The following is a 121,896-nucleotide window of genomic DNA, read 5'->3' on the forward strand; positions in this document are numbered from 1 at the left end:
AAGACAGAATCTCCCTCATACTCATGACCCTCTTCCCTCAGCCTCTTGAATGTCGGGTTATTGCCGTTACTATGCCTGGTACCTGCCTATGCCTATCTTGAGTTTCCATCCTCCAGATTTGTAAGAAAATTACTGTTATTTAAGCCACCTACAACTATAGCCACCCTAAACAAGGTAGCATTCGCGGAAAGTTCCCTGGGTTTTCTTTTTTGTCTCGGGAATCCAAGTCTTGAAACTGGAGAAACCCACAAGCCAGGATTGTAACAAGGCAGTTTAAAAGGGGGCAGGAGCGGAGGCGGCAACAGAAACATGTTCTCCATGGCCACTGTGCCAGAAGGATGCAGCCTGGGAAAACAGAGCTTTCACTGCAGTTGTTCTGCTAGAATGAAATAGTGCTTAAAACGCTATTCACCCCTCCCATACTGGGGCGGGACCAAGCAAGTCCTGGTGACCCTTGCTCATCTGGGGTGTGGTCTTCAGCCCCTCCAACTCTCCACCATGTTGTATCGGGCCTTGAAGCCAGGTTGGTTAGACATGAGATCTGACCTGTCTCTGCTGGCTGGTAATAACTATATGCTATTAGAGAGCTCACGGGACCCTAGACTTTCATTGGGGGGCCTTTCTCTTCCCATTAGAGTGGTGTCTCAAGGTGGCCCTATAGGTGCTTGGGCTGTCATCACAACAGGCAACCCATGGAAGCCAGGGGAAGAGTGAAGAGGCATCTGCCCCTCCCAGATGAATGTCACCACTGAGGCCTGGGAAAGTCGGGACTTCTACCCCAACCCTGGAGCCCTGTCAGAGGAAGCTGCTGAAGCCAGTGTTCAGACCACACCCAGGGTCTTACAACATCGGTTTCAATGAGAAGTCACTGCCAAGCCATAAGAAGATCCCCAACTAAATGACAGGAGAGCAGATGTGGCACTCAGGGGGCCCCATTGCCAGACTGTTTAAAAGCCACCGGAGTTACAAGCTGTGGTGGTTTGAATGAGCCGTGTTCCCTATAGCCTTGGACATTTGAACACTTGGTCCCCAGTCGGTGGTACTGTTTGGGTGGGGGTGGGGGGTTAGGTAGATGCCGCTGTGAGGGAGTTCACAGCTTTGCCCTGCTTCCTGCTTGCTCCCTCTGCATCATGCTTGCATTTGAAGATGTGAGCTCTCAGGTTTCCTCTCCTGCACCCTGCCTGCGTACTGCCATGCCTCCCAACCATGATGGACTCAGCCCTCTGGAACCGTAAGTCAAAATAAGTCATCCTATAAGTTGCCTTGACCATGGTATTTTTGTCACAGTGAGAAAAAATAACTGATAGACAAGCATACTTAAAAAAAGGAAAAATTTAAACCTGTGTTAAAAAAATGGAAATTTTTTAATTGAAAAGGTAACCAAATCGAAAACTGCTGGTGGGTTCAACATGCAACTCTCAGAACAGACCTGCCATGTTTTCAGAGCCCCGGAAAGAAGACAGAGCTGAAGACAACTCAAAAGTTCTGGCAAGTTTCCACATTTAGAAAGGCAAAGCAGCCAATGGAATAAAAATGTTAAGCAAAACACTACCAAGAAATGCATACCTACCACGTTACTGTCAAGCTAGGCCTGGAACCAAGCAGAGGATGGAGATAATCCCTAGAACAACCTAGAGGAATGGTACATGACCCCCAGAGACAAAGCTATTAGAATGACTGTAGTTTCTCGTGTGAAACAGAAAAGAACTATCAATCTAGAGTTCTGTCTGTAGCCTTCGAAAATGTCCTGCAGGATCTCTATGAGTCTGGGGCCAGCCCAGTTGACAGAGTCCCTGGCCAGCCAGGGCAAAATGAGACCCTGTATATGTCAGGATTCTGCAGAGGAACAGAACTTAAAGCACAAAAATGTGTGCTCCATACACACACACACACACACACACACACACGCACGCACGCACGCACGCACGCACGCACGCACGCACACACACACGTATATATTCCATTGGTATATATATATATACAATTTGTATATTATATATAAATATTATATATATTATATATAATTTTGTATATGTATGTGTGTGTATATATATATATATATATATATATATATATATATATATACACACACATACACACAATTTATTAGAATGGATTGCAGACTTGGTCCAGCTAGTCCAACAATAGCTATCTACCAATGGAAGGTCCAAGAATTAATCCAGTAGTTGTTCAGTATAAGGCTAGATGTCTCAGCTAGTCTTTAATATAATGCCAGAATCCCAACGAAGTAGGCCCTAATGCCAGTGAAGAAACATAGACTTGCTAGAGAGAGAGAGAGAGAGAGAGAGAGAGAGAGAGAGAGAGAGAGAGAGAGAGAGAGAGAGAGAGAGAGCAGGCAAAGAGAAGAGCTTCCCTTTCTCATGTCTTCTGTAGAGACAGCCAGCAGAAGATGTGGCCCAGATTAGAGGTGAATCTGGCCACCTCAAAAGATCTGAATTAAAGTGGATTCAAATGATTTAATTAAAAAAGAAAATCCCTCACAGTTGTGCCCAACCATTTGGGGTTGAGTTAATTCCAGATGTAGCAGATGTAGCCAAATTGAGAACCAAGAATAGCCACCACACCGTGCCCCCAAACTGCTAGATAAAGATGTGTTCATCAATAATCTTCCTAAAGTAAAACTTACTCAAACTAGTCCTCTGAAAACAGCAATAGGAAGACAGAATGCAGGAGCCCAACACTGATGGATGCAACAGCTCTTCTTACTCTCTTGGATGTCATAAATTAAAAATAATCTTACTATTCATGTGATATGAAGAGGACATAGATGAGTATATTATAAATTCCAGATCGAAGGAGGTAAAGGCTCCACACTTAACTCAGACTGTAAAAGTGGAGCCATTAGATTTTGACAAGCTATATGTTTGTGTAATGCCTTACCTAAAGGGATCACCCAAAGCATTCCCTGTGCGTGGTCTGTGTTGGTTTGAAATCCATTCCCTACTGTGTACTGGTGTCCTGGCTTGATTCTAAGTATCCACCAGAAGCCTCCCTGCTGCATCACAGGGTACATGCCCTCCCTTACTTCATTCTGTCGAGTAGGCATTATGTCTGTCATGAGAAGGAACATAAAGCAATGAGGCCTGGGAGAGACTATAGTCATGATTTATCATAGTGTGTGCAGGTGTCCTCCCTACTTGGTAAGCTCTTGTAAGTCTTTAAATTCAGCTTTATCAAGACAGGCTGTAGAATCAGAGTGTATAAGGATCTGCCCTATCCACGTTATCTAGCATCTGTTGGGGGCTTTGGATGCACCCGTGGCTGTTGTGGGGAGGGTGCCATAGGAGTGAACAGTCTCATGGATACATATAGAATTCAGAAACTGCAATCAAAAGCTTCTAGCCACAGGAAGACAGGAAAGAGCATGACAAAAAGTAGCAGATTGAAGTTTAACATAAGCAGAAAAAAATGTAAATGTCTAATGACAGAAACTAAGAAACAGGTGGATACATGTTTTGGGGGGGTTAGTTATATGCTATAAGGAACTTTAAAAATGCACTTAAATAAGTCAATATATGAAGATGGGAAGAAGAATGGAAGAATTATGCAAAATAAGATTGTAAAAATAGACTGCATTAACATCAAATTGGGTAGACTTCTGAGTTAAAAGCAGTTGCCAGTCAGAGAGAGTGCATTAGCATAGAAGAGTCAGACCACCAAGAAGACACAGCATTCCTGAATGTGTGTGCACCAAGTGACATGGCTTCAAACTATACAAAGTGAGAACAAAAGACCTGAGAAGAAAACTGCATAGGTCCACAGCTGTAGTTAAAAGCAGCATCCTTCTCAATGAAAGCACACCTAGATAGGAAATGAGTGAGGTAAAGATGAACTCTAAACACCATCTATTGACAGTCCTCAGTTGGTACCTATAGCACACTCCTCTTGTTGGAATACTGCAGACATACACTGTGCTGTAAAACAAAACTCAGAACAGGAATGTGACAAATAGGACTATAGTGAGAATAAGCTAGAAATCCTCAACAGAATGATAACAGGAAGATATCACAGTTTATTCCCCCACGGTCCCGAGAAGGCACCTCAAGAATAATCATTTAATGTCTGTAGTGTTGCCGCTGGAGGCCCTGGGGATATCTGTGGTCTGTGCTGCCAACCAGAGACCATGCTGATGTCCATGATCAGGGCTGCCACAGAAGACAATGTTGATGTCTGTAATCCATGCTGTGGCTGGGGGCAGTGTTGATGTCTGGACATTTGTGCTGCTAAGGGGCCCATGTTGAGATCCATTTGCCATGGTGCAGCCAGAGGTCATGTGGATGTCCATGGTCTGTGCAGCTTCAGGAAACCATGTGGAAGTCCATGATCTGAACTGCTGATGGCTGTTATAGACAAGGGTGCTTTGGTTGCAGTGGTATTGACGACTCCAGACTCATAATTGAGAATGAGAGGCATTCAAGGCTTCTGCAGCAACCTCTCCCTCACCCTCACACACACACACACACACACACACACACAAAAAAAAAAAAAAAGAAAAAAGAGAAAAAGAAACAGTCTAGACAGGAAGGCATTGAAGAGAGTCTTTAAAAGCTGTAATAAAGATGTTGAAGTATAGCTGTTCACAGTTGATGGCTTCTGGCTGGGGGATGGGGGATGGTTACCTTTAAGAGGCTGGTCACTGCGAATTTGACCATGCTCTAATGAGTATATGGGCAGCACAAATTGTACTTGGTGTATTTCGGAGTCGGGGACATAAGGATGGGAAGGTGGACCTGGGAGGAATGGTAAACAAGTGTGATCAGGATGCATTGTGTGAAATTCCCAAATAATGAATAAAAATATGTTGTTTAAAAAAAAAAAGAATAAACATTTAAAAAGATACCAAGCTCCCTGAAAGTGAAAATGTATCAACCTATGTGGGATATAGTCAAAGATGTGTTAGAAGGAAAAGCTGTAGAACTGAAATGCTTAAGCCAGTGGGGGAAAAAAAGAAGCAGCATTAAATCAGTACCTCGAGCTCTCAGCACCAGAAACTCAAAATATGAGCCCAACAGGAAGTGGAGGGAAGCTCAACACAGAAAACAAGGATGGGCAAGCTGTTCTCAAACATCAGCCAGTTTCACACACTTCTGTGGAGGTTGACCCAGATGACAGACAACAGAAAGCAAACCAAGGGATGTCACTTCTCCAATGTTGATCCCCCCAACAGTTCTATTTACATTGACAGCTTAGACAAATTGCACTGATCTTTGGAAAAGTACAAACTATACAATTCACTCAAAATGGAACTCACAATTTGTATAGTCACTAGAAACTGGGTTTGTGATTTAAAACCCAGTGGAAAAGAAAGTTCCAGGCCCAGAAAGAGTTACTGAAGAATTCAACTAGATACAAAAATGATGTCAGCTTAGCAGCTGCGATTGATCCTACTGATGATACTTTCAGTATCATCTAGGGCCCCACAGCCCCACAGTCAGCGCCCATGGTGGCCACAGCATGGCGGGGCTTCCGGTCCCTGATGCCTTGATATGTGGGTTTAAATTAAGTTTCTATCATTCTATCTACCAATGAATACTCACTCAGGAGTCGGATGTGGGGGTGAAAACCCGCTAGATCAGAGAAGCCCAGATGCAACTAGCTGACCTTGCGTTTTGGCCCAAGACACCACAAGAGACACATCCTTCCCCTTGTCCCAGAACCAAAAAGAAACCTCAAAGTCTATTCCCTGCCCTTCCCTTCCTGTGTGTCTTCTCTATCCAAATTGCTGGCTTCTCTATGGATGATTCAGGTCAGCTAGTTGTTGGCTCCACGTCCCTGATTCAAGGTAAACTTTATTGACAGTCTGAAGTGTTACAGTGTGATAACTGTAACATTCAAAATATCCCACAACATGAAAGGAATTTATACCAATCCTATGCAATTCTTCCAGTAAGTGGGAAAGGAGGATGCACATCCGATTTATTTTATAAACCCAGCATTACCCTAAAGCCAAAGATTATATAGGAACAAACAAACAAACAAAAGAACTGCAAGCCAATAATAATTTAGATGCCAAAGTTTTAATGAAATACTGGTGCGGTAAGTAATCTTAATTACCGATGTGAAGGACTCCAGAATCACCTGGGAGACAGGCTTCTGGCCCATCTATGAGGGATTATCTAGATCTAGGTCAACTGCTGAGAATCTCATTTAGAGATTTTTCTTGATTTTGTTCCTTCATGTAGGAAAATCCATTTTAACTGTGGGTAGAACTGTTCCCAGGGCAGGGATCCTGGACTTCCTAAAGCAGAGAAAGCAAGCCTGGCACAGGTATCCATTCCTCTCTCCCGGACGGTGGTTGCCATGTGACCAGGTGCTTCATTGCCGGTCACTGTCATTGATTTTCCGCCATGATGAACTTGAAAACAAAACAAACTCTCCTTTAAGTTCTTTGGTCGGGACATTTTATCACGGCAGTGGGAAAGGAGATTAAGACAGCAAATTGAAGCCGGGCGGTGGTGGCGCATGCCTTTAATCCCAGCACTCGGGAGGCAGAGCCAGGCGGGTCTCTGTGAGTTCGAGGCCAGCCTGGGCTACCAAGTGAGTTCCAGGAAAGGCGCAAAGCTACACAGAGAAACCCTGTCTCGTAAAACCAAAAAAAAAAATAAAAAATAAAAATAAAAGACAGCAAATTGAATGAGGCAGTGGTTCTCAACCTATGGGTCATGGGAGGCAAAGGACCCTTTCACGGGGGTTACCACGACCATCTGAAAACACAGATATTACATTATTCATACCAGCAAAATGACAGTTATGAAAGAACAACAAAAATAATTTTGTGGTGGGGGGGGGTCACCACAGCATGAGGAACCGTGTTAAAGGGTGGCAGCATTAGGAAGGTTGAGAAGCCCTGGAATAAAGTAATATATAAAAGGAATTATATCATGGGCTATGAAATGGCTCAGCAGGTAAAAGCAGCCACCAAGTCTGGTCCATGGAACCCACAAAATCAGAGGGGAGAACTCATTCCTGCAAGTTATCCCTGCTTTCTGTGCTCAGGCCATGGTGTGAGCACGCACACATCAACACAGATGCAAGTGCAAAATAAAAGTAAAGAATTATATGATATCACCAAGTGGGTTCTATTCTAGGGATGTAGGACTGATTCAGTATTGAAAGCCTTTAACAATGCAATATCCAATCTTAACAGGCTAAAGAAAAAAGCCTCACCATGATCCTTTTGGATGCTGAAGAATCAATCATGTTGAATACTCCAGTTGTATTACCTGTGATATGTGCGATATGCCATCCTTGTGATGAAACTCGAATTTGAAATATAGTTTTTAAACAAAGGGGAAATTTAGTAGGCATTGAGAGTGGAGGAATAAGAACACTCACTAGAACGAACTCATCCCCAGGTTATGACGTAAGACATTGAAGACTGTCTTTGTGAAGATTACTATTGCTATGATGTAACACCATGACCAAAAGCAATTTGGGGAGGAAAGGGTTTTTTTTGCTCACAGTTCTATATGAACAGTTCATCATCAAAAGCAGTGAGGGCAGAAATGTGGAGATAGGAGCTTATGCAGCAGCCAGGGAGGGGTGCTGCTTACTGGCTTGCTTCCCATGGCTTGCTCAGCCTGCTTTCTTATAGAACCCAGGACCACCAGCCCAGGGATAGCACCACCAACAATGTGCTGGGCCCTCCTCCATCGATCACTAATTAAGAAAATGCCCTGTCGGCTTGTGTACAGCCCGATCTTATGGAGGCACTTTCTTAACTGACGTTTCCTCCTCTCAGATGTCTTTAGCTTGTGTCAAGTTGGCGTAAAACTATCCAGTACAAAGACCCAAACTAAAAATGACGAAAGGTGACTGACACCAAGCTTCACAAGATGCCAGTGGAGAGAAATGATGGTGATGGTGTGTCTCTTCATTACTTCCCAGAGCAGAACTGCTCCCGAGTCAGCTGGCCCACCAGAAGTTCATGATTTGACAGTTCATCCAATTTCTTTTCCAGCTTCTCTATCAGATGGCCTGAGCTAAAATTCATCTGTTGCCAGTGTAGTACAGCCACGTTCAGCAGGATTCCTCTCAGCATCTTGGCATTCTTCATTGTAATCTTTTTTTTCTCTTTGTTGTTGTTCATATGGGTATGACTGGGTTGTCCAGACTGGCTTCAAACCCATGGGCTCAGGTCACTCTCCTGCCGGAGCATCTTGAGTAGGCAGTGGGGCCCCTTCCACAAGTGGTATTTAGAATATCCTGTCTCCTCCTTTATAAAGTTTGTTTCTCAGCAAGAAGAAAGGAGCTGAAAATCACAATGGTAGGACAGGCAAACTCAGTTCAGAAACAGCAGCAGCATCAGGCCTCCAAGTCACCCTGGAGGGGCATGTCCTTTGCAGCAGGGGGGTTTCCATGTGTTCTTTAAAGCTGCCATGTCTGCTTCTTTGCAGAAACTGCTAGAAGCTTCAGAACAGGGCAGCAATACACTGCTCTCCTCCCATGCCATTGGCAAGAAAAAGAGGGTTTCCTTGGCCTTATGGTTCCAGAGGGATATGAGGCCATCACCATCATGGTGGGAAAAGCATGGCCACAGGTAGGAATGGTGACTGGAGCTGGAAGCTGAGAACTGAGAATGAATACACTTTAGGAGGAGGATTAGAGCTCAGCAATGAGAGAAATAGATGGATGGACATGGCCCACGTGGCCTGATGAGAGGGGAGGAAATGAGATCGTATGGGAAAGCGGCTGTTTTATTTCTAACTCATTTGATAGCCCAGGAGCTTTCTGCTGTTTAACCTCTCTGGCCAAAAATTTCATGTGTAACAATGAGACTAACAATTCTTCCTCTCTGTATGTAGCCACAAGCCATTCTGCACATATTAAAGAGAGCTGGAATCTGAGGACTTAGCAGTGAGCAGATGGGTGTGAACCCTGTCAGGAAGGTCTCCATATAGCATGGTGAGAGACACCGGTGACATTAATGACACATGGCTTTCTCAAGGCAAGAGAGAAAGCTGGAAAGATGAACCGTTGAGACATGTTGACAACAGTGAGCGCTAGCATGGCATGCTGAGAGACTGAACAGCTGAGATGGCTGTAATACAAAGTAAGGAATGGAGAAAATGGAGGAGCTGGAGACAATCAAGAGTGCACAGCATCTTTATCCTGAGAATGACTACAAGTACCCGCTCTAAATATATTCCAGGAATTAGACCAGATGTCCCTTGTCTCAGTCCAGAGATGGAGAAATTAGAAAGAACAGATTTACTTGTTACAGTTCTGGGGAATTTGGGAGGTCCACGCTCAAGGAGCTGGCTTCTCCCAAGGGCCCTCTTGCTTCTGCATCCTGTGGCAGAAGGCAGAGGAGCAGGGGGGAGTATGAGAGCAAAGAAGAGGACAATGTGCCACTCTTCCGATGGCCTCAACACACTCATAAGAACAGGAGTGAATCACCTGCCACCTCCAAATGCCGTTGTGAGGATACATTAAACCGTGAGGTCTTTCAAATGAGGGATTTCATTAATGGGGGATGGGGATCAAATATACATATTCCTATAAATTCCTAACTCAGGCTTGAAGTGTGAACCCACAAAAGTCTATTTAATAATTTACTCAGGGGTGCAATGGAAATGCAGACTCACTAATACAGAAGAAGGAATACGATGCTGCTGGTCCTGCTGGTCCAGCTGCCACTGTCCTGTCCTTCTGTCTCAGGGGCGATGGGGACCAACTTCAAGCTGCTCCACGCTGCTTGACCTGGTCCTTGCCACCCAAGAGAGCACACTCTCCTTCTGCTCTTAAATGGTCACATAGGCAGGCAAGGCCACACCCTAGGGCTATCTATCTCAAAGCCATTGGCTGGACAGAAGGGATTCCCACCACACAAGCTTAGTGGTCCTCTCAACTATAAATATAGGCAACAAGGTACACTAACACTCAAGGGACCAAAGCTGGAGGGTCTTCAGTTTCAGGTAAGCCTAGCTACATAGTACATTTCCTCTAACAAGCAACAAGTTTAGATGTTAACATCTTTTTGGTGCCTTTCTCCAATGGTGAAGAAAAATAAGGAATCTGTAAAACCAAAATCGACCAACCATTGCCTTCTGGACTCTAACAAATCCTACAGAGCCACAGCTCTTTGAGGTCTGCACAGGGCTTGGGGCAGAGCCTGCCAGACTGTCTGTTGTGGAGAAAATCAGAAAACCAAGCTAAGAGTCTGTGTTTGGATGCAGCAGCCAATGGGAAATCACTGCATCTCCCAGAAGGGGGCAGTGTGGATGCTTCTTTTCAAACTTGCCATGTCCAAGGAAGGGTGTAGAAGGAGCACAAGGTGCCTGAACTGTCTTCCTACTCACAAGTATAGAATCTGAAGGGGATGCAGTATGGTGGACCCTATGGCACCTGAGCCGCCAGTGAAAGGAAATGCAGGTCCCTTCTGGAGGGATTAACTCAGGCTTCAAAGTAAGTAAATGGGTTGGGGCTATTAACTATGTAAAATCTGGGCTGGAGAGTTGGCTCAGCAGTTAAGAAATAGCTATCCTTGCAGAGGACCTGGGTTCAATTCCAAGCACCCACAAGGAGGCTCACGGCCATCTGTAATTCCAATTCCCAGGGGATCCAATGCCCTCTTGACTGTCCTAGAACTCACTATATACATCAGCCTGGCCTGGAACTCACAGAGATCCCTGGTCTCTGCCCCTGCCTCTGGAGTGCTGGAGTTAAAGGCCTGTGCCACCATGCACAGATCCAGTGCTTCTGAGCTCCACAGGTACCAGACACACATGTAGTACAAATTCACACACTGAAGCAAAACACCCATATGTATGAAATAATAAATAAATCTAAAAAATTTAATCTCAACACTTTAATAAAGATGTAAAATCAAGTTGATGTGACATGACACATGTGAACTCAGAGCCACAAAATGACAAAAATATAAAAGTGTAATATGCTTTTAAAGAAATAAAAGAGGAGCCTGGAAACTCAGCCAGGGAACAGGAAACCTAGCCAAGCACACTTGGAAAAGAAAGAAAATGCTGAAACACACACTTGAAGACGATCCTCCAGAAATAAATGACATTTCAAGAAATAATGGGTGAGAATTTTCTAAACCTTTGAAGACATAGATCTTCCGATTAGGAAGCTCAACCAGGCAGTATCAGCAGATACGGGCAAACCTATTAGCATAATGAGAAAGATGAGCCAATAGAAGTCTGTTGGGGAGGCCAGCATCAGTGTCTAATGATAATTAGGTGAGGGTGAAATTTATAATTAGCATCGGCAGTAGACACCATAGCAATATTTCAAAAGTGCCAACTGAATAATTCTAAAAGAATTTTATGCTAACCATACAGAGAAGTGCCAAACTTGAGACTTTCTCAATAGGGACCCTCACTAGACAGTTTCTGAGGGATGTGATTCAAAGAGAATGGAGATGGCCTGCCAAGCAATCTGTGGGGGAAACTAAAGCAGGCAACCCTTGCACTACCAAGTCACACTAGCATTAGGTAAGGAGTAGGCAGGATGTAAGACCACGCACTGTCCAGGAAAAGGCAACAGCCATCCACCTACCTGGACGTACAGCCATACTGTAACTGTTCATCTGTATTAGATAAAGCAAATGCTAGCAGACTAGTCCCAATGTGGACCTTCAAAGGAATTTAAAAATAATCAATCAGGAAAGAAAACAAAACTGCCCCAATGAAGTAGGAAAGTGGGAAATAAATAAAATGGGACAGCGGTCCCAAGTGTGGTGTTGGGAATAGAGGCTGCAATTGCAGATCAGGGTAGGATTCACTCACAACATTCAGGAGGTCCTGGGTTCCATTCCAGAACAAACCATCAATAATGACTGCAAGGATAAATGGATTAAATTCTCCATCTGAGAACTTGTTATAATTTAGAAATGAAACAAAATCCAGCCATGGATTTATTCCAACAGGCATTCCTAAAGCACACGGAAAGATTAGAAGTCAGAGCAGAAATGACAGTCCAGTAAAATGGTAATAGACTAAGGACAAGGATAAAAATATTCACACCAAAGGGGAGTTTGGGCAGAAACATGACTCAAAATAAGGAAAGGATCATTCCAATCACCGGGAAATATATGCATTTAAACACGTTTGTAGTACCTGTATGTTTTACCACATAATATATGCAAAGCCAAGCTAACAGGTAAATGTAACAGGGATACATTACTCAAGCCATAATAACAGTAGATTTTAACACAATTCTTAGTGATTGCTGCAAAAAAACTGGATACCACCACCTCCACAAAAAAACAAATAAACAAAAAATCAAAACAAATAAACAAAAAACATAAACCAAAACCTCACTAAGAAAATACATTTAACTTCAACTTCATGGAGTTTGAATTATGATTATGCCTGTGTCTAACATGTGGGAAAGAAACTTTCCTTCCAAGCACACAATTGGCTGCCATGCACATCAAAGGATCTGCCCCAGGGTGCTGCTTACCATGGGGCAGGGAGACCCAAATGCAAAGCCAGGACGACAATTAGAAAAATCCATTCACTTGGAAACTTAACAATACTCATAGCCTAGGTCCAAACAAATTATAATTGAAACAAGAAGATTTCACCATCTAATTTTTCATTCAAACTGTTGAAAAACGATGCCTGGCAATTGAGTATTTGCCTGTACACAACAAATCTCAGAATGGAGCAGACGTTGAGTTAAGCCAGAGGCTCACACTGGTATAAAAAAAAATTAAAAGAAGAGATAGTCATGAAACAGACCCACACAGGAAGAGAACAACACAGTGAAGCTTCCTATCTCAAAGGACATGATTCATTTGTAAAGGTGTGGATGAAATACAGTAAACTAGAACATAACCACAGATTCAGAGAAAAGCTGGTAAGTGATATTAAGAAGTGGTGACACACTTCAGAATGCTGAGATCATGGACAGCTTCCTGGAAAGACAGGAGTTAGCCAAACAGACTCAAAGAAAAACAAAATTAGAACAGTCCTTTTAACTGTAAAATAAGAGTCAAATCAGTAGTCAAAAACAACAGCCAGAATTTTCCCATGAAGAAACCATTGCACATAAACAACTTGACTCTGAATGCTACCAAACACTGGGGAAACAGGCTGTTCCATTATTTTATTTTTAATTGTTAAAAATCTTTGGTTTTAATTAGGTTACAGAATAATGAGCTTCACTATGGTATTTTGCAGTTTGTCATATCCATCTCTTTTTTAAATGTTTTTAATTGAAATAAACTGACTTCACTTCTCCCTCCCTTCCTGCTCTCCAGCCTTTTCCATCTACTCCTTCAAACTTCTCCCATTCCCCCCACTCTCAAGTTGATAGCTTCATTTTATTTGATTATGTCTGTTACATACAGATATGTGGATATTATGAACAAATATATATACATATACACACAATGTATATGTATGAACAAGTATATACATATATAATGTGTATGTGTGCAATATATATATTGAAACCATTTTGAAAATGGTGTGTACATAGTTTCAAGGCTGGCCACTCTGCACTGGATAACCAATAAGGGGGAATCACCCCTGGGAGAAGCTAATTCTCCCTCCCCTGGCAGTCACTAAATAGTTGCTTGTAGTTATTTGTCTAGGGATGGGAGCCTGTGAAATTTCTCCCTTCTGTGTTAAAATGTCTATCGACACATCATTGTTCTGGTCTTGTTTATGCAGCCATTTCTAGGAGAGACTGTTTCACAGCAGACTCCCTAGACTTCTGGTTCTTACAGTCTTGGCATTACTCTTCTGTGATGTTCCCTGAGACATAGGTCAGGAACTATGATGTAGATGCATCCATTGGGGCTTGGCTCCCCACAGTCCAGTGATTTCTGTGTTGTGTCCAGTTGTGTTTTTGTGTGATGGTCTCCATTTTCAGTATCAAGAAGCTTCCTTTATATTATTCACACACAGAGAGTCTCAGGAAAAACACCTCAATTGATTTTGAGTCCACTGTAACCTTGACATTGGAACTGAATTCAGTGGAACCAGAAGCGAGACAGGACGCAGAGATTCCAAACAGATACCGCAAGACAGATCCACCAGTGGGCAAAAACTCTATCATAGCCAAGTTAGATTTATCCCAGAAATTAAACTGATGAATGCTTATTAATGAAATCCTCCCTATGAACCCATTTTAAAGAGAAGGTTTTATTATTTCACTTAAAACATTCAAGTTTTTCAGTATATTTTTAGAAGAAATTTTCTTGACTAGAGAAAGCACACAACAAGGTCCTTACAGCCTGGGGGACAATGACAGCACTGGTAGCGTGCCCTTCCTACAGTGTCTCCTCTCAAGACTGGCAGGTGGATCAGTAGAGTAAGTGGAAATGATAGGTCTTGAATGCATGCAGCACCGTTTGGTAGGGTGAGAGCCCAGGTAGCAAAGACAGACAAAACGAGAAAACACCTCTTGCCTACCCACAGGCTTTCCCTCTGTGCGTGGACAACAGAACCCAGGTTCTTTGGCTGTTTGGACTCAATGCTTGTACCAGCATCTCCTCAGGGGCCTGTGGGCCCTCTGTCTAGGACTGGGGTTTGTCCGGCCAGCCTCCTTGGTTGTAAGATTTCAGCCTTCCTGACTCAGTGGTGTCATTGCCTACCCGGCTCTTCAACCTGCCCCTAGCTGTCCTCACAACATCCTGGGAATGTGTAAGCAAATCTAAACAGACTCATAGTTTACATGGATAACTTTATTCTATGGTGCTGCGCACTAGAGAATCCCGACGAATATGGACGTCTGCCAAAACCAGAAAATATAATTGATGAAGAAATATAGCACCCTCTTTGAGATCAGGAACAAAGCAAAAGATGTCTCCTGGCACAATGAGCCAGGCTCCCTCCTCTTTAACATTGCACTGGCGTTTGAGCCAGTTCAGCATGAGTCAAGAAAAGAGAAAGAAAAAGTGAGAATGTAAAATACTCTTATAGTACAGAAAAGAGTGCACTAAGTCTTCAAAGAAAATTAAACATGGAATCACCATATGTTCCACCAGGCCCCAAGGCAACTGAAACAGGAACACAGTGACATGAGTCACCAGCACCAAAGGGTGGTTACCTGGTTATGTGTCATTAGCAGGTAAAGAATGAGCAGTGTAGTATCAACTACATGGGATGCTATTACACCTTGACATAGAAGAACGTATTGGTATATGCTATGACATGATCCAAGCCAGATGCAGAGAGACAAATACTGGTGTGCCTTAGTCAGTTTTCTGTTGCTGTGAGTTCAAATATCTGACAAATGCCACTTAAAGGAGAAAGGGTTCATGTGGACTCATGGTCTCAAAGGGTTCAGTCTATTGTGATGGGCTGGTCATGGTGGAGTAGAGCTGTTCCATCATAGCAGTCATGAACATTGGAGAAGGGACTGGGAACCAGATAAAACCTTCAAAGGCATGCTTCACTAAAGACCTATTTCTACAGGTAGACCCCCACCTCCTAAAATTCCCACAAACTCCCAAATACCACCACCACCTATCAACCAAGTATTCACGATGTGAGCCTGTGGGAAACATTTTATATTCAAACCACAACACTGTAAGACTTTAGAAAGTAGAGCTGTGCACACCTGTAAGTGCTGATGAGGGTGTGAGGTGAGGGGTCCCTTACACACTGAACTCTTCTATGTAAGTGTCATGTAGATATGTAAACAAGTGCAGCCAGTGGAGATCCCTCAAAAACAAACAAACAAACAAACAAACAAAAAAAAAAAAAAAAACCCCAAAACCAAAAATCTTTCACATGACCCAGATGCACCACTTGTGGATTTACATCAACATGTCAGAGAGACACTTACACACCCATATTGACTGCGATGCTACACACAATGACCAAGGTATACAAGCACCTGAAATGTCCATCAATGGATGAATTGATAAAGAAAATGCTATATAAATACACAGTGGAGTCTTTTTCTGAAAATACCCCTTGCCTTCAGAAACTGAACTTTGGCAGACCTTGCCCACTGCCTGGAGACCATTTGAAACTATCCTCAATCTGTTTCCCTACATTGTACTCAGCCTGCTTTAAGTTTAACTTGCCTTTAAGAAAACAGTGTAACCTGTCTTGCATGCCTGGGTAAGAGCTTTTACAACATAAGCCAAAGACCTAGCTTTAATCTTAAACCATGTGATCTTCTATACCCCTGATCCAGAACAATGAATGTGTGTGTTGTGGTAATCATCTGCTGAAAACAGCCAGCAGCTTGATAGAATCCTTAAACAAAACAAACATCCACCATACCTGGTGGAAGCAACATGTGGATATAGGCAGATCATATCTGTGTGTGGTTTTTTTATGCTGTGCTGGGTGAGTCAAGTAACTTCTTCCCTTGTAAAGTTTTGTTAAAGATTTCTGTAGAAGAGAATGCCACATCTGTTTCCTATGCTACATTTTCTATGCTGTTCAATGGATACAGAGCAGAGTCTTTTGTTAAGGAGAGACAACGGGGAACGATATCAGACACACGAGACAGACAGCAGGCAGGTTATAGACCCCAGGCTGCAGGTAGAGAGAAGACACAGAGAGGCAGTGGGGAATCCAAATGTGGGTTCACTCTTGGTCAGACTGTTCCAAAAAGAAGATTCTTTTTATTCTATAGTTTGTTACTAATGCAGATTTGTGAGGGATATAATGGGGAGCAGGGGTGTGGGGGGGATGACTTAGTAAACGAAGTGCCTGCTTCACAAAATATAAGGGCCTGACTTCCTGATCCCTAACACCTATGTGAAAGCCTAGTGTGGCAGTGCCTGTCTGCAACTCTTGTGCTGAAGGGACAGGGGTGAAGGCAGGACAGGCAGATCTCTGGGGCCCAAAGCTCAGTCTCACTACTTGGTAAGCTCCCGGTTCACTGGGAGACCCTGTGTGGTAGTTTTAATGAAAATAGTCCCCATAGGCTCATATGCTTGAATACTTAGCCCAAAGTTGGTGGAACTATTTGGAAAGGTCTAGGAGGTGTGGCCTTGTTAGAGAAGGTGTGTCACTGGGGATGAACTTTGAGGTTTCAAAAGCTCCTATTTTTTCCAGTTAGCTCTCTCTGCCTTGTTCTTGTGTCTCAAGATGTAAGTTCTTCGCTACTGTTTCAGCATCATGCCTCCTGCCTGCCTGCCTTTTGCCATACTCCCCACCATGATGGCCATGGCCTCTAGCCCTCTGAAACTGTAAGCTCCAAATAAACTCTTCTATAAGTTGCCTTGAGTGTGGTATATTATTATAGCAATAGAAAAGTAACTAAGACACTTTATTTAAAAAAAAAAAACAACAACAACAAAAACAGCAACAACAAAAACAAGGTAGAAATGGACCAAGTAAGACACCCAACATTGATCCCTGGCCTCCACATCCTCATGTGTATATGCGCACACACACACACACACACACACACACACACACACACACACACACACTATACGTGTGTGAATACATGTATATGAAAGAACAGCATTATGTCTTTTGCAGGAAAATGCATAGGACAGGAGATGATTATGGCAAATAAAATCAGGCAGACACAGAAAGATAAATGCTGTGTGTATTTTCTCGGAGTGGAATCTAGATTTAAAACACGTGTGACATGAAAGTGGAGGGGGACTGTTTGTGAGGAGATTGCGGAGTGGAGGGTGAAGGGATGGAGGGGGCTGGGGGTAAAAGGAAGACAAACATTACATGTTTTCCTTCTTGCAGGATCTCGGTTTAGCAATGGAATCTATGAGACGTGAAAAACAGAGGAAGGCAATTTGGGGGATGAAGGAGTCAGAGGCTGGGGAGAGGTTAAAAAGGTGATGTGTTTGAAAAGGTTGTGAAGAAACCCATCATTGTGTATGATAGCTAAAAAACACTACAGTGAGAAAAGATGGGGTATGTCAGGACCTGGGGAAGTGGCATGGGGAGTTGCTGTCTAATTGGGACAGAGTTTGTGGTGATGGAAATGTTCTAGAGGTGGTAGTGGCAGCGGCGGCGGCGGGGGTGGTTACGCAGCAATGCATACGTACTTCATCCCACGGAAATGGACACCTAGAAATTGCTGAGTGTTAACTTGTTTGTTTGAGACAGCTTCTCACACTGTTTGGACTCAGGCCATCTTTGTTACTCAGCTTCCCAAGTGCTGGGATTACAGACATGAGCCACCACATTCAGCTTTAAACGGGAAATTTTATGGCCTGTGTATTTAATCACACTTTTGATGTGCAGAAGTCGTGTTTCCCAAGAAGAGCCTTCATGGGTGACTTCTCAGAAACACTGCATCCTGAAGGCAAGATTCCCTGCTAAGTAGAGGTAATTTATTGCCTAGATCTTGTGAATCAGAGTCTTCCAGAGATGATATGTAAAAATGGCATATAATTTTTAGGAAAAGAGTAACCTATTTTCATTAGGATGTCAGAGAGTGTTGTGATACACCAAAATACAGCTGAGAGGCCTCTTTCCATGCTGTCCACGCCCGTACATCCCATCTCCTATTGGCCTTTGGATGTAACACAGGCTGGACCATCTGGCTCCCGTCACCAGCCTCCATCTCCATCCCTCTCTCTTCCCCTTCTCCTCTCCTCATCCCAACACCACTTCTTTCCTTCACTCAGGTTGTTTCAGGGGGAAGTAATTTAAAAAAAAAATCTTTCTTTGTTGATTAAAGCACATTAAAAAAAAATAAGGGGAGCATGGTTCTGAGATCTGCTAAACTTCAGGTCATTTTACATCCTTTTCTTTCCTGCATGGTATGCTGAGAAGGCCCTGCTCTGGCCTGCAGCCCAGAGCAGTGAAAGCCCTGCCCCTGTCCCACTGCCTGTCCGGTGATTAGAGCTCTTCACACTGTGTCCAAAACCAAAAGCCATTGCCAACTGGATTTTCCTACTGAGTCAATATTTTGCATTTAGCACAGACTGCATTTTAACAAACAGAGACCCCTGGCTTTTACTCCTGCCCTGCCTGGATGCTGACAGGATTCCTAGAAGGAAATATAGAGGCCCTCAGATGGTGTGCCAACTTCAAACCCAGAGGCAATTAGAATTGTCATGGCTCAATTTTCTCCCAAGTGAATTCTGATACTTCTCTTTTTCAAAAGTGCTTTTATTGCTATTTTTAACGGAGACAATGTTAAGCGCATGCGTGATATGTAAAAGGCACTTATATTCCTTCCTTTAGCCCTTGGTGTTCACACAGTGTGGGTGGAGGAGGCCTACTGAAGCAAGGCCCACGCTCTGTGGCACCTCAGCAAGGGAGGTCAATAGTCGTCGTAGTTGACGCTGGCCCCATGCCTAAAGCTTTCCGGGCTGCGGGGACCAATGGCTGCGTCTTCATCGTAATGTCGTTGATAGTAGTCACCGTAGTAGTCATGTCCATTTCGATTTCTGTTTAGCCAATAGTTGACATCATCTTCAAATTTCTGCAAGAGAAGAGAATGGTGAAGAATGGATTTAAAGACACACACGCCCCTAAAAACACATGGAAAACATGACTTTTCTCTAAGTGGCTTTTCTTCAGTGATTGACAAGCAGCATTATGACAGCTGCTTGTTATAATATTTTGTTCACAGGTCAATTCAACCTTAGGATACCAGGTGAGCTACCCCCATGAAGGAATCTATGCCTGTACTTGTGATAATCTCTACCATGCCAATTCTTCATACACCATACACCTGAGCCTTTTTCTCTTTATGAGGTAAATAAAACATGTGTCTGTCAAATGTGGTAAGAGCTTGGCTGGCCCTGAGACATCATCCACATTACTAGGGCAGATGCCTTCTTATCCTCCTGGCCTATTCCTGTGCCTGGCCCACCATATGAATCAAATCAACTATTGGCACCTTAAACTCTGAGGCACAGCATCTGGGACACCTCAGGTGGTCTGCACAGTTGTATTCCTGGTTTGCGTGTTCACTGGCACAAGTGTTCACTGTGTAAGATTGTGAAATGGGAAATGGGTGTCAAGGCCTTATGCAGGCACCAGAGGAGGCCCGAAGCAAGATAAGGAGTCTGGGCTTAGAAGAAATCTGGAGTCAATTGGAGATAATTATGAAAGGAGACAGCTACTGTTAATAAAAATAAAAAGACAAAGAGAGGGACCAATGATTAGTAGGACCTCTTCTAGCAACTACTCTTTGCTGTGGACTGCCTTTTCATAGAGGAGAAGAATATTCCTGAAGGGATGGTGAGTGTGCAAGATAAATTGTGATGACAACTTGCACACATTGATCTAGTGTGAGGATGAGACATTGAGGCCATAACAAAGACGGATTGGGAATAGGAGCATGTTGAGCAGCCATGCAGGCTGTGGCTGTGAGACCCTGCTCCAGAAAACCACTGAGACTGGGGGGAGGGATGCAGATTCACTGGCACCATGCCAGCCTCCTGGGCTGACTTTTCTAGTGGTTGGGTCTCAGGAATCTATTTTCGTTTTAGTAGGATGTCCGGGGAACACTAAATATGGATCAATTCCAACTTGCATTTTTTTTGGTCTTTGTATCAGGATAATGTGAAGGCAGTGTGCATTCAGTAGGAACCACTGTGGATTCTGGATTTGGATCTTTTCCCAAGCCAGTGCTGTGTGGGATGAGCCCCTCCAGGGATGCTGCAGTGAGTCTGGGCTCCCAGGTGGCGCCTGATGGTGTGTGTCTGAGCTAGGAGGGTGGGAAGGTAGTTTTACTGGAGACATTTTAGTTGGTGGTGACTCCAGCTTACCACAGGCTGAGGACTCTGTGAGGCTGGAACCCCTAGGCTGGTCCACACAGTGGGGCTCTGGGGCCCAATGGCCACCCACTTTGGCTTAGTGATAGGCCTCCTCCTGTGTACCCCTCACCCTGGGCCACTGATTCTGATTCCTCATCTGTTTGCTGTCCAAGATCCTCATCTTCAGAGCCACCCCCAAAACCTCTGCCTCAAGGAGGATGTAGCAGGCATTTTTACCTCCCTGTGTCTTTAGCCTAGACTTTTCACAATGCTACATTTTTTTGGGTCAGAGTAAAATAGTCTTACTGCCTCAGTTTTCTTTTTTTTTCTTTTTTTTTTTTTTTTTGGTTTTTCGAGACAGGGTTTCTCTGTGTAGCTTTGTGCCTTTCCTGGGAATCACTTGGTAGCCCAGGCTGGCCTTGAACTCACAGAGATCCACCTGGCTCTGCCTCCCAAGTGCTGGGATTAAAGGCGTGCGCCACCACCGCCCGGCCAGTTTTCTTATTTAATAAGGTTTGAGGTTTTGGCTTGAAATATGTATTTTAAATCTGCTTTAAGAACTTTTTATGAGTATAAAAATAAGACAGGTTCAGGTTTGAATATTCAAATTTGAATATGAGCCAGGGCCAAGATAATGAGGGATAGTGCTATACCAGTACCAAAGACCACGACTCCACTCGTGGCATTTGAACATAGTTTCTTGTGGTCTTTTTATGCAAGCTTAATCATTACAGCCTTCCTCAATCCTCATCTTTTATTGGTTTTGTTACCAGACATTATATTTTAGACATTTACCCATGTTAAAAATTTTTAACTATTTAATGGTGGTTATCAAAGAGATAAGACTACTAAAAGATTATATAATATTTTCATCTACCAAATAAATAAAATATAGGCACTTAAATGTTCCAAGTACAAGATGCTGCCAATGACTCTAGAACATGGGTGCTCCCCCCCCCCCCCGACTTCTGGGGATGTGTAACTATACTATCCTAAGGACCCTTCACTGTGAGTTTATCTGTTTCCTAGTAACTCCACCAGGCAGATTATGGACCTAAGAAAGCTGACACATAGCAATGTCCCTTGAGTTGGGGAAATTGTTAAATAGAGTCATTTGTTTAAGTACTTTGAGTCACTCCTGACTCAAAGTTTGGCTTAAGCAGGTAGCTACTTGCACAGCAAAAGAAGACTTATTTTTAAGTAACAAAGTTATATTTAGGGACTGACAGATATGTGCAAAAGCTGGGAATGGGAAGGAAAGGATGATGCAGCCACATGCTTCGTTCTATACTACGTTAGAAAGGAAGCTTTCCTACCCAGCACAGAATGTGTCTGTTTAGGAAAACATGTTCAGCTAGCTGGTGGCTGATGTTCCCTGGGAGGCAGGTTAAGTGGTCTACCCTGGACTCCTCAGCCACTCTGCAGTCTCCAGCGAGTAGAATCTAGAGTACCTGTCCTGCTGCCCTCTTACCTGTACCCGTGGCCAAGATGACAATATGTGCCTCTGAACAGTCTCCTCTGTTAACGTACCAATGTTGTTGCCCACTGGTGCTGCCCCGCCCACACGAGCTGCTGAAATTTCCCCTAAACATCTGCAAGAACCACCTCTCTGTAAAAGTCATGTCAAGTCTCTTCTCATGATCTTCCTGAGTCCATAATACCCATCTCGTTGCTTAAGCCATTTCTGGGCAAAGATGACCGTGTTTACGTGTGAGTTGTTTGGAGGATGCCCAGGTGGAACTGGACAGGAGGGCTGGAGGCATTTCTAGGAAAAGGCGCTTCATCAGGAATCTGAGATGCAGCGTTTTGGCTCACAGATTGCCTGGATTCCTCCTCCCCCATGGCTGGCCAGCCTGCAGTACAGAGTGGGCTCAGACATTCGGAATAAAAAGCGCTGTGACTTGGCTATGGTTGGTGCGCTCCTAAGGTTCATTGCTAGAAGCTTGGCCCCCACTGGGGTAGTGCCGGAGAGCTGGGACCTTTAAGAGATGAGGCCCTGGTGCAAAGGAATCGGGTCATGAGGGCTTTACCTTTTGAAAGGACTAAGGCTGTAGCCTCTCAGAGTGGCTGAGTTTTCTCAAAAGTTGGCAATCATAAAGCAAAGTCAGTGCGTTTCCTGGTGCACACCTATAAACGTCAGCATTTGGGAGTTCAAGGTCTGCCTTGGCTACATAGTGAGTTTGGGGGCAGGCTAGGCTATATGAGACCCTGTCTCAATAAATGAATGAATGCATGCATGCATGAATGGATGAATACAGACAAATGAATAAAGAAAATTCAGGCTTCCTTCTTGGTTTATATACGACTGTTTCTTAACACATACTCTTGCTATTTTGACACTGCTTGCCACTAGAGCCAGTATACAGTGACTTCATAGTCTCAGACCTTCAGAACCACAAGGTGAAAATGAACTCTTAAAAGTTCTCCACCTCGGGTATTTTGATAGAGCAACAGAAAACAGACTAACATAAGAATCAAAGCTTAACTTCCCAGGTCCTCTTCCCAGGCCAGGCCTCTGTCCCCCACAGCCCGCCCTGCAGTGTCCTGGGAGGCCTGCCCCCTCCCCCAGGAGGAAAGTATACCCACCGCCTCATCAAAGCCCATGTACAGGAACTGCTGGTACCACTGCTGCACCTCGGGCCGGGTGCGGTCCCACAGCTGCCTCTTGGCACGCTTCAGGCCACCCAGGAACTCCTTTGCTGTGTGCTCAGACACAGCCACGTTAGTCTTGGCTGGGGCAGGTTCTGAAAAGATTAGTGTCCGAAAGACAAAGAATGATTTCTGTTTTGAGAATGATATTCTCTCTACTGCTGGAATTTTTTCTTCCTGAGTTTTTAAAGATTTTTAAAAATTGTCCGGGTATGGGTGTATGCTTTGTCTGCATGTATCTGTGCACCATGCACAGGCCGTGCCAGCAAAGGCCAGCAGAGGGCGCCAGACCCCCTGAACTAGAGTTGTAGACAGTTGGGAACCACCACGTGGTGGGAATCAAACCCTGACCCTCGAAAACAGCAACCCGTGCTCTAACTATTGAGCATTTCTCCAGCCCCAAGCTATTATTAGAATTTTGATGTGGTTCAACTACTTCTGCGTTTTGAGTTGACACATAGTAATTGTACATATTTATGCTATACCCATGCTAGGATCAAACAGGATTAACTGGCATTTCCCCACGCCTTAAATGTTTATCGTTTCTTCATGCTGGGAAGCTTTCAAGTCTTTCCCAGTTCATAAAATGTGCGGCGGATGGCTCTGAGCTGCAGCCATCCTGCTGTGGTGCAGCACGTTAGTTATAGAACTTACTCCCCTGTGCCTGCTTGTTATCCAACATCCCCACTCGGCTACCTCTTCAGGCTCCACTGTAAGCTACGAGGGAGAAGCAGATGTGAGTAATGATCACACGGGAAACGTGGCTCACATTTTCTAATCTCTGTGACACCCAGTTTTATGGAAGGAGATGAAGACAGGAGAAAGGCTGTTCACTAGACAGCACAATGGATCCATTTGACCTAACTGATAACAGTGGACTGAGCGCCCACATTTTGTGATTTCCAGAATGTTCTACTTCTATGTCTCCTTGTTGCTGTCTATCACTTAAGTCGGGAGCTTTTTTTTTTTTTTTCAGTAGAAGTTAGTAATAGAAAAGATTCCCCATTGGGAATGCCTTTTCCTAATAGCTGATTGGATAGGCAGAGTTTCAACAATGCCATTCTGAAACTGCCCCACCAGGTACTGTTTGTGTCGGCAGCTCAGATGTGTTTCACTAGCCTAAAATAATCAGCATTTGATTAACACGGTCCCACTGTCTCTGAGTACACGCTGAATGCTTTCTGAAAAACAATTGCCAAACATTTACCGGCAATAGTATTTATCTAGCAGAATGCCACACCACATACCCACAGAATAAGTCCTTCAGATCTGTAAGCCTTCTACAGAGCAGATACTTCCTGATATTCCAAGTGCAAGACCTTCGGGGACCCATTTGCCACTGCTGTTCCATTCGTTCCATTCCTTGCAGTTAGGTGTGAACCCAACACCCTTTACCCACCTGAGGCCGACTCACCTTCCCGTTTCTGCAGCATCCGCTTGAGCTTGTTTCCACTTATGCCACCTACGTAACCAAAACAGAAAGCGGTTTCAGAGCCCAGCACTCCTGGAACTTTTGTACTTTGTTGAGTGCAAAAGTCAGAGTTGGAAATAAGAACCGCGGGCCCCTGCGCTGATTTCACAGATCTGTATTAAAGTATCTACATTGATTTTTGGATAGTTGCCACACAAGACAAACAATGTAAGGTCTCTGGGCCTAATACTGACGTCAGGGACCATGGATGACAGGGGCAATGCTTCTCAAGCTGCTCCTTTTGAAGACAGCACTGTACTTACAGTCCTGATGCCTTACTGTGCGGGGTGCTGCTTATCACATGCATCGCCCAGCAAACATTATCCTCATGATGTAATAGGTCCGATAGTGCCCCTGTGTTCATAATCCCCTGGGAATAACCCCTTGGGAATTTTGGAGGAACGCTTGTTTGTGTGCAGGGTCTTTGTAGTGGTTTGAATAAAAATGGCCCCCATAGGCCCATGGGGGGTGGTAGCATTAGTTGGAGTGGGTGTGGCCTTGTTGGAGGACGTTTGCCACTGCGGAGGTGGGCTTTGAGGTCTTCAGGCACTGAAGCAGTAGTTGGGAGCTCACATCTAATGCACAAGCAAGAGGCAGAGAAAAAGAGCTTACTGGGAATAGCATGGGCTTTTGAAACCTCAAAGCCCACCCTCGGTGATACACCTCCTCCAACAAGGCCACACTTCCTAATTCTTCCCAAATGTGGGAGCCCACAAAGGTTTTCTAGTGAGATCTGAGCTTCCTTTACACAGCAGGACTGCATTAGGGGATGGCTTGACCATGTGCACGGTCACCAGGTGTCTGCGATGGTCTGTACTTGGCTGTGCTGGGGAGAGGTCTTTTGCTCCATCCCTTGGCATTCCTTTAAAAGACCTTTAGTAGAGACAGAAGGGGGCTGGTGGGTTTTGATCCAGGCCCTCCCGAGGCTATTCTGTGTTTCTATCTGTCTCTCTCCTCTCTATTTCTATCTACATATTCCTCATTTCTCCCTGCTCAAGAGTATCCTGGGGAAATAAAGAGGGAGCTGGTCTCCCTCACCCCAAACAGTTCTCCCACCTGGGGACCAAGCATTCAAACCTATGAGCCTATGATGGTCATTCTCATGTAAACCACCACAGTCATAGAAGAGGTATCTCGTGACAAGGAAGTAGGAAGGGGTTGACTGCAGAGAGGAAGGATGGGGTAGGGACAGAGAAAGAGCAGGGGAAGAGGACCAAAGCATGTAAGAAATGGGCATAATGAAACCCACTGCTCTATTTAATTTCAATTCTAAAACAGAAAAAGAAAATGAAGAATGCCTATTTGGGGTTCTGAGTGCAGCTCAGTGAATATTCATTCAGCATGATGAGGCCTGGGATCAATCCTCAGCGCTGCAAAACAACTAAAAATCTGTACTGTGTTTGTCAATAACACATTACTAAGGCTGGAAAAAGACTTTTTTTAATAAGAACTCTTGCATAAATGATTTACTATGTTATCGAGGAGGGGAAAAAAGTCAATATTCAAAGCCAAGAGTCAGCACCTGCTTGTTCTACTGGGGTGTACCTCTGATTGTGTGTGTTGTTATGTGTATCTGTGTGGTTGTGTCTATGTGGTTGTATTGTGGTTTTGTGGGGAGGGTGTGGTTATGTGTGTGTGGTTGTGTGTGTGTGTGGTTGTATGTGTGTATGTGTTAGAGCCCCTAATGCTATCCTCATTTCTGGGTCCACCTCACTCACACTATGCACAATTCAACCTTCCTAATGCTGTAACACTTTAATACAGTTCCTCATGTTGTGGTGACCTCCAACCATAAAATTATTGTGTTGATACTTTGTAATTGTATTTTTTCTTCTGTTATGAATCATAATGTAAATATCTGGTATGCAGGATATCTGATATGAGACTCCCAATGAGGTCATGACCCACAGGATAAGAACCACTGATCTAGAGGCCCTAGCCCATATTCTGGGATGGAGTAGAGAAAATGCTAGAACTTACTCAAGTGTCTTCCCAATGATCTTATGGGTGTAGTGGCAACACTTTCTGGGCTATCCTAGGACAGTCTTGATTTACAACACCTCTGCATTCTCAGAAGTGCCCAGCCATTAGGATGGCTAATGTATGGCCATCCTAATTTTAGAGATTGATAGCGTGGAAACACCTTGAGAAGACTCTGTAGGGGCCACTCTAAGGGATGCGGGACAGATGTCAGGATAACACAGTGTCCTAACATCTTGCTCAAGGGAGCTGGTATGTACTGGGCAGGGGGCTAAGGAGTTAGTGTAGCAGGCATCAGAGTAGAGTAGCCTCTGTGGTCTGAGTGCAGGTTGCCTATGGTGACGTGGCTGTTTCGAAACAGCATCAGGGTCCAGGACATTAATAGACAGCATCTATCAAGAAATAACTGTCCCACCTCTGCTTTGTCACTGTTCTGGTCAGGCCACTTCTCTGCAGTGGGGGAAGGTCACTGGGAACCCAGGGAAAGGAAATCCTCTGCTTCCTGCTTGTGGTTTGAAATGTTCGTTCCCGGCTCTTCCTGAGGCAGCCATGCCTTCAATGCATCACCATTGGCTCTAACCCTCCGGAACTGTAAGCTCTGGATGTTTTATTTTACAAGTTCCCTTGCTCATTTATCACAGAAATAGAAAAGCAACTAAGATAGCGAGTAATATTTCCAGTGCCTGGGCCACCATGTGAAGATGGAGCAAGCAGCCACAGAAGATTCCCCAGTAAGAATCACTTGAGGCATCTGAACGTCAAGCAATACAATTGAGAACTAGCTGGGCTGCTGGCGAGATGACGATCTAAACAGATAAGGTGGGACTGATGCTGAATGCTGTCCTTCCCTCCCCACCTGAAAAGTCAGTGAAGAAATCTATGCAATGACTTGCCAAGGCACACAGGTACATTCTTGACTCGAACATTAGCATTCATGAATATCTTCACATTTGTCAGTCTTTTAACAAGTCACAGGGCAGCACACACAGAATTAAGCACCACCCTCCATCTGTTTACCTTCTGTAGCAATGCTTAACAATTAATGAATGAACTGTGGGCTGATGCTGAAAAGAGACACGAGGTTTGGACTGAGAGTGCAAGCCTGCAATTTCTTGCAAGTGTGAGTCATTACTGCTTCAGGAGCGAAAGCTCCACCAGGGTGAATCGCAGCTGTGCAAACTGAAAGGCTTGGAGAGGTCCCATGCCATGAATTATGAATGCTGTGGTTACTACGCCAACCCCTGTACCCTCGGCTATATATTAATACATATAATTGGACACCATACTAAGTCAGCTTGAGGAAAGGAGCAAAGGACAAAAGAAAAGCCGTGGCTCCTTTACTACAACATCCCCAGCTGTCATTTCCAGGCTGTGATGAAAAGCAGCCATGCATGTATCAAATCTGGCTACCCGGAATTTGAATGCACAGGGGACTGGGCACCTTCAGAGTCTCAAGATGTCCCCTCTAAAGGTGAAAACTCCTAACAAGCAGATCAAGGGGGGGGGGGGGCTGTGATCAGTCTCTCCATGAAATGTGCTTGGATGTCATAACAAGTTGCGTTTGGGAAATGGAGAGACGGCTCCTCTGTTAAGAACACTGGCTGCTCTTCCGGAGGACCCTGCTTTGATTTCTACATCTGCAGGGCAGCTTGTAACCTGTCTCTCCAGGTCCAGGGGTTACAACGCTTCCTTCTGGCCTCCACAGGCACTGCAAGCATGAGGTACACAGACACACATAAAATGGGGGGGGGGCGTCATCTTTGAGATTCAATGTATTTTCATCTTTCATTGTAAAAAGTTCGCATTTCAGTTCAACGATTCTGATGCTGTAACTGATTCCAATCACTCACTTCTTGGCATTAACTCAGTAAAATATGAGTGCTGGAAACGAATGGCCTGTAGCCGGTGTTCACAAGGCTCGCTCACAAGAGCGTGGGGCTAAGATTCTCACAACAGTAATCCTTCAACCAGAACAAGCTCCCCTTTATTCTCGTGGTCCCTCCTGCAGTGCCCTACCTCCCCTCACCCTGGAGTTGGATTTACCGTGCCTGCTCTGAGAAAGCAAAACTGAAGTAACAGAGAAATCGAGCGTCTTCATTTGCATTTGGCAATGTCCAACGAGGTCCCTTCGAACTGGGACAAACTCCAGTCTAAGGTGCTGGGCAAATAATTTAGTCTTCCAGCTACTGTTCTCTTGGCAGGAAATCTAGGGTCACGCTGCTGCCTCCCAGAACTATAAACCTCAAAGGTGCTCCTATGCACGAGAGGGGAGGAAAGGGGGGCTCTCACTTGTGACTTCTGAAGGGTCGCACAAAAAGACACCTTTGCAGTTTCAGAGTCTTGGAATTCTGGGTAGAGAAGCCCAGACATTCATCAAAGCAGTTCCTTTCGGGTGCGCTGCGAAGGCTCTTTTAATGGAAAAAGAACTGGGGATCTTTCAGACGTTTCAGCTAATTCAGCTAAATGTAGTAGAAGAAGTTAAGCATTACCCAACTTTCAAGGCTAGTGCCTGCCCTGTCTAAAACATCAGACCCCAGCCCAGCTTTGCAGCCTGGAACCCCATCGGCTCTGCTGCCCCAGGCTGCCTGGAAGGGGAAAAAGAGTAGCTGGTCCCGCCTGAGTGCACCACTCCCTTCAAGCCTCCAGGACGCCCGAGTTCGCGCTTCTTGTAGGTCCTTCGAACCCCTATTCCATTTGTCCAAGGTTGCCCCTCAGCCTGCAATGCTCCCTTCGAATGTGATACCCTCACTGCCTGCCCAAGTGCACCACTTGGGGCTCATGCGAGTGTAAAATTTTAGACCTGTTTCCTCTATGTCTTCTTGGTCCAGTCCAGGCTAAGAGAGGGATCAAATACAGGCAAGCAGCACCCCATTTCCAACCTTCTTCCCCAGCACCCTCAGCACTCTCCACCAGGCGTCTGCTACTCACCTGGACCCAGGCACAGCAGAAGGAGTAGCGCCAGCCCGGCCAGGGCCAGGACCGAAGGCCGTGCAGATGAGGTGCCCATGGCGCCAGGGCGCAGCAAAGTGGCTGGGGGACGACTGGAGCGGGAGACCCGGGCTCTGCGAAGCAGGCGCGCGGAGGCGAGAGCTTCGGGTATCCGCGCCTGGGGCGGGACCCACCAGGTAGGCAACAAGCCAGCGGGCTGCCAGCCAATCTGCAGTTCAGCGCCACCGAGGCACACTGTCCTATGGGTCTGTGGAGAAACGCTTAGAGCAGGGAGCCGCGTGGCCAAAGGGACGAGGGCAAGCCAGATGCCACGCACAGACCAGCAAGGCTGCACACAAGGAATGTTGGCTCCCCCGCCCCGCGGAGCGATTCCTCTCCCTTAGCATCCCAGGCCCTTGGCTCCAGACTCAGGCCTTGCCTTATAAAGCAGTCTTTGGAATGTCCTTAATTCCTGAGCTGGAGTTCAAGTTGGCTCCCGCAGAGCCTCGTTTTATGATATTTTGAAAAAAAAAAAAAAATCTGGGTTCTGAGCTGCAGTTCAGGAAAACATCTCAACTTAAACCGCTCCAGCGTAGAAGCCTTCAGGAGACCAGTGTTTTTTGCAAAACTGTTAGCAAAGATCCTGTGTCCGTTGTGCACACTCTCATCCTGGGGCATTTGAATGGTTGGAAAAGGAGGCAGAAGACACTCACTGTCTCAGTAGCAGGCTTGGTCATCAAAGGATGCCACAAAATTATCGGTGTGCGCAACAAAAGCGAAGACCAGCTGGAGAAAAACTTAGTGGTACAGCCCTGATTATCATGCAGGGGACCCGGGTTCTAACCCTAGCAGCAAATTCGGAGAGCAAGGACAAACTCTTTTAACTGGTGACTGGAAAATTGCCTTTAGATGCTTTCCCCAGTAAGACTGGCCTGGGCTCAGCAGAATGCTCCATTCTTTCACAGAGACTCTCAGTTTTAAACTAAGGAGAGGTACTTAGTCCCTGGCCACTTAGGGAGCTGCCTAGTCATGCAGAAGGGTTTCTCCAGCAGACAGGGGAAAAAAATCAAAGTTTAGCCAGCACAGGAAAAGAAGAGAAAGGTGAACCCGGGAGTTATGTAAATATCAATTGGCATGGAGCAGGTGTAAGAGACTTATGGGCTTGCTAGTGCATGGCTGGTCGTCCGATCTAGCAGGTGTTGGGGTGAGGCCTAGCAACCTGAATGTTTTAAGGCTTTCAGGGAGGCTGAGAGTGTGCCTCAGAGGGCACAGGGAGAAACTCCACTTCTGAAGCTCACCTGTCTTCTTGGCCTTCCCTTGACCTCAGGGAGGAGAATCTTTTCTCCCTCTGCAGACTGAGCACAGTGGGGAAGAGCAGGGTTTAGATTCCACCATTGTTCTGCATCCTGCACAGACATTAGATAACTCACTTGCTTTTCTCCATGTGCACCTGTAAAGTGGAGGACACGGCATCTGCCCTACTGAGGTAAGAAGTCAATGTGGAGAGCCTCGTATGCTGTGAGCAGTCAAAAGCGTTGGCCATCATGGTTATCACCTAGACTCTCCCTGGCCTATGTGTTCTGTGCTCCGCGCATTGTCTCCCGTTGTCTGCACCCCCTTCCAGTCCAGGCCAGACTCTCAGGAGCTGTCATTCTGGAATGATGCCGATCCACCCCTATGACCATTGTCAGCTGGGCTTTTCAAGTGCTGCCCAGCAAGGTGTCTTTCAGGACAACGCTGCAGTGACCTCTGCCTTCACTTTTGGTTCACAGATGATGTGGTGACAGAGGAGCAGGGGAAATGCCCTTACCCTGTGGGGCGCCATCAGCCCAGCACTCCACAAGGAAGCGCTACAGGACACAGGACACCTGCGACCCGATACCACATCACAAAAGATGGCGAGAGAGATGTGATGGGGGAATCGGCTTCATTCCAGGATTTGCAGTTTGTGTGAGTTGTAGGAAATGGTATTGGGGGTGACCTTCCAAAGCCCTTAGCCCTTACAACAACAGTCTGGCAGATGTGTGGGCAAAAAAACGGTACAATGTATGAGGTTTGCCCTAAAATCCTTAAAGGACTAAAGAGATGCCTCTGAGGTTAAGGGTACTTGTTCCTTTGCAGGGAACCCTAGTTCAGTTCTAGAAGAGCAGCTCATGACCACCTGTGACTTCAGTTCCAGGGGATCCAATGCCCTCTTTTGGCTATTTGGGCACCAGACACACTTGTGGTGCACATGCAGGCATGTGCATAAAAATATACATACACATAAAATAGATCTTTAAACATACTTAATAAAAATAATGACAATTGTTAATTCCTTTGTGAAGACACAATGTACACCATGAGCCCCCTCCCCAGTTGTGATGTGTATGTAGGACCTAGATCTGCATGTATGTGTGCCCCTAAAAGCCATACATTGAAATCCTAGTCCCCCGGTAATAGAGGTGGGTCTATAAGAGATGATGTGGTTAAATCCTTATAGAAGAGCCTTCAGTGAGATCTTACCGCCATGGGACAGCTTGAGAAGGTGCCACCTCTAAACTAGAAGTTGAGTTCTCTGTAGACTTTCATCCTCCTGTTGCCTTGGCCTGGGATGTGCCAGCATTAAGAACTGTAGGCTATTAACTTCTGTTGCTCATAAGGTACCCAGTTTTAAGTCTGCTGTTATACCAGACCTAAGAGAGCAAGACACCAGACTTCCCTGGGATGCATTTACAAATATTCATTAAAATATAGGACCTTAATGCTACCCCATAGCCATGGAATATATAACTGCATGCAACCCCCAGCTCAATTACCAAATCTACTCTCTGTGTCTTTGCAGCTTCATGGGTCTACCTGTACCAATACCACTCTTTAGTCTGGCATTCTTTCATCATCTTTGCTAGTCAGAACCCTACTCCATAGGCATCTGTCACTGCTTCAACAATGGCCCCAGACATGGTGATCTAGAACCATCATACTCTTTATGCTTCATGGTCCTGTGGGTCAGGAGTCAGAGTTGGGCTCAACTAGGTGGTTCTCCTGTTCCATGAAGTTCTGATGGAGGTCTCTTACATTGCTTGGATGGCAGAGGGACTGAGGTGGACAGCTCCATTCATCTGTCCAGTAACATGATGGAGCTGTACTCCATTGAGGTGCCCTCATGTGGCACCTCAAGCCTGGTGGCTTTAGGCTCCCAGAAGGAGCATTGAAAGAGCGGGTACTCTAGAGGCCATGATTGTAAATCTTAACCTAAAAAGAGGCACAAATCAATTCCATTGTGTTCTATTGGTCTAAAAACCACAGGACTGATGGTCCAGTAAAAAGTCAGGGAGCTCCTTTATCAACAGCAGGATATCAAAGAGGCCACATCTCCTTTAACCTGCGATACCCACCAAGCTTCCAGACCCAGCTCAGATGCTGCCTCCTCAAGAGGCTCTCCCTCCCTTCCCCCTCAGGCTGGAGCATCCTTCCTTCTCTGTTCCCGCAAGCCTTCTGTGCCCCCTGATCCCTTCACGCTCTACTGTAGATTTCTCTGTGTGTCTTATTTCTCTTTTGTCCCTTGAAGCCTGAGTTCCCCCTGTGCCTCTCTTTAATCACTGTGCAGGGCCACACTATGACTAGCTGAAGAGTAAATGCCTGTTATCTAAGAGTGCACCAGTTCAAGACTATTCAGGTATTGGATAAATGAGATCACTTGGTATGACTCCACTTTCGGTTTTACCCACTTGATACTAGAAAAGGATATGGGATATGCAATCATATCTCACTGTATCCAGGACTGGAGGGGGTGGGGTAAGAGCCCTGCCACAGACCTGCCCTAGCAACTAGCTAAGCCAACCCTCCAGCTTGGTGTTAAACTTTCTGCTTAGTGACGGGACCTCAAAACCCCTTTCCTGTTGGTTAATTCCAGTTTCCACACTGGAATTTTGAATAACTTTTGCCATTTGAAATAGCTAACTGAAGCCAAAGGTGGGGAGAGAGAAAGTTCACTTTAGTCTAAAAAAATATCGGAGCACACAAAGTCCTTATTGTAGAAGGCTCACAGAAGGGTTCTGTGAATGGTACTCAAGAAGAGGTGCCCAGGACCCCACAAGCAGGCCTGGCCTTTTAATGTGTGTGTCCAGGACCCCACAGGCAGATAGCCTCCCTGGGTGTGTGTGTACCTGGGATCCAAGGGCAGATGTGATCTCTTAGTGTTCAAACCTAGAATTCACTAACCAATGTGGTCCCTTAGTGTTTGAGTCCAGGATCTACCAGCATTACAGCTAGTGTCTGTACCCAAGATCTCACTAGTGGACCAGACCCCTTAGTGAGTGTGAGTGAGAATCCAGGGCCAGGAGACCTGGAGACAGCCTGGAAGCTCCAGAGAAGTAGCTCTCTTCTGTGCGAGAGTCTTTGGTGAAATAAGAAAGCCTGACTGAAGCTAATTTCCAGTCTCTTCCACTTTAATTTTCAACATCTGAACCAGAGTTCTGAAAACAGATCGACATGGGTTTTCAGATGGGAGGCAGAGTTCTTCCCACCAGGAAGCCTCATCCTGTTTTCCCTGGATGCCTCCCTCCAAGAGATGGAGGACCACAGTGGAAAACTCACGTGGTTCTCCCAGTCAGACAGAGAGCATGGGGCTCTGCATAGTCTGTGCATACCTGTGGCTAACTCCATCACTTACAGGACATATGTCAGGGCTTCTTCTGCATCTCTGACTTGCCAACATTGCTACTTTTGTACTTTGAGGGCTTGTATTAAGTAAAATAAGGGTTAAAAAAAAAAGCTCTGAGATGTCACAATAGTCAATGTATCACCCAGACAGCTACCAAATGGCTGACAAGTGTGGGTAACATATATAATGTGGGTAAACTAGACAGAGACGACTCATATCCTGGTCTGGATGGGATAGGATGGCTCAAGAGTTAGTCAGATCCAGTCATTTGGCTTGATCTGTTTGGGAGGCAGCTGTGCGGTGGTGCCGGGCCCTGGGCTCATTGTATGAGTCGGCTGTTCGAATCCTGGGACTTATGCAGGGATGCTTGGCTCGGTCTGGGAGGCGGGGACTGGACCTGCCTGGACTGAGTCTATCAGGTCGATCCCGGTCCTCGGGGGAGACCTTCATCTGGAGGAAGTGGGAATGGGGGGTGGGCTGGAGGGAGGGGGAGGGGGCGAGAGGGGGAGAACAGGGGAATCTGTGGCTATTATGTGGAACTGAATGGTGTTGTAAAATAAAAAAAAAATAAAAATTAAAAAAAAAGAGTTAGTCAGATCGGTGTACAATTAATATGCATTGTTTCTTTCTGGAAGTTCTCAGGTGATATTTTTGAGTCCTAGTTGATGGTGAGTGACTAAAATGGGGAAGTGATAAACAACAGGATACTTCCATGAATTTGCTAATGCATTAGTATATTCACCACTACTCATGGAGGGTGGGCAATGGCAACATCACTTACATCAAGTGCATCCATAATCATCCAAGAACCCACAAGATGCCACGGCTGTCCCTGAATTCTAAAAGCTAATAGTTTGTTCAACATAATTTCCAGTTTAAACCCCAGGTAAGATAGAGCCCCCTTTATAGACAGGGACTCCTAGGGTCCAGGCTTGACTCTCACTCTGCAGTTTTCCCAGCATCTGAAGATGCTGACTTTCACCCTGTGTTTCTACCTTCTAGGGAAACCTTTATCAATCCAGTCAGCATTTTTGTGTGAACCACAGACTCAGACACAATGATGCCAGTGCTTGATTGGGTTCTGTTCTCAGGGGACTGACCTTCTACTGGGAATCAATACATAAACAAAACTTGTGATTACATTTTGCAAGTTGCTTGAAAGCCTTCCAAGAATGTGCATGCTAAGGACTCCAAAAGGCAAGATTAGTATTGTTTTAAGCAAGAGTACCAAAGATTTATAAAACCTTTAGATGGCTTATGAAGTATCTTGGAGAGACTTCATTACTTGTAACATGGTCTGGACTGAGACTGAAACATGTTTATCCATCTCAGACGCTGCCAAGCATCTCACCCAGGATATTAACACAGGAATGCTCTCTCCTGTTGGTGGTTACAATGCCATTCAGTCCAGAATGGCATATGACTTCTAAATCATTCTAAATGGCTTGGCAACTGCCTTTAGTAGATTTAGTCCTTGTTCTGTTTCTGTACCCTGTGTATGCTGAGGGCTGAGGGAAGCAGTCATTTTTCATGTCACATGTGTGGGAGTTGCCTCCTAGGGATACACACACTGAACTACTTAAGTCACAATTTACTATCTAGCTAGTGTCTTGCCTCCTTGGAGAGTTGCCTGGGGAGGGAGGAAGGGGTGGGTATCCCCAGTTGCTGGGGATGCTCCAACCCCAGAGGCTGAGGAGTGTGTTACAGCGGTGGCTGCGGAGGTTCTTTCTATCATCTTATCTCTATCTGAAGGAGCAGAGGAGACCCTGCAACAAGGGAAGAATGACAGCCACACGCTGACCGTACACAGTCGTACAGCTGTCTCTCTTCCTTCTTGAAGGATGAAGCCTGAGCACCAGTCGCTAAGCCAGTCTGGGAAACACAAGTCCTTGCAGGGGCTCTATAGAGTCCCCCTGTTCGTGCAAGAGATACCCACATACAGATTTACTTTCTCCACTGTGAGAAGCTTGAAAGCGCTATCTACTCACATCTACATTTTCCAGTTACATTACTGAGGTGCAACTGCAGTGTGACCAACTGCACCTTCTTCAATGATGTGACTCAATGCATGTTGGCAGCTGCAATCCCCACAATTGCAGACAGATGCTTCCATCACCCCTAAAGGGTCCCCAGTTCCCTTTGTAGTTCCCCCAACTTCTGCTTTATACCAGTATAATTTATGTCCTCTGGAACTCCATCAAACAGAACCACAGTGTGTCCTCTTTTGTATTTAATATCTTTGCATATAATGTTCTTAAATTTTTCCATGCTGTATCAGTCATGCCTTCTTCTTAAATGGGTTTTATTGGTGACAGCACCATATGGACAAGCACAATTTGTCTATCTAGTCACCAGTTAATGCCTGTATTTTGGTTTTAATGAATAAAGCAGCTGTGAATATGTGTATCCGTGGCTTTGGGTGGAGACATTTCTTCAGTGAATCCCTAAGACGGTGGCAACAGGATCACATGGCAGTTTTTTTGTTTATCTACATTTTAAACCTCTTTAATGATAATGAAGTTGTGGGTGGTATCTATCCATTCATAAATGTGTATTAATAGTTACCAGGAGAGACACAGGGGGCAGGCAAACCAGTGAATCCCTGACTTCCCGAGCCTGGCGGCTTAGCGCTTCACAAACAAGAATGTTCAAACACAGAAGGAAAGAGGCTACGCAGAAACCCCCATAAAACACATCTGTCCAGGCCCTTAGAGCAGGGTCCACCCTCCCCGCTCAGTGCAGGGTCCACCCTCCCCCACTCAGTGCAGGGTCCACCCTCCCCACTCAGTGCAGGGCCCACCCTCCCCACTCAGTGCAGGGCCCACCCTCCCTCTACAGCACGCACATGCTCTCAGGGTTGTTAGGGCATTTGCAGCTGGGGACACAGCTGCCTCAGAGGCAGGCAAGGCTTCTTTTTGGACGCGGTGCTTTTCCTTCACCCTCATTGGAGCTAAGATACCAAAGGAGCATAAAGTCAGCTCTCCCTTATTTCCAGCCCCAGCTCCAGGAACACGGTGTGTCTACAAAACTCTAAGCCCCCGGCATTGGGGTGGACTCTGCCCGATCCTCTGCCTTTTTCTAGCCCTGAGTCACCATGGCTTGTGTCGCACACAGTCGCAATCAGGTCCTATCCTTATGATACACTTGCACCATTTCTCTCAACTCTCGGCTGCCCTCGGGGCAACTTTGACCCAGAGTAGGACCGGCACAGTAACCCAGCCCATTGCCTGTTTCTGTAAGTAGATTTATTGGAGTGTCCAGGCTCGTGAATTTGATTATTGCCATCTGTACACCTGTGGCTGTTTTCAGTTCTATCAGTTCTGATGAGTATCAGGACAGAGGCTATTTGGCTCTGAAAGCTAAAATACTGTCTGGTCATTACAGAAAATGTCTGCCGTCCCTGAGAACAGGTTGCGGTAGAAATGACACGCTGAGACCTCCCAGCCCAGGCCCTGAGCACCAATGGCCCACTCCCTCCTTAGGAAACGACCATGTGAAAAGTCCCACTGGCCTTCCGGAGGGCGCCACACAGTGAAAGAGGTCTCATGGGTGCTTCTGCCCCAGCTAAGCCCCAGCTTAGCCCAGCTAAGGACATTACTGGGCTGAGTCCAGCCAGAAAATCTTCCAGCCCAATGCAGGGAAGTTGTGGAAAATGATGAGCTGTCATTGTTTATGCAGCTCTTCAGGGTGGTTTGTTATGCAGCCAGAGGTAGCCTGAACTGCACTCTTTTCTGGTCCGAGTGCCCTAGGCTCAGGGCACCTGTGGAGCATCTGTGAGGCAGAGTCCTAGGAAGAAGGCACACAGGATGAGTGCGGGTGGGGAGAGGTAATTAACCAGAAGGAAGAAAAAGCAACAGGGAATATAGCAGTCTGGTTTTCGTTACTGTCATAAATTACCTGAAGCAGGATAACTTTGTAAGTCCAAACAAGCACAGGCTGTGCTGAGGTTAACTGTCACCACCTGGCAGGTGGCAATGGATGTGAGCATGTGTAGGAGAGAGTGGCCACGTTGCCAAACAGGAAGCCAAGGAAGCAGGATCCTGCAATCCTTCCAAGGACACACTCCAATCACTGTGAAGACCACCCCCAGGTCTTACATCTTAAGGACTCCGCACCACGTCCCACCAACATCAGAAGATGGGATCAAGGAATGAAGGGCCTGAGCCTGCTTGAGTTGTGTGGCGGGAATGGACAGAGCAGGAGTGTCCATCCAGGCAAATCTCTATGGCAACTTGTAGAGGTCTATGGGTATTGTTGGTAGAATTTTCTTCACATTTATTGTTTGGGGAGAGCAGGGAGGGTGCAGTCCATGATATGTGTGAAGGTCAGGGGACAACTTGCAGAGGTTGCTTCTTAACTTCCACTATAGGGTTCTGGGGAGTCATCCTTAGGTCATCCGGCTTTATCCATAGCTTCAAACTCACAAAGTACCCGAGGATGACCTTAAACGTCTGAACCTCCTGCCGCTGTCTTCTGACTTACAGGATTACAGGTTGTACCATCCCTCTTGTTTCAAATAGTGCTGGGAATAGAACTCAGGGGCCTTATGCATGCCAGACACATACTCTTAACAACTGGTCTACATCTGAATCTCACGGTAGTAGTAGTTTTCATGTGTGAAGCTATACAGCTCATGATAATGGACTCTAGCTTCCTGATTATGGTAAATTGTCATGTATATTTATATTTTTGTGTGTGTGTGTACATATTTGTATGTGTGATTGTGGGTACATGTGAGGGGGTCAGAACACAACCTTGGGGGTCAGACTTGCCTTCCACCGAGTTATCATCTAGTCTTCATAGACTCTTGGTATGGTTTTATTTTTGTGATAATGAGAAATTCAATGCAATGTTATGAGAACTTCAATCAAGAATTCCAATAAAATTCCAAGGACCACAGAGCATTCAAACCACAAACACATTCCCTACTCCTGCTCATGTTTGGTCCATGTTCACAGCTCCAGATTTGCTTGGAAAGTCTTGTACTGATGGCCCCATATCAGAGCTTTGGCCGGGCTAAGCACTGTGGTCCCTTGGCATGGTGACTCCAGACCATTATCCTTCTGTGGCAGTACATCCTTATCCTAGGGTTTAACCATCTGTTCCCATTTCTACCCTGAATGCTGCATCTGTAGAGGTCACCATTGCTTTTGTGTTCTCAATAGCCCGAGAGCATTTTTTTCCATTTAATTCTGTAAGAATTTGTAAGGTATGTAGATGCTCAGGACATTGCTAGGGAACTTAAGATAAATGAGTCATCTGTCCTGCCCTGAGCAAATGTGCATTCTAGATTTTAGATGCATTTTATCATGTCTCTACTTTGGGAGACTATGGGAAAACATGCTACAAAGCCATAAAAATTCTAATTTTTTTCCAGAGTAGGGGAAGCATAGGGGGGTGATAGTTGAATCTGAACACCTTAGCTGGTGGTGTTGATCTGATGCTGTGTGGAACTTTGGGGATGTCAGACATATCTGGTGGGTGCAGGCTAAGAGGCAAGTGTTTAGGTGATATCTGAGCCTTGGTTTTGGTCCCTTCCCTTTGATTTATGATTTTTTGAGAAGTAAGAAGCCATGTCACAAGCTGAGCTCATGCCCAGAGATGCCAGCCATGCTTTCTATGCCAGGGTGAGCTGATGTGCCCCCAAATGATGAGCCCAAACAAATCCTTCCTCCCTTACATTTTCTGTCACAGTGATGAGAAGAGTAAATACCACAGGGGACTAGAATACTGATTGCTATTTTCTATGTTTCAACGGTTGCTATGATTTGGATGTGTTCCCCCCCCTCAAGTCACTATATTAAAGGCTTGGCCATTAACCCATGGTCCTACTGGGAGAAGTCAGAACCTGGTAGAGATGGGGCTTTGTGGGGAAGGGAGGTCATGAGAGACATGCCCATGAAAGGGATAATGGACACAGCCCCTCTGTCTCACTTTGATCCTTGATCTTTATGAGGAGAACAGCTTCCTCTGTCATGTGCTCCCATGATGCTGCATCTTGTCCAATGCATAGATGATCTAAGATCAAGCAACCAGGACAATCTTCCCCATAGTTGTTTATTTGTGATCTTTAGTCACACTCACAGAAAGGTGACTAACACAGCCATCAATGAAACCATTAACTGATGACCATATGTGAATGATAATAGATCAGAGAGCATAGGAAGTTTGTGACCCACTTGAATTATATTAATAGTGCAGAGGGAGGCAGATCTGATGTTCCACATATAGTGGCTAGATTTTCTTTCTGGCCTGCCTCAATGTGGCCAAAGTGGAGCAAGGGAAAGTTGCCCCCCCCCAGCACCACATGGAGAGAGCAGCTACAGCATGGTAAGAATGACATCATGGTGGAGATGAAGATGGTGGGGTTGGAGATCTGGGTGGGTTCTGATGACTTTGCTGTGGCCAACCGTGCTTCTAATTCATCAATGCCCTTGCTTAAGTTAGCACAAGAGGACTGTGTCACTTTCCCAAAGTAGTCTACCAAAACTTCCACAGGAACCGGCCACTCACGGTCAACACCTAGACTACAATGACACAAGATTAATGGAGGTCATCCCACAGAAGACTCTCTGTTCTGCTCCACATTTTTGTGCTTGGGCCAAAACCACTTTGCATTTCCTGTCGTACACCCACAGGCACTGGCATCTGGGAGGGTTCAGATATTTTGAATAGTGTTCGGACAGCAATGCTGGAATCTGGCTGGGGGAAAAAAAACAGAGCATCCATTTCCATTAATACGGAGCAACAAGGCTCTCATTGAATGGCAAGGGTCTTCATACAGTTTTAACATTAATGCGCTCTGCACCTAACAAGGCGACCTCTTTTTTTGTATTATTCTCACTCCCCCCCCCACCCCCGCCCCAAAACCCAGATCTGTATAGTTGAGGTCATGGTCTGATGTGAATATAATCAGCAGCTCTGTCTCTTTTGAGGTCAAAATCGAAGTAGCTCATGCAGATAGCCTCCAGCATCTTAGATTCCTGTTATATGGAGCAAGTCATATTTTGCACATCACAGTAAAAAAGGCTGTAAGTGTGCAGAGATGGTGAGAATAAAAGACAATTCCAGATGAGGATAAATGCTTTCTCAAGTCCTCCAGCAGCTCCCTGAGTCCACTCTTGCCTCTGGTATGGGGGTGGGGAGAACTAAGATGAAAACCTCCAGGGTAATTTCATAGAAAAATACAGCTTGCTGTATGTAAGAGAATTGGCTTTAGTTCTACAGAAGACCACCGTTTATGTGGGCCAAGTGTTTAGCTGGCTCAAGATGGATTGATGAAAAGGGCTCTGGCTAAATCACACTGATGGATCTGAGTGAGGCCAATCATTCAGATAAAGCATTGTTGCAAATATTTCTTTTGTGGATAAACTTCTGCTTTGTCACCAAAATTCCCAATGATGGCAAAAATGCCTAAATCCTACACTAGAAGGCATTAGTCATCCATTCCCTGTCACTACATCTCTAACTATTATGGCCACTTAGACAAAGCCTTCTGATTTCCCATCCTTCCCAAGACATTATGCATGCAAATAACTGGGAGACTTCAGTTATGGAAGCTCTGCAGTCTGCACTGCACAGAGAAACTCCCTGCCTGGAGAAATGGTGCCTCCCAATTTACCCCTTCACTGAGGTAAACCACCTCATGTCCAACAAGAGGGCCAAGTTTTTAGAACACTGAAAATATTAACCCACTTCTAGGACAACCATTTTGAGCATTCAGACACACTGTTAGAATCCCCACGTTCCTCCCAGGAGCTCACCCAGGAGCTTGGCTGGTTAGTGAAATCAACACTTAAGATGGGGGTGGGGGGCGGCATAGATGAAGCAGGACTAGAGAAGCTCCAAGAAACAACAGTCTTCACAGTGACTCCCAGGTCCTCACTAACTAGGATCCTCTTGTACACTGACCCTTCCTCTTCAACTAACCACACCCCCAGAGGTATACTGGAACCCACTCTCTATCATCACCCTGTGAAGTCTGTCCAAATTTCTTGGGTGATATTTCAGCTGGTAACAAGAACAGAGAGCTTAGCTTCGGTGTGGAGGATGGAAGAAGGGCTAAAGAAAAGAACATTGCTTAGGCCCAGTCAGAGGCCTGGGCTTCTCCAGAACAGAAGGAGTTCAAAGCTGCTTCCCAGAGAGTCAAGAAGCAAGGCTGTCTCAGGAAGAAGAGTGTGGCCCAGTAGATGGCAAATGTGCTGACTCATCTCTTTTCTCCATGACCGGCTCAGTTGAGATGGAGATGGAGTCCAGAAACACACAGAGAGAAGTCGAGGAATGAATATTTTTCAGCCACACCCAAACATGGGGAGATTTCAGGTGGAGAAAGAGCAGCAAAAGCTGGCAATAATGCAAAAAAGGTGAGTCCCCACCCCCCAAAGAAATGACTGTGGAAAGAATTAAATACGCAAATAAAAAATAATATAAAAGACCAAAGCAGAAGCTAAAGGGACCAACAATGTGGGACAAAGCCTACGAATCAGAATGTAATCAACAGGTGCCTAGACGCATGTCATCCTATTCTCATCGACAGTAGGAACTGAAACTGGACAGAGCTTGGTGAGGACAGAGGGCAGGCTACAGCACACAGTGAAATTTCATTTTACACACAGGTACCAAACAAAAATCAATACAGAGGTGAGGCAGGCATGCCCCCAAGAAAGCTTAGCAATCGGAGACTGTGTTTGGCTTGAGCTACACATATGTCCCTTCTTAACACCGGGGACCCCATCTGCTGCGAGCTGCGTGCACATCTCACTCCAAAGAAAATAAGCACTGCTCCTCCCTCGAACCCTTAGTAACTCCCCTTTCGTGGTTAGTTTCCATTCAGATGGAACTAGAGGCAGGGGCCAAAAATAACTGGAAAACTGGACACAGTAAGCCAGTCAATTATTTCCAGACACGGCAATAGCCAGCAGCCGATGAGAAAGGTTAAGTGAGGGAGGCCTGCAGTCACTCTGATTTTCTGTTGGGAGGCGTTTTCCGAAGTTGGAGTGGGGAGATGCCCCAGAGAGGATGGCCACCTCACTGACAGGAGGACAAACACTCTGAGGAGAGAGCTTCAGATGGAAAAGGCTGAAAGGACTCTACACGGGGGACAGGTCCTCTTGAGTCTCACAGACTGTGAAGTGTACATGTAACGTGAGCATCCATGGGCTGTGCAGGGAGATGATGGAGTAGTAGCTGAGAGCTACATCCTGATCCTAAGGCAGAGAGAGAGAGAGAGAGAGAGAGAGAGAGAGAGAGAGAGAGAGAGAGAGAGAGAGAGAGAGAGAGAGACTATCTGGTGTGGGCTTTTGAAACCTCAAAGCCCACCCCTCCCCACAGTGACACACTTTCTACAGCGAGGCCACACCTCCTAATCTTTACAATCCTTTCAAATAGTGCCACTCTCCGGTGGGTAAACATTCAAATAGATGAGCCTAAGGGGAACATTCTCATTGCACTCCCCAGCTCCATCCGTAAAGATGAGGATTGGCTTTAATTCACATGGCAGGGTTTTCGAGTCTTGATGCAAAGTGATGCTGAGATTTGCGTGTTGGGCTTATATAATAAACATAGGTAATATGTTTGAAAGCCCATGCTAGATCACACAACAGGATATAAATATTAGTTATTGTTACTTTGGCACGTGCAAAGCAGATATGCCAGCCATTTGTTTGACTAAATGAAAATTCATCTGAGTTCACAGGCATAATTCACATCAATATTAGTGAGGAAGAGCAAATAGTGGAAACAGAAAAATAATCAAGGGAGGAAAGGGGGCCAGAGGACCCAGGAATCTTCTGTGTGCCCTATCACAGTATAAGGTACTGGAAAGTGTATTCTCTAATTGACTTTCTACGGTGAATATGGAAATTAGACATATCTGTCCACCAAGGAAGGACCTGAGGCTCTGAGCCCCACAGTAGGGGCACGCATAAAATTAATCAGGACTTCGTTTCCTAGCCTGTTCCCCTACTGTGGCATACAGAATCGTGCTTTTAAACAATTTAGTCTGGACTTTAAATTCTATTTGAACCTAGTCTGAATTGCACTAACCCTTTTTGGCACCTGCCTGAAACCTAAAAAGGACATTATGCCAGGAAATGAGAGTGGAGATGGGGAGATTAATAATTTATTACCAGGCATGTATCACCATCCATAGCAGTAGTCACTCCATTCCAATGTCTGTGAAGTCCCGGGAGGTTCTCTACCCTCAGGCAGCCGCGGTCTTCAGAAAGGTCAAGCTGAGATTGCTCTCCTAGGAGGAAAATGTCAGGCTGCTCCTATCTCTGCAGTAGATCGTCCTTGCCAAGTTCACTCAAACACCGTGCAGGCTGGGGAGCCGAAGTACGCCTCTGGAGCAGTCTCAAATGTCTCTAATTGCTTGAGCAGCAGCCTGGCTGGAGCTCTATTTATTCTTGAAGACTCATTTGATGCCGAATGGTATAAAGTTTACCCAGAAGTTCTGGGAAATTGGTGAAACTTGTAGAGCACAAATTGCAGAGAGTAACTGACTGGAAACCCCAGGTCCTCGGGGTAAAGAGAGGCCTCACAGTGAAGTGCTGGTTCAGTTTAAAATCTTCTCTATTGGCTTCCCCAGATCAACAGCATCGTCCCTGTCTTTTGTCACCCGTTTCTGCTCCATCTGACTTTGGTACAGTATGATTTGTCCCAAGTGTCCTCTGAGCTCACACCTCTGCTTTACATGTCCATACTCTTCAAAGTCACTCGTAATATGTTGACCTATTTTTTAACTTTGAGTTAGACATGACCTTTCCTTAAGCACTAAATGCCATTAATAGATTTAGTTAATCACTCTGGTAGTTTAAGGACTGTAACATTGAAATCCCTCAGAATCAATTCCATGAGTAACTAATTAAATTCTCTTAAAATTTTAAGCTATTACTATTTTTATAAAGTTTTTAGAAATTGTAAATACAGTCAAAAATGACAAAATACACATTTTTAAATTAATTAAGTTAGTTCTTTGACAGTTTCGTACATGTCGTGTATACAGTGCCATCGGGCAGAACCACATGCCAGTGGGGAACATGGGCTTCACTGTTTGCAAATGTCTGCCACTGTATGGGTCTTGCCCTCAACAGACAGGATATGCCTCTAGCCATGGCATTTCTTCCTGCCCCCTCCTTTTATAACATATCTTATTAAGCCACTCTCATGTCCACAGGGCAACTTATTCCCAGTGTCTGTCCAAGGAAATCTGTTGGACATCAAGATTGATTCCAGAGGTTGTGTACCCTGAGTTCACATCTGCTCAATGTTTACTGATTCAAACATTTACATTTTGAAGCTTACGATTTGAGTGCTGCAGCAGCAGCAGCAGCTACTGTTTTGTTTTTTGAGACAAGGTCTTCCAGTGTAGCTCAGACTAGCCTCAAATCCCCTCTGTAGTCGCAGGCTGATCTGGAACTCACAGTAAGCTTCCTGCCAAGCACTGGTATTACAGACATGTGGCACCGTACCCAGCTAGTGTATTTTTAAGTCTATTTGAGCATGGCGCTATAATTTATAATTTATTATAGACGTGATAATATTTTATTTATTTAGTCTTTGAAAATTTCATACATACATACAATTCATTTTGATCATTTGCACCCCCATGGCCCTGCTGCAACTTCCTTCAGAAACTCCCATGATACCTCCCTCCCAACAGCAGTGGATGGAAGGGTGTGAGAAAATGAGGGGCCAGGGGAAGGCTTGATCAGCATGCAGTGTGCATGAAGATGATACTTGGAGACCTACGATTTTGCACTCCAAGATACAGTAGGAGGAGATAGTGAGGCATATGCTATGAAAGAACAGGAAGCTGATGCTGGAAACTACAGGTTTGAGCAAGGAGGAAATGGCAGTGGGTAAAAGGCAGAGTAGAGAATAAACTAACTAAAACTAAGGGTGTATGAAGAAGCCTTATGAAACCCCACAAATCTGTAAACTACTTTAAGTATTTTTTTTTTTAAGGAATTTGAACTCATTGGCTTTTCTAGTTCAGTGTTCCAAAGTCCTTCCACAATCCTCCCCCAAAACACCTGGTCAGGTCTGTCACTACCATAGTCCCCTCTCTGATATGAATTTCTGTATCAACTAAGTTTCTATTGTTGTGATAAAACACCATAGCCAAAAGCAACTCGAGGAAGAAAGAATAAATGAAATTACTGAGAAAAACCACATCAATGAGCAATACTCCTCCAAAAGACAGAGGTTATTAAATGAAAATCTCACTGCTGGGCACAGGTTACCTCTCTACTAGGGACTGGTCAGGAAGGCCCCAGAGGCCTCCAAACAACATGGGCTATTGTCATTGCCCTTGGTTGCCCACTATAACTAGATGGTAAGAACTTGTTGCTGAAGACACCATATACTGTGGATGTAGGAGAAGTCAGTCTTGAAGTGACCAGAAAACTTGGTGATGGAAAGGCTATGGAGGTTGTTATGGGAGAAAAGAAACCAATGGTTTACACCAATGCTGGACCTGCATGTTATATAATAATGACCTGCAAGGCCACAGGGGTAATAGTGGTAAGACTGTTTATGGGCATAACCAATCATTCTCTTGATTGGATTTGAGGCTTGCTTCACAGGAGAGAATTTATTACATATTTTATGAAGGACTAGAAGAGAGGAATTCAAAGATTCCCAACACAGAGAAATGATTGTCTCTTTAGGAGCTAGAAATGCGAATTGTTCCAATTTTACCACTGCATATCACACAAATGGTCATGTGGTACCCATAAACATGTGTAGTTAGTAGGGGTCAAAATTTAAATACAAAAAAAATGTCTCAGCTTGTGGAAGACCATGAGTGCCATCCTTCCTTCATTCAGTCTGAGATCAGATAAGGATCCACACATGATTCAGTCACCAAGATCAAAATGTCTTCCTCTTTACACATGAAAGCCATCATGGAGGAAGTCAGATATGCCAATCCATTGGATTGCTAGCAAGGAATGCCTGGTTGAGCTAGCCCACCCTGTGACTGCAACCCTGGAAATCAAGGATCTTCCTTATGTGGGTCTGGGTAAATACACGCCCCCACACCCCTTCTTAGGAGAATGCTTAAGGCACAGGGGCTCCGGGAACATTGAGAAGACGGTCCCCATTGTGTGCTTACAGAGGGAACAGTCTTGTAAATACTTGTTATGGCTTGGATGTGTAATCCCCCCCACCCCAGGCTCATGAGTTTGAACATTAGGTCCCCAGGTGGCAGGGCTATTGTGGGAGATTGTGGAACCTCTTAGACATGGGGCTTGGTAGGCAGATGCGGGGACTTAAAATGGGCTTTAGGGGTTACAGGCTGGCCCTGCTTCTAATTTTGCTCTCTGCTTTCTGGTTGCCAGTGTGATATGACCAACTCTCTCACACCCCTCCTGCCATGGACAGCAGCTGGTCCACCCACGTGCCTTCCTTTCCCTGTGGCAGCACTATGAACTGTGAACCCAAATAACCTCCCCTCCTCTTAGGTTGCTTCTATTAGATATTTGGTAGTGAAAATAAACAAAATGATTAATATTCAGGGAATTGGTTAACACTACAGAAACTCAGACATTTTCAGACCAGGATTAAACAAATAGTAACCTTTAAGACATACTTTTGTGGTGATTTGAGAGAAAATGACGCCCCCCATAGGGAATGGCACTGTTAGGAGGTGTGGCTTGTTGGAGGAAATGTGTCTCTGTGGGGATGGGCTTTGAGGTATCCTAGGCTCAAGCTATGCCCATTGTGACACAGACTCCTTCTACTGCATGTGGATCAAGATATATAACTCTTAGCTCCTTCTCCAGCACAATGTCTGCCTGTATGCTACCATGATGATAATGGACTAAGCTTCTGAAACTGTAAGCAAGCCCCCAATTAAATGTTTTCCTTTATAAGAGTTGTCATGGTCATGATGTCTCTTCACAGTAATAGAAACCCTAACTAAGACAGCCTTTATTTGTAAAAAGGATATAAAGAAAGGATCTTGGAATGGTGAAAAACTGGCATGTGTATATATGGACAAGCATGCAATGGAAGATTTAGCAATCAGTAACAGGCAAGAGTTGAAGGAACAGGGCAACCTTCCCTAAGAAAAGGGAAGCCAATAAGCTGCATCCAGATAGGTGACCATATTAATATTAATAAAGACATCATTTTTGCCTGATTGTGGAGGCTAGAAGTAGAAGCAGTTGAAGAAAGCTGCAAAGAAACTGGGTTCAGATCATTATAAGGGATGATGAGTCACTAAAAATTCAAATGAGATATAGCTGACATTCATGACCTTTCTCTGTACTTCAAAGGGAGCTTTCCCAAGCCCTGTGAGTAGCTGGACTAGATTAGTTATGCCTAGATGTTAGGAAGCTTTTTACATTCAGAAGCCTGAAGAACCACAGTATAAGTAGACAATATCTGTTAATATGCAGATGTTCAAAATTAAAACCAAGATTAAGTGTTTGATACTTTATTTAAAATAAGAGCGCCTCTTGAAGATATGGCTTCATTGAAGACATCTGGATTCCCCCCTCTCATGCCTACCATTTGTTTCCATGCCTGGCTTTGGTTAAGGTACATGAGGATAACAGAGCCTTGGGGAGGGAACCATGTGGGTGAAGTGTGGGCAGGCATTTTTGAAGCTTATTTTCACATAATGGTGGATATTCTTTTTATTATTGCACCAAAGCTTGGGATGTTTTTATTAGTTCTTTGAGAAGTTTATACATTTATACACTGTATTTTGACCGTTTCCACCCTTCACTCCTCTGTTAACTCCCCTTAGATCCAGCTCTAACTTTTCACCCCTCCCAAGTTCAGTTGTTCCTTCTTTCCTTCTTTCTTTCTTTCTTTCTTTCTTTCTTTCTTTCTTTCTTTCTTTCTTTCTTTCTTTCTTTCTTTCTTTCTTTCTTCCTTCCTCCCTTCCTTCCTTCCTTTCTTTCTCTTTCTTTCTTTTTCTTCCTTTCTTTTTTCCTTCCTTCCTTCCTTCCTTCCCTCCTTCCTTCCTTCCTTCCTTCCTTCCTCCCTCCCTCCCTCCCTCCCTCCCTCCCTCCCTCCCCTCTCTCTCTCTCTCTCTCTCTCTCTCTCTCTCTCTCTCTCTCTCTCCCTTCCTCTTTCCCTCCCTCCCTCCTTCCCTGCCTTCCTTCCTTCTAATGACTCATGGAGTCCAGTTTGTGGCACCGACATACTCATGGTACACGGGTCATTTGCTGGAGCATGGTTGACCTATCAGGAGATACCCTCTTAAAGGAAACTGACTCCACCTCCCCTAGAAACCATTGACTGTCCACAGCTCTGTAGGTAAGGGTAGAGGCTCATGAGTTCCTCCCTGCTTGAAGCTTGGGACGTTGATTGGAATGATTTTGTGCACAGCTGTTGTGAGGTCCTGAGTACAGTGGTTCCACCATGTCCAGAAAGCATGATTCACTTTAATCCTCCCCATCCCTGGCTCTTACAATCTTTCTGCTCCTAGTCTGCAATGATCCCCGAGCTTCAGAGGGGGGAGAGAGCGTGATACAGATATTCTGTTGTGGCTGAGCACTCCACAGACAACTGTCCTCTGCACTTTGACCCGCCATATGTTTCTATGTTAATCAAAATCCACTGGCCAAAGAAACTTCTCTGATGAGGTCTGAGAGAGTGCTGCCCTAATCTATGAGTGTAGATATGATTATTAGATTGTACTTTGATGCCACATTCATTTAGTAAAATAATACTAGTAGATTCCCCCATTGGGGCCTATGAGCTTACAAGTTAGTCACAGTAAGAAATCTTAAATTCATGTCACATTAAAGTCTATTTGTCCATCTTACATTTTAACTGGACCCCTTAATTACTCTTGATTTGGGTACAACATGCTTAATTTTATTATGAAAATAATTAAGAGCTGTAGAAATGATCAGTAGGTAAGAGCACTTGCTGAATAAGCATGAGATGCTGAGTTTGGACCCAGCACCCACATAAAAAGCCGATGTGACCTTGCATGCCTGTAACACTATAGGGGAGGGGTCTGCAGAGACCAGGGGATTGCTAGGGCTTGCTGGCAACCAGCATTGCTCCAGGCTCAGTTAGAGACCCTGTATGAAAGGAATAAGACAAAGGATGACAGAGCAAGTTACCTGATGTTGTCCTTTGACCTCTGCACAAGGGCTCCCAAGTTCATGCACCTGCACACACACATGCACATACACAACACATATCTACTAAATTCACACATACATGCATGCATACACACACATACACACAAACACAAAAAAAAATCATTTAAAAGAAGAACTAGTTGGACTTTATGGATCCCAGGTGTGTGAGGATCCCACCAGGGTTCTGTTGACCCTCTGAGGGCTGTTCACTGAGTATCTTTCACAGCTTTAAGGTCTTGGCTTCTGTAAAAGAGCCACTATGATGCTTGAGTATTTTACTCTTTGTGGGGAGACAGATAACCTCAGGAATTCTGCAATGAAGAGAGACCCGTTCAGACTAGATTAAGTGAAACAGGGGCAGGAACCAAGGTTTGCTCAAAGCATGCTCTCAGGAATTCCAGGATGGAAAGTGTAGTCAGGCCAAACAGGCTGCGGCTGTGCTAGGAAGCTGTTCATCACCTTGGAAGAGACCAGGCCTCTCTTTCAGTTGGTTCCATGTGCCATACATTTCCTGGACTTAGCTTTGTAGTAGTGCTGGCTTCCCTGTCCCACCACAGCTCTGGACTAAACAAGGCCTTGATTTCCCCATACACTGATACTAGCCCCATTCCAGATGAGCGTCAGAAGTCATACATTTTCCCTAGACTCCTGTTTTCAGATTCCACACTCCCCAGAGAGCAGCAGCTAGCTCATCCAGACTCACTACTAGGGCGGCAGCATCTCTTGTCCTAGTAGATATGGACCGGGATGCTGGCCTGCCAGTGCAAATACGGCTTCCAGATGTGTCTCCTCTTGCTGTGCCTTGGTGCTCAGCTCACTTTCTGTTTTTTCTTCAACCCAGGACCCCAAGGGTATATCTTTCTAGCTCAACATAATCTAGAAACTCATTCCCAGACATTCCCAGAGGTTTACTTTCTAGATGACTCTAGATCCTGTTCAAGTGACCATAAATATTGACCATCACATTCTATCATTATTTTTTGAGCTCTTCCTTATTCTCTGACATGTGAAGATGATCTGGGCCCATCCCCAGGTGTACTCTCTGCTTCAGCCTTGAATTCAGTCACTTCTCCAAGGATCCTATATTAGTTATTTTTCGTTATTTTGTCTCCCCTACCCCCAGAGCTGAGGACCGAACCCAGGGCCTTGCCCTTGCTAGGCAAGCGCTCTTCCACTGAGCTAAATCCCCAACCCCATTAGTTACTTTTCTATTGCTGTGATAAAACACCATGACCAAGGCAACTTATAGAAGAAAGAGGTTTGGGGGCTCTTGGTATCAGAGGGATAAGAGTCCATGATGTCAAAGCAGAAGCCTGGTGCCTGGAGCTGGAAACTGAGAGATCACATCTTGAACAACAGGCAAGAAGCAAAGAGAACACCCTAGGGATGACACAAAGCTTTGAAACTTCAAAGCCCTGTCTCCTGTGACACATTTCCTCTGACAAGGCCCTATCTCCCAAGCCTCCCCAAACACCATCACCCACTGGGGACCAATGTTCAAATATGTGGGTACACATGTGAAGATCAGAGTTCAGAACCCACACAAACGCCAGGCAAGTGTGGCGATCCACCTGTAATTCTAGCGCTTGGCAGCCATCTGGCTGGCTAGGACTAGCTGTGTTGATGAGGTCTGGCAAACTGACAAACCCTGCCTCCATCAATAGAGCGGCACGTCATTGAGGAAGACTCCCAACATCAACCTTGACCCTCTACATGCACATGCACACACATGTGTACCCACACATTTGAACATTCATATCCACACATGTGCACCACGTAAACATGAAAAATAATCCATCTGCAGAGATAACAAATGTAATCCATGCCAATGTTTCACACTAACTCTCCTGAAATCACACGTGGGACAGTCTGACCCTCCTTCTTGAGCACTGGTCACCCATCTGAACAGTGAGAAACTTGGCTCTCCCACCCACTATCTTGCATCTGTTCTTTGAATACAATGTGTACAAAAGCATCAGCTGTCAGCTTTTGCTGCATATGAATCAATTTATCCATCAAAATATAGTAATCATATATAATTTCTCTTTTCTCTAGTCTTGCAAACTCCAACCATTTCTAAAGTGACCCAAGTCAGCACCCTTACCTGCCCTTGAAATGAGATCATGTCATATATCTGTAATCCAGTTACATCTTGTCTCAATCACTGTTCTGTTGCTGTGAAGAGACACCATGACCATGGCAACTCTTATAAGGAAAACACTTAATTGGGGTGGGTCGCTTACCGTTTCAGAGGTTCAGTCTATTATCATCATGACAGGGAGAATGGAGGCAGGCAGGCAGGTGCTGTAGTAGTAGCTGAGAGCTATATACTGATCTATAGGCAGAGGGGGGGAGGGAGGGGAGGAGAGAGGGAGAGAGGGAGAGAGGGAGAGAGGGAGAGAGGGAGAGAGGGAGAGAGGGAGAGAGGGAGAGAGGGAGAGAGGGAGAGAGGGAGAGAGGGAGAGAGAGAGAGAGAGAGAGAGAGAGAGAGAGAGAGAGAGAGAGAGAGAGAGAGAGAGCGAGCTCCTAGGCCTGGCATAGGCTTTTGAAACCTCATAGCCCGCCTAGTGGCACACTTCCTCCAACAAGGTCACACCTCCTAATTTTTCTAATCCTTTCAAAGAGTTCCACTCCCTGGTGACTAAGCATTCAAATATCTGAGCCCATGGGGGGCATTCCTATTCAAATCATTACACATCCCATCAACACAGTACAAATTCTGTCCTGATATACCATATACTCTTCCCTTTCTTCTTCCTTTCTTCCTTCTTCCCTTTTCTTTTCTTTTCTTTCTTTCCTTCTTTCTTTCCTTTCTTTCTTTCTTTCTTTCTTTCTTCCTTTCTTTCTTTCTTTCTTTCTTTCTCTTTCTCTTTTTAATTTTTTTTTGCCTATATGTTAAGAATCTGTTCTTTGTACTGTAAAATTTTTTGGGTCTTGAAAAGTGAATCTCAACCACTACAGTATCACACGAAATAGTTTCATGGCCCTAAAATGATCCTTCATGGTTCTCCTGTTTAACCCTCTTCCTTTACAAGCCCCTCAAGAACAATATTTTCCTTTATCAAACTCACATAAACCTAATTAACATAGTATTATGCATAACCTTTTATATTGTCTTCTGTCAGGGCTGGAGAGATGGCTCAGCCATTAAAGGCTAGGCTCACAACCAAAACTATGTTGTCTTCTTTCCTTACTGGTATGCATTTAATATTCATTCATGTTCTTGTTTGGATTGATGATATTTTTTCTTTTTAGTTATAGAATAATGTTCCAGGGTATGGATATCCCACCGAGTGTTTATTCATTGACATGTTAAAGAACATCTTGGTTGCTTCCACGCTTACACAATTATGAATAAGTCTATTATAAAAATTAGAGTTTTTGTGTGAGCATAAGCTTTCAAGTCAGTTGGGTAAACACCTCCCAATGGTAAGAGCATATTTAGCTTTGTAGAAACCATGCCTGTCTTCTTAAATGACTTTGCATTCCCAGCAACAGTGAAAGACAGCTGCCCCACACCCTTCAGAAGTTGCTATTTCTTGTTTTTGGATTGCAGCTACTCTTGAGGGTATCTGCTCATATCTCAGTGATGTTCACGTTTTGTCCTTATTGGCATGGGGCCAAGTCAGGGCAAGAGACAATGTATCACTAACTCTGGATTTTACATTGGTTTTAAAAGTGTGATTTGATCTAGGCCAAAGACTTAGTGGGAAGCAGCTGGCCTGGCCCCTCAGTGCCAGGACCTGTAGCTTTTGGTGGCACATGAACAGAAGCATCAATTTGCATACAAGTTTAGAAGGCGACCTGAATGTATGCCAGCAAAGAAGTACAGTGACCCAAAAATGGAACAGAACACAGGATCCACTTTGACCAGAGCAAGAAAAAAAATGCTCCATATGATAATTGCAGCTATGAAAAATGAAGGTAAAGATGCAAAACTCTATGCCTGATGGGAATCTCTCAGGGGGTCAGGTGGGATTCCCACTGGCACAGCATAGCTTGCTGTAAATAAACGGCCAAAGGTAACCCATCCACTCTCCATCCCGCTAAAGTATCTCTGAGTTTGGATGCTCCCAGCAGTCTGATACAAGCTAGAAGGTTCTTGATGCTGGAGTGGGTGGTGAGTCAGTGCAAATTGGTATGGCATGACAGAGTGGGGCTGGGAAGGTACAAAATTGCCTCAGGCAGATCCTGGGTCCCCAATGGTGCTTGGTAATGAACCTCTACCCTACCATGGCCCCGGCTTAGCTAGTCTTCCACAGGTCCAGGAGCACACAGTGGTTATATATAGGCCCCTCTGTCATTAGCTTTATAGACCCATTCATTTCCAAGGTGACTTAGGCCAGGACAAGGCTAGAATGAATGGAACGCTGCAGGAAGGTGACCGGCCGAGGGCCACGCCAGGCACCTGTGTGCACAGTTCAAGTGTCACAGCTGCAGCTGCGCCTGATGAGTTCTCAAGAAGTCCCACAGGGGAGACATGCCCTTCTATTTCAGGCACACACGTTGTTCCTGTTTTCCAGCAGTGGCTGGCTGGCTTGGCTCCCCGCCCCGCCCCCCAACCCCTTTACATTCCAAGCACAGATGTGTTTGTACAACTATGCTTCATCTGGAGAGAATGGTACTTGCTGAAAATGAAGAGGAGACACAGGGGCTGAATCCAGCAGGATACCCCCGCCCGTCCACTCACCTGCCGCTTCCTCCCACTCTCTTCCCTCTATCCCTTCCTCTTCCCCATACCGCTTACTGTTAACAATGTCTTTAACGGCCTACACAGTCACATTCCACAGCTTGACTCAACGTCATAGACCCTCAGCTGACCCAGATGGAACCCTATATTCTCTAAGACCCACCATCTGTTCATTTTTTAAAGCCAGTAATAAGTTTTCTGTTCCAAAATAATGAATTTTAGTTTTTAAATTTTACCTGAAAAGATGGAGATGAATCTCAAAATATCTTGTTAGAGTTGACTCCTCCAAAATCTATAGGGAAGATATTTCAAGACTCACAGTAGATACCCAAAAATAGAAATCAAAACTCTATGTATACAATGTCTTTTTATTATATGTATCTATCATAAGGTTAATTGACAAATTAGAGATTTTTTTAAAAAAATGTATTAATTTTTCATGTGTATGAATATTTTGCCAGCCTGCGTGCATATGCACATATGTGCTTAAGGCCCACAGAAGTCGGAAGAGGGTGTCAGATCTCTTGGAACTGGAGCTGTGGGTAGTTTGTATCTACCACTTGGTGCTGGGAAACAAACCCAGATCTTCTATAAGAGCAAAAATGCCCTTCATTGTTGAGCCATGTATCCAGCCCCAGTCATGCTAGGACGTTAAGAATAATAGCTAATTATCAACCAGAACAGTCACAACCACCACCCTTGCCCTTCAATATCATAGATAGAATGGGGTTACTTGAACCTGTGTCCTGGGTCACCATTGATCTGATAGTGAACATGCCAGGTAAGTAGCTGCTGGACACCTTATATAGTTCAAGTACATTGCATAGAGGGGCAGTTCATTTCCAAGGAGGCATGGACCTCAATTGCTTCCTCAAACCACCCAGAATAGTGTTGAGCTCAAAACTAATGACTGTAGCTAGAGTTTTCCTGCCTTGCCCACAGTCAGGACAAATCTCTGTCACCCGCCAGTCCCACAGCCGCTCAGACCCAACCAAGCAAACACAGAGACTTATATTGCTTACAAACTGTATGGCCGTGGCAGGCCTCCTGTTAACTGTTTCTATATCTTAAAGTAACGCATTTCTACAAATCTATACCTTGCCACGCGGCTCGTGGCTTGCCAGCATCTTCACATGCTGCTTGTCCTGGCAGTGGCTGGCAGCGTCTCCTTCTGCCTTCCTGTTCTTTTATTTCTCCTCTCTGTTAGTCCCGCCTATACTTCCTGCCTAGCCACGACCAATCAGGTTTTATTTATTGACCAATCAGAGCAACTTGACATACAGACCATCCCCCAGTACAGCCAAGTGCAGACCATCTCAGACACCTGCACTCAGGCCCATGGTCCTAATCATCCTCTATGCAAACCTGCTGGGTAACGCCACAAGGAACCCAAGAAGGGCTCCCACAGGACATACATTAACATCCCACAGCAAATGACTTGTTTATTTCTGATCATTCCCATTGAATACTTTTGTATTGTAGTAGGTCATGGAGAACAGAGACAGTAAGAGCTAAGCCATGGGTGACATGATGCCGCTGTGTGTGAAAGAAGCCTGGTATGACAAAGTCTATTATATTATCCTGTTTTGCACCAAGTTCTAGAACAAGTAAAGTTAAACTGTGGTGTCATGTTTGGGAGTAGTTAAACAAAAGGAATGCTCTAGGTATAGGAAATGTTTACACTTCCTGACATGATCAGGCTGGTTTATGTGTGTGGTTGAGGCAGGCAAACACAGAAAATTATTTAGCAACCTGGGACTCCATTTGGCTTGGGTTATACTCATACTTTTCTTCTAATAATGTGCTTGGCAACCTAGGACCCCCACCTACATCTACTACTATGCACATAAACCATTTTAACAATATATCTACCAACCTGGGACCCCCGCCTGCAGGTGCAATGCACACACATGCTTCTAACAATGCACCTAGCTACCTAGGTCCTTTTCTGTAAGTACTATACATGCACACTATTCTCCTAACAATACACAGCTACCTAGGACCCCCACCTGCAGGTACTACACACACACACCCTTCTAACAATGCACCTACCAACCTGGGACCCCAGCCTCTTGGTACTATGCATATATATCTTTCTCCTAACAATGTACCTAGCAACCTAGGACCTCCCCGCCTACAGGCACTATGCACACACACCTTTCTAACAGTGTACCTACCAACCTTGGACCCACATCTGCATGTACAATGCACATACATCCTTCTCCTAACAATGTACTTACTACCAGGGACCTCTATCTACAGATACTATGTACACACACCTCTCCTAACAATGCACCCAGCAACCCAGGACCACTATTTGCAAGTACTATGCACGCACACCCTTCTAACAATGCACTAGGACTGCTACCTGCAGGTACAAAGCACACACCCTCCTTCTAGCAATCACTCAGGACCCCAATCTGTCAGTACTATGTACATGCTTCTCTTCTAATAATGCACTTAGGTACCTAGGACCTCCACCTATTTCAAACTACACACACGACCCATACCAAACAATAGAATAAGTTTCTTGTCCCTTAAAAACTATCAAGCATGAGTAGTTTCTCAATTATATCCATGTACAAGAATAATGGGGCCATTCTGGCCAAGATTAGCTTGGGGTACATGCACAGTACATCAAAGTGTGTCTACTGTGTCTGTTTACCATGCATAACTGTTTAATATGCATAGTAGTTATGGCTTTGTATAACTGGACATGCATAAGACTAAAATAAGATGCATCATGGGAAGGGTCATATACAGTGAGCGAAGGGTTATATAACTTGAATCTATTAATCAAAATAGAGAACCACCTGACTTTTGGCTCCTAGTAACCATCCTCTCCTTCCTTTAGACACCACAAAGGAAACTCCATGCAATAATATGGGGTCCTTGAGAACACTCTCGCTCATGTGGCCCCCTGTCACCCTTGACAGCATTTATCTGATCTATACTATGACTTTGCTTTAGTATAATATTTCCTTGCTACTTCACAATCCATGTGCATTTATTCAGTTCCTTGATTAAGGACTAAATAAACTGGATACCCCTGGTACAGACAATAGTCAACCGGTGACATGTTCATTTGTAAAATGTTGACAACTACACGTTTTATATTTGCACTTTGTGTCAACTTTATCTCAAAAAAATCATAGGAAAAAATGTGGCCTAAAATGAGTGGCGTATCCTGTGAACAGGGGTACAACATATTAGATAGGATTCCTCTAGAGTAGAGCCCTTCACTTAACAGAAGCTCGGACTGGTCATGTGGCTTGCCAGCAGCCATACTCAGGAAGGACTGGACTCTGGTCCTGGGGCCATAGCTCATGTTCCTGGTTATTTATGGCTTGGAATAGTTTCCCCTAGTTTTTTTTTTTTTTTAATTGTGTAGGGTGTGTGAGCACAGGTACCCACAGAGTCCAGACGAAGGGTGTCAAATGCACTGGAACTGGAGTTACAGGTGGTTGTGAGCTGCCAAGTGTAGGTGCTAGGAACCAAACAAGAGCAATATACATTATTAACTGGTGACCCATCTCTCTATTTATGTTTTCTTTATTTTCAAAGGGACGCATTAAGGAGGGGGGTCACCATATTACCACATCTGGAACCCACCTACTCCATGATAACTAGTTAAGAATATGACAGTCCCCTAATTCTACAACCTTTGGATGTCCACACCTACCCTCAGGACTTCTGCAAGAGAATTGGGTGGCATCAGAACTTTCTGCTTCTGTAGACTATATATTCATATACTATAGATTACCCAATCTGCTTTCTATTAACTAAGCCAAAACTATGTCTTCCTCTTTGATTTCTGTACAGTCACAGAAGAGACATTTGTCATGAGTGTTGGTACAACCTTCCTTTAATAGAGACCTTACAAAGCTTGTGAATCTAGGAGGAGGGGTCATTTTCCCAGCCTGCCTTGCTGCTAAATCCTGGGATGCACTTACATGGGGCCCGAGCCAGAGGCTGGCAAAGGTGGTGGAGGTGGCATCGATTTCAGGGAGCAATGCTGCCAGGTCCCAGGGACAATGTCCTATGGCTACTTCAGAGGAGCTAGTGGTACAAACGGTGGCCTCTATGTCAGAGGTGACTACGATGTAGGCTGCACTGGGCCTGTAATGGGGGTGGCCTAAGCATGACCCTTTACAACAGATGCTCTTTCACCTAGGATGGCGTTGTGTCCCACCAAACTGATGCACTCAAAGTGTCCTTCAAAACCCGATCTACTAACAATACAGAGCATCCTGGCTCAAAACACATTGTGGAGCTGGTTATACAGGACTGTGACCGAGGCTGACTGGTGCTTAGGCTGCCACTGCCACTCCACTTTGTGAGCGAAGAGCAGACCAAGTTTCACCAGGACAGGAAACAATCAAAATGTGGTGTTTCAAGTATGACTTTTAACAAACTGATGAATTGCTATCCTGCCATGATGAAGCCGAAAAGCGCAAATAGAATCCCATGAATCCCAGTGTGCAGGCACCAACCCAGTTCACGACTCCTCCAGAACCTCTCGGCCCACTGGTGTCCTCTGCATAGGCCCTTGCTTCTCGACCAGCCAGACTTGGTTTCTGTTGCTTACCACTTGGAGCCTGGTGATTGTATGCGCATCAGACTCCACTGTGGATTTGGAAGAGATAAATCACACTGCGTAGCAAGTCAATACAGACAAGCAAGTATCAACTGAATGTGAGACATCCAGGTTCTCAGACTCCTTCAGATGTACCACTGAACACTTTTCTGCAATTATTAGTCTTCTCCCTGTCCCAAAGTAGCCTCTGGCCACTGGTGCTATCTAGCTCCCTTCACACAAGTCTTCCATTGTAGAGGCAAAGCTAAGTTTCTCTCCCTGTTGAAGGCAGGTGTCTGAAACCACATCTTTGTCTCCTGCTCCTCTACCAACCCCCCTTCTCTGGGAAGCTCACCCACCCTTAGAGGCTCACCCGGACAGGGGTGCTATAAGAAGCCTGGGAAATGGGTGCCAAACATGTGAGCTGAAGTGTGGGCACAGTCTCTCTCCTTGTGTAGAACATTGAAGGTCACATGAAAATGGCTGCCTGAGGAGAAGGGAAGAACCCAAATCCGAGGCATTCTTCCAGGAGAGGCCTAACCTTCGTTCCATAGAGACAGAACCGGAGAATCTCTTTCACTGTATGAAATTACTGATACTCAGAGTTGTTTGGGGCCATACTCAGCTTTGGAAAGTACATGTGGTGGTTTGAATAAAAATGGTCTCCGTAGGCTCATGAGGGGTAGCACTACATTGGGACATGTGGCCTTGCTGGAGTAGGTGTGTAGCCTTGTTGGGGGAAGTGTGTCACTGGGGGTGGGCTTTGATGTTTCAGAAGCCCAAGCCAGGCCCAGTGTCTCTCTTCCTGTTGCCTGCAGATCCGTATGTAGAACTCTCAGGTGTCTCTCCAGCACCATGTCTGCCTGCATGATGACATGCTTCCCTCCATGATGATAATGGGCTAAACCTCTGAACGGTAAGCCAGCCCTCAATGAAATGTTTTCCTTTACGAGAGTTGCTGTGGTCGTGGTGTCTCTTCACAGCAATGAAACACTAACTAAGGCATGTACTAGTCAAGAAAAAAATTGCCAGTAACTTCCAGTGATCCATGGAGGTTTTAAATTGTCTATGAAACACTGAAAACCTTCTGTCACATAAAAACGTGGTATTTTTAATTAGCCATGAGAGGGGCCCTGAAGGCATGAGAGCTCAGAGTAGGACAGCTTTGAAAGACATTCTTTCTACTGTTACATCTCCCTGGTGACTCTCCATCTTCTGTGGCCTCTGCTCCTTGGGAAGACTTGATGTCAATCATGCGTAACTCGGTGCCATTTTAAAGTCCGCGGTATTGTCCCCTCAGCCTTGTGTCGTTCTCCTGATCTCTTTCAAGGGAACTTTAAGAGCTTGGCCTCGAGGCTTCAGGCCTCAGGATGGTATTGCTGGGGAGGAGACTTGAGGACTGCAATGCCTTCTCTGCCTCAGAGGACATTCACATGACCTACCTGTGGTATGCTTGCCTTGCATATGAATTATTACAAAGTAAAGGAAATAAGTTCTAAATGAATGACTTTTATCCATCCTAGAGCTAATCTCCACACTCTCTTGCCTCTCTCCATATGGCATTGCTTTTCACAGCAGTGCTGGCAGCAGGTAACCCATGGCCTGGTTCAACTCTCTTCTAGTGATAAGGAACTCCCCACCTGTGAGGATGCAGCCTGCCACTAGACAGAGGACTGATGCATGTTTTATTATTATCCCCCAGCCCAGTTTTTGTCATGTAATAGCCTGGCTCTACTGTCTTAAAGATTAGTGCCCGGTTTGTGGTCCTCCTCACAACTCTCACTTCTGTTTCGTATATCCAGAAGGATGTGTTCACAACTGTTACACAGATCCCTGGAAAGGGGGCTAGTACCAAACCCTGTGCACACTGTCAGACACTTTCATCTGTTCTGAATGCATACAGGTTTCTTGTCACTGTTCACTAGACAATGATGGGTAGCAGCTGTTTACCAAGTGTTCACATTGTAGTGAATTTAACAGTCATCTAGAGATGGTCAGCCTGTTAAAGTTGATGATGTCACCTACAAAGTTCACACTTGAGAACCACACAACTGAATTACAAAACACAAAACAAGCACACAAGCACACACATCTCATAAAGCTTAGTAATGTTTCTAATTTAATTTGGGCCGAATTCCTGGGACACATGTGGATCACAGGTTGGACTAAGAGACTTGAGCAACTGTGGAGTCTGATGTTCAAAGAATACTGAAACCAATTCCCCAAGAATACTAGGGGGGTGGCTGTACTTTGTCCCCATGTGAACATACATATTATAAAGCTAAATTTATACATTAGTCACAATAAGAAGTTAGCAACAACTAATAATTCAGCAAAACAACTATAATAATAGAGCACAATAATTGTTGATTTTAACATTATTTCTGGAATTTTCTATCTAATATTTTTAGTTGGCAGTTGAATGCAGATAAATGAAAGGGATCTCTGTATATCATTTACCAGCCTTTATTTTTCCTTTCATCCTAATATCATCATCTAGTATTGAAGTTTCACTTTTCTGTCTTTTGTGTCATGTGACTCTATCAGTTGCCTCAACTTCTGTTTTGAAATGAAGCACATTATAGGAAAAATCAAAGACCCATGCTGGGCAGTTATAGGGTCAAAATGCTTCTTCATACTGTAATGGGCTCCCAGCCCTTAGCACACTGACTTCATGATGTAAATACCATTCAGGCCATAAAACTGGTCATGTAGACAGTACCATTTGCCAAAATGGAAACAAAGACCTGCTTCATCAAAATCCATAGTTCTGGGAAAGTCTCTCTAACATACTAACTTTGCTTTTTTTTTTTTTTTTTTTTTTGGTCTTCTGTAGTTCCACTTCTGGCTAAGTGTTCTTGTTAACTGAAGTATGTCAACCCAGGATATGGTTTTTGTGCTTAAAGCTCACCTGAGAAAGCCTCGGGGCTGCATCAATATCCTGAATACACGAGATAGTTGCTGGCCAGCTAATAAAGATTTTCTATTGGCTTAAACCAGAGTCTGAGTAGTCTGTGTTGTGGATACTATGAGAGCCAAAGTTACATTTTAAGTTTTAATTACTCCATGACACAAAAATGCCTCTGATCTGCAAGCCCCTTGCCCAAGGACAGATAGTTTCTGAAATCCTGGAGGCTATTATTTATGGAAGGTGACAAGCCACATGTTTTTTTTCTTTCCCCTAAACAAGTTTGTTTGACTCATGCACTGGATGTGCTTGATCACATGTGGACGGGAGGTTCACAGGTTGGAGGTACTTCAGGATGTATGCTTGCCCCTGATTGGATGTAGGCTGGAGGTACTTCAGGATGTATGCTTGCCCTTGATTGGACCTGATGGGAAATGCAATAAATTGTGTTTTCCTTCTTAAGCCCTTGCCATTCTTGATTCTGGGCCATATCCCAGCAACTTGAGTATGGACTCAGCCAGAGTCCATCCACTTGGCCAGTATTTAATTACAGCTTCCTTCAAATTTGGCTTTAAACTATGGTAATAGTTTTAGTCCCCATTTGTGAAATTAACAATACCCCACAACAATACCAATCCCGTCAGATATTTGAGGACAACAGCTGGACATGCCCTAAGCCTTCCCAGGAAAGGACACACAAAGGAGATTACTTCAAACATGATTTGAGGGTTTGGGGATACTCTCTATTGTGGAAAGGCCTCCTACAGGGCTTTTCTGGTTGGTTAAGAGCCTCAGTGGAATTCCTGGGGGAATTAAGTTGTGTCCAGCTAGAAAATAAGAAGAGTAGGTTTGTCTGGAGGCTTCCTGTCCCAACCTGGTGCACCTGAATTCAGCCTTCCAAGAAAGGATGTGTGCTTTTTGTGGTGTTTTGATAGCAAATGTACTGCATAGTCTTATGAATGTGAAAACTTGGTTCCCAGTGGTGTTGCTGTTTGGGGAAGTTCAGAAGTGGTGACACTTCTATAAGGAGTACAGCAGAAGGAAAGGGCCTTCAGAGCCTACAGTCACACCATACAACCAGTTTGCCCTTTCTGATTCCCGCTTGTTGGTTAAAGATGTAAACTCTCACTTTCCTGTTCCTGTCTCCATGCCCACGGCTTGCTGTTATCCTTCAACACCATGATGGGCTCTTATCCGTCTGAAACTGTAAGCCCAAATAAACTCTTCTTCCTACAAGTTGTCTTTGTCATGGTGTTTTATTACAGCAACATAAAAATAACAAACACAGAGGTAGGTACCAGCGAGCTGCTGCTGCTGTGAAGAATTAGTCCTTGTTTTTGTGTGTAGGATTATGGAAGGCTTTGGAACTTTGGATTGGAAAGCAGTGAGTACTGGAGGCAGAGGTTAAATGCCATTCTAGTAGGAACATGGAAGACAGGAGTACTGAGAGCAATGAGGAGGCCCAGCTCCAGAGGTTTCAAAAAGGAACTATATTAACAACTAATGGGCTAGAGGTCCTTCCTCTGATGTTTTAGGGGGGAAAAACTGGCTAGCTTCTGCCTGTGTCCTAAGAACTTGCCTGAGGCTAAATTAAAGTGATGGGTTAAATTGAGCATTTCAAGACATCATAATGAATCTGTGTCATGGTTATTATTAATAATGCTTATGTAGATTCTACAATGAAATAGCAAGTGGGTCAGAACAATGTAAAATGTATAATTTAGAGATGAAAGCATTAGTAAGCTTAATTTTATAGCTAAGGCATGTGTGCTTGGAGAAAGGCTATAGTTGTTAAGGAGATTAAGGTCATTAAGGAAAGGCCTGATCTGTATTGGAATAAACTGAAGGGTGCCCTCAAAGAAAGACCCTACCCAGTTAAGCTTTCAGCTTATAAAAGCAAAAGTCCAAGGGTTTTTTTCCTGTTCCTAGAAAGCAACTGCAAACAAAAACTAGTACTAATGTGATTCAAGGCAGCTGTGGTCTATCCAAACAGGCAGCAGAACTTGGCAATGTTGTCTACACGGTGCTGGCTTTAGAGGCATGAAGGGTACAAGAGTGAGGGGTTGCATCGGTTCTTCCACAGACTCACAGAGCTGCTGAGGTCGACAGCATGTGACAGGGGAATCCCTACATGAAGGTCCCCAAAAAGAAGAAGTCCTGAGAGCCTATGACATCGAAGCATGGGTTGCAGTGGAGACTCCAAGATGTTAGAGACGCCAGAGTCATGAGATGTCTTCCAAGGAGAACTACATACACACAGGCAGTGGAATCAGCTCCAAAGATTCCTTCTGGGTCCCAATCTTGCTTTGGTCCAATATTTACTCCCTATACCCTCATTCATCCATTTTGGAATGGTACTATATATTCTGTGCCATCATGTGCTAGAAATATGTAATTTGATTTTTTAAAATTTTATAGGGGGATTACAACTAAGAGATTAGCTTCAGTTTCAGAAAAGACTTCAAACTGAAGTTTTAAACAATATTGAGACTCTGAAGGACTATGGGGACTTTTGAAGTTGCACTAAATTCTTTTTGCATTCTGATATAACCATGAGCCTATGGGTGCCAGGGAATAGAATATGATGGTTTGAATGAGAAATGTCCTTTATAATCTCCCAGGTCTAGAACCTTATTTTCAGTGCTCCAGTTTGAGCCTTGCTGCCAGCCCGTGGTGTCCACTGGCGGTGGTGGAGCCCTTCAGAGGTGGGGTCTAGGGGAAGGAAGCTAGGTCATGTGGGATGTGCCTTTAGTGTTGTTGGGACTCCAACCTTTCCTGTCTTCCTCCTTGCTATCGTGCCATAAGCTTCTCACCCCACCACACATGCCTGCCACTGGGAAATGGGAAACAGGGCATGTGACCAAAGACTGAACCTTCCAAAGCTGAAAACCAAAATAAACATGTCTTCCTGTGAGTCATCTCGTCAGTTGTCCCAGTGATGGGAATCTTCTTGATCATGTATGGCATTAGATTGGATCATACACCATCTTCACTCTTCACTAAGGTTTCCAAGTTGTTTTGCTTACCTCCAAAAAATAAAATGTTAGGCAAGGATATTTGTCAATGGAGGGGGCGGCAGTTACCCCTGAACATATAAGGCATGGCCCAAAGTTTTCCCAACTCAAGTTACTGGAAGGAACACTTGGGCTCTGAGAGAGACTACTCTGCAGGGGAAAATGCTCATTAAAATTTAAAACAAAACAAACTACCATTTATTACTTTCTGGCCTCATTTCTATCCAGGCTTACACATGTGCTCTGCTCCCAGGCAGAATTATGCAAGGAAAAGAAGACGGTCTATAACGAAGAAAATTCATTTTCCTAGTGCTGAGGAGGACACAGGCTCAGGAACTCCAGTTTCTGAAAAGTGAAGTACTGGACAGTCATTCATCACAGAGGGAGAGGCAGAGCCTTGTAGCAGGAATCTTAAAAGTTCTTATTAATAAAATCAAACCTGAGGCCAATTATTGGGGTCAATGCTGGTAGATCAGAAAGACAGAACAAGCCACAGCTATCTCACCTCGCCGGATCCTCAGCTGGTCTTGTCTCCTCAGACTGGAGGCCTCTGAGTCCTCATCTGGAATGGGTCTCAGCTGAATTACTGCTCAAAAGCCTGAATGCTTAACCAGCTCCATGCTGAACCAGCCAAATGCTTCTAGTTTCTGGTCCTCACGCCTTATATATCTTTTTGCTTTCTACCACCACTCCCTGGGATTAAAGGCTGGCTTTCTGGGATTAAAGGCATGTCACCATGCTTGGCTATTTCCAATGTGGCCTTGAACTCACAGAGATCCAGAGGGATTTCTATCTCTGGAATGCTAGGATTAAAGGTGTGAGTGCCACCATTTTCTAGCCTTTGTATCTAGTGGCTGTCTGTTCTCTGACCCCAGATAAATTTATTAGAGTACACAATATTTTGGGGAACACAATACCACCACAGAGCCTGACATGGCTTGGTTGCTGTTTGTAGCCAGAGGAGGTCAAGGGGGAAAAGGACGATGGAGAGAGGGAAGGAGATGGAGAGAGGAGCAAGACAGAGACATAGGAGACAGACAGAGAGGGACAGAGCAGGAAAACGACAGTCCAGAAAGGAGAGAGAGAGAAGACATGGAAACAAAGGCAGCCAGGGTGGCAGGGAGAGGAGAGGAGAGAGGGAGAGAGCGGAGAGAACCCAAGCTAACAAGGAAAAATAGCTCCCACCAATTGGCTGTTCCTGTCGGCCCATTCTGTACCTCAAAAAGAATGGGAAAATGGGAAGAGGGGAGGGAAGGGGAGAGGAGAGGAAAGGAGAGGAGAGGAATGGATAGAGGAAGAACAGGAGATGAGATAAAGGGAAAGGAAGGGAGAAAAGGGGAGAGAGTAGAAGGGGAGGAGGAGAGGAGAGGGGAGAGTGTTATTTATTAAGCAGTGCAATGTTATTCATTAAGCGGCGCTGTTTACCATGCGAGAAAGCCACTATAAGAATTTATTAAGGGAAGGGAATAGAAGAGGGTGCTTAGGCCTATAGAAAGATGAAGGAGGAAGATTGGGGAGGAATATGTGGAGCCCTCTTTTATAGATTCCCCACACACATGCGTATATGGGCTTATGTAGCTACGCCATGAGTGTGCATAGATTACATGAGTTAGGTGATCACACTGTGCGCAAATTATGTGATCACACAGCATATGGACTACATAGGAGGTAAGGCCCTGGGATGACCAAGCATCTTCCCAGCACATGTGCGGTCATGGGGGAGTTGCTGGGAATTCTAACAGAGAGGATGGAGGGGAAATTCACCTGGAGACATGGCTTCAAGTAAGAAGAGTTTAGTGTGAGATAATGAGCTGAATTTGAGCACCCTTACACTTAGAGCTCCTAAGGTCCCTTTCTTCTCAGGTCCCAAGGCCCTGAAGACCCACTGGGGCCTCAGACAGAAGTGCCAGGTGCAGGAACCACCTAGGATGGAGAAGAAGACCCCGCAGCCAGGCAGGTCCTGGATGGACACTGTGCTGTTAACACCAACCAAAGGCAGAGGGACACATTTACACCTACGTGTGTCTTTTGAAAACACAGCTGTGTCTTGCAGAAGAAAGCAAAGAGTTTTATTGTTAATTCTGCTCAGGTGTCCAGCCGAATTTCAAACTGGGGAATGTAAAGAATGACTTCCTGGCCCTGGAAAGTCCTAACCATCTCTCCCCAGCCACTCTGCAGCATGGGACACAGTGTGAGGGGGTGCATCTAAGATATCTGGTCCCAGGGTTTCATGCACATGTTTATTGAGAAAAAAAAAATTCTGATGAGGAGCTGAGCGCCCCACCTTACTATACTTCTCACAGGGAGAATGGAGGTAGGGCTGTTTTAGAGTCTGACTAAAGCAAAAATAAATAAATAAATAAATAAATAAATAAATAAATAAATAAATAAATAAATAAATAAATAAACGAACAAATAAATTTAGAGCATCGACAATGCTCCCCTTCTTTCCAAGGCTGGTGGCTGGATCTTACAGAATTTCCGGCCTCATCAGAGATCATAAAGAAGAAAAAAATCCCACCACTAGTTCCCTTGTCTCAGGAAAACAGCCAACTTTATCTGGGAACATTCACTGGCTCCACCTAGGAGGAGGAGGAGGCATGGGAAGCAGCAGCAGTTAGCTGACCAGGCAGGAAACCACAGTAGGCAGAAGGATGCCTCAGGGAGGTGCTGGTCCAACCCCAGAACCTGCAGGTGTATTGAGTTACATGTCAAGGGGTGCTAAGGTTTCACAGGGCCATAAGACACAATCACAAGATGAGCTGGGCATGCTAGCCAGAGCATACCACTGGGCCCGGTACATTAACAAGGACCTTTATTTGTAGAAGAGGAAGAAGGGTAAGAGAAGCCAGATGGCAACATGAAGAGGACTTAGGAGCTGGAGGAAGGGCCATAAGCCAAGGAGTGTGGTGGCCTCTAGAAGTTGGAAAAACAAGGTCATGGGCAGTCCCCTAGAAAAAGTGTTTGATTACAGCAGTACCCTGAGAGGCAGTAAGACCCATTTCAGACCTGTTTCAGATCTCCGGGGCTGACTCATGGTAAACTGATTATCGGAAGTCTTTAACAATTGTTACAGCACCAGTTGGAAACTCATACAGTGTGTTCACATGTTCTTTCTTCCATCCTCCCACACTGTTTCCTGGGAAAGCCTTGCTTCCTTTTCCTTCCAATTGCAACTATGAATTCCCTTCTTTTCCTACAAAACAAAGCCTTTTTATCTATCTATCTATCTATCTATCTATCTATCTATCTATCTATCTATCTATCTATCTATCCATGTCTTATTTATTTTGCAGACTTGGAGAGGAAATCCAGAACCTCTTAAATGTCAGACAAACGCTTTACCATTGAGCTTCATCCTCAAGTCCCAACCCAAACTTTCAGAAACATCAAGTAACACATTAGTTTATTTTAGGTTATAGTATAGCTACAACATTTCTCCCTTCCGTTTTTCCCCCCAAACTCTCCCATATACCCCTCCTGACTCTACTTCAAATTCTTGGCCTCCTTTTTTGACTAAATTTTATGATTTGCATATATGTACATACATATATATATATTCTAAATATAACCTGTTCTGGAGCAGAGGAAATCTGTGGGGGAAGGGTAAGTGTTCAGAGATGGGTGTAGTTGCTGAGGTTGTAGCCCAGTCAGGAACCAAGTCCAGATATTCAAGGCCAAAACCAGCAACTCTATTCCTCTGCACGTGTTTTCCACCATGGGATCTGCTCTCTACAGTTGTATTTTAGTATCACTTTTCCACCTTGAAATTTTGTTAAAGCCACAAAAATGGTGCCTTTCTCGTTTTATTGTCTTCTTAAATATAAGTAATCCTTTAAGAAAGCCAATTGCCAGCTTGCTAGGGCATCTTTGCTGTTAGGGTCTGAGCAGCCCCTGGGCAGTTCAGCTTCTAAACATCTTTTCAAACTGCCGGTCCACAACCACAAATGCTCCCTCTGGGCTGTGGATCCTGCTGTGAAGTGACTTCCTGGTGGAATATGGCATTTTTTCTCCTCCTTTTCAGTGACCCTGTTTCTTCTTCTGCAGAAGGAGCTGATGAGGAAAATAGCAAGAGGATGAAGAGAAGGAGGTGGAGGATGAAGGATGGAGAGGAGCGAGAGGGAGAAGGAGAAAGGGACGGGTCAAATGTTTTGGATGGACGTTGACTGACTAGCAGAGCTTTGGGCAGCATGAATTGCTTTCCCAAGACTGGCCAAAGGAGTTCTCGCACGGCAAGGTGCGCCCAAAACAATGCGCAGACTCCCACCTTTCCTCCACCCTCAGGAGGCTCCTCCCTAGACACACTGCAGTCGTCAAGAGCCTATTCCTACCCTGCAATGGCTGTGCAGCACATCAGTTTAGTACTCACCACAGCATTAGTTCCAGGAGCATCTGCTGGAGGATTTCTCCCTGTCCCTGTGTGGGGCATCCATCTCCATCTTATTTACGTTTTATTATCCTTGCCTAAACGTTACTGAGCCTTATCAAGGACTGTGAGCATTTGGGCACTGTGCCAGGAGGCCGGCAGGCCCTCGACCCTACTCCCTGTGGTTTGAGGCGCCACTTAAAGCTTTAATTTCCAGTCCCTGTAATTCAGGACCACAAAGGGCCATGCTGAAATGGCTCACTTACTTCCCAAAGGCAGCTGGCCAGTAGCCACTCAGTTACTGAGTTGAGTGCAGGACCCCTGCCTCTCTTGGGAGCCAAACAAAGCCTCTGACTTTCTCTCTGCCTCTTTTGCACACTCCAGTGCCTGTGACAGGGAATGCTGTTTCCATTGGCTAGGGGCCCTGGCAGGGCTCCCCAAGGCAATTTTCCAGCCCTACATTCAGTGGAGAACCTGAAAGGCCACTGCTATAAATGAGCCCTGCCTGCCAGGCTGGGGGAGGGTGGCTCCAAATCTTCCAGCCAGTGGCTCTCAAACCTCTGGAGTGCACAGATTCTTTGAAAAGGGAAAGAAAGAAGATGCAATTAAGAACAGAATTTGAAACAACAGAAGTCTCATTCGGTGCAAATCTCCTCTGCTTGCAGATTAGTACCCTGGAAGAGTGCTCTCTGTAAAGCCAGCCCCATTTTGAACGGGGCCTGTCGCCAGGCGTTCTTTGGCTATAGATCTAGGTATTTTTAGAACTGCCCTGCAAGGAGTTCTAATAAGATCAGCATGCACTCCCTGTTCGGTGTGCCTAACAAACACACCTCCTCCTGGTGCTGACAGTATCTCACCTAAAATGTCTGGCCATTTTCTCAATCCTGGCAATGGTCTACTGAGCCTGGCGGGACTCCTCCAGGTTCTCAGGTGAATGGGGAAGTCACAGGCTTCAGTCACAACCCTAAAATTGACCCACAGGCATTGCTGGCGGCAGGTTAGAAAGAGACCAACTTCAGCTCCCAGCCTTAGAGTTCTGACTAACTCCCAGAAATCATTTCTATGCTGTGAAGACACTTGTGAAAGGTTTGCTAAACAACACGTGGGAGCCTCTGTAACGAATTACAATCCGCCCGAGTCCAGAGATTCTGTATCTGTGGCTTCAACTATGGACAGCTGTCTGAAAATATTCAGAAAAAAAATGTACCGAACGTACACAAGCTTTTAATTTCTTGGCGTCGTTCCCTGAACAGTATAGTAGAACAAGTATTTGCACAAGTTTACATTAGGTCTTTAAGTAATGTAGCCATGATTAAAGCGTACAGGATTGTGTGCACAGGCCATATGCAAATATTACACTGTGTGATAGTGGGTACTAGAGCATGAGTGGAGTTTTTGATGCTTTGTCTGAGCTCTGGCCTGCTGATCTTTGCTATTGCCTCCCTTCTATTTTCTTTATCTACAGTGTTTTGGGTGGTTGGGTTTTTTTTGTTTTTTTTTTGGTCATGGAAAAATATTCTTTTTCAAAAAATTGTGTCTGGTCAAATAAACATATTCCTGTTTCTGCATATTGATTGTGGATTTTGAATCATAAGAAAGATATCCCCTCTCTCATATTATAGAGTAGAGATGAATTTGAGAGAGAGAGAGAGAGAGAGAGAGAGAGAGAGAGAGAGAGAGAGAGATGGGAGGAACGAACCCCAGAGCCCCAGGATTGAAGGGGGAAAATGTGTTGACTGTAAGGACACTTGAGGAAGGTTCCATTGGTGGTGATCAAATCATGGGGTGTCCACACGGAGTTGGGGAGTGGAGGATGAGCTGCGGCAGGTGTTAGGTCCCCGGGCAGGGGTGCCGAAGCCTCTGTTAACTATGTGGAGCAGAGCAGCATTGTGTCACACCAGAGTCACAGACCAGGAAGAAAAGAAGGAAGTGGACCCGGTTCCCTGTGCTGAGTCCTAGAGCCACAGGTCCAGTTTAGAAGAGGGAAAAATGATTTCTGGTCGGGAATCACTGAGGTGTGCCCTTGAACTGACTTCAACTTTGGAAAGGAGAGCAAGTCCTACCTTACAGAATCTGCCTGAGAGGCTAGCGCTGGAGGCATGGCCCAGCTGGAGCCAAGATTCCACACTTGTAAATTAGGGTGGTGACTGGCAAGCTCAGAGGCTTTTGCTGGTGTTCTGATAGATATCTTGGCCTAAACTTTATGGAGGGATGGGAGATCAAAGTGGTTCCGTGGTTTTCCCAAGTTCCCATTCTGCTAAAGGTCTGACTAGAACTGCAGAGCAGCTGGTGGCTGGTTCCAAACCCGCGCTGATGCTACTCCTGTGTCTTCTTAAGATGTGGCTTTAGCTGGCACAGTGGAACTGTCTGAAGGCATGTTTCCCTTTCAACAGTCCTCTGCCGGATGTTGAGGTTAATTAACACACAATCCTATGGGTTAGTGGAAAAGAGGGACCATGCACTTAGGAGAAACTGCCCCAAATGTAGAGCAGGCTTCCACTGGAGGCTTGAAAAAAATCAATGCTGAATACTTCTGCCTCTAGAGAATAAAAGGGATATTAAAAACAATTCCTGTGTGGCTCCACAATACAAAACTCCAGGTTGAAATCATTCGCTTGACAGCTAATTCATTTAGAAGAATCAGTCACTAATACCTGAGGCAAATATCCCTCAGGCAAGTACATATATCCACATCTGGAAACATAATAGGATTAATCTCTGAGAGTCTGGCCGCCAGAAGGAATTCTGGGCCTAAAAGGGTTGTAGCCACGGCGGTAGAACAAACGTCTTGAACAAAGTGTGGTGCCCTGAGCTGAGACAGAGTTGCCACCTCCCAGGAGGGAAATCCAGGGCCAGGGATGTTTGTGAATAGCTCAGCCTGTTTCTCAGAAGGCTTTTTTTTTTTTTTTTTTTTTTTTTTTTGGTTTTCGAGACAGGTTTTCTCTGTGTAGCTTTTCGCCTTTTCCTGGAACTCACTTGGTAACCCAGGCTGGCCTCAAACTCACAGAGATCCGCCTGGCTCTGCCTCCTGAGTGCTCGGGTTAAAGGCATCCGCCGCCGCCCAGCTCTCAGAAGGCCTTTTATGCTCGGCTGATAGGCATGGTATCTCAGTCACGAAAGCCAGCAACAATTGTCTGAGTGCCTCCCAGCATTGAGAACTGAGGGAGAAGCAGACACGCAAGCAAGCAAAACCAACAACACACAAATAAAAATCCCTCAGCGGCTATGCAGTCAATGACACAAAAAGTCCTCCATACAAACCATGGCACACCCGCCGAGATGAGAGCTAAGAGATGAGCTTGGTGCGGTGGGACTCATCGGTAAGCTCAGCATTTGGAGAGGGTGACAGAAAGATTGTGAGTTCAAGACCAGTCTCGGCTGTATAGTGAAGGCCTGTCTCTCAACACCAAGGGCTCAGCTGGTAAGCCTTTGCCTGGCATTGTGTAAGAACAGAGAGAGAATCACGGAAATGGGTTGAGGAGGCGGCCGTGGGAAGAGAGATGGATGGGGACTCTTTTTTCCAGGGAGCATACTTCAGCTGGTCAATGGTGGCACAGTGAAGGCTGCATTTCCCAGCCTGCTTTGTGGGTGAATGTGTCTACCGCGTGACCTCGGTTTGGAGAACAGACTATGAAGTAGGACGTGGGGTGGGGTGGGGTGGGGTGGGGTGGGGTGGGCTGGCCCTTAGAGGAGTTCCCCTCCCTGGTGTGGGATGGTCTGTATGTCTGTATTGCTATGTTTGGCCAATAAATAAAACACTGATTGGCCAGTGGCCAGGCAGGAAGTAGGTGGACAAGGAGAGAGGAGAATTCTGGGAAGCAGAAGGCTGAGGCAGAGAGACACTGCAGCCGCCGCCATGACCAGCAGCATGTGAAGATGCCGGTAAGCCACCAGCCACGTGGCAAGGTATAGATTTATGGAAATGGATTAATTTAAGCTATAAGAACAGTTAGCAAGAAGCCTGCCACGGCCATACAGTTTGTAAGCAATATAAGTCTCTGTGTTTACTTGGTTGGGTCTGAGCGGCTGTGGGACTGGCGGGTGACAAAGATTTGTCCTGACTGTGGGCAAGGCAGGAAAACTCTAGCAACACCTCCCTGCCTCTTTCCTCCCTCCTGCGCTGGATAGAGATATACACAACAGACCTGCTAAAGAAATCACCTGGGGCTTGAGATGAAAGTTTGTTTGAGGCTTTGCAGAGGCTTCCAAGAGGCCATACACAGCTCTGGGAGGAAGAATGGAACTTCCGACAGCTGGATGCTGCCCTTTGGGCAGTCTGCTCTTCAGCATCTGGTCAGTGCTGACACCCCACGTGCCCAGAGGGGAGAAGAAGGAGCTCATGAAAAATGAGAAGACCCCCTCAGAGGAGGCTGCAGCTTAATTGGGCAATAGCACTTCTAACAAGGAGAAAGTGTGAAGGACGCTGGAGTTGAACTGCAATGTGTGTACTGCCCCCTTCCAGAAAGAGGTGTGCTGTGTGCAAGAGAAGCCTGGCACGTGCCAAGGCTCCACCGGCCTGGTATTGTCTCTGCATTATGCTCAAACACACTTTGGTGCAGCCACCAAAAGTCAGGCACCAGCAATTTCAGTCTCTGCCTTCTTCCTTTGGAAACATTTAAGAGGGACCAAAAGTCGGTCCCGCCAAGGCATGGTGGAGTGAATTCCCTTTCTTCTCTGTTTTACATCCTCTGCAGCAGCACCAGGGCCCAGCACTCCCTCCCTTCTCCCCAGAATGCACAGCTCTCTCCTGAAGCCTCCTTCTCTTTCTTTATCAGGTGTCTGCCTGGGGTGAGCCTGCAGCTCGCTCTGCAGGAATCCACATGTGCAGGCAGCTTCTGATAGTCTGGTTTGAGTGTGGTGACATTCGATCCCATTAGGAGCTATGAGGACAGTGAAAACTTCATTTCACTGTGGTGCTTAGAGATGGGCCTCTGCCTGGGGATCACAGTTAACTAAGGCCTTCAGGTGGGGCCCAAAGATTGAGTCCTGGTCTCTTTATAAAGTAGGGAGAGAAACTGAAAGCACACTCTTCTCTTCCCAGGTGATATGCAGCCCCACCTCAGGACTCTGCCAAGAAGGCCATTGCCAGATAGGTACATCCAGAGCTGTGAACTAGTGATGCTACCCAGCCCCAGATATTTCAATGAAGTTGTGAGTAAACAGACAGATAGAGATAGTAAGGGGACCTGGGAAAGTCGATGAAGTTCCTTTTTGCAAGTGGGGTTCTCTACCTTTCTTCTGTTGTTTGAGAGGTCTTTGCATAGTTTTCTGGAGAAGTCTCCCTTCTTTAAGGGATTCATGCTCTGAGGGGAAGAGACACCTGCAGACACCTTTTAAGCTATGATTATGTTGGTACAGAGTACAGAGTGCCAGTCTCCTGGGATCTGGGGAGAGATCTCAGGGTTGGGGCTGGGCTGTGGTACAAAGCTCAGTCACATCACTCTTTGCTCCAAAGGCTGTAGTCATGTCACTTTATCCTTGACCCAAGTCCTAGTTGTTAGTTATGCCACGGCGCTGCTCCTCGTGGCTGGTCGCTGCCCGCAGTGACCATGCCGTCGGAGGAGCGTGCTGATTAAAAGAATCATAGCCATGGTTACCTTTTTAGAGCTTTATTGGGGGGGGGAGAGGGAGGGAGGGAGGGAGAGAGAGAGAGAGAGAGAGAGAGAGAGAGAGAGAGAGAGAGAGAAACAGAGACAGAGAAACACAAAAGAGGGGGGAGGGAGAGAGGGGAGAGCCGACGGGAGGAAGGAGCGGAGAGGAGAGGGGACAGAGAGCCCACAAAGGGCTCACCCTCTTTTTAGGCTGGGAAGCCAGCGAAGGCTGATGACGTAATTAAGGATCAAATCCTTACACTAGTAATTAGCCAAATGACCACCAAGTGCACAAGTGATGACAGATTAGAGTCAAATACCATTCTACACATGTCTCATCTGTTTTGTGAGTTTATTGCAGCACTGTTCACAATAGTCAAGACAGAGAAAGTATCCACTGATGGACATATGGATACAGAAAATGTGACTCACACACAGGAATATTATTCAGCCTTGAAGAGGAGGAAATTCCCTCAGTTTTGACAGTGGGTGAACCTGGGGGGACATTGTGCTCAGTGAGTCCCTCAGTCCCTGAAAGACAAGTACCACGTGACCTCACTTCTGTGTTGAATCTACAAAAATGAAACACCCACAGCACAGAGTTCAAAGTTACCAGGATCAGGAAGTCAGGGGGAGGGGAGAGAGATTGATGGACAGGCTCAGAGTTGAAGTTCTAAGACAAAGGCGCGCCAGAGACCCACTGCTCAGCAAGGCTAGCACAGCAGCACAGGACTGTATGCTGAAAGAGCCGCGCTCTCCATGCACAGGTGTGACCCTGAAAGGTAACAACTATGCTAATTAGCTTCATTGTAGCAATCACTGTACAGCTGCATTTACCCAATTTTACACACATATATGTATAATTTTATTCATCAACTATACCTCCATAAAACTGAGAAAGTTAAAAAGAATAGATTAACTTTTTCAAAGGAAAGGAACATGGTCTATCTGGAGCACTCTGCACAGAGGCTAGAGGCCTCTTTATTTGAAACAAATACAACTGCACTGCAATGTATCTCAGCAATGGGGTCAGACAAGCGGCAGGTTACGGTATGTATTTTGTGGTTTCAATCACGAAAAATAAACTGCACCTTGTCATTATCCTGATGTCTAAGTTACTTTTCTATTAGTATGAAAAGACATCATGACCAAGGCAATTTAAAAAAGAAAGCATTTGATTGGGGCCATGCTCCAGAGGGTGAACCCATAACCACCATGGCGAGGAGCATGGCAGCAGGCAGGCAGGCATGGCACTGGAGCAGTACATAAGAGCTTACATCCTGACTCACAAGTTGGAAGGAGTAGGGGGGGGGATAGAGAAAGGACAGAGAGAGAAAGAGACAGAGAGAGACAGAGAGAGAGAGAGATTGGGTTGCTCCTGGTTTGGGCTTTTGAAACCTCAAAGGCCACCCCCAATGACACACCTCCTCCAAAAAACCACACCTCCTAATCCTTTCAAAACCATTCCATCAACTAGGAAATAAGCATTCAGATATATGAGCCTCTGGGGGGCTCTTCTCAAACCACACACTTGGCAACGACCAGGATGCTCTAACAAGACACTAGTGACCCTCCCTTTTGCTGTCAGACTACTGATATAATGGCCCCCAAGAAACTGGAATTCCCCTAGGAACCTCATGTGGGGAGAAGGAGAAACATATAGCCAGAGGGGAACCTTGTCTTCCTGAAAGAGATTTCACACAGTTCTGACAGCTCTTCAGGTCACTTCACAGGAGAGACTGCAGCCGAGTCAATGACAGGTCAAAAGGAGCAGGACTGCTTAGCTGAGCATACCTCTTGACTCTGTTTAAACACGGACCTCATATCAGGAGCCCAGAGATGGATTTGAGGTCACTAATCCTACTTATTACTCCTCACAATGTGCCCACAGTGGGTGCCTCTCCTGTTCTTCACCATTACGTGCCTGTGTAATTGCCCTATGGAGTTCAGGTGCAGAGCGTAGCTTGTTGGGGCTGCAAAGGCTCCGATCCAACTCTGTGACAACTCCAATAACAACCTTCCCAACGCACTGAAGAACAGAGAGACCAGAGCCAAGATGGTGTGGTTTTCTCTGGGTGGTAGGGTGACAGTCGTGTCCATTTTCTCCCCTTTCTGCTGTGTTTATTTGCCGTGCGGGCGGGAGGATTTTTCCTCTGAGCGACGGTGCCACCCTACAACAACATTCTAAACAACCCAACATCTGTGAACCTTGTTGAAAGAGGAAGAATACAGCGGACCAGCAGATGGATGGACCTCCATGGGGCTCAACGTGCTGTACTCGTTGGACAGGGAAGGTCGGGAGCGGGTACTCTAGACCTATGAAGAAAGGATTTGGGGAACGTGTGCCCCAACTTTGCTCAGGTCCTAGAGTGGGCACTTGCTGTTGTTTGATGAGTTCTTTAATTTAATCCTTTTTTTCTCATGGGATTTTTTTTTTTAAAGAAAAATATTACATTAAGATCACCATAAAGATTTCAAGCCACCATCTGTGTGGCTGTTTATTTTCTCACCCGAAGTGATAATTGCCTCTTCGAGGCACTGTGTCTACTGCCAAGCTGATTATCATGTCATCAACAGAACATTAAACCCTCAGGGAAGGGGGCACCTCCAGGTAAGGCAGAGGCAGAGGGGCCCCCAGGAAGCCAGAATTTGAGCTTCAGGCAGATGTCAAAGTTAATAAGGTACAAGAGGAAAGGATGACTCGTGGCTGTCAGAGAACTTCTGTTATCCACCCAAATGGACTCCCAGCATGTTCCTGTCTCCCTGCTTCCCATTAGCTCTACCAGTAAAGGAAATGTGTGCGTGTCTATCGCCAAATTCATGGTCCAGTTTAGATTGGAGGAAATGAAAGGCCTGCTGTGCCCTGGGAGCTCAAGAGGCAGTCCCACACTACAGGACAAAGGTCCAGGACTGGCCCTCAGTCATGCGTGTGCACCCAAACCTATGCAACCAGACTCTCTTTATGATGTGAGGGGCCATGAATCTGCAATTTACCAGTTTCCTCACAACAGCCCTCAGCACCTTCAACTCTGAGAAATACTGTGTGGGGTGTTAAAAAAGAAAGAATAAGAGGAGGAGCATTGATCATTGAGAATACTGTAGATATCAGCAAAGAGGGTTGGGAATACTGACCTCTACATTGCCCACTTGGTAATTCATAAAACACTTTATTTATTGAGGTTCTGACTTGGGGGCCTAGAGAACACGTCAGTGACTCCTGTCTGGGAAACACATAAAACTTGACAAGATTGTCTGAAATAACAATTGCAGGGTGCTAAAGATCATAACAGGTATAATACGCATGCCTGAAAAAAAATCGTGCGAGCTGGGAATGAAAGTGTGGTCTTGTGATGCACAGCTGCCCCTCCCCAACTCCACAGTTCTGCTGGCAAAGTGGCAGGTTGATCATAATGGACTGACAGCTGAAATCTAGCACTGCTGCCACAATTGACACTGTGAAGACCTGTTGTTGGGGAGGAATCTCCCTGGTCTATTGTTGAAGTCCTGAGTTCAGGTTGGAATGAAGAAGGTACCAGCTGAGACTATTCTCAACTAGGTCTCACCCATGGGCCTTGTCCTCGGGGCAGTCTGTATAATTTTGGTGAGAATCAGGCTATGGAGTGGTTTAAATAAGAATGGCTCCCATAGGCTCATGTGTGTGAATGTTCAGTCATCAGGAAGTGGCACTATTTGAAAGGATTAGGGGGTATGGCCTTGTTGGAGTAGATGTGGCTTTGTTGGAGGAAGTGTGTCACTGAGGGTGGGTTATGATGTTTTAAGAGCCCAACCCAGTCCCAAGGTCTCTTTCTTCCTGCTGCCTGTGGATCTGGAAGTAGAATTCTCAGCTACTTCTCCAGCACCCTGTCTACCTGCACCCTGCCCTGCTCCCTGCCATGAAGATAATGGGCTAACCCTCTGAAGCTGTAAGTAAGTCCCAGTTAAATGTTTTCCTTTATAGGAGTTGCTGTGGTCATGGTGTCTCTTCACAGCAATAGAACTGTGACTAAGACAGGCTGTATTGGTTACTTTTTTCATAGATGTGACAAAATGCTCAACAAAAGCAATGTAATGACGGAAGAGTTTGTTTTGGCTTACAGTTTGAGGATATACAGTCCATCATGGCAGTGAAGACATGGCCAGGAAGCATGAGGCAGCTGGTTGTAGTTCCTCTGCAGTTGAAAAGCAAAGAGATAAATGCCCAGGCTCAGCTTTTTAAAGCAGTTTGGGATCTCAGTCCACAGGATGGTGTCATCTACACTCAAGATAACTCTTCCCTTCTCATTTAAACTTTCTGGAAACACTCTCCATGGTGACTATAAATACTCTCAAGCTGGCAGTCAAGTTTAATCATCATGTGGCTAAGTCAGTGATGATGAAGGGCCCTCAGCCTTCATGGTTCATGGTCACTCAATAGGTAATCAAATTCCTCTCCTGTCCCATGTCTCCCACAGATGACCACTGGGTATTCTGACAAGCCTCCAGCAAGGATTGTGTTAGGCCAGCTTAACAAGAATTTTCCCCACCTGTAGGGCTCCTCTTAGTAATTTTCCATTTGTCAACCTTCACTTCTCAGTCAGCTCCTTGGCAAAAATCCCCACTTAACTCTGGCTATGTTTGGGATTGAGCTCAGTTCTTCCCTGAGGTCTCTTGTCCGTGATTGCAGTGGTCCCTGACTGAAGTTCAGGTCTGGTTTGCTGAACAAAGGATAGCCTGCAGCTTTACAGGCTAGAGACCAGAGCTCCTAGTTAAAGAAAACAATGGGCTGGTTAGAAATTTAGCAAGGAGAAACAAGGAAGAGAAACCAGAGAAAGATCTGATACTCTCAATCATTGTGAGCCTAGCAAGGTGTGAAAGCAGGTAAGGACTTTGGATGTGACTACAAATAGCCACACATTCTCCAGCCACCACATCCCTAGAGGAAATGTGGCTCAGAGTTCAGGTGTGTGAGCCCTGCCTGAGACATGGGCTGACCTGGAGCCATGAGACACAGAGGAAAATATGAGATGCATATTTCAAGTCCTGAGAGCAAGGAATTGGCATCCAAGATTGCTATACTCACTGAAATTATGTCTTTAAATTGATAGAGAAATAAAAATATCTGAAGACAAATACAAATGAAGACAAGTCACAACAACCAAGCCAGCAATGCAGGAAATATTTAAAGGAATACTATACATAATGGAAGAGCAACACAGGAATTAGTAGAGTTCATGAGCAAAACAAATGAACAGGAGATTCAAGAATGGATCCATCATATCCAACACAGCAAACCAGAAAATTCCCAATACTAATACCATGGCAGGAAGGTGGGGACCTACCAGCTATCCAGAACAAACACCAACAAAATGGTAGGGAATAATAAACCCCTCTCAATAATGGCATCAACTCACCAACTAAAAGTTGCAGATGGGCTGGCTTGAAACACAAGATCTAACTTTGTGTTGTTTCCAAGAAATGTACTTTGCAAATTTTCACAAGAACATTTCCAAAAATGGAACATCAAAGACAGAAATCAGTTTACCAAGTTAAAGGAAGCAACTAACAAGCTGCTGGAGGAATAGCTCCATCTCTCATAGAGTGGACTTCAAGTCAGAACTAGTCCGAAGAGGAAAAGAAACCCATGATAGATAAATAAAAAGAATAATTTATCCAGATGATGCAACACTTGTAAATATTTATGGACTGAAGTTTAGGCCTCATGGCTGCTGGAAACACACACTAAGAGGCATGGAAGAGTCGCATAGTTCCTGATGCAGTAAGAGAGACAGTTGATCTACAACACTCCCCTCTCTTCTTTTTTTAGGTCTTTCAAAGTAAAACTTAGCAAAGAAACTTCACAGCTGAATTATACCACATGCCAACTGGATTTCACAGGTACCGACAAAATATTCTATCCAATATAGAGAGGAGATACTTTCTTCTAAGCATGCAACCTTATCTAAAATCATTCACATATTAATAGTCCATACTAATCCCTAATGTCATATCAGATCACAGTGGAATAAAACCAGAACTTCCATAGCCAAAGAAAGAACAGGAATATGTGAAGACTGAACAATACACTTTTTGAATGAAGAGTGAATCATTGGAGAAACTCGGGAAGAAATTTAAAAATTCCTTGGGTCAAATAGAAATGAGCTCACAACTTCCCAGAACATCTGGAACACAGTCAAGGTAGTCCAGAGGAAGTCAGTGTTTATTAGAGCATCCAATAAAAATAACAGTTTGTAAATAAATAACCTACTGATGCACCCTAACAATGTAGAGAAATGGAAGTCAAATTTAAATACAGTAGATTACAAGAAATAATACCGAGTGGGGAATAACGAAAACAGAGATGAAAATAACAATATGTAGAATCAATCAAAGAACTGGTTTCTTGAAAAGATAAGCAAGTTTGATAAGCTACTAGACCAACTGATGAGAGACCCAAATCAATAAAATTAGAGATTGAAAAGGAGTTCCTGCAACAGATTTCTGCAGGAGGCATGGCTCACAGAAAGCGTTGGGAAATCCAGAATTGTTAAACTAGAAGGCTTTTTATTTCCTTCCGGGGAAGGAAAGGATGCCTTTTCGCCCTTAGAAGCCTGGAGTGGATGCTGTCTGACAACCTGGTGATCTTTTTACTGTTTTAGGGAGCCAGCCTTCCTGAATCCTCCCAATCCCGGACCCTGTTTTGGTACTAATCCTGAGCTTTGTCTCTCAGTGACTAGAACCTATCCTTATGAAAGAGGCCCATGTACTCTGCATCCTCCATCAATAGAATCTATCCTTATGCTTACTACAAATCCTTCCTCCTTAGGCCTTGTGATTAGCTCTGCTTATCAGCCAATAGAATTCATTCTTATTGCAAAGGCCGAGGGAGTGCTTTGCTACATTGCTAGGGAGTTTCTATGTAGCTATGCCTAAAGCTTTGTTGTGATAATCCTCACGTGGAAACATTTTTCTGAAGTTTTACTGGGCTTAAATGTGTAAGAAGAATAAACCACGGGGCCAGACTTTGGAAGTCTTGATCCAGGTCCTGGAAAGATGGTACCGACTCTGGTTTCATTCTGCATCCTGAGTGGGAGCTGTGTGGCTTTCAGAGGTCCCTGGCAGACTCCAGTGAAGATCCAAGGATCACTGGGGAACACTTTGGAAATCCTAAACTCATATAACCTACCAAATTAAATCATGGAGATATAAGCTACTTCCACGGTTCCCAAATAAATGATGAAATCAAAGTGATAAATAAGTCTACCTACAATAGAAGCCCAAGACTTCCCAGATTCACTGCTTGTGGATGTCAGACGACAGCTTTCAGGAGTTGATTCTCACCTGCTACCTTGCTGAGACTGGTTCTCTCCCGTTTCTGCCACTGCTGTGCAGTGTACTCCAGATGAAGCTGCCCTTGAGCTTCTGGCCAGGTCTCCCATCTCCACCTGCCATCTTGCTGCAGGAGTATTGGGATTACAAATGCATGGTATCACATCTGGATTTTCTTTTCTTTTTTTTTTTAATTCTGGAGTTTTTTTTTATTTCCAATCTTATTTCAATTTGACTTTATTTCAGATATTCTATCTCCTTATTAAGTTGATTTTATATCTTGAGTTGTTTATTTCACTCAACCTTTTGTATTTTCACAGTCTTTTATTTTTGAGACTATAAGGTAATTTCAATATTTCTCCTTTCCTTTCCCTCCCTTCAAGCCCTCCCATATATCCCTCCCTGCTCTTCATCAAATTCATGACCTCCTTTTTCACTGTTATTATATGCATATATGTATGTATTCCTAAATATATGTTTAGTGTGTATGTCTTCACAGTCTTCATTGCAGCAATCATTCATATTCTATTTATGTTCTTTGCTCCTATTTGTTATAATTGCCATTTTGAAATCATTGACACATCATCTAGGTTGCCTTTCCTAGGGGCTAGTACTATGGGGGTGTTAAAGTTTTGCGGAGTCTTGTTGCTTTGGTTATCCATGTTTGTATATATAAGAGGGGACCTAGGCATCTGGAGTTAGATTGTTGGTACCATACTGTATGGTCAAGGACACAGCCAAGCGTGGTGACATGAGCCTTTAATCCCAATACCAACCATAGAGACCTAGAGGTCTGTATAGACAGGCAGTGACGAGGAAGTGACACGGCTGGGCTTAGAACTAATGAGAAGGCAGAACAGGAAAGCAATAGAAACACAGGTTAGATGGGAAGAAGCTCTCTCTGTGGAAGCTACTGCTGGTGGTAAGCTATTCGCTCTGATCTCTTTGGCTCTGTGTTTCTTATTTAATAAGACTGTTTAGAAATTCAACTACAGTAAAGAGACACCATGACCGTGGCAACTCTTACAAAGGAAAACATTCAATTGGGGGTAGCTTGCATTTTCAGAGGTTTAGTCCATTATTCTCACAGCAGGAGATCATAGTGTTCAGGAAGACATGGTGCTAGAGAAGGAGCTGAGATATCTAGATCTTGATCTGTAGACAACAGGAAGTGAACTGAGATACTGGATGTAGCATGAGCATAAGAGATCTCAAAGCCCACCCCATCAGTGACACACTTCCTCCAACAAGACTTCCAACAACACCTCCTAATGGACCTATGGGGACCATTTTCTTTCAGACCACCATAGACATTGTCAGAAAGGGTCCATATGATATATTTACTATCCTTAAGAAATACTATTAGGGCCAAAGAGGAGTGTCTATGAGATGAGTCAATAGGATTCCATCTAAGCAGCAAGCAGAGACAGCAGTAACAAGAGTTCCTGTAGTGACAACAGCCTGGAATTACATGAATTAAATCTAAATGAGGACCTAGAGAGATGGTTCAGTGGTTAAGGGCACTGCCTGCTCTTCTAGAGGATCCAGGTTTAATTTCCAGTGCCCACACGGCAGCTCATACCTGTCTGTACCTCCAGTTCCAGGAGAATCTGATGGCCTCTTCTGTTCTTGCTGGGAACCAGGCACATACATGGTACACAGACATACATGCAGTCAAAACAACCATCCACATAAACAACTAATTTACAAATCAAAATGAACCAGGATAAGGAAATAAATTCAACATTTATATTTCAATACTACTTTCTTAGTAATCGAGAGAATAGTTCAATGAAAACTAGGCAGCAATAACAAAGATTTGACATAAACCCAACTGGCCCAAATGACATGTATACAGCTTTCCATGGACCAATGGAAGAAAACTCTTCAAAATCCACAGAGGGCGCTACAGAGTAGATGGGGTGCTGGGCCATAAGAAAGTTCAAGAAACTTAGAGACTCAAATCATACATAGTATGTCCTCCAAAATTAGATAGAAATCAATAATAAAAATCTCAATAGGTTTGCAGTGAAAGGCGCCTCCTCATCCTTGTCTCTGGGTACCGGGGATTTAAATAACACGGTTTTAAATAACCCCTGGGCCATGCATAAGTGGCCAGGGCCAGTAGACATCTTCCTGAAAAGGAAGGGGGGAACTTCCCCAGCTGTTTTACGTTGTCAGTATTACCTCAGACCAGAACCAGATGGAGCCCTAAAGGGAAGGACAATTGTCATTCCTGTTCCTCGTGGTGCGCACGCAGCATCTGGAAGGGATCATGCATCTTCACTAAGTGGAGTTTATCCCAGCAATGCATGGTTAGTTTAACATCTGAAAATGATGTGACTGGTAGAAGAAATAAAAATGATGACAACCAGTGCAGAATCACAGCTGGCGCGACCAAACCTTTGCCTGTGATACAAGCTCTCCCCAAACCCGCCATGGAAGAGAGCTGCCTAAAACGGATAAAGGGCATCTCCAAAAATCCACAGCCAACAGTGTACTTATGGTGAATGATAGATTTGTTCTTTGAGATAGAGGACAAGGTAAAGAACTCAATTCTCACCACTTCCATTCAACGGTGTACTGGAATTCCAAGCCAAGTGACCTGGGCAAAATCATATACATGCCTACATATACACATACAAACATGCCTATATACATAACACATGCATATATAAATACACACATGCATACATACACACATGCATATATATGCACACACATGTATGCATACACATGTAAATACACATGTAGGTACCTATTCACGCATACACTCATATATGATATCAAGTGATATCATAACAGTGATATCAAGATTGGAAAGGAGGGGGTTTAGAGCGATGGCTCAGTAGTTAAGAATGCTTGCTGCTCTTTTAAAGGACTGGTAGTGCACATACCGGGTGGCTAACAACTGCCTGTAACTCCAATTCTGGAGGATCCGTCACTCTCTTTCAGCCTATATGGGGACTGCACTCATATGCAAAACCCATAGAAAGACACAAACACATAAATTTTAAAGTAAAACTAAAATCATTTACAGGAAGATTGGAAAGAAAGTACAACTCTCTCTACTCTCAGATGATGTGGGTGCTACATTTAGAACGTTTAAAGGAAAAGGCCTTATGAGTAACTCAACAAGGCTTCAAGAAACAAGATGAATGCACACAGATTAATTCTTTGTCTATGCACCGGCAGTTAATAATCCAAAGACAGATATATACTTAAAACAATAACAAAACAGTAAATTAAGACTACGACTAAAGAAAAGGGGTCGTATTGTATGCTGAAGTTATGAAATGTTAAACAAATTAAGGGAATGCTCAGTAAGTAGACGAGTATCGAACCCATGCTAATGGATTAGAGGTCTTTGGGCAAGTCCTCTACCACTGAGCTATATCCCCAGCCCAGACCGAAAGTCTTAACTGTGGCAGGGTAGTGTTATGCCTTGTCTATAAGTCTACCCCCACCCCATGGCTTACATGCTAAAGGCTCAGGCCCAGCCTGTGGCACTACTGGAGTTGGTGGAGATTGTATAAAGGAGGCTAATGGAAGGAAGTGAGGTCTTCGGTGGTACTCTAAGCTGGCGGTTGCCCTCGCTCCTCAGCTACCTAACATATGCTTTTCCTGTTTGTATTGTTTATCTGGGCATTTTGTCATAGATGGAAAAACTGATTATCACATATGTCAATATTCCCCCCAACGGACCTATAAGTCCAATGTGTTCTCTGCTAATCTCAGTTGTCTCGTTTACAGGAATTGCCAAGCCGATCCCAAAGTACAGTGGAAACTCAAGGGACCTCTTGTGACTGAAAAGGTCCTGAAAAGGAAGGGAAGAGAAGGAGTCACAGATATTTGCAAGCTATCACAACACCAGCGTAACTTATTCTGTATGTTCAGTAAACACAGAGAGCCATGGAGTAGAAGTCTCAAGCGTACACAACACTAGTGTAACTTACTCTGTATGTTCAGTAAACACAGAGAGCCACGGAGTAGAAGTCTCAAGCATACACAACACCAGTGTAATTTTTTCTCTGTGTTCAGTAGACCCATAGCACAATAGAGTAGAAGGCTCCAGAAACAGATTTTGAGCTTATGTTCTGCTGATTCACAACACAGATTTTAGAAAAATCCACTATGGAAAGCACAGTGCTTTTAACACCATTACTACAGGATGGTCCCGTTGGGTGATGTGAAACTGGACATTCTCTTCATATACAAAAGTTGACTCATTAGATCATTAACCTAAATATAAAGGTTAAGACTATAAAACTCATGCAAGAAAACCTAGGGACGAATTGCTGTGACCCTGTGGGCAAAGCCTTCTGAGATAAGACAACCACAGGATGAGTAGAAGAAGGAAAAAGTGCACAGACATGATGTTTTCTCAGCCTTTGTGTTCCAGTACATTTCACTGAGAGTGTAGAAAGGCACCACACAGACTAAGAGAAAAATAAATACAATCTCTAGAAGAAGACAATATGGTACTGGCACAGAAACAGAATCATAGATGGGTGAAATCAAAGAACCAGACATGAGCGCACGTAACTCCAGCCATGTAGTATTTGACAACGATGCTCAAAGATGTGTTCTAGAGAAAAGAAATCATCTTCAACAAATGGTGCTTGGAAAACTGGATGTCCATATGTGGCAGAAGGAAATTCGATACATATAAATAACCCTACCCAAAACTCACTCCAATGGACCAAAGACATAAACATGAAACCAGGCACACTGGAACTTCTAGAAAACATGGACCATACCCTACATGATGTAAGTGTAGTGAAGGATTTTCTGACTCCATTTGCCCAAGAACTAAAGCCAACAATTGACAAGTGGGGCTTCATAAAACTAAAAAGCTTCTGCACAGCTGATGAAATAATCAACTGAGTAAAGAAGAATGAGGGAGAATCTTTGCCTGCTATAAATGTGACAGAGGATTACTATCCAGAATAAATAGCTAAAAAAATAGTCCATTCAAAAAATGGGTCTGGAATATAAACAGGGAGTTCTTGCAATAAGAAAGGGCAATTTCTTCCAAGTTTATGAGTGGCTATAAATAAAAGATAGAGGCTCAGAATCATAGCATCGGGTAACTGTACATCAGAATCACATCTGATACCACCTCATACCCACGTGGAGGTTGGTCCTTTAAAAGACAGCTATAATGTGCAGAAGAAGTCTGGGAAAACCTTCATCTGCTCCTAAGGGGAATGGGAATCAGCAGAACCACTCTGGAAACCAGGCTGGCATTTCCACAATAGGCTCAACACACGACTCCACACTTCCACTCTACATATACTAGGAAGAAATGAAAAGGTAAGACCTCCATCCCCATGCGCGCGCGCGCGCACACACACAAAACTTATGCATGAATGTTCTTGGCAGCAATGATCATAACAAAGGGTAAAACTATCCAGATGTCCATTGACTGACAAATTGCTAAGTGGAGTGTGATATAGCCACACAATGGAACATTATCCAGCAATAGAAAGGAGCCAAGTGCTAGCATGTGTTACAACAGGGACAAAATGTGAAAACACCATGCTAAGTGGAAAAAGCCACCAGGAAACACTATAGATGGCACCATTGCATTGATCTTAAATTCTGAAGCACGCAAACCCATGAAGACAGAAAGCAGATGAGTGGTTGTTGGGACTGAGAGAGGAGGAGCAAAAGGGTGTGTGGATGGCTAGGGAACAACTGAGTTGGCAAGGAGGGAAGTGGTTGCTAATAAGGAGACAGGTTTTTTTCATTATTATTATTGTTGTTGTTTTGTTTTGTTTGGATGTGGTAGTAAAAATAACCCAAAACAAGTTACGAGGATTGTGCGACTCTAGGACTGTGTTAATGATGACTGAATAATTAAAACAGTGAATGTATAGATGTGCTGTATGCAGTCCATCCTGGGTTCTTGGGGCAGCCTCTGAGCTTTCCTTGTGCTCTGCTGGGCTGGGTTGGGCTAGATAGAAACACAGTTTACTCTGCACAGAGGCCAAGGCTGTGTTAGTGCAAATCACTTGCCCAAATGTTGATTCAGCCCCAGCAAGTCTAAAAATAGAGGGCTTTTCAAATAACAGAATGTATTCTGTGTGTTTGCCTTCTGCTTTATTCTGCTTCCCTCTGTTCACTGATTGAAGTCCGAAATCCTCTTGCCTTCGAAGTCTATCTGTATGAACTGGCTAACCTGTTTTCCTGGCTCTAGAACGCTACATACCCAGCAGAAACTTTGGGTAGCCAGATCCCTGAGTGCAGATGTTGAGGACTAAGTTTCCAGCCCCGGGGAGTATCTTGGCTTCATGATGCTGGCGTACTTTATGTATTTTCCAGATTGTATTAACCATGAATTTCCCTCAGCATGGAGCAGGCTCCCATTCTTCTCTGCAACTTACTGATATACTGCTAAAGTCGATGCCATCCTTTATGAGCCCCATAAACATGCCAGCTTGCACTGCCACTCTCCAGGCTGCACTAAAGGCACAGCCATTCTCAGACACAGCACAGGCCTTGCGCCACCCATAAGGAGACCACAGTGGTGCTGATATTATTGATTGTATTCATTAGCAGCTCTTCCCATGCCAATGCATAGCAGCTGCAGATCAAATCCCTCTCGGGATCTCCCTCCGCTCTCTCAGAGCCCTGGCTAAATTTCCAGTGAAAATCCCTGCACACACAGCTTTGGCGAGCTACTTAACAAAGGGTTTCTCCTTCTAGCCTGTTTTATTCCACCGTGGGAAACTCAACGTGCTTTCTAGAATATGGAAGCCTCTACTGGCCAGTGACTAACTTACTTGGACTCTCCAAAACAAAACAGAATGTATTTTAAAATCATCTATTGTATTTCTACAAAAAGAAAGCAGAAATAATCAAAATAACTAAAAGGATCATACGAAGAATTTTAAATAAAAAGATGTTGCGGGGCAGTACGGGGGTGGGATGGCAATCTGACCCAATGGTGGAGCACTTGGCCAATCTCCTGTGCAGCATCCCCGCTCCTTTCCCCTGGCTGGCTCTTACATGCATTTGAGAAACTCACAGCACCCTCTCTGCTTGCCCTCCCAACTGTCAGTTACCTTAGGGGCTCCGTGCTTCCCCAAAGTGCCTCTCCAGCGTTTGGAAACTTCAAGGTACCTGGAAACTGACACAATGGTGTTCAGCCCCACAGAAAGGGGACCCGCAAAACTAGCAACAAGAACATCCTGTGAACAAGTGAGTTGAACCCCTTGCTGTATTGTGTTCACACAAAATGCAATGGTGAATCAGCTGTGAGTAAAGAAACCATTGAATCTGGGATATGGAAAAACAGTTGGCCCTACCGATCTGTGATTTCAACACTTGCAGATTCAACAAACCAAGGACTCGGATGCTGTCTCTGGACTGAACAACTTTTCTGTCATTATTTCCCAATGTGTAGTAGCAACTTTTGCATGGTATTTTCATTGTGCCGGGAAATAGAGGACTCCTAGAGCTGGGCTTCTCAAAAATGTTCCACTCACTTTGAATACTCTAGGTACATAGGTATGTAAAATAAGCACACAAAGCAAATATATACTGGTAATAAATCATAAAGAAATGTATTTTAAAATAACCTTTTGCTATACATGGAATTTTACCATTCATTTATGATGAAAGCAATTTTGATTACTAATGAGAGAAATGTGATGTTTATTTTTATATAAAGAATTAAACTCTGGTGGAATATTGGATAGGGCAAAAAGCATCTCCAATATTTTTCAAAATTGATCCACATTTTAATTGTATAATTGCCAATGCTGAGCATGCTGTTTCACATAAATACATAGTACAATATGGTGGAAGTGTGTTTAAGCCCATTTCAGAAACTGTTGGAAATTCTGTCCTAATTCCATGCCAAAATTCATTAGCAACTCAAACAGCAGTATTTTAAATCAAACATTTTAACACAATACAATAAGATGAACTGAGGAATGGCAGTAGGAAGATATTTAAAGCCTTTGCTTTCTATAATTAAGCCATTCATTATGTTTCTATAAGAGCAGAAAACTTAAATTACAAGAGAAGCACTTCATTTCATGGCATCCGAGTCTTGAATCAAGGTGCTTCAGAAAGTATTTGTTGGTATTGCATATCATGGTATGTGCAGTGCAAAAGGTACTCAGAGTGTATTCATGACCAAGGTTTCAGTGAAGTCGTGTGATACAGCACAGGCCAGATCTGTCAGAAACACCTCAGGTTCATCACACATTTGATTTTGACTTAATTTTTGGTTAATGAACATCGAAACACTTTTTTTGTAGTTAAATTGTTTGTGATCCCCCCCCCCCCCGCCTCAACACACACATTTAGTTTGTTTATGAAGTTAGGATCTAGAAAATTCTTAAAGTAGAGAGAAGGATATGTGCCACTTATACACAAATGCTAAACTACTTTCTGTATCAGGCTCTGGCGTTTTAGTATGGATGGAGATGACTGTGGTATTTTCAAGGTCTTTGCCATGGATGATCTTCTATGAGTATATCTTAGTCAGTGTTCTATTGCTGTGAAGAGACACCATGACCACAGCAACACTTATATTTTTGGTTGTGAGCCTAGCCTTCAATGGCTCAGCTATCCCTCCTGCCCTCCACAGCAACTCTTATAAAGGAAAACATTTAATTGAGGCGGCTTCCAGTTTCAGAGGCTGAGTCCATTATCATCATGTCAAGACACGGCAGCACGCAGGCAAAAATGGTGCCAGACAGGAGCTGAGAGTTGGACATCTTGATCCACAGGCAACAGGGAGTGAACTGTCTCTACACTGAGCATAGCTTGGGCATAGGAGACCTCAAAGCCCACCCCCACTGTGACATACTTCTTCCAACATGGCCACACTTTCTAATAGTGCCACTCCCCATGAACATATGAGGAACAATTACTTTCGAACTACCACAGAGTAGCAGGGGTGTTTCATGATGGATGTAAAAACAATCTAACCCCAGTCATAATAGGGCCAAGAAGAATGAAAATCTGTTTAAGAGTTGGTGGGAACTGATAGTCCACATCTGGAGAATGTATCAGCAAAAGATGGAAACAGATAAGAACATGCATTCAACATGGGTGAACTGGCCATAATAATGGACCTAGGAGGAAAAGTGGGAGGTAAAAGGAGAAAGGGAACCTGCTGCTGCTCAGAGCTTGTGCTCATTCTGACTATCACACCCCCATTCACAGCTGGAGACTTATTTGTCTTCTCCTAACTGATCACTGTCCTCTGTGCTGAGGAGATGCCAGGGCAGGAGGGGGCAAGATATGGTCAAGGACTTGAGAATGCTAAGGAAGAAGGCAAGTCAGGGATGTGTGTGAAAACTCAAACTCCTCAAGAAATGAAGGGAGAGAAAGCATGGTTTCTGTTCTAAAGTTCCCTTAAACAAATGGAACCACCTTGCTCCCACTCTGGAGACTCCTAGAGAGTTCAAAGTCTCTGCAGAGATAAGTTCCTTATTCCCATGCCACTCAATGAGCAAAGTGCATCTTTCTCAGCTGTAGTACCATGGATGAAGTATTTACAAAGCTCTTTGGTTGGTCCTTTAATGGCTTCCATTTGTTATGTGTGACTCAAAAGCAAAAGCAAATGCACATTGCAGAAGTACCTGTTCAATAGATCATGGGGATCAGAGAATGAGGCTAATTCAGTCCCCTAGACCCTTTCCATGTGAAATTGTTCTTAGTCAACAGGCACAAAAGAATTATGAGTTTTGTCTGGCAACATCACCTGTCACAAAGAGCTGGGTACCATAACAATGAATTTCTCCTGTGTATTTCCTTCTAGAGAAGGTAAAGTCATCAACTACAGATACTTGAGGGGGCCAGACCACCTGATATACCTGTCTCCCCTGTCTAGACAGAGACCTAGTGTCTTGGACCAACCTTTTCTCTAGGGAATCTCTGCCATGTCTGGGAAAGTCAGTTCACAGTAGAGACAAGATCACTGATAGTAAATGACAGAATATCCAAGCTCTACAAATAGCAGCCTATCAGAAACCATGACTCATTCCTGATTCTCGGTGCAATTTTTAAACCTTATTTAACTTGATAACCCCTTAAGAATTTTTAAGATGAATGGCTAAAGTAATATATGGATCTGAAATCCAAAATATGCCAAAACATCAAAATTTTTAATCAAGAAACAATAGGGACAAGAAATAATAGGAATAGAGGAAGAAGAAGAAACCCTAAGGCACAGAAAATATTTTCAACAACAACAACAACAAAAAAAAATCCCTAACGTAAAGGATGAGGTGCCTGTCAAGGTACCAGAAGTATATAAAACACCACATAGATTAGACCACAAAATAAATTTCCCTGGAAATACAAATCAAAACTACTTTGAGATTCCATCCTACACCTGTCAGAATACCAAGATCAATAACACAAGTGGCATCTCACTACAGCAAGGATGTAGAATAAAGGGAACACTCCTTCACTGCTGATGGAAGTGTAAAGTCATATAGCCACTATGGAAATGAGAATGGTGGGTCCTCAGAAAGTTAGAATCAATATACTTCAAGATACAACTATACCACCCTTGGGTATATACCCAAAGGATGCTTCCTCCTACTACAAGCATACTTTCTCAACCATGTCCATCATGCTGTATTCATAATAGCTAGAAACTGGAAACAACCTAGATGTCCCTCAACAGAAGAATGGATAGAGAAAACATTCTACATTTACACAGTTGAGTATTATTCAGTTGTTCAAAAAAAATGACATCATGAAATTTACAGGCAAATGTATGGAACTTAAAAAAAAAATCATCCTCAGTAAGGTAACCCGGACCCATAAAGATAAAGATGGTTTGTATTTGCTTATATGTGAATATTAACTGCTAAATAAATAATAACCAAGCTGTAATTCAAAACCTAGAGAGACTAGGGAAGGGACAAAGGATGAGATGGAGGCGGGGGGGGGGGGGGGGGGGGCGGGGGGGCAGGGACATGAGGATCATCATGGGAAATGGAAACAGAATGGGTTTTATGGGTGGACTGGGGACAGGAGGGGCAAGAATGGGAGGACGAGGTGAGAAGGGGAGGAGAGTTAGGGTTGAGGGAGAGAATATGAGGAGAGATAGCTAAAAATAGAGGGGCATCTGTGGGATAGTATGGAATCTTGATGCCTTAGAAGTTTCCTGAAGTATATGAAGGTGATCCTAATGAAGTCTCAAAAAAAAAAAAAAAAAAAGCAGGGTGGGGGTGGGGGGTGGGGTGGGGGGAAAGAGTCCCAACTTGCCATCTCTTGTCACCAAATAAAACTTCCAGTACTGTGACTGGGTGACAACCAATCAAGTTGTTGGCCAAAGGGGTTCCATGGAACTCCCCAAACAACCCAAGCTGTTGCCAAGACAATAGGTGGCTCTCTGCAAACTGACAGCCAGATCCCATTACTGACGGTAACACTAACAACTCATTTAACATGGAGAGGGCTAGCTGGCACCTACATGCAGCCTTCACACATATGATCTAGTATTTTTTGGTACAGGAAGGTACTCTGCAGGCTACTAAGAGAAAAACAAAAACACAAACACAGCCACAAAACCTTTGATCTACAATCTGTCATGCCTGCAAAATATGATAGGACAATGGGGCTCAGAACTTGTAGGAGTCACCAATCAGTATCTTATTTGACTAAAAGCTCACTCCATGAGATGAAACCCATACCTGATTCTGCTTGGGTGTCCAAGAAACAGACTAGATAGCCCAGAGACATGGAGTAAAACCAAATACTACTGGTCTAAAAAAAAGCTAACAATAAAATGACTCCTGATGACATTCTGCTATACTCATAGATCAGTGTCTTGCTCAGTCATCATCAGAGAAACTTCCCCCTGCAGCAGACACAAACAAACACAGAGAACCACAGCCAGACATTAAGTAGGGAGTGAAACCTTCCAAATTCGTCTGCCATTTCTCCTCTCATCAGACCTGACTGCAGTCATAAGTTGCAAGTGATTTACCATTCTCTGTTATACCATCCATATGGTTAAGTGTGGACCATAACCTCAGCAGACCTGGATCATCTGACAGGCAGTAAGTATCCTGTAGCATTAGGGATATTAGATATCCCTAATATTAGATATTAGATATCAGAACTATTATCAGGTCTTGAATTCCTGTTGAAGCAAAGAATAGCTAACTTTCTCACCCTTCAGTGGATTTCAAGGCCACTATTGAGAACTGTTGTGATTTGCACCACTATATTATGACACCAGGATACTATGTCTAAAATGTGCTGGTAGAAAGGGCCACAAAAGGCTTCTCATCTTCCCTTTTGGGAAAGGAGCTATCCAGTGGGCACACGGGCTCCATGCTGGATGTAGGACCACAGCTCCATCTGTAGGCTTCTTGAGGACAGATGGGAGAGTCTTTCAGGGGCCCAGAGTGTATAAAGTATAGCTGCTCTCTCCTTGTGTCTATGGCTCCTACCCTGCTCAGTGGATAAAAGAGGAAGATAGACAAGGGAAGGGATGAGGATACACATAGCTCAGTGGTAGAGAACTCACCCAGAACGCAAGTGGCTCTGGCTTGCACACCCAGGGCTGGAAGAGTGACTGCCGGAGAGGCAGGCTGTGACTAGTCTGCATCTCATCAGTCATCCTTTTCTTTCTAGTCGAAATAGTTTGACTGGATTTGCCAGTGTGAGAATATATGCACTGGGGTGGAGAGAAGGAAAAAAGGCACTTAACATTTTTGCTTTTAATCTAAAGAATGAGCCCTAGCTGCCTTCTCATTGCTGAGATGTACGTGGAAAAAGCAGCTTAAGGAATAGAGCCTATATTGGCTCACAGATTGAGGGCTCCTTATTGTGGCAGAAGTACAAGGTGAAAGGTGACCCCGTGCTCTCAGTCAGGAAGCAGAGAGAATTGAATACTGATGCTCTGTTTGCTTTTTCCTTTCCCTTCAACCCAGGGCCTCAGCTCATGGGATGGTGCCACCCATCTACAGGGTGGATCCTTCTTCTGTAGCTAAACCTCTCTAGAAATACCTTCACAGGCACATTCAGAGCTGTGTCTGCTGGGAGATTCAAAATCCAGTCAAGTTAACGGTCAATGTTAACTATCCCAAGCATTCGACGGTAGGAGCTCTATAATGGACAGAGCCATTCCCCGATCATGGGTACCTCATTAAAACAATGGCAGAACAAGGGTAAATCCTTGGGGAGAAGGATATTAAATCTCAGAATATTGAAAGTAACCAAAGTTGTACTTTAATTAGTTGGTATTTTTTCTCTGTGATGCTTAAGTTATAAGTTTAAAGAAAACTATCACTAAAACTTTTAGTAGTTAAATTTCATCATTAATTCTCAGGCTTCAGAAGAGGCTTGCTTCTTATGTCCTTTGCTGTGGTGAAAAGGACTGGTTGATCCCCAATGAGATGAATGAAATCGCCAGTGCCAGCTCCCTTCAGCAGATCCGGAAGCTGATCAAAGATGGGTTGATCATCCAGAAGCCTGTGACGGATGCCAGAAGAGCATCCTGGTTTGACTGAAGGGCAGGCATATGGGGATAGGGAAGCAGAAGTGGGAACTGCCGATGCTCAAAATGCCCAAGAAGGTAGCTTGGATGGGAAAGATGCAGATCCTGAGCCAGCTTCTGAGGAGATTGACTGACATATGTACCACAGTCTGTACCTGAAGGTCAAAGGGGATGTATTATTAAAACAAACAACAACAAACAAACAAAACCAAACAGATTCTCATGGAGCACATCCACAAGCTGAAGGCCAAAAGGTCTACAAGAAGCTCCTGACTGGCCAGGCTGAGGCTCACAGGTCTAAGACCAAGCAATCACGAAGTGCTGAGAGGAGGTCTCCAGGCCAAGGAGAAGAATATCATCAAGACTCATGTTTGTACATAGTGGCCTGGCTGTGGCCTCATGTGGATCAGTCATTAAAATAAAACAAGCCTTAAAAAATGTATCAAAATTTGTCAGGTGTTGATAGTACATACCTTTAATCCCAGCACTCAGGAGGCAGAGGCAGGTGGATCTTTGTGAGTTCGAGGCCAGCTTGGTCTACACAGTGAGTTCCAAGACAGACTCCAAAGCTATATAGAGAAACCCTGTCTTGACAAATCCCCCACCCCAATTTTTTTGAAGTAATTAAATTTTATCATTAAAAATTAGGTGGCAGCTGGAGGATGGGATGGTACATGCCTTTAATCCCAGTACTCAGGAGGCAGAGGCAGGTGGATCTCTGTGAATTTGAGGCCAGTCTGGTCTACAGAGTGAGTTCCAGGACAGCCAGGACTACACAGAGAAACACTGTCTTGAAAACAAAAACAAAAACAAAACAAGCAAACAAACAAAAATTGAGGTAGCATGGCTCCATTTTTGTATATTTATTTGAAAAGTGTATGCAAGCCTAGTACTGAAGTTTGAATCTGAAATGACCCCTGTACTGGTTACAAACTTGTACTTGATACAAACTAGAGTTACTGTGGTGACCCACAGAGGCTATCTAGTGAGACCTTACTCAGGGTCAGCTACTATGGGATGAGCAGTTGCTCCGCCATGAGTTCATGCCATGACAGGCTACTTCAAACATTCACAGGAGCAATGGGCTAAGTGACCACAACTGGGAAGCCATGAACTGAAATAAATTTTCTTCTAAAAAGTTATTTATCTCAGGTGTGCGCTACAGTAATGTAAAGCTGACTACCATACCTACAAAATCAAAAAGACACAAGAGAAATACAAATAAATACAACACTGTGGTTGAGTGTTCTTTTCTGTACCTCAGTGATAAGTTGGTACTTCCCCCAGAAACTCCATCACCTGGAAACCACAGCAACAGCTCAGGGAAGCCCCAGTGAGGCTAACCAGCCTGCAAAGGATGATCATCAGGTTCTCCTGTTCTGCCAGTAACACAGGACATGAGGATGCATAGTTACTAAGAAAAAATTGCAAAAAAAAAAAAAAAGGCAGAACAGTTCCTGTTTTGCCAGAGTCTAACCTCTGAAATATGAGGGTTATCAAATTCTCATGTCAGCCCTAAAGTTCCTACCCAATGAAGGCAGGACAAGTCACTGTGTCACCCATGGAAGGTTAAGAAAGTGCTAGTAATTTCAAGAGAGGGTACCAACTCTGGTTCCTGCTTTTGGGTAACAGAAACCTTGGAATTCAGAGCTCCTAGGCTGCTTCAGAATAACTACACATTCATTGTACTAAGGCATAGAGATGTGGAGAACTAACTGCTACTAAGGCATAGCATGGTCAGACTTATTCTGGTTGATATACTCAGTGTGTCCAGTCAATTAGAAGCCAAACTCCAGAAGGCCAACAAATGTCTGCTTTCCGCCTCTCATTAGTGAGGGACACTGAGAACCCAGAGTGTCCCTAACCATAATGTTGGGGAAACTAACCCAAAGATGGTGGCATAGATACAGATGGCATAGAATTGTTAGTAGACCCCGCCTTCAACTTATTACATAGATAAATGTGTCTACATATAAAGGAGGCATCTTCCCTAGCTCAGGCTTGTTGAGGTTGGTCTGTTCAAAGCATCTCTGTACATTTTGTTTTATTTAGCTTGCAAGGGAATAGTCACTCATATATAAATGTCCATGCATGAGATATAGGTCAGGCAATGCATAGGTGTACTTTCTAGTTTGCAATATGCCTCCAAGACAGTTTTTACTATTGTTGTTGTTCTTGTTGCCTTTATTTTATAGATAAGAAAACTGAGACTCAGAAATGATCAGTAACGACATATGTCTTAGTCAGTGTTCTATTGCTGTGAAGAGACATCATGACCACAGCAGTTCTTACGAAGGAAAGCATTTCGTTGGGGCTTGCTTACAGTTTCAGAGGTTTAGTTCATTATCACAGCAGAGAGCCTGGTGGCATGCAAGAAGACATGTTGCTGAAGAAGCAGCTGCAAGTTTTATATCCTGATCTGCAGGCTGCAGGAAAGGGAGACTCTGGGTTTGGAATCAGCTTTTTGAAATCTCAAAGTCCACCTCCAGTGTCACACACACTTCCTCCAACAAGGCCGCACGTTCTAATCCTTTCAAATACTGGCACTCTCTGGTGACTAAGTGTACAAATCTATAGGCCTATGAGGGCCATTCTCATTCAAACCATCACAACATGGGAGGCTAGCTTCTCTGTTCTTCATTAGTGCAAGAGGGTGGTTAGAAGGTGATTAGAAACCTCATGCCATGCATGAACTCCCAATGTCACATTGTACCCTTTAGGCTCTATCCTCAGTAATAATGTATTTGCACACAGGTGTGTGGCATCCAAGTTGGGAGGTGAAATCCCACTGCACACATCCCGAAAAAGTCCACTCAGCTAAGGCCAGAATCAGCTGTAAATGACAGGGATTTCCCTGCGTGAAAATCAGTTTTAATTTTGCCTCCAGCAGGTACCTTGGTGTCTCCTTTTATTAACTTATCGATGTCCTGAAGAAGATGGCAATGCCTACTCTGAAAGATTTTGAAGAGAAACCTTGAAATGGCCAATGCAAAAGGTCATTGGGCATAAGCCTAACTTACCAAGGCATTTAGAGGCCATCGGATGTAAGGCTAACTTCCCAAAAGTATTTGAGAGGCATAAAGTCGGGTTCCAAACTTTTCAACTGTCTCTCCATAAGTCTTTATTCCTGTAAACCATTAAAAACATTAAACCATTCTTAAAAACATGTTAAGAAATGAAATGATGGTTTCTAAACAAATGGTAGAAATCAACTAACCAGATATGCTCCCTGTTAAGTTAGAATCAGGGATTTGTTTGGCAGCCACCATGCACTAAGAAGTAAGTCCTTCATTTTATGTGCTTTGCCCAATGCAAAGGTATTGAGGGGTTGCTAGTATCATTCTAATGTTACTGGTAAGGAACAGGGGTGACTGAGCTGAGCTTAGGGACACTTTGGATAAAAAAGCAAAAAGAGGCCAACCAACAGGGGAAAGAGTTCCTCCGACTTTTCTTCTATACCCCAGCTCAGGGAAGAGTCTAGCTGTGAGCTGCACTATGTCAGAGGCAGATTCCAGGAGCTAAAATAGAGGGACTCTGGGCCCATGTTCACAGCAGCACTCTTTCAGTGGAGATCTCAGAGTCCCTATCCTCCTTCGCCCAAGGCAATTGGAAGTAGGTAGGCTAGGGGATAATGGGAGAGGCCTAGGTAACTTCTCAGTTCATTCTGAAGACAGTGTACTTTCTTCATAATAAAGATGAGAGTGAGAAATGTGATGTCTTAGTTAGCGTTTCTATTGCTGTGAAGAGACACCATGACTGTGGCAACTCTTATAAAGAAAAATATTTAATTCAGGCTGGCTTACAGTTTCAGAGGCTTAGTCCATTATCATCATGGTGAGAAGCACGGCAGCATGCAGGCAGACATGGTACTGGAGAAGGATCTGGGGGTTAACCACACAACAGTGTCTACACTAGGCTGTTTTGAGATTTCCTTTGCCAATTCAAATGCTCCAAAACTCTTCACTTTAGCCTCAGGCAGACTTTCTGGACAAGGGTAAAAAGCAGTTACGTTTATCACCAAAATATCACAAGGCTAATCTCTAGGCCACATACTGACCTTCTCCTCTGAAACTGTTGAGCTAGGCCCCCACAGTTCAAATCACCTTCAGCGCCACTGTCTTCCACGCTCCTACTAGTAGTATGGGTCAGTAAGTAGTGCCTAAAGCATCCCACTGCTTTCCTAACCCAAACTCCCAAAGTCAACAAGGACACACCTACTCCAACAAGGACAAACCTCTGCATAGTGCCACTCTCTATGGCCAAGCATTCAAACATATGAGTCTATGGGGGTCATGCCTATTCAAACCAGCATGCATGAGGTGTAGGGTTTCAGTGTTTCCTTTTTACTCAAGACACAGCCACTCTGCCAAAGCTGCAGGAAGGCAAACCCAGTACTCTGTGTACTGCACACACCTGCTTTCCATGGTGGGCTCTGGTGCTGCTGCTTTCTTCCTGTGCCGGGGGAAGGAAAGGGGCTTAGAAGCAGTAATCCCTCTGTAAGTCATTGGATAGAACTGAGCTGGGCCAGTGTGCGTCTATTTTTGGTTTTTCACTGACCCTGCTGAAAGTCAATATGCACCCATTACTCTCAACCACTGTGGACAGGATAGGTGCTAAGTGGGCAGTGCCCCTGCCCAGTCAGCAAGGTCATTGTGCTGGACAGTTTTCTGTCAACTTGATACAAGCGAAAGTCCTCTGAGCGGAGGCAACCTCAACTAGGAAAATGCCTCCATAACATCCAGCTGTAGGGCATTTTCTTAATTAGTGATTGATGGGGAAATTGTGGGCGGTGCCATCCCTGGGCTGGTGGTTCTGGGTTCTGTAAGAAAGCAGGCTGAGCAAGCTGTGGGAAACAAGCCAGTCAGCAGCATCCCTCTATGGCCTTTGCATTGGTTCCTGCCTCCAGGATCCTGCCCTGTTTGAGTTCCTGTCTCAAATAAACCCTTTCCTCTCTGACTTGCTTTTTGATCAGGGTTGTTTCATGGCACCAATAGAAAGTCTAACTAAGACAGTCATGTAATATACTGTTTATAGGAAGCTGTCTTCTGGGCATGACATGACCATTGCCTCTTGAATTTCAGCAACTGCTACCTGCACAAATCCTTTCCAAGACTGATCCCATTAACATTCCATCCTGTGGAATTGCTTGTGAGATCCCACACCTCCCTAATGACATGGAGACACTTGATAGTTGCTGGAAGATAGACAGAGACATTTATTTAGTGGTATAGCCATTCCTTAAGTTGTTCACAAGTTGCCCATGTTTGCATATACTTTACCCATGCTCTCATAAATAATCCCAATTAAATTCATTGTTTCTCAAGCTACACTCAGGTGAGTGTATCTCTGGTCCGACAATAGTGCCTTACCTGTGATGAATATTCATTTATCTCCCTAGGAAGATATCACATACAGAACATATCACACAACATATGTTATATGCAGAGCATTGGTTTTTCAAAAGCCGCAATAACATAAATTCCAAAAATGTTCAAGGATTTGGCAAGGAAGTATGAGCTTGGGTAAGGACCAGATGGGGGGGCAAGATGTTTATCAGACACCTAAGATGTCCAGAGCAAGCCAAGAGCTCATCCTTCATGCTTTACTGGATATCCTTCTAAACAGCCATGTCATGTAGGAAGGGTGCCTAAAACAACTCCAGATAAAAATGTTAGCATACTCTGTTCTTCAGAAGGCAATACTGGGATTTCCCATGCACTAGGGATGAAAACTAAGTGATGCACGGGGTCACCCTGCTCCAGCCTTCTACTGTTTTAGAGGCCCCCAGTCTCTCCATCTCTCCTCTGCACACTTGGTTGGCCTCACATCTGTTTGTGTACTTGGTAGTTAGGCCTGTTAGAGTTGCTTCTGTACTGACGCATGATAACACTTTGGTCTTGCCATTGTTACTGAGGCAGTGCAGATTAATAGCCTTTTACCTACCATTTATACTGTACTGGGTATTGTGAGTTATTAGAGATGATTAAAGTACATGAAGAGGGGGTTGGGGATTTAGCTCAGTGGTAGAGCGCTTGCTTAGTGGGTTCGGTCCTCAGCTCTGGAAAAAAAAAGTACATGAGGAGATGTAAAGAGTGTCTTACGCAAATTCTACATCATTTCCTATAAGAAACTCAAGCATTGTGGTCATTGATATTGAGAGTCTATGAAATCTATCCTCTGAGGATATTTCAGAATAGCTGTATACCGCAACTCCTCTTGATGATGAATGTGAAGGTTCGCAAAAAGCAGAGCTGGGAGACACTCTTGAGTGTATAATATGGTAGGTCCTTCGCTTTGTGCATGAGCAGGCCAAGTGGCAGTTCCATGAGTAGATCCAGTCCCTCTCTGGGCTACGGTCATCTACATGACCTCTAAGAACAAAGGGTAATGGGACCAAACTGGAGATCGCTGGAGTCTGCCCCCAGAATTCTCCTTATCATGACACATGCATGGAGCTCAGAGGGAAAAGGAAATAAGTTCATGACTTCCACAAGAGAGTGCCAGGATTTCTAGGCACAGCTGTTTTAGCTGCTATCATATTGTGACATCATTGTACCCGTTCTCCTCCCCTCTCTCTTCCTTCCTCTCTCCCTCCCTTCACTAACAAGTACTTGTTGAGAATTCACTGCTGCGTGTGATGGAGTCTGCCAAAGGCTGTTAACCATGAGTAGTATCCCTAACCCTGTCCCCAGGACCTGTGGAGAGGAAGCCACAGGTAGGTAAATGGCAGAGTATCAGTAGGTCAGAGCTTGATGAGCAGAACGGCCCTGTGGCATGCTGAAGCAGGTGCCTCCCAGGCATTGCCATCTGATCTGAGCTTTAAGAAAGTTCCTCGGTTGCCGTGGAGAGAAGGTTGATAGGTGAGAGTCACTGAATGTAAAACTGTGGGGATTTCTAGTGTTCCCCATAACTATTTACTCAAGTGCTTCTCTAGACAAGTCAGCCCATTCGTTAGCTGTGACCACAGCAGTCGTTTAATGGCGTCCTGTCTGAACTCAGTTAAAAGTCAAAGCAGGCGCTGGGCTAAAGGACTGTTTTTAATCTGCTGAAAGCAAATGGCAGCAGTCATTTTCCATCCTGGGAAATGAGATGTGCTTGGTGGGAGGAAAGAAAAGGTCTGTGGGGCAGTAAAGTCAGAAGTGGAGGAACAAAGTTCATTTTCTAGAAGTTTGTCCTCAGCACTCAGACCTCAGCCAACCCAGCCACTGATCTCTCTTGATCCCACAAGACTATCATCCTTTACCAGGGTGTTTCAGCCAATCCAGGCGAGGCATGCACCACACAGCACAGCTCAAGAGCCTGTCAGAAGAGCATCTAGTTCTTCAAGTGTTATTACTTTTAACCATTCATAGCAGATTTGAAATGAATTTAGCAACACAATAAGAGGGGCTTGTCCTTAAGGGATGGGCTTTTATGATTTCTATTTCTTCTCTCTGTCATATTTTTTTCATGTTTTCCTTTTTAAATAACGACAGACTCACAGTTGTCTCTGGGCAGCATCAGATTCAGAATCCTGAAGCTATAGCTCTGTGTGTGTGTGTGTGTGTGTGTGTGTGTATGCATGTGTAAATACATGTGATGTATGCGTAGTTCTACATAATTATATCATGTATAGAAATTTGTGTTCTCATGTTTCAAAACAATTATAATCAAAGTGTAGTTTTGCAATAAGGAAGAAAATACTTTCTCCCAGAAAAAAAAATCCCCAAGAATGTACATTACTAGGCACAAAAATATTTATTGTTACATTACTCATGATAGAAAAATGTAAGTCATTGAAGGGGCTTACTAGAAGTGATTGAATGCAATTAGCTAGAAGAAATCTCTGAATGGGTAGTTGTGCTACTCTATGTAGTATTTAGGAGAAAGGAAAAGACAGATACATGGATGACATTGAAGATATCAAGCCACAGTAGAATCAAAGCTGTGGCTGGGCTAGGGAGAAGGAAACACCAATGTGGGGAGCAGGATGAACACCCCCAACCGCCCTGCCATCACTCCTGTGAACTCCGACTCAATTCTGAAGACTGGCTTTCCAGACTTTAGTATTGTGTCATTTGGGGATTTTATTCAAGTACCAATTCTGATTCCTTGAGAGATGACGTACCTAACTGTGGTGATGTCAGGGCTACAAGCTCTTGGGAGACACAAAGTACTTCTTTGATTAAAACCGCCCTCCAGTGCCAAAGTATACCCTAAATGGGGCAGGAGGAAGGGCCAGTAAAATCCCTTCTCCTCTCAGATTTCCATTTGAGTTTTCCAAGCAAAGACAATGGAGGTTTAATCTTGACTTGAACGTTGAGCTTATTTTATTGCTCAGAGTCATCTGATTGGGCCAAAATGTCACATGGGTGTAGCTGCGGCCCATTCAAGGGAGTGTCTTGCTGACTTACTGCTTCCTGGTGCTGGAGAGCAGGCTCCTTCATTGAACCACCTAAGGGCTGGGAGGACACAGCTGCTGGGCAAGCGCTCCTCAGACACACACCTCTGTGCTCATCCACCACCTGCAGACTGCAGCCCCCTTTAGCTCCACTTAGCGCTCTCTCTCTCTCTCTCTCTCTCTCTCTCTCTCTCTCTCTCTCTCTCTCTCTCTCTCTCTCCTCTCTCTCCTCTCTCTCCTCTCTCTCCTCTCTCTCCTCTCTCTCCTCTCTCTCCTCTCTCTCCTCTCTCTCTCTCTCTCTCTCTCTCTCTCTCTCTCTCTCTCTCTCTCTCCTCTCTCTCTCTCTCTCTCTCTCTCTCTCTCTCTCTCTCTCTCTCTCTCTCTCTCTCTCTCTCTCGGCAACCTGAGCTGTAAGGCACTTTATTCTTCTCCTGTCTTTCAGCAGGGGCTGTTTTGTTCTATCTTTGGCAAATGGATAACAGCACAAAACTTCCTGTTTAAAGCCAAGATGTCTTCATGAGCCAATCAGCAAGTCACAGCTTTCAGTCAGTTTGTGGTAGATCTCCATACCACTCTACAAGCATCATTTGACTTTTGTGGCATGTTCCTTACTTTAGAAGTAATGGATCCTGCGTATGGCGTGTGTAGTGTGTGTAATGTGTGTGTGTGTGTGTGTGTGTGTGTGTGTGTGTGTGTGCGTGTGTGTGTTCCCATGTGTGTAAGCCTGAAGTGGATGTTGGGTGTCTTCCTCAAGCTCCCTCTGCATTATCTATTGAAGCAGAGCCTCTCAGTTGAACTCAGAGCTCTCCAGCTGGGTTAGTCCAGCTAGCCAGCTTGCTGAAGAGACCCCTGCTCTACCTCCAAAGTGCTGGGATTACAGGTAGTTACCATGTCTGCTTGGCCTTTATGTGGATTCTGAAGATATAAACTGTTGTCTTCCGGGTGTGTGGCCAGCACATTCCCTGCTGAGCCAGCTTCCTAACCTGACAATATAAAACTTTAAGTGAAAAAAATACAGCACTTTCCTCCACTAATTTACTACCTAGAAATGCATTTGGCTGCAGTCTCCCCCCTCCCAATAGAATCATGTGTGTCTCTCTTGTGTGTCAGGGGAGGGACACGTGCCTGTGTGTGTACAAGTAGAAGCCAGCTTTAGGAATCTCCCTTTATTGATTTCCACCTGATTCTTTGAGGCAGAATCTCTCAGTGAACCTGGAGTTCGTAATTTTGGTTAGATGATCTGACCAATGAGTCCCAAGATCTATTTATTTGTGCCCCCCTCCCCTGAACTGGTGTTAACAGGCACACACGTCCTCACCTGGCTTTTACATGGCTTCTGGGGACCTGAACTCAAGGCCTCATGCTTGCCTAGCAACTACTTAACCTGAAAAGTCATCCCCCTAACCCAGCATATGAAAAAAAAATTCTAATGAAAATGTTGTTACACTAAGTGACACTTTTGTAATGTCTGCTTTTGTAAAATGGATCTGAAACGTCATTTGGTGAAGGAACAGGATGAATCTTAATTCCATGCCATTGGAATTGATTCATTCATGATAACATTTCATAATGTTCCATAGTCAGTTATAAAAACTCCTTCTCAGTGCACTTAATTCAGTATTTATTCAGCCCCTCCATGGTTGAATACATTCTGTGTTAAATGTCTCCCACAGACATGTGATGCTATTAGGATGTGGTGGAACCTCTAAGAGGTGGGATCTATTGGGATGTCTTAGATCATTAAGGTCATGGCTTTGAAAGGGATTTTGCGATGTGGGTCTCTTCCCTTTTTTTGCTTCCTGGTTGTGATGAGGTGAGCAGCTACACTTTACCACATGCACACTTTCCTCATAACATTCTGTCTCTCCACATCTTCAGTGGAGTCAATATCACCATGGAATGAAACCTCCAAGACCATGGACCAAAATAAGTCTTCCCTCCACTTAAGATGACTGTATCATTTATTTTGCTACAAGAGAAAGTTGGCTAACACACCGGTTGAAGGGAACCTCAAGTGAATAATTATCTCCGTCAGATTGGCCTGTGGGTCATTCTCTGGGTGGGAGGGAACACCTCTGTTGCTGGTGGTATCCCTGAGCAGATGGACCCAGGTTGTAAGAAAGGTAGCTGAACATGAGTCTGGGAGCAGGCCAGTAAGCAGCATCCCTCCATGTGCTTGGCTTCAGTTCCTGCCTCCAGGTTCCTGCTTGAATGTCCTCTCTGGGGTCTTCACTGTCCTCTGCACTTGCCAGACATTTTTAGAAGCCTACTGGTTTAGGACTGAGAGTCAACAAAGTGGCAAGGTGTGCCTGCATTTGTAGCTCTCACAGAATCTGCCCGGTGGCTCATGTGAAGCAGACAAAAGCTATTCTCTCCCACCTTTATTTCTTTTAGCACTCAACCACATTCATCTAGCTGAGCAAGACTGACCTAAAAGAAAAAGCCCCTGTCCACAAAGCTTGCTTTCCTTCCAGCTGGTAAGCATTGGACCATTTGACCCTCTGATGCACAGAAATCAAGATGAAAAACACTGGCTTTCAGGTTTCACTCAGGCCCTCAGACACGCTCTCCATCTGTTCTCCATTAACGGGTGCGCCCCAGAAAGGAATAACATGCTGGGAAGAAAGGACCGGCCCCTCCATTTATTGCAGACAGCCCCAGGAACTTTGGAACTGGTTGAAATGATCTGGAAGGTGCTCTACGGACACAGGAGTCAGTGGAGAGTCTAAGTAAGAGCCTTGTCTCCGGCCATCAGCTGCTGTCAAATAATGAAGAGAAACTAAAGCAACCCCATTGCTCAACTCTATTCTCAGCTGGTAACAGTGGGTACAGCAGAACCAAGCAGGCCTGGGATGGAGGCCAGCTCAGCCCGCGCACCAGCTGTGTGGCTAGCGGCAAGTCGCTCACAGCTGAGCCTGTTCTCACAACTTGAAAAAGGCTAATAAGCAACATGAAGGTGGGTGATTGGAGGAGAGAATGTATAGACAAAGGGTTTGTATACAGGTTGGCAGATAGGAAGCGATTCACAAACTATCGGTAGACATAATGTTCCTTTGAGCTTTTATTTGTTTGGAAAATATGAATGAGAAAGAGCCCTGCCTAGCACTGAGGATGGAGAAGACGTGGTGATGAATGAGGCTGAGGATGCTCTTCCTCCCAGAGTTTCCATTCAAGTGAGTGGAGGCAGAAAATCAGGAGCCAAATACACAAACAACATTCTTTTCCAGAGTGTAATGAGGGGGCTGTGTGAGAAAATACAGGATTTGGCCCTCTTTACAGAGGGCCAGGGAGACTTCGCTGAGAAGGATGTTTGAGCCTTAAAGCCATAAAGATAAGAGCAAGTAAATTAAGTAGAATCAGGGGCTGTTACAGGGGGCAATATGCATGGATAGAGAGGCCGGTAGCTGAAGGATGGGGGAAGGATGGTTAGGGAGAGGGGTTAAGATGGCAGGGTACCAATGAGGGGAGGTGACAGCAAGGGGAAGCTTGCTCTGATGATGGCTGTTGGTTAGGCATTGTCTTCGTTAGGGTTCCTATTGCCGCGATGAAACACCGTGGCCAAAAAGCAAGTTGGGGAGGAAAGGGTTTATTTGGCTTACACTTCGATATCACTGTTCATTATCGAAGACAGTCAGGACAGGAACTCAAACAGAGCAGAAACCTGGAGGCAGGAGCTGATGCAGAAGTCACAGAGGAGTGCTGCTTACTGGCTTGCTCCCCATGGTTTGCTCAGCCTGCTTTCTTCTAGAAGCCAGGACCAACAGCCCAGGGATGGCACCACCCACAATGGGCTGGGCCCTCTCCATCAATCACTAATTAAGAAAATGCCTTACAGCCAGATCTTATGGAGGCATTGTCTCAGTTGAGGCCCTCCTTTCAGATGACAGCTGTTGGGAAAGGAAAAAATCAGTTTTCTCCAATAGATTCTCACTGGGTACATACCCAGGAGTAGTTGGCCAACACAAAATAGACTCCATGTGGTTTGTGTGTGTGTGTGTGTGTGTGTGTGTGTGTGTGTGTGTGTGCACTTTTTATTTTGTTTTAAGTATTTTTAATCTTATTGATTTTTCTTTTCTTCTCTCCTTTTTTCATTTTCATTTTGTTTTTTTTTTCTTTTTTTCTGAAAAAAAACCATGAAGTTGAGTGGGTAGAGATGATGGGAATGTCATTCTGTATGCTTTGAATGTGTTCCTCTGATTGGTTGATAAATAAAATGCTGATTGGCCAGTAACCAGGCAGGAAGTATAGGAGGGATAAGAGGGATAAGCAGACAAGGAGAATTCTGAGAAGTCAAAGACTGAGTCAGGAGACACCAGCTCACCATCCAGGGAGCAGCATAAAGTTGACATAAAACCAGCCAGGACAGGCAGGAAATATGACTTTCATTCTAGTAACTTCACATTAGGTAGTGTTTTGAGAAGAAATTGTGAAACGATGATTGGGAGAGAAACCAATGAGGTGATTGTAAATCCATGTTGGCAACTTAGCCCAAGGGGGGATGGAAGTAGAGGAGAGGAAAGGACAACAACAGACAGAAGACAGATTCTGAGGAAAGACAAACAGGGAGTGAAGGAAAGGAGGTAGGAAGGCAGTTCCTGGGTATAGGGAGGGTGCTGTCTGTGATATGAAATGTGGTCAGGTTTGGGGCAATGGTGGAGGGATATGTGCAGACATCAAGCAGAAGACTAGAAACATGAGGCAAGAGTTCAGGGAATATGCAGTCCAGATTGAAAACATAAATATGGGAGTTATGTTGTATGTGTCATATAAAGTCTGGGATGCTAGATAAAGTCTCTCATGGGGGTGATTAAGGGAAAAGACCTGTACTGAGCCTTTCCAACATTTAGGGGCCAGGCAAGAAGGCAAAATGGCAGTGCCCCCCGCCCCCGCGCCTCTCCCTTACCCTCTCCCTCACCCTCTCCCTCTCCCTCACCCTCACCCTCTCCCTCTCCCTCCCCCTCCCCCTCCCCCTCCCCCCTCCCCCTCCCCCTCTCTCTCTTTCTCTCTCTCTCTTTCACACACACACCCAAAGGGGAGATGAGTTATTTCTAGAGCTAAAGTAACAGACTAGTCAGTGCTCAGTGAATGGAGATGAACGTCAGAGAACAGAAGAGTCCTGTTGTAGCATACAGTTGGTAAATTCGACGTGAGTTTTTTGTCATGGTGAACATGGAATGTCAGGCTGAAGTGAGAGTGTGGTGAACTAGGGTGAGGCAGGATGCTGAAGTTTTATTTGCCAAACTGAAGTCATTCAGATTCTAAGGGGAAGAGAGCAAAGCAGTAAGAGGTCTCTAGAACCTGGAATCTTGGTAGACTGCAAAGCCTAGGTTTCTCCAGTTGGGCGTAGTTGGACCACTCCTTGGCAGGGATCTATATGAGCTGCCTAGCCTCTCCTGCAGGCTGGATATTTCTTGTGCTGTTTCTTTCCAGCTGTTTCTCCCAACGAGTGTGTGGTGGAAACAGGAACACTGGTTCACACAAAACTTCATAATAGATGTGATGTGCCTGACATGTGTTAGCCTTTCAATTTTGGTTATAGCAGAAAGGAAAAGTTTCCAGAAGCCACTAATTCTTGAGTGCCTCTGGGGAAAAAAATGTGACCTAAGTTGTTTGTAGGGAATTTTTCCAGTTGATGGGAAAGAAGTATTCATTTGAGCTAGGAGTAAAAACAGGAAGGAAATGTAGGGCAGAGTTGCAGTGTGGACAGGTGTGTTTGCTAGTGGAGTTTTTTGGTTTTTCTTTTATTAGGTGGGAAATAGAGCCCATGAATGGAAGATGTCTCCAACTGTGACAACCAATGTTTGTAGACAGTTCCCAAGTAAGAGTCACAAGTTCCAAAAGGCAGGTGCTGACTTATTCACTGAACTAACGTGCACTGAGAACCTTGAAAATAGAAGAAAAATGACAAGTGAGCAGAAGATGGTAAAATTAAAAGTCTTAAAGATATAGTTGAGAAATATAAACCTAACAAGCTCCTTTATATGGTGGGTTTCAACTAAACAAGAAACTGGAAACAGATAAGGTGTACTTACACTGATGGCCCTGTTCCTACCATAGTTACCATTTTGTTTTCTGCAACTTCAGTTACCCAAGGTTAACCACCATCTGAAAAATATTAAATAAAAAAATACAGAAATGAACAATTCATAGGTTTTTAAATTGCCTGTTAAGGCATGATGAAATCTCAAGCCTTCCACACTATCCCACCAGGAATATGAATTGTTCCTTAGCATACCCATGTGTTAGTCACTTTATTGTCACCTAAATTATCAGATCAGCAACCATCACAGTAGTGCAATGCTTGTGCCTAAGTAACTCTTATTTTGGTTGACAATGATCTCAAAGTACATAAGAGTGCAAATGAAGCACCTGGTGTGAAATGTGGAACCACAGATTAATCATTCTATAGTGAGGCATTGGTGCAGAGCACGAAAGGAAAAAATTAGCACATGCAGGATTCTGTACTGCTGGCCAATTTAGACACCTACTTCAGGGTCTTGGACCTTGTCTGTCCCCAAATAAATGAAAATGATTGTATAAGATTCCTTTGCATTGTATATAACCAAGCCATGACCTAACCATGATAGGCATTTGATTTCTCTTATAAATAAAAGAAACTGGGTCAGTGAGAACCAGTCCAGGGCATTCTAGGGAGTTAACCATGAGCTTTTTCTGTGACACTTAGGCCTGTTTCATCTTCATGGTTCACAATGGGTCATGAAATTAAGCTACTTTGGGCAAGTTCCAGGAAGACAAAATTACATGGCTATTCTAATAGTAATATTTATCCTGAAAGTCACAGGCATTTCTGAGTGTATCATATCAATGAAAACATTCATTTGTGGCCACATGTAGCTGCAAGGGAAGCTGGCATGTTTGGGAATTGGGCAATAATATGAGTCAAACTTGAGTCCTGGTACTTCCACCACTGTAATCCCTTAGTTGTGAGTCTCTGCTTGATTTTTCCTGGTTGTAAATTACATTACACACAAAGGACTGGGTAAAACTACCATGTTAATTGAACTGGAAAAAAAAAACACTATTATCAGCAAGAGGGAAGTATATACAGCTATGCTGTGGCTTGTGTATGCTTTGTTCCCAAAGAATTTATGGAGCATTTGATGGCATCAGGAAGTGGTAAAACCCAGTAGAAGATGAGTAAGTCATTAGCATGTTGCCCATGAAAGGGATTAATGAGTTCTCATTAATGCTCCTAAGTGAGACTATTCTTTGTCTTCTTTTGGATATGACCATTTCTCTTCCTGATTCTCTGCCACATTGTTACACTGTGAAGAGGACCCCTGCCAGGAACAAAATTAATGGGCCTGCCTACTTTGGGACTTCCAGCTTTTCAAATTGTGAGTTAAATAAATTAATTTTCTTCATAAAATATCAGGTATTTTTTTTACTAGTATCAGAAAACAGACTAGTATCTCTCCAAGAAGGCAAGGCAGTACTTCATTATATCTGCCTCCGCCCTTGTTACTAACAAGACAGATGAACAGTATCTCATGTGAGTAAACTAAACAATCATGAATAATTTCATTCTGCATTATTCTGACCAAACTCTGCCATCTTAGCCCAGAGCAAGGTAGGAACATAAAATAAGGCTTAGCAAAATGTTCTCAACAATGGTCTCAACTTGCTGACATTAAAATGGACCTTACCAGTCATAGGAGACCTGGATTTTAGCATATCACATCTGTGAGCCATTAACAATGTGAAATCAGTCAAGGTCAACTCAAGTTGGATAACAGCTAATACCCCAACCACCATTCAATATTTTAGTTACATTAGAAGTTTCATTTTAATAAAACAAGAGATGTGTGAGGGAGCAGACCTGGGCCTAAACTTGCATTACCCAAATTTTCACTTCTAAAAGCATAGTATTCCCAAGACATAAACAGTATTGTTAAATGGTATGTGTATTTTTAGGCCATCTATGTGACCCAGTACTTTGTTAAAATGTAAGTTATGTTGACGTATAAAATATGAAAAGCCATTTTCATGTCTACAGTATAACCAAATGGTTAAGAGCACTTATTGCTCTTTAAAATTTTTTTATTTATTTTTTTTCACATAATATATTTTTATCATATTCTTTCCCCTCCCCCAACTCCTCCCAGATCTTTTCCACCTTCCTATGTAGCTGAAGTTTTCTCTAGTCATGTCCAGCCCCATAGACCCTGCAGCTGCTTATAAAATAATCACTCAGAAGCTTATATTAATTAAAGCCGGTTTGCCATTAGCTTAGGCCTACCACTGACTAGCTCTTACACTTAAACTCAGACCATTTTTGTTAATCTATATGTCACCACATTTTCCATGGCTTTCCCTGTGTGCCATTACATGCTGCTCCCTGGATGGTGAGCTGGTGTCTCCTGACTCAGTCTCTGACTTCTCAGAATTCTCCTTGTCTGCTTATCCCTCCTATACTTCCTGCCTGGTTACTGGCCAATCAGCATTTTATTTATCAACCAATCAGAGGAACACATTCACAGCATACAGAATGACATTCCCATCATCTCTACCCACTTAACTTCATGGTTTTTTTTTTTTTCAGAAAAAAAGAAAAAAAAACAAAATGAAAATGAAAGAAAGAAGGAGAGAAGAAGAAAAGAAAAATCAATAAGATGAAAAATACTTAAAACAAAATAAAAAGTACACACACACACACACACACACACACACACACACACACACAACATGGAGTCTATTTTGTGTTGGCCAACTACTCCTGGGTATGCACCCAGTGAGAATCTATTGGAGAAAACTGATTTTTTCCTTTCCCAGCAGCTGTCAATTGCAAATAGGTTCTTGGTTAGGGATAGGACTTTGTGCCCATTTTCCCTTCTCAGTTCTGGGACCCTGTCTATTTTGAACCTGTGCAGGCCAGTTTTTTACTTTCACAGTCTCTGTGAGTTTATATGGACTAGTTCTGTTGTATCTGGAAGGTACAGCTTCCTTTCAGTCATCCACAACCTCTGGCTTTTACAGCCTTTATGACTCTTTTCCACATAGACCCCTGAGCCCTGTGGGAATGAGTTTGATAAAGATATTCCACTTAAAGCTGAGTGCTCCAAAGCCTCATTCTTTGCACATTGATCATTGTGGACTTCTTTGTTAATTCCCATCTACTGTAAGAAATTTCTCTGATGTGAGTTGAGTGATGCTGTAGCACTATGTCATCAGAAATCACATTATTATTTTGTTCCTTTAGCAGAATAATTGTAGAAGGTTTCCCCAAGACCCATGGCCTATCTAGTCTAAGGTCCTTGACCACTTTGTCAGTATCATGTATGTTACATCTCATGGAGTGGGCTTTAAATACATTTTTTAAAAAAATGGTTGGTGACTTCCATAACATTTGTGCCATTATTGAACCAGTATATCTTGCAAGCAGATCTTTGTTGTAGGTCACAGGGTTTGTAGCTGAATGATATTGATGATTTTTTTCCTCCAGTGTGCAAAGTACCTCCTAACAACATGAATGCCAGTCAGTAAGGGTGAATCTTCTAGTTATACATCTAGACAGTAACCCTCTAACAGATGTGCAATTGGTAAAGATTTTCCCATTCTGTAAGGTGCCATTTTGCTCCAATGATGGTTGTACTGAGGGGTTTTTTTTTAACTTTGTGAGATCCTGTTTATTAATTTTTTGTCTTAATGCCTGTACTATCAGTGTCCTTTTCAGAAAGTCCTTTCTTGTGCTTTTGAGTTCAAGCCTATTCCCTACTTTCTTTTGTATCAGATCCAGGGTATCTGGTCTTATGTTGAGACCTTTGATCATTTTCGAGTTGAATTTTGTGCAGAATGATAGATATGGACCTATTTTCATTCTTCTACATGCAGACATCCAGTCTGACTGCCAACATTTGTTGAAGTTGCTTTCATTTTTCCAGTATATATTTTTGTCTTTCTTGTCAAAAATAAGATATCCACATATATATGTGGTACTATGTTAGGGTCTTTAATTTGATTCCATTGATCAACTTGTCTGTTTTTATGTCAATGCTATTTTTATTGCTATAGCTCTATAATACAACTTGAAATCTGAGATGATGATACCCCCAGTAGTTCTTTTAGTGATCAGGATTGTTTTTGTATTTCCATATGAAGTTTAGAAAATTTTTTCATTTTCAATAAAGAGTTATGTTGGAATTCTGATGGGGACTGCATAGAATCTGTAGATTGCTTTTGGTAGGATAGTCATTTTCACAATATTAATGCTACTGATTCATGAGAATGGAAGATCTTTCCTTCTTCAGGTGGCTTCTTCAATTTCTTTCTTCAATGTCTTAAAGTTTTTATTATATAAGTCTTTTAGTTGCTTGGTTAGAATTATCCTTAGATATTTTTAGGCTATTGTCAAAGCTATTGTTTGCCTGATATTTTTTCTCAGTATGCTTGTCACTTGTATATAAGAAGGCTACTAATTGGGGGCGGGAGGGCATTACTTTTGTGTGCTGGTACTTGCCCAAGGTGTTTTTCAGCCATAGAAGTTTCCTGGTAGATTCTTTAGGGTTTTTAATGTGTAAAATTATATTATCTGCAAATAAGGATACTTTGACTTCTTCCTTTCCTGTTTATATCCTCTTGATCTTCTTCAGTTATCTTATCTTATTGCTCTAGATAAGACTTCAAATACTATATTAGGTTTGGACAGAGTGGACAGCCTGGTCTTCTTCCTAATTTTAGTAGAAGTGCTTTTAAGTTCTTTCCATTTAGGATGATTTGGACTGTGAACTTGATTTAAATTGCCTTTATTGTGTTTGGGTATATTCTTTGTATTTCTAGTCTCTCCATTATTTTTATCATTAAGGGCTACTCGGCCTTTTGGCTAAGATCAAGTGTATTTTCATCATTAAGGGATGTTAGATTTTGACAAAAGCTTTCTTTGAATCTAATTAGACAATCCTATCATTTTTGTCTTTTAGTTCATTTATATGATAGATTACACTTATTGATTTAACATGTGATGAACCACCCTTACATCAGAATGAAACTAATTTGATCATGGTGGATAAGTTTTTTGATGTGTCCTTGAATCCAGCTGGCAATTATTGTATTGAGAAGTTTTGCATCTATGTTCCTAAGAGATATTGGTCCATAATTTTGTTTTTTGTAGGGTCTTTGTGTGGTCTTGTTACTAGAGTAATAGTAGCCTTGTATAAAGAATTAGGAAATGTCCACTGGACAGTGGTGGCTCACACCTTCAATCCCAGCACTTGGGAGGCAGAAGCAGTTGGATCTCTGTGAGTTCAAGGCCTGCCTGGTATACAGAGTGAATTTCAGGACAGCCAGGCCTGTTACACAGAGAAAACTTATCTCAAAAAAGCAAAACAAAAATGAGAAAAAGAAAAAGAAAAAGAATTAGGAAGTGTTTCTTTAGTTTCTACTTTGCAGAATAATTTGGAGAGCATAGGTATTTGTTCTTCTTTAGAGGTCTGATAGAATTCTGGCCTTGGCTTCTTTTAGTTGGGAGATATTTCATTGCTTCTATTACACTAGGGGCTATAGGTCTGTTCAAATGATTTATTTCATCTTGATTTAACTTTGATAGGTTGTAAATATTAAGAAATATATCCATTTCTCTTAAGTTTTCCAGTTTAGTGAAATACAGATTTTTAAAGTACACCCTTATGATTCTTGGAATTTCTTTGATATCTGTTATAATGATTCCATTTTCCTGTTTAATTTTATTAGTTTGAATCTTTTCTCTATGTCTTTTGGTTAATTTGGATAAAGGTTTGTCAATCTTTTGATCTTCTCAAAGAACCAACTCTTCATTTTATTGATTCTTTGTATAATTTTGTTGTTGTTGTTTCTATTTCTTTGATTTCAGTCCTGAATTTGATTATTTCTTCTTATCTACTTTTTAGAGGTATTATATCTTCTTGTTTCTCGTGAGTTTTCAAGTGTGTCATTAAGTTATTAATGTGAGACTTCTCCATGTTTTAATGCAGGCACTTGGTGCTATGAACTTACTTCTTAGAATTGTCTTAATTGTGTCCCATAGATTTGAGTATTTTGTGTCATTGTTTTTATTCAATTCTTGAAAGTTTTAGATTTCCTTATTGATTGCTGTCTTAACCCAATTTTTATTCAGTAGTAGGCTGTTCTTCCATAAATTTGTATGCTTTTAGCCAGTACTATTGTCTATATGCAGCTTTAGTCTGTGGTGTTCAGATAGGATGCAGGGTGTTATTTAATTTTTTTTTTTTTACATCTGTTGACTTGCTTTATGCCCTTATGCTCTAATATGTGATGAATTTGGGGGGAGTTACATGGGCTACTGAAAAGAAAGTATATATTTTAGTGTTTCGACTGAATATTCTGTTAGATCCATTTGGTTTATGACCTTATTTAACCCAGGTGTTTGTTTAGTTTTTGTCTAGATGATCTGTCTATTGGTGAGAGTGGGTATTAAAATTACCCACTATCACTTGTGTGGGGGTCCATGTGGGATTTTAGCTGTAGTAGTAATACTTTTAAGAACTTGTGTGCCATTGTGTTGGTGTACAAATATTTAGAATTATAGTAGCCTCTTAGATTCTTTTTTATTTACTAAGTATAAAGTTTCATTCCCTAGCTCTTCTGATTAGTTTTGCTTTGATATCTATTTTATCAGATACTGAAATAGCTGTGCCTGCTTGCTTCTTGGGTCTGTTTGCTTAAAGAATCTCTTTTCATCCTTTTACCCAAGGTAATGTCTGTCCTTGGTGATGAGGTATATTTCTTGGATACAGCAGAAAGATGGATTCTATTTTCTAATCTGTTCTCTTATTCTTTGTCTTTTTATTGGGTGAATTGAGACCATTAATACTGAGAGTTACTAATGAGCAATGTACATTAATGCGTTTATTTGTTGTGATGGTGTGGGGTTGTTTTCTCCCTCTTTTGTCTAACTGTCCCAGGATTATTTATTCCTTGTCTCCCCTTGGATGTAGTTAACCTTCTCTTCAGACTGAAGTGTTCCTTCTACTTCCTTCTGTAGAGCTGGATTGGCAGAAAGAAATTGCCTAAATATGTTTTATTAGAAAGTGTTTTTCTTTGTCTACCAATTGTGATTGATTGTTTTGCTGGAGTAGTGGTCTGGGCTGGTATCTGTGGTCTCTCAGAGTTTGTGGAACATCCATCAGGGCTTTAGTGGTTTTCAGAATTTCCACTGAAAAGTCAGGTACGCTGTCCTAATGGGCCTGCCTTTATACATGACTTGGTCTCTTCCCCTTGCAGCTTTGACTAGCCATCTCTTTGTTCTGTACATCATTTAGTATTAGACTATTATGTGTTGTTGGGGATTCTTTTCTATTTCTGTCTATTTGGTGTTTCATTTGCTTCTTGTAGCTTGATAGGCATTTCTTTCTTTATATTGGAGACATTTTCTTCTATGATTTTGTTAAAAATATTTTCTCTGCTTTTGTCTTGAGTATTTTCTCCTTCCTCTATTCCTATTATCTGTAGATTTGGTCTTTCCATAGTGTCCCAGCTTTCCTAGGTGTTTTGTGTCTAGGGTTTTTGTTTGTTTGTTTTGTTTTAACATTTTCTTTGACTGAGCCAACCTTTTCCCCTCCCTCGTCTTCAAGACCTGAAATCCTTTCCTCCATATCTTTAACTCTGTTTGTGAGGCTTACCCCTGAAGTTTTTCAATTCATATTTTATTTCAGTTTGGGTTTTCTTTAATAATTATATTTCTTTGTTAAATTCTGTTTTTAGGTCTTGAATTGGTTTCATTATTTCACTTCAACTGTTTGTATTTTCCCAGTCTTCATCAAAGCATCTATTCATATTGTCTTTAAGGTCTTTAAATACACTCATAATCGCTATTTTGAAGTCCTTGCCTTGTGCTTCAGCCAAATTGCTTTTCTTGGGGCCTAACACAATAGGTTGGTGGCTTCAGGAGATGTATTGTCCTGGTTGTTCATTTTTGTGTTTTTGTACTATGACCTAGGCATCTGGAGTTATGATGTTTGAGGTGTTTCTTGGTGTAAATATCTTGCTTCATCCTTGGTAGGTGGGTGTTCTAGTCTCTGATTTCTGTTGCTCAGTCTGGTTCCTAGACAAGTGTAGCAGTTATGGGGGCCCCTGAGTCACAACCAAGTGTGGTGGCTGTGAGGTTCTTGATAGAGCTCTGTTCTGCAGTTTGGTGGAAAGTCACAAAGCAATGGTGATGGGCTAGAAGGAAAGATTGAGAGGGGCAGCAGGAAGAAGTAGGGAACCCTGGGTAAGCACCAAGAAGCCAAGTCCCCAGGAATAGAGGTGGGTTTGGAGAAGGGCCTCTAGCATGTAGGACTAAGGGTTTAGGGAGATCAGAATGGAGGAGGGGAAGGAGAATAAAGGTACCTTACCTCAATCCCCAGCTGGTGTGTCAGCTTTGGGTCCCTGGTATAGAGAGGTTCTGTGGGTTGGTGGAGTCACAAAGGAGTGTAGATAGGCTAAAATAAAAGGCCGAAAGGATCACCAGGAAGAACCAGAGCAGCAGTTTTCAACCTGTGGGTCATGACCATTGGAAAACACATGTTTCCAATGGTAGCAAAATCACAGTTATGAAGTAACAGTGAAAATAAATTTATGGTTGGGGTTCCTCAGACCATTGTAAATATATGTTTTCTGGTGGTTGCAAACCACAGGTTGAGAACCACTGAACTAGAAGAACCCAGGTTCACCCAGAGGCTGAATCCCTAGGGAATGGGGCTTGGCTGGGAGGAAATTCACTTGATGCTCTTTCTGAGGACCTGTGTTCAATTTCCAGCACCCACAAGGAGGCTGTGACAGATGGTTATCTCAAACTCCAGTTCTAGGGGCTTCAACACCCTCTTCTGGTCTCTGTAGGCAGCAGGCACATAGCTGGTACATAGATGTACATATAAAATAAAGATATAAAATTTAAAAACTATTCTCATCCCCATGGGGATTCCTCACATTTCTACAGCCTGAGAAGACACTAAAGAGCACTGGAGTAGATCTTGTGAACTGAAAGTGGAAAATACCAGCTTACTGAGGCTCATGTGTTTTTCTAGTTTATTTGTAAGGCTGTTCAGTAAACTACCCAAAACTTGAAACTAAGAGCTGCAGACAGCATGTCTTTGCATTTGTCTCACTGTGTCATGTCCAAGGAAATTTATGTTCCTAGGAAAATACATCTACTTTTGATATTGCTGTTTACTGACTGAAGCCCAGCATCCTAGTTAGGGTTACTATTGCTGTGATAAAACATCATGACAAGAGGCAACTTGGAGAGAGGGGGGTTTCCTTCACTCACAGATCCATGTAACAGTTTATCATCAAAAGCAGTGATGGAGCTGGGTGGTGGTGGCGCATACCTTTAATCCCAGGACTCGGGAAGCAGAGCCAGGTGGATCTCTGTGAGTTCGAGGCCAGCCTGGTCTAAGAGCGAGATCCAGGACAGGCACCAAAACTACACAGAGAAACCCTGTCTCAAAAAAAAAAAAAAGAAAGAAAAGAAAAGAAAAAGAAAGAAAAAGCAGTTATGGAAGGAACCTGGAGGCAGGAGCTGGTGCAGAGGCCATGGAGAGGTGCTGCTGACTGCCTTGCTTCCCATGGCTTGCTCAGCCTGCTTTGTTTTAGAACCCAAGACCACCAGCCCAGGAGTGGCACCACCCGCAATGAGCTGGGCCCTCCCATCAATCACTAAAACTAAAATTTCATCCGGTCGAACTGCATGGAGGCGTTTTCTCAATTGAGCCCCCTTCTTCTCTGGTGACTCTATCTTGTGTCAAGTTGACAAAAAACTAGCCAGCCCAGCCGGGCACTGCAAAGCTACTCTGAGATGTCTGTCCATTAGAGACTCCAGTTCTGTTATTCTGTAAAACCATTTGCCTATGTTATTCCCGACGCAGCGATCCTATCCTGACACTGTGGTGTGGTTTGGAAGTGAGGGATCACCATGTGCTGGAGTCTTAACCCAGCTGGTGGCACTACTAAGAGGTGGTAGACCCTTTAGGAGGTGGCGCCTAGTAGGAAGTTCGGCTTCGGTCATTCAAGGAGTAGATCCATCTCTTTCACTCTTTCACTCCTTTTCTCACGTTCTAGCCACAGTCAGGAGAAGCAACACTGTAGGTGATCTCAGTTCATTGTCCAAAAGCAACAGACCAATCAACCATAGACCGACACTTCTGAAGCCGTGAGACAAAACAAACATGTCCTCCCTTTAAGCTGATTATCTCAGGTATTTTTGTCCCAGAGAAGACTGACTAACACATATCTTTTTTTCATACAGTGTGTGTGTGTGTGTGTGTGTGTGTGTGTGTGTGTGTGTGTGTGTGTGTGTGTTCATGTGCCTACATGTGTGCACATGAATGAACCATAGTGTTCATGTGGTAGAAGTTAGATAAAAACTTACTAGAGTCCGTTCTCTATATGTGGATTTCTGAGAATCCTACTCAGGCTATTTGGCTTGGCAGCAAGTGTCTTTATCCACTGACCCATCTCAATGGTCCCACATACTTGCTTTCTTAATTTCTAGAAATGCCCATTGCTTTTTGAACCAATGATATATGTTCAATTACTAATGGCATGGTCTATCTTTGGCAAATCTATTCTAGATTTGTATCTTAATCTGTTTGTGGTGCTATAACAAAATACCACAGACTGAGCATTAAAAAAAAAATAGGTATGTGTTTCCCATAATCCTGGGATATAAGAAGCCCAAGATCAAGGGCCAGTTTCTGGTGTGAACATTTTCTTTGCTGTGTCTTCATGTGCCAGAGCACGGAAGAGGAAGAAAGAATGAATACTCTGTCCTCCTGTGGCAGAGAGTGGAAGAGCAACCCAGTCCACGGTCGTCTGAGGCCTCATTCTCCGAGTCTTTAACCTCATCAACAAAGAAGGAGCCTGAAGCCCTAACTTCTTCCTAAAGTTCTCACCGTTCAATACCGTCACACTGCTAACACCTGCATTTTGGAGGTGACACATTCAAATCTTAGCTCTTGAGCTGACATCACGGTGCTACTCTTGGAAAGTTCTATCTACCTTATACCATGAAGACAAATGGCAATTTCTGCCCTCTACAATTTCCACAGCAGCCACATAGGGCAGCAAGTAGCAGGTGCCACCTGGAAGAAGCCAAGCAAATACAGTGAGAACCAAGAGAATTGCAATTGACATCCGGAAATAGGAATCTTCAACAAA

General features: G+C 44.0%; 1 protein-coding gene and 1 pseudogene across 2 annotated transcripts; one reads left to right on the plus strand and one right to left on the minus strand.

Moving 5' to 3' along the window:
• Positions 1–19,025: 19,025 nt before the first annotated feature.
• On the minus strand, positions 19,026–29,895 carry Ecrg4 (ECRG4 augurin precursor). 2 transcript variants are annotated; one of them, XM_042266062.2, is made up of 4 exons: positions 29,673–29,895; positions 24,693–24,755; positions 23,231–23,388; positions 19,026–19,362 (listed from the first exon to the last, which is right to left on the minus strand). In XM_042266062.2, the coding sequence occupies exons 1-4, from the start codon at positions 29,749–29,751 to the stop codon at positions 19,201–19,203; spliced, it is 462 nt and encodes a 153-aa protein (XP_042121996.1). In that variant the 5' UTR covers positions 29,752–29,895; the 3' UTR covers positions 19,026–19,200. The 2 variants fall into 2 exon arrangements, with proteins under 2 accessions (XP_042121996.1, XP_006993606.1); XM_006993544.4 differs by having other exon boundaries at positions 24,708–24,755; positions 29,673–29,892.
• Positions 29,750–99,186, plus strand: LOC143269873 (large ribosomal subunit protein eL19-like; annotated as a pseudogene).
• Positions 99,187–121,896: the final 22,710 nt, after the last annotated feature.

Source organism: Peromyscus maniculatus, chromosome 21 (assembly GCF_049852395.1).
Source record: "Peromyscus maniculatus bairdii isolate BWxNUB_F1_BW_parent chromosome 21, HU_Pman_BW_mat_3.1, whole genome shotgun sequence".
Taxonomy (NCBI): domain Eukaryota; kingdom Metazoa; phylum Chordata; class Mammalia; order Rodentia; family Cricetidae; genus Peromyscus; species Peromyscus maniculatus.

What these genes read in the sequence shown, in the direction of transcription:
- Ecrg4 (XM_042266062.2), bottom strand. Translation starts at nt 29,751, where the DNA reads ATGGGCACCTCATCTGCACGGCCTTCGGTCCTGGCCCTGGCCGGGCTG. An exon ending in TCTGCTGTGCCTGGGTCCAG is followed by an intron (nt 24,756 to 29,672) that starts GTGAGTAGCAGA and finishes TTGGTTACGTAG; the next exon opens with GTGGCATAAGTGGAAACAAG. An exon ending in GGAAGGTGAGTCGGCCTCAG is followed by an intron (nt 23,389 to 24,692) that starts GTGGGTAAAGGG and finishes TAATCTTTTCAG; the next exon opens with AACCTGCCCCAGCCAAGACT.